Source organism: Fringilla coelebs, assembly GCF_963513975.1.
Source record: "Fringilla coelebs genome assembly, chromosome: 1".
NCBI lineage: Eukaryota > Metazoa > Chordata > Aves > Passeriformes > Fringillidae > Fringilla > Fringilla coelebs.
In genome coordinates this window covers 39,796,627-39,940,177 of record NC_140028.1, presented here as the reverse complement: position 1 = coordinate 39,940,177, position 143,551 = coordinate 39,796,627, and the positions used below count along the sequence as shown (strand labels likewise).

General features: G+C 41.3%; 4 protein-coding genes across 9 annotated transcripts; 2 read left to right on the top strand and 2 right to left on the bottom strand.

The window, feature by feature from the left end:
* Positions 1-1,819: 1,819 nt before the first annotated feature.
* On the top strand, positions 1,820-24,194 carry TGS1 (trimethylguanosine synthase 1). Of its 2 annotated transcripts, XM_084226282.1 has the most exons (13): positions 1,820-1,954; positions 2,588-2,652; positions 4,695-4,867; positions 6,715-7,567; positions 8,354-8,471; positions 9,419-9,505; positions 10,307-10,478; positions 11,913-12,267; positions 13,125-13,298; positions 14,256-14,399; positions 15,391-15,609; positions 16,612-16,688; positions 23,855-24,194. In XM_084226282.1, the coding sequence occupies exons 1-13, from the start codon at positions 1,857-1,859 to the stop codon at positions 23,969-23,971; spliced, it is 2,652 nt and encodes an 883-aa protein (XP_084082408.1). In that variant the 5' UTR covers positions 1,820-1,856; the 3' UTR covers positions 23,972-24,194. The 2 variants fall into 2 exon arrangements, with proteins under 2 accessions (XP_084082408.1, XP_084082409.1); XM_084226283.1 differs by lacking the exons at positions 16,612-16,688; positions 23,855-24,194 and having other exon boundaries at positions 15,368-15,502.
* A 32,275-nt stretch (positions 24,195-56,469) lies between these two features.
* Positions 56,470-106,610, top strand: LYN (LYN proto-oncogene, Src family tyrosine kinase). Of its 5 annotated transcripts, none has more exons than XM_084211090.1 (13): positions 56,470-56,570; positions 77,616-77,680; positions 78,924-78,972; positions 79,065-79,170; positions 79,628-79,726; positions 79,828-79,931; positions 81,391-81,540; positions 82,804-82,956; positions 88,823-89,005; positions 90,502-90,578; positions 98,278-98,431; positions 99,772-99,903; positions 105,005-106,610. In XM_084211090.1, the coding sequence occupies exons 2-13, from the start codon at positions 77,621-77,623 to the stop codon at positions 105,205-105,207; spliced, it is 1,470 nt and encodes a 489-aa protein (XP_084067216.1). In that variant the 5' UTR covers positions 56,470-56,570; positions 77,616-77,620; the 3' UTR covers positions 105,208-106,610. The 5 variants fall into 5 exon arrangements, with proteins under 5 accessions (XP_084067216.1, XP_084067215.1, XP_084067214.1 ...); XM_084211089.1 differs by having other exon boundaries at positions 98,260-98,431; XM_084211088.1 differs by having other exon boundaries at positions 77,616-77,743.
* Positions 106,611-108,680: 2,070 nt separating this feature from the next.
* Positions 108,681-131,228, bottom strand: LOC311155205 (kinesin-like protein KIF20A; the record flags this gene model as incomplete). The annotated part of the gene is made up of 18 exons (XM_084208165.1): positions 130,883-131,228; positions 129,665-129,739; positions 126,533-126,652; positions 125,520-125,658; positions 125,246-125,430; positions 122,326-122,422; positions 121,637-121,834; positions 121,441-121,552; positions 119,957-120,028; positions 118,380-118,526; positions 117,619-117,784; positions 116,101-116,271; positions 115,299-115,438; positions 113,648-113,813; positions 111,951-112,068; positions 111,801-111,868; positions 110,118-110,237; positions 108,681-108,926 (listed from the first exon to the last, which is right to left on the bottom strand). Exons 1-18 carry the CDS (start codon positions 131,012-131,014, stop codon positions 108,681-108,683), a joined length of 2,472 nt encoding a protein of 823 aa, XP_084064291.1. The 5' UTR covers positions 131,015-131,228.
* Positions 131,229-133,655: 2,427 nt separating this feature from the next.
* RPS20 (ribosomal protein S20) lies at positions 133,656-136,642 on the bottom strand. The gene is made up of 4 exons (XM_084210320.1): positions 136,491-136,642; positions 135,105-135,204; positions 134,297-134,370; positions 133,656-133,879 (listed from the first exon to the last, which is right to left on the bottom strand). The coding sequence occupies exons 1-4, from the start codon at positions 136,491-136,493 to the stop codon at positions 133,697-133,699; spliced, it is 360 nt and encodes a 119-aa protein (XP_084066446.1). The 5' UTR covers positions 136,494-136,642; the 3' UTR covers positions 133,656-133,696.
* Positions 136,643-143,551: the final 6,909 nt, after the last annotated feature.

Here is a 143,551-nt window from a genome sequence, read left to right as displayed (position 1 = left end):
AGTATCCTAATTCTAAAAACATTTTGCACTTCACAATTCAACTTTTCTGCACAGCATTTGGCTGTTGCTAAACAATTTGTGTTGAAAGGTTTTCGTTTTACTGTATCTTCACTTTTGAAATATGAAGGCGATATATCATCCTAATTGCAGACAGTTACTCACATGAATGCTAGAACTGGTGCAATCTTTCTCTGTGTTTCTAAAGTATTTAATTACTGTAGTGATAGACATATTCAAGCCCTGACTAACATTGGCATTTAATATTTTTGTTTGTATCAGATGTAAGATGGTAGGTGAATCACTACACAGCTGAGATTTTTTTTTTCTGTAAATGGATGGAATTTGTTGTTGCAGTTGTGCTAGTGTCACCTGAACATCCTTCTGCATCCAAACCCCTCTTTGCATATTTTTTGTATGAAATGTCTTATTAATCCTGAGGACATCTTGCACCCTCATGAGGCTGTACAGCCTTGTTACCTAAAATACACAAACGGAAAGAGACAGCACAGCAGACAAACTGCACACTGATCATGCACTGAATGCAGGTAACATAACACCCAGTATCCCAGCTTGTTAAAAACAAACACATTCCAGAGGGCCTGTAGTGCTTTAGGAATGGTATTCTCTATTTTAGCACTACTGCAAAAATTAACCCTGTCCTGGTCGAAACCGGGACAGGACCTAAAAGCAGAGCAGATGTGAAGGCTACATTTCTTTCTCATACTCTTTCACTGTCCAGGTGAGGTAGAGATCCCAAAGTCCATAATTTTTATCTGAGAGAGCCTGTCCCAGTGATCTCAAGGCAGGCTCTGTAATGGTCTTTAGAGACATGAATTTCACACATCTTATTTCATGCATCTTCATACACTCTGAGTAATCTAAGTAGAACTGAACAGTCCATCACCCAGTGTTTCATGCAGGAAATGTCTCAAACCTAGTGCACCATCATATAAATTCTCTTCAGGAGATAAAAGGATAGAATCTGATTCTACAGGGCAGGATCCTGTGCTCTGCTCATCACTGCACTTTCCCTTGTCTCCAACCAACCTCCTATTCCAAACACGCTCCAACTCTCTCAAGCCATCAGGTCTCTCAATGGCATTTTCCCAGGTTATATCTTGAGGTATTGCCTGAAGCAGGACCCCACAGTGAAGAAACCTGTGAGCAAAACGTGGTTATCTGTATCACTGTACCCTGTCACACATGGCTGCTTCCCGATATTTCCTCCCTGCCTACCCAACCTCTGCCTCCAGAGCCTCATCCCGACCTTGCTGCCTCACCCTGCCTCCTCCCAAGCCCCTTTTCTCACCAGGCTTTGTTTCCATTCTGACCCTCTCACCTTTTTAAGCTCTCCTGTTCATTCTTTACTGTGAGAGAGGTGAGGCACTGGGGTTTCCCAAACAAGCTGTGGATGCCCCATCCCTGGAAGTGTTCCAGGCCAGGCTGGATGGGGTTTGGAACAACCTGGATAAGTGGAAAGCGTCCCCGCCCATGACAGAAAGGTTGGTACAAAGTAATTTTAAGGTCTGCTCCAACCAAAACCATTCTGTGATTCTATTATGTCGCTCCGGTCATTACTCCAAAAACGCCTCGCTCACTTCTGTTTCCCACTCCCGGTTTTACCGGATTTTGGCTGCTGCATCTTTTATTGCAGACTTTCTTAGCGATGCCCTTTCCCCCGCTCCTCTTACCCGCTCGGACCCCCCCAATCACGCCCGTACCCCTCGTGGGGCGGCGCTGGGAGCGCAGGCCGGGCTCGGGCCGCCCTCCCGGCCGCAGCGGGGCGGGCGCGGGCGGCAGTTCCGGCGGAAGGCGGCGGGCCCGGCCCGGCCTGGCGTGGGGAGCTTCCCGCAGCCATGGTGCAGGAGCCGGGCCCGGGGCTGGTGGCCGAGCTGCTGCTGCGGGCGGGGGCGGCCGGCGGCATCCTGTGCCTCTGCTCCCGCGCCTTCGTCGAGTGAGTAGCGGCGGGCGCGCCCCGCGGCCGGGGAGGGCGGGAAGGGCCGCGCTGCTGGGGCCAGGGCATGCGGGCGGCGCAGGGGTTTGCAGGGCTGTGCCAAAAGCACCCCGATGTGTTTATCGCTGATGGGGGGAGCAGAAAAGGGTGAGAGGAGCCCCCAGACGCCGATCCCTTGGCCGGGGCTCAGCGCGCCCTGCTCCCCGCTTCGCGCTCCCCATCCGCAGGGGAGCAGCCGGTTCCTCAACGAGAGGAGCACCAGAAAATTAAATTCCGGCGTGTACTGTGTAGTGTAGCGTTTTCTGAACGTCGCTCCTGTGGGCTTTCCCGTCAGTCTTTAGTTAACGTGTTGCCTTTTGCAGATGTTGTTACTTTTTATTTGTCTCGCGTGTCTGGTGTCACAGGGCAGCCCGTGTGGGAAGGGGCCTTGGGAAAGGTCCCTTGCTCCAGCCTTTCATGGGAGCGGAGCCCAGAAGAGGTTAAGTACCCCATGAAGTATCGTCTTGAAACGTCCCGCGGTGGGGATTTTATTGCATCCCTGGGGAGGCTTTTTCCACTGAATGATTGCTTTTACTGAAAAGAAATTGTTTCAATGGTGACTTTCTGCATCTGTGTCTGTCTTTATTTTTACAGAGATCGAAAATTATATAAACTGGGATTAAAAGGATTTTATGTCAAAGATGACAATGACAGTACTGGTAAGCTAATACAATGTACTATGCAATGTGAGACGCAGTCTCAAAATGAGTTATGTGTGGTTATTTAAGTTATTCCTACCTCTGTGTTGTTTTTCAGTACTTTTGCTATGGGGACAGAAGTGAATAATAATTTAAAACTTACATAAATTTCAGGTTACCATAATATTGATGTAGAAGTTTGTGTCAAACCAAGTGCAGTGCTTATTCCTTGTAGGGGCAATGGTGGGTAGGACGGTCTGGACAGATGGAGATGAGAGATCTCTGAAGCCAGGTCATGGAACTTGTGGTTTATTGCAAAGGGCCTGGGTGCAGGGGCCTTGGTTGGAACTGCCAGCCACAGCTTGGAGCAGGCCCAAGAGAGGAGCTCCGAAGAGGAGCCTGAAAGAGAGAGAGACAGCAAGAGAGAGGACGAAAGAGTAAAAGAGGACAAGATTCCCATTACAATACCATAAATCTTCTTCTGTGCTGAATATTCTAATTTTCACTAGCCAGTCTAGTACAAGATACAAATCCTATAGCATTTACATACAGCCTATAAGAATCATTACATTACCATGCTGTGTTACATTTTAAACTGTAAAAACTACTCTTTGGACCCCTTCTGCCAAGCTAGGAGGGTCTGCTCTGACCCTTGGGCCTGTCTGCAAGCAGAGGGTATTGCCTAATCAAAAGGGGATTACCTTCAGCCAGCCATACCATTGTTTTCTAGTTGTTCAGTAACTAAGGCTTGGTATCTCAAAGCTTGCTTTCATTTCAGTCTTGCTTATAGTTTCCGTATTCTCAAAATCTTTTGCCAGGCAATCATATTTATAAGGCTTTCCTGTTTCATCTTCCCCAACAATTCCTATCCAAATAAATTTTACCAGGTCACATAATATTCACCTGGTGCATGGAACAGATTATATCACACATCCCTGACCTGCTCTTAAATCATAATTTCAACTTCAATCAATATTGATTGCATAATGGAGGGTCTGTGGAGCCTAGATATTTGTCTCCTATATCTCTACCCCAGCCTAGGACATAAGCTGTTGCCAGTTAATCTGCTGAGCAAGAAGTAGAGAAGTGCAATAGCACTGATGGGGAAAATTATGATTCACATATATACAATGAATCATGTAAGGAGGACCAGAAAAGTAAGTCTCTCACTTGGCATGCTTGTAATCTAGGAATCATCATGGTGTATACTCTTAACAAATCCAACACCACTCCTCTACTCCATCTCCTGAATTCCTCATGTTTGCATATCTGACAATAATTGTTTTGGTATCTTTTTAAATTATTGCTGTGTTGATAGATCCAGCAGCATAATATATTGATTTGAAAGGAATTCTGTGCAGAAATAGAAGCTGATAAATAATAGGACAGGTTAGATTGAGGCAATGTGAGAGGAATGAAAGAAGGAGATTGTAAACTATGTTTTTGTACGTGTATGAGTGAGTTGTAGAGAGAATAATCAGTTAAAAATGGAAAGATCTCATGTTATATGATAATTTGGCAGTAAACATATCCTAAACAACCAAACCAAAAACCTTGAATGCTTCAGTATTATCAACTTAGTCAAGAGCTTTTGATTTCATAATTTCCATCCATATACAGCTCCTACTTTCTTAATAATATTTATAATTTTATATACATATGTTTCTGCTTAACAATTTGATAGAAGTGCAAGCTTGCTGGGGAGGGCACATTCAGGCAAAGAGAAGGTTATGGAGGCTGTGTGAGTACTGCTCAGCAGTAGCCAAAACATCAGTGTGCTGTCCACCCTGCTTCAGCCACAAATCCCAAACACAGTGCCATAGAGACTGCTATGGAGAACTTAACTTCTTTCCAGACAGACCCAGTCCAGTGCTGGGTTACATTGGCTGCTGAAGTTACATTTTGATTCCTACTGATAGTTATGCAGAAATAGAGCTGTTTATGAGGAAGATTTTGAAATGAGAAAGAAAGCTTGAGAGGCAGTTCTGCTATCTTTTGTGTGCCATGCTGTGGCATTAAGGTGTCAGAACCAGATTATATTCATGATTATATCTTGTTAACAGGGGAAGAACAAGTGTCTGAGGAGGAGAACCGTTGTCCCAATGTGAGATTAAAGGTGGATAATAATCATGCCCTGGACCTGGAAGAAGTTGAATTAGATTCAGAAGCTGAGCTTATGAAGAGCATGGGATTGCCTCTTCAGTTTGGTGGGCAGTCAGCTCACAGAGACTTAGCGGTAAATCTTTACTTGCTTTATTTGTTTCTGTTTGTGTGGTGTTTCCAGACCTAGGGACATGCCTCCTCTCAGTTATTTCTGAGGTGGCAGTTCATGGAAATGTATCTGAGCTGCTTTAAGCTGCCTGCATTGCATCCTGGTAACAGCACACAGCACCTTGGTCTGTCCAGGTTGTAAAAACCCCTCTGCCAGTTGAACTAAACGAGGTCAAGGCTGTACTTTATGTGTCCATATCTATACTGGTCTCATGCCTAGAGAAACCTGATTTAAAACAGCTGTGATAAAGCTGATGCTGCACATCAGGACAGCTAGGACACTCCAGTCTGGGCATTTATTTTCACACTGTCTGCTTTAACCATTTAGCTTTTGATAGTAATGTAAACAGCTGATTTTTCAAATCCCTTTTGCAGCTGATAAATCCAGGCTGTTCCAAAGGCAGGAGTGAGGCATTGGTGCTCTCCTTCCCCTAGGGAACATTTGGGCTTTAGAAGGGACCTGAAGTTTTCACAGATGACAAAAAGACAGTGCAATATTCACAGTGTCCACTTTATGGAATACAGATCTCCCTGACAGTGAGACAGCACTGCATGGTTCTGACCTAATTAATTTGTAAAGAAATAGGAGAGACTTGTATGTGATTTTAATTGATAACTTGTAAATAGATGATACAGGCACCCAACTTCAAGCCCTAAAAATGTATACAGTTTTGTTGCTGTGTAGTATAAGTTGAATGGGAAAATAATGCATTTGAATGGGGAAATATGCATTTTCTTATTAGATTACTACTAAGCATTGTGCTTTGGACTGTGTATAATGACATGAGGGCTGTGTATAAAAGATCAATGCCAGCTCTTCAGTTTTAACTTCTTTTTGTCAGTGTAACAAAACTAAGGATTGCAGCTGTTGGGGCATATATTCACAGTCCTTTGTCCATGTGAGTTCTGTCATCACAGGAAGCCCCTCTGAAACAAGTGGAGTTGTAATTGATGAAACCAACAAGTTACCTTAGTGTTCCTTTCAGGAACAGGTTTCTGTCTTCTGTTCCACCAGATAACTGTAGTAGCTGAGTTTGTTGTAATGAGTGAAATGATTGTACTGCACAAATGAAAGGGCCGCCTGTTTGGGCAGGGGTTGTTGTTTCTTTGTTTCCTATTTTTATTAGCCAACTTGGAGATTATTATGGGATGGAAAAGATATTGCTCCCCTCTTTTGGGTCACTCTCTTCAAAACAAACAGAGATTCAGCTGCAGGATTTATAGAGTTTTTGAGTACAGAATGATTTTTTTGTGTGTGTGTACAGCATCCAAAATAGCAAGTATTTAACATTCTATGAGGTTGAGCATTGTTTGCTATCCTAATAAGACACTAAACAGTGTTTGCTGATTGGGCAGATAGCAGGTAAAAGTAAGGGTCAGCCACCACAGCTGCATAAAAAAAAAACCTTGTTGTTACCAAGACAGTATTTTGCTGTTGAGCTCAACCTTGTCACCCTTCAATTCCTGACCAACTTCCCTTTAGGATTTTATAGTGTTTCTTGTTGATAGCTTTCCTTCTGAATCTTTGAGCTGCTCATGACTTCCCACTCAGCAGCCCCACTTCTGTCTATCATTCTGCTTTTTTGTTTATGTGTGTTTCTACAGCTCTTCCTCACAGCTTCCTCAGAAGTGTCAGTTGAGGTTATGTAGCAGGGCCCTATCAGACCCAGAAACTCTACAGCCTTTTTGGGGAGAAAGCTAACAGCAGGGTTGCACTGAGAGGGAGGGTTCCAATGGAAACAGAAATGTGACTGAAGAGAGGACAAGATTGTATATGTGTTGTGGACTTCTAACTTTTCCATTATCTTTTAGGTAACAGAAAATTATAGAAAGAAAAATAACGTGAAGATTATGAAAAAGAAAAAGAAGAAGAAAAAAGAGTTACAGCAAAAACACGAGGATAAAATGGGGCAGGAATGCCAGGATGAAGCTTGTGGTGGCTGTACCCAGTCTGTTTCTGGTGAGCTGGCCCTAGCTACAGAGCAGTGTGAGATGAGCAGCAAACCTCAGGCTGTAGTTGAAGAGAAGTGTGAAACTTCAGAAAGCCTTGCAAGTGAGGCTTTACCCAGTGAACTTAAGGAAAAATGGGAGAAGTACTGGAATGAGTACGGAGAGGGCCTTCTTTGGCAAAGTTGGTTGGAAAAGCACCAAGAGGTGTCATCATCTGAGGGCATCACGGCCTCTGAGCCTTGGAGTAGTCCAGATACTAAGGAAGAATGGGAGCAGCATTATAGTGAACTGTACTGGTATTACTGGGAACAGTTTCAGTACTGGACAAGTCAAGGATGGACTACTGAGAGCTCACATGGTGACAAAGTGGAAATTAATGGGATTACACAGGAGACTGGTTTTTCAGGAGAAATGGGCTCGGTTAGCCCAGGACCTGAGCACAGTGAAGTGCTGAGCTTGGAGCTGTCTCCCTCCAACACCAGAAGTGAGGAAAGACTCCCTTCAAGTGCTGATCCCCACAGTGAAATAATTTCTGGGATTTGTGATTTAAATCTGAATTTGGATGAAGTGGAGCAGAGCAGTGCTGCTCTAACAGTAGCCCACAAAGATCCTGAAGAGCAGAGTTCATCTGACCGTGAAAGCCAGAAGGAGCCCTGTGATGGAGGAAGCAGAAAAAGGAGAGCATCTTGTGAAAATAAGAGTGTTAACCAGTCAGGTAATACAAAATCTGATAAAGTTGATTATCGGAATTCTCTAGGTAGTTGTATGTAAGAAACAAGGGCATGTCTGTATTATTTTTAAAAAGTCAATTATGTATTTTGTGGAATGATTACATACTCAATTCCTTTTTCTTTCTTCTGCTTCTTTGGATGATTTCTCCTCTCTGACCTGTATATTGAATGTATTCTTCAGCCAGAAATGGTTTTACCAGAACATGTACTTCATAAATCTTCAAATGTACTACAGATATTAGTGAGAGATCCCTGTTAGTGCATATTTAATTGTTTATCTTAGTCTTGATACTGCAGCTGAGACTTAAGTCTGCTGCTAGTGACTTTCTAAGAGAAGAAGAAGTAGATGTGGTCCCAGCTTGGTCCTACAGTAGAGCTGAAATAGGAGAGGTGAAAAGAAGATTCCTTTTGAAAAAGAAATGAGAGGACTGTTTAAATGTTCCCTTTCTAAATCTGTATGAATATCTTTGCATAGCTAATGAGATGGAAAACAAATTTTACACACAAGGAGAAATTGTTTCAAATTTTGTATCTTGTAAGACATTTTATTTTTCATGGAGAGATGAGATAATTTGTAGTTGGTCCTTCATAAGATTGTTAACACTACAGTGTAATACTGGAAGCTTTATTAGTATGTTGTCCCTCAAACAAAGACAAGTAAGGATGTGTGTTTGCCCCACACTAACCAGCTGTAGCTGCAGAGGTACTTTGAGGACAGGAAGGTAAGGAATTGATCATGCAGAAGGAGAATGTGATGTATCTTTTTTTAGGTGTGCAGGAGTCATGTAGCTCAAATTCAAGTGAAAAAAAGCAGTTGCTGCTTCATGACCAAGATGAAGATGAGGATGAGGAGCCTCCTGAATACAGATGTGTCAAAGTCAAGAGAAGGCAAGTCATGAAATTTACATGAGCTTTTTTCTCATGCAGTCCAGCTCCAGGAGCCTTCTGATTTATACTAACTATACCTTTGATTGAGGATATGAGTTAAAATGTCAGTACAAAGCCACATAGTTCTCCATCACTGCTTATTGCTGTGCCTCACAACAAGCAGTGGATATTTCCTCTCTTCCAGTGCTTTATGAAAACAATGTATAGCCTTGATGACTGTACAAGGTGATGGTGCTATTCTTGTGCCACTGTAGTATATGAGATTGTTGAATTCCAGAGGGCAGCTTGCTTATTTAGGTCTAATTAATTTAGACAATACCAGAACAATAGTAAATAATCTGTATTGTTAACTGCATTGAATGCTGCCAGTAAAATGCTCAGAGCTGTGGCAGTCATAAAATGGACAGTATCTGCCTTGTCACGTTTCTTTTTCTTCTTCTCTAAAAATACATAGTCTCAAAGATTGTGAGATGGCTCTTCCTCTCTAATAAATTTGCAGACTCAAATGTGAAGGAGTGGGTGGAATTGTTACCTGCTAATCATATAGCTGTGGTTTCATTCCAGTATTTTGCTGTTCCCACAGCATTAATATAGATAACATGATAGATGATGAAGGTAATCTGGAAATTGGATGAGCAGACACTGTCTTCATGATGTAGGGCTTGCCATTAAGTATTTTAAGAGGTCATTCAGAATAGTTGGAATATTATAACCCCAGTAGAAGGGCGTATGTCCATAGAATTGGGTAAAAAAACCAAACCGACTCAAAAATTCATGCACAAGAATGGAGTGGTGTTATTTGCTTGGTTTGGTTTCAGCAGTGCGTGGAGGAACTTACTTGAAGCCCACATTTAAATGTTTTCAGTTTTCAAGATTTTTAATAGTATAGCTGTAAAATGATTGGTTTCTTCACAGTAAGTAACTTTGTCGTATGTGTTTTTTCCTAGCCATGAGCTGGACATGGATGAGAACCCAGTGGAAGATCCTGAGGAAACCTGCTCTGTGCTGGGTTTCAAGTGTGGCACAGGACAAAAGTAATTACATACAATGGACTGTGAGGCTTTTCATAGCAAGTCAGCCCTCTTGTTATTGTGGAAATAGACCATTCATCTCCATTTCCTTCCTGTTAAACTTTTGAAGCTGAGTTCCAGAGTTAGTCTCTGGGAATCATTTATACAGCTGAAAGTACCTTACATGTTACCGTAAGGTGTAGCACATAAGGTACTTTCAGTTGTATAAATGTTAAGTGGCTGGTCAGCTCCTTAAATGAGAGCACAAAAGCTCTTACAATGAATGGTCCTCTCAGTTTGGAGTCCTGTGGGCTGAAATCAAGATTTTTAGCTGTCTCATATTGGAATGAAGTTCCTTTATACAAGTGAAATGTTGCCATACTAGTAAAGAGCTGCCAGGTGTTGGCCAATGAAATTTTTTTTAGTTGGTTGGTTTTTTTTTAATTGCATTTGCCAGAAGATAAAAGTAGCTGTTTTGGAGGTTCTGGACAGCCACCAAAAAGACCTTTTATTCTTCTAATCAAGATATTTTTTTCATTTCCTATTCTTCAGGCTGGCCCAGGAAATTGTTTTCATCTAAAGTTATATAACTACTAGAAAAAAATAATCTAAAACTAATTAGGTTAAGCATTTTCAAATAAACATTTTTAACATTTTCGTTAAGGTACAATGTTTTGCAGCTACACCCAGTACCTATTTTAAATGGAGCAATAAATACTTTAACCTAAGTCATTTTTTTGCAAACATCAGCATTCATGTTAAAACTTCTAAACTGGAAATTAACCAACTAAGTCCTTGCGTATGTATCTATCTGTCTATTTTCAGGTATGGTGGAATTCCAGATTTCACCCACCGAAGTGTGCAATACTTCGAGAAAAAAGCAAAACTCAAGTCCAAATTCTTGGATATGCGTAAACCAAGGAAGAGCAAAAACACTCACATCTTCTTTACAGAGGAATCTGAAATGACATGCAAAAAAAGCAAAACTTTGAGGAAGGTATGTTTAGTTATTAACACTGTTGTAATTCGTAGATTTATCTGCTACCTTAGCTGTTGTTGTATTATAAAAATGAAAAAACAAAAAACTAATTGCCCAGAGTAGATGGCATTTTTAAATGTCCGTCCACCACTCCTTTTTTCTTTTTTTCCTTGTTTTCTCCCCCTCCTATCTGCATCCCACCAATGTGAAGAGTATTTAGATTAGGATGGCTATGGAAAGGCATTGGTGGACCGTGTCAAGAAGAATGTGAGCTTAAATGGCCAAGCTATGTGAAAGTTATTCCTAACATCTGGGTGCACATAGCTTTAGAGGTGTGTGTAGGATTCTGTTGTTACTAAAAGTATCTGATTGTCAATTGTATCTGAAGCCAGTTGTTAATGCTGGTATTTCGGCAGTAACAGAAAATCTTTGTGTAGATTAGTGTATTTCATGTAACTCCATGTTTTTAGTAATTTTGAAAGGGTTTTGCTTATACCTCTACCTGCATTTATTTTTGTCTATAACTTTATGCCTTTTTTTTTTTTTTAACTCAAATTCTAAGAAGTAGAAACATTTGTTCACTGGAGATTTTACTTAGTTAAGTGTTTCTGAAAATCTGAGATTTTAATGTTATTTCATCTTCTTCTGGAATGCTTGGCATTCCCCAAAACCCAAGTGCAAAGCACTGTTTTCTGGTGGTGGCCTACATGTTTTATTGAACTCCAGTCACATTGCTATAATTTCTGATGAATTTTTGATTTTGTACCTGGGGCCAATATAGTTTGAGGGCAACTTTAATTATGTGAAGGAAAAAAAAGTTATGAATTTCCTCAGACTTCCAGGTAAGGAACTGCTCCAGGTCTAGAGCCACTCAGAGCAACAATAATGTAAAAAGGAGCATCTGCATGTGCCTTTGAGGAGTTTGGAGTGGTGTCTGTGCGTTGGTTAGGAGCTTATGTCGAACTCTGCTGTGCAGCAGAACCCTTTACCACCTGCACCATTTGGTACATCTTGAAGGTGAGGCAACAAATGTGTGAAGGTAATTTAACCTGTTTATGCTAAAAAACTCTTCCCTGAGAGGCAGAGTTATCTCTGAATGCAGATTAGAGAAAGATAGTTGTGAAGTAGTAGACTCGGTCACCTGGGCTGTGGCAAGTGTGACTGTTTAAATATTACATGAGAATTATTTACTTTATTTGTCAGTTGATCTTTTTGTTGGTTAGTTTTTTGTTTCTCTTTTGGAGGCAGCTGGCATCTAGTTCCCAAAGGCAACTTGTTTCCAAATATTTTTAAAAGGGAGCATGGTTAAGGACTACTTGAATTTTACTGTTTTCAAAATACACATGGTAGAGAGTGCCTGCAGTGGCAGATGCTTTTGAACTGTAAAGCTTTTAAGCTGTGCTCTGGATAACAGATCATCATCTGATCATCTGTGATATTTGACAATTGCAGGTGGAAATGTTCCTGAAGCAGGTTAGTAAACCTGAGGAGGAAGACACATCCCAGACAGGCACCCCTCAGGGTAAAGCAGAGGCATCGTCTGTGAGCAGCAGCGACTCAGAGGGTCAGGAGGGCGTTGCTGCCACACAGAGTGTGACACTGGATGCTGAAATCCAGGAGCCACCATCTCCCAGTGCAGCCTGCATGGAACCTGGAGGGCGTAAGCTTGAGGGCGAGGCGCAGGACGCTGCGGCGAGTGGCTCTGATGAGCAGGGGGCAGGGAGGCCCGAGCGTGGTGGTGGGCGGCAGCTTGTCCCTCTGGATATTCCTGATTATCTCCAGCCAGAGACAGAGGACATCAGCCAAGGTAAATCAATTTCCTGCAAACTGATGAAATGAATTGGCAGTGGACTTAATACTGCCTTCTCAAGTGACTGTGTTGTGCACTATGTATTTATTTTATTCATTCAATGGGACTCATTAGGTCTAAGGGGTAACGAAAGCAATTGATAGCTCTCCTAGTGGAATTACCTTATTTCTGGAATGCCAGAATCCCAGGTCTTGTCTTTAATGGTGACAGTATTTCTTTATGGATGAACAGTCATTGTTTATCCTTGACATGGTCTAACAGGTTTGCAGTTCATACCTTTTTTACCCTCTGCAAGGATGAGGGTTATTAAACCTCAGGTAGCTGCACAGACCCTAAGTTTTGGGTTCAAATGCCCATTGCTGAGCTCTAGGGAACATGTGTTGTTAAAATTATTTTCCAGGATTTTAAAAAAAATCAGTATTATGAACTTTTCTATTTAACATGAAACAAGGAAAGCAGGATTATTCAGGTTTTTACATATAATTTAATCCTTCCTACAGTAGTTCAGTTATGTTAGATTCCTACTGTAAAACTCTTGTCTAGATCGGTTTTAATTCATTACTGATAAAAGGGCGTTAATCTGGTCTCTGATCCACTTGTTTGCTCATTACATAGAGTTTATTGTCTCCAGTTGAAGATTCAGGCTCTTAAAGAATGGGTGAACAGTGAGGATTTTTAGGACTGTGGCTAATCCCTTGAAATACAGGATGCTATTTTTTAATTTAAAGCCTCTAATCTCCATAATCTGGCAAACAGTAATAAAAAACATTTAGCAGTGTTTTTAAATCTTAACACTCACCTACATTCCCTAGCCTACAAGAACAGTGACTGTTAACTCTTGCAGTGTCTTCCAGCTGTGGATGAAAAAATTACTGCAAAGAAGAAGGAGACAAAAAGAAGGAGGAGGTATAAAAATGCACAGAGAACTATACCTCCTGAGATTGCTGCTGACCCAGAGCTCGTCAAGTACTGGGCACAACGCTACCGGCTCTTCTCCCGCTTTGATGAGGGAATTAAACTAGACAGAGGTGGGTTCAGTACTGAGTGTGCTGACTTGGTGGTATATCCAAGGATATATCCAAATCTGTGGTCCTTCTTGCAGTTTATTACTAATTTTCTTAAAGGAGGAGCACTGCTGAATGTGTCTTTGCACAATTCCTTCCTTCCCCCCTTCCCCCCCACCCTCCCCAGCAGGCAGGTAGCAGGCAGTCTTGGGCTTCAGAAATGCATTTTGTGTGGGACATCCCTGTCTGCATCAGTCCTTATATTTGCTGATGATCTTGCTGGACTCAAATTATACTTTGTCAGCACTTGTTCAGAAACTCGGTGGTATTTTTCAATTTCTATATTTTATACAATAGTTTTGTGAAACTTCCAAGTATGCTGATGGATCTAGTTTCATTCTGTTTTGTACGTACTTGCAGCAGTAACTTGCCAAGCAACTTTTTTCCATGTTTGCTTGCAAAATACTTCAAATCATAAATTAATAGGTAAAGGAGGAATTAGGATTACCAGGTATTTTTTGTTGGTTGGGTTTGTAAGCCTTCAATTTCTAATGCTTTCCCTCATAAAGTTGCAGATTAATTGGCAGGCTAGACATTGTGGCAAAGAAAATAAAATGGTGGATAAGGGAATATATTTCTGGTTCAATTTCCTAGAGAGCATCATCACAATAAAGTTTTTCATAGCTGTGCTCCTGGACTTCTCCTTGATAAACTAGAATCCTCAGCACCAAGGTCAACAGAGCATGTAGTGAGATTGAGGCATATCAGTTTGCTTCAGTGAGACTTTGTTTGCTTAGCAAATCTCTGGTCTGAGCAGAGTTTATCATCTTCAAAGCCGGTATTTCCTGGTGGAATGCACTAAGCCAAAATACTTGGGATTAATGCTAAACCGTCAGTTTTATGTGGGGCTTGGTTGTTTGTTTTAAATTAGGTGACTTTGAAATAAGAGGTGAAAATACATTTCTTCCCCTTTCTCTGCAGAGGGCTGGTTTTCTGTTACTCCTGAGAAAATAGCTGAGCATATTGCCGTCCGCGTCAGTCAGTCGTTCAACTGCGACATCATAGTGGATGCGTTCTGCGGGGTTGGAGGAAATGCTATTCAGTTTGCACTGACCTCAAAAAGAGGTAAGTAAGTGTTGTAAACAGTGCATTAGTTTTGTTTCTTCGGTCTTTTTCCTGACACTATTCAGGTATGTGCTCTGTTTGTTGATTTATTTTCTTTTTCGGGGCTTCTGTAGCAACAGCAGCTGTTTCACTTCATCAGACTCACAATATGACCTCTCTGTTTTCAAAAAGGACCAATAAATCTGCTTTTCTATTTTAAGTCAGAGTCAAATTTGTGTTGTACTAATCAATGCTATTTTTGTGTGGCATAATATCTGGTCTGTAAGATAGTGTGGAGATCACTGATAAAAGTGGACTTCTGTCAAAGCTGCTGCTTTTCCCAATTCTTACTTGAAGTCTGTGTACTCAAAAAAAACCAGGTTCCATGTGAATGATAATTGAAGCACTGAACAGAATCACATGCAGATTCTGCAGAACCAAGTGCACAAAAGTGATGATAACTTCATGTTAGTCTAATGCCAGCTAATGAAATTAGTGAAATGATGAGAGTACTTCCTGCATAAATATTTCCTGCTAGATACTCATACCAGTTCATCTAACTCTTCTGACTAATGTTTGAGTGAGACAAATGGTAGTTTCTACGGCATTAAATTTGGCAGGCTATTATCCAATCTCTGCATGTCACTTGGCTTTTTGTATTTCCTGGCTCAATTTTAATTTCTGTTATTATGTACTAATATGGTATTATCCATCTCTCTTGGGCTGTGTTGGTTGGGGCTTTTTAAACTCAATTTTCAGAACTATGGGGCCAGCCACAGATAAATGTTTTTCTTCAACATAGAAGAGTAAATTTCTAATGGACACCATTGAAGTTGTCAGGCAAACCTGAGGCGAGAAGGGCTTGCTCTCCTAGGCAGACGGTGCCGTGTCTGGTCCTTGAACCTTGCGCGGGGCTGTCACAGCAGCGGTGTCTGACGGCGGTGCCCTGCCGCTGCTTGGGCGCCATTCCCGCTTCCCGTTAATCCCAGTGTTGGCCGTCTCTCGCGGGCAGTGATCGCCATCGACATCGATCCCGAGAAGCTGCGGCTGGCGCGGCACAACGCGGAGGTGTACGGCGTGGCCGATCACATCGACTTCCTGTGCGGCGACTTCATGGCGCTGGCGGCCGGCCTGCGCGCCGACGTGGTGTTCCTCAGCCCGCCCTGGGGGGGGCCCGACTACGCCACGGCCGAAATCTTCGACATCCAGACCATGATCTGCCCAGATGGATATCCTTTCCAGGTTATGCCTTGTGGTGGGCTTCCCTCTCTCCTCTCCTCCCATGGGGTTGGCTGACTGTGGATGACATGGCCAGCAGCTGGAGTTCCAGGTGCAAACCATTTGTTTAGTCCTCTTCCCCACCGAAATTTAAATATTTTTATTTTTTAATGCCATAAAAAACGGTGATGAGATTTTCCTGAACGCAAAAAATCCATCAGTGAATTGAGTAGCTCTCAACTTAAAACATTACTTCGGCAGTTTAAACTCCTTTAAATTAATTTATTAAAATACCCCATAGCAATCAAATAGGCATGTGGTATGTATGTGTATATATAGATAGATAATAACTACTTGTGTGAACTATGACTTTGTCATTAATTCCACTTTTTAATTGATTCACAAAGGGAATATCTTATTTAAAATACCTTACTGAAGCTGTTCTCACTCAAAGCACCTGCCTATGACTTGGAAAATTACATAAGAGTGCAAGCAAAATATTAACTCTTTCAGTTAATAAATAGAATTTCCTACTAGCTTGTTAACAGTGATACTGAGCACTCATTCATCTGGGAAGGTATTAACATAATAGTTTCATCATATATGAAGTGTGGGGTTACTTTTGCCACAGAATAATCTTAATTTGTCCCCTTTTTTGCTAAAATGTAGCCATATTTGTAAGAAAATCTTCATATGCATGAGAGATTTCACAAAGTGGATTAAAAAACAATTGTAAGCCAAATATACTAGCTACAAACAACATTCAAATTTGTCAAATACTCTAGTTCAGTCACATTTTCATGAAAAGCGAGTGTTGGGGTTTTTTTCTACTTTTAGGGCACTAATGGTGAAATAGAGTTTCTGCATTTCAGAATAGAATCCTACTCACTCAAAAGATTAACTACAGTTTAATTGCATAATAGCTGAAATTGAGACATACTTTCAAAATGAATCAATATAAAGAAACTTTTCCTTCCCCATTCTTATTTTTTTCCTTTACTGGCTTCTTCTACATTTGAAATTTTCAGGCTCTCCAAGAAGATCACCAACAATATTGTGTATTTTCTGCCTCGGAATGCTGATATTAACCAGGTGTGTTACTGGATGAGGTCTTGGTGAATGAATTAAATGCTCAGCTGACTTAAAACATAAGTATTAAAAACACATACATAAATCTTTTTAATCTGTTCAGCTGAATGTAGGGTATTTGGAATTTTTAAATTTGACCCTTGTGTTAAGTGATTTCTGTGTTTGCAGTACTTTTGGTATATTTAGAAATAGGAGTACAAGATTATTTCCATGGTTTTGACACTGTTTTTTCTTAAAGCAACAGAATGGGGTTTCTTGTAGAAGTTTCAAAGCCAATTGCGAGGCACATACATCATTATAAAAATATCAAAAAATATATTTTAACTAGCTCTCACTATCTGATAAGTTGGTGAGTCTCAGACTTCATGGCTGTCAGTTTATGAAGGAGTTGCAGGAAATCACAGCCTGCAGTCACTGCTCTCAGGGGTGGTACTGTTGGTGTCCACACAAGCATGTGGTTCCATGTAGGCTGCTTGCATTGAAGTGATGCATGATAAAGACAGAATTTGTGGCACTGATGTGGGGGTTTTTGTATTAGAGATTTTTGGTAGAAGTTTGGGGTTTTTTTAAGCAGTTACATGACTAACAATTCCCTTGAGTGTCTGGTTTAGTTTCCTCAGTGTATTTTCTATGTTAATCATGTCTTGTAACTTTTTGGAAAGAAGGAAGCAGTTCTCACCTGCATGATGCCACAGGACTTTGCAGGACTTTTTCCTGCTTTTCCAAAAGCTGCGTCTGACTTAGAGTAGGCAGGGCATCAAGCCATATGGTGGCTTGTGGAATTGTTGCTGGCAAACAGCTGGCTTGAGAAAAAGGCTGAAATTCACATGGCCTGAGTATTAGCAGACTCTGAGCCCATGCTGTGCACAGAACCATTGGTTTGGCAGGTGAGGATTCGATACCTTTTTGCATTTCAGGCTGGTGAAATGTCAAAGTGGCTTATGAATCTTTGAACAGGGACCTTAATTTTAGGAAGAATTTCTCTAATTACAACATCACATCTTAACACTGCGTTTTGTCAAATATTTCATTCCCGTGATGAAGAGTGACCTTAGAGAGTTTTCCGCTCTACTCATGAGCACTTTTTACTGTCTTTCTAAATGACCAAAGACATCTGCATTTCACTTCTGTTTCCACAAAAGCATGCAGAAATACTCCCCACAGGCCTGTACCTTTTCCTTCAGAAGAGCTAGGTTCTTCTGGGTGGTTGGGCCAGGTGTCCTGACATCACTATATCTCGTACAGTTGGCTTTGAATGATGTTGATTACATCCATGGGTTTCGTTTAACACAGGTAGCTGCTGAGTAACAGCTGTTGCTCAAAATCATGGCTCAGTTGTTAAAAGTTCATGGCTGAGGTCCTGAGTTCAGTTCAGTGTTCCAGGCTATGGGCTACTCTCATGAAGGGAAATCAGCTCCTTATGCCTTTCTTCAGAAATAGTGTCGGTATAACAGTAAACATATCACTAAAAGGCTGATGATCTGAGAGGGGGAAAGAGAATGTTTAAGGAAGTGGCTTCATCCTGTGTAGACAAAGGTGTGTCAAACATGTTCTAAATGTGACCTTGGTAAATATTCTGGTACACAGAAGGCTGTTAAGGGTTTGACTGCCAATATCTCCAGCTGTATTTAAAAATGAATTTTCTGGATTTATTGCCACTACACTTCTAGGGCTGCGAATTTCCAGCAAAATAAAAATTCTAAAAAAAAAAAAAAAAATTGAAAAAAAAAGCCCAGCAGTTAGAAGCAACCTTGCAATAAAATTACTGTTTAACCATTAGTTAAGGTGGTTCAAATTTAGTGGAAAATATGTGATTTTTCTGGAAAATAGCTATCAGATCACTGTTAGCAAACATAAAATAGGGATATAGGGATCCTGCTGATTGAGTGAAAGCAGGGTGGTAACTGACCTTGACCTAACTGTCAGAGGTGTTCATTGCCTTATTGGTGGACAAGACATCCAGCCTTGTTCCACATGACTTTATTGCAAAAACAGCATTTACTACTTCTGCTGGAACAGCCACATCAGTGTAGAGTTGGTCTGTTGAGAGAAATGGGACTCTTTGAATTCCCTTTAAAAAATCAACGGAGTTTAGGTCTCAGAGAAGTGAACTTTTGTACTTCTGCCTCAAGAGGGAGCAGCGAACCAGTGCAAGATGGTTGGCTCGTTTGCAAGAAATATAAAAACATTTCTCTGAATTGCATCGTCTCCTTGTTTACAAACATGTTAGAAAATTTATAATGTATGCAGGTCTGTTTTTAGGCTGAATTAATCTTTAACAATATTCTTTCTAGCTAGGAACAATCAGGACTAATAAGTATGTGTGTACACGTACATTGAAAAATATTTATATTTATTAGTGCCTGTTATGTACTTCATAAATGTATTTAATGAAGTGTTTATGAAGCTGTGCTCTGCCTCATTGGGCAGAGTGAGAAGTGTGTACTCACCTCTGGGAAATGAAGTCACCCCAGGTAGTCTAATATCTTTCACACTCTTTTCTGTACCAGATAATGCTTCTGCATGTTAATATTTGCAGCAAAGAAGGAGGAACCTGCAATTTGTTGCCGTAGGACCTTCTTGCTAATGGTAGAATCTGTTCTTTTTATCCTACTGTAGAAGTTGTACTCAGTTAGTGTTGGTCTCTCACTGGTGGTCAGAATGTTGTCAGGATGAATGATGGCTTTCCCCGATAAACTGGTGAGCCTGAAATGTTGGTGACCTGGTCTGTTGTGAGACAGATAACCACATCAGCACCTTTAGCAGCCTAGCCATGTTTGGGAGATGGAGTAATGGGGAATTGGGAGTTCATTGCTTATTCTGCTTGTGCTTAGTTAGCAGCTCAGATACTGGATTGTGCCTTAGTGATTGTTTCAAACGTCACCATTCTTTGAAGACAGGCATACTGCTGTTTGTGGTAGCTATGTCTCATTTTGTCAGATTGTGCTGTTGTTGGAGGTTTTGCTGTCCTAAATGTTGGTGTCTCAGACCTGGCTTATATTTCAAATATCAGAATACAGGCATGGTTTTTTGTTTCTTGTCTAGTGTAGGGTGATTCTATGAACCTAGAATTAAGCAAAGTGTTCGGGACCTTGATGGTCCTACAAAACATACACATTATGCTGGTACTTTTCTTTTTTTCTTGTCTTTGTTCCCATTTCATGTCCATCAATCACTTTGAGAAAATCTGGAGTTAGACACTGAGGCCTTGTTCTGTCTGCAATATACTGCCTGGATGAAAAAAGGTGTTTCTCTGTTTCTGTTTGTGAAGGTCTAGTTGTTAAAAATGACTGCTTAATGAAGGGAGTGTGAAGATGAGTAAAACCCATTTATTATTTGAAATCTCTCTTTTAGCTGTGATATTTTAAAATGGAGACTAGCCAAATAGGACTTGCCAAGCAGAGTCATCTTTGTTTAGGAGTAAATAGAACAGTGAGCAAAGCAGGGAGTGAGAGGCCAGGAAATGAGCAGAGGTTGATTTGACAGTCTTTTTAAGATGCTTAGGTATTAGGGGAGTTGGCAGGTAAAAGACCGTGGGCTGATGTGCTTTGGAGGCTGATAATTTCCAAGTGAATGTAATTGCATACACTTCAGCTGTGACTATTGTGTTAATATCAACAGCTTTTAAACAGCCCACTTGAAACTCATTTGTGTTCTCTGTCCTTGATAAAAGCCAGAATTTACCCACAGCATACGCCAAGCCAGAGTGATACTTCTAATGCTTGCATATGGAATTGTAATTTGCCTACACTAAGTAAGAAAAAAATAAATAAATGTCTGGCCCATTAAAGGGTGGCAGCACCACTGTGATGGTGTCACAATTCACATGCATACCTGTACATTTTCAAAAATGCTGCCTGAGAGCATTTTATTTTATTATGTTCAGTGTAAAGAGTACCATTTTCTTCTTTTTCAAGTGGGTTGGGTTTTGTTCCTGTTAGCTTTTAGGTTGGATACAGGGGGAGGGGATTCTTCATTTTAGTAGTATTCTATAAAATTAATTGACTCACAGAGTCCTTTTGTGACTCCATATCAAGTCAAAAAGCTTGTACTTGTCATACCTCAGAAAAGTTTCTAGGAGGGGAGAAAAAAATATGATAAATTTTTAGTCCACAGTTATATTAGTTGGTGACTGGAACAGATGGGAAGTTACTTTACTAAAAGAGTTTCAGTATGATTAAAAAAATGTTTAAAAACCCCAAGACCAGTAGGAAAACCTTCAAGATCAAAAGTACACTTGAAGAATGTAAGGGAAGTTAGCACCTCAAGCAACTCATGCTCCTGAAATAATCCTCTGTGTTTGTTTCCCCTTTCATATTTTCATATTTTCTGATGTCTCCTTTTCAAACCTGTTGGCTGCTTTTTTGATGTGTTTTGGCTGTGGCTGTTGCTGTGGACTCTCTTTAGCAGTTGTCACTGAACTGAAAGATGAAGGTGAGAGGGATGCAGGGAGGTGTTAAATGGAGCTGCAGCCTTTACCTCTGCCTAGGGACAGCAGCACAGCAAAGTAAGCAATATCTGTCCCCCCAGGTAATGTGGGTTTGGACTAAAGAATAAACCAGGGTAAGGAAAGTTGCCAGCAGGGAATCATTGTTTGTACGCAAGAAAGTGAAAAATAAAAGATATTTTGGACTAGTCAAGTTTTTAAAAAGTCCTTCTGTATTCACCATTGTAGTGCACTGCAAAAACAGGAGATGTTTGTCGATATCTCTAAAAATAGCTGAGCACCTTTGTTTTTCTCAAAGCATCGTTCCTCAATCTGCTGTTATTTTTAGAGGGTGTCCCCCTGCCAGGCCAGACCCTTCTGAAGCTTGGTGTGTGGCAGCCTTCCCTCACTACACTTGTCAGGGTTGACTGAGCCCTGCTGAGGAAAACTTGGCAACTCCTACGTAATTAAATTTGCAACCTCCAGCGATTTACAACTGAGCATTGTCACAGAGGATTTGCATTTCTCTCCTCTGTGTATCGGGTGGGTTAAAGAGCACACAGTACCAGATCTGTCACAGCAGAGCTTATTCCCATTTGTTTATTTAAATTTTTTTTCACCTTTGGGTTTATCAAATACCTTTAGTCATTGTTTGAAATTAATCATAGTTATCCTGGGTTTAACACTTAGACACAACATATGTAAGTTTTCAGCTGTCCCTTGGTGGACGCCACCCGTCAGTGTAGGGGCATCTTGTTTTACTTGGCCTTCTAAGAGAAATGTTTAGTAAATACTAGTGTTTAATATCAATGCATTAATCATACTTAGATATGCTAGTGACACAAACCATGCCCAGAAAGCAGGAGTGCATAACCCCCAGACACTAATATCAGTATTCTTATACTGACTAATCCAATTAATATTTTAGAATACTTAAGTGACATCAGCTATAAAGTGCAAAGCCTCTTCATGTGCTTTTTGGAAGGGACATTCCAGCTTCTGTTTGTAAAAAATTAAACGGTAACATCTTCCTAGAAAAACTCTGGATCAACCCACAATGCTTTGTGGATTTCAAGTAAGAACAGATAAGTTGTAAAATTAACATTCCTGATCACTTGCCAGTTTTAGATTCTTGTGCTATTTATAAGTCAGCCAGCCTCTGTTTCTTTACTTAAGTGGCAGGTTCCTCTCTGACAAGAACGTGGAATGTTTTTTCCTATCACCAGAAGTAGAAGGATGAAGAAACTGCTCAGTCTTTTGTCTAAAAAAAAAAAAAAAAAAAAAAAGGAGAAAATCAAAACAGAATGTCTAAAAAAACAGAAAAAAAAAGGAGAAATTCAAAACAGAAAAGTAAATGCTTGATTTAGATAAGTCTGGCAGTTTTCTGAACAAGGCAATAAAAGTTCAAAGTGTAATTTAAATTAACCTCTTATTTTCTCTTGGTAGTAGGCTGGTTTTTTACTCACGATAAAATAGAGGAAGTTCAGCATGTTTATATTTAAACCTGCACTACACAGTCTCAAGGGGCTTTAGAAGTGTTAATAACACAGTTTGAACTCAAAGTTTCAGCTGCTAACATCATCTCAGCTTAAAGATCAGTTAAAATCTACTGCAGGCTTGTAGACCCTGATAACTTTGCCTGGGAAGTTTCCCTGCATGGGGAGCTATAGAAATAATTTCTATAGAAATTATAGAAATAATTTTCCTGCAGCATCCTGGGAGAATGGCAGCACGGAGCAGAACTGGCTGTGGAGCCTGGACCCCCCTACAGGACAGGTCCTCAGGGTCCGAAGTGGAGGGGAAAAAAGCAGATAATGTTCAGTTTTGGTGTTTGTCCTTCTGACTGGTGCAGTCTCTCCTGATGAGGAGTTGATGGCCTATAAGCTGTTATGCCTCAGAGGCATCCTGAATAGGATCAGGAGAAGGGAGAGTACTGCGTGCTCCAGTGCAAAATGCAAAGGGCTCTGTGAAATGCTGTCTGTCTGCAAATAGTAAGCATTAAAGGTGTGCACCCGGCTCAGTCCAACAGAGCATGAATGGTGAAATTCTCACTCCAGTGATCATAAACACAAAGCTGGGACCATTGCTGCCTGACAGGCTCCCCCAGCCTGCAGAGGCACTGCTGCCCCAGACTTGCCCTCAGCACTGCCTGCGACTCCAATACAGTACAACAGCTTTTTCTTTAGCTGCAATTGCAACAACAATTAACTGTACCCTTTTTTTGTCAGTTTCTCTGCATGTCTGGGGCTTGGTTTTGTTTGGGTTGCTCCCTTCCACCCTGCCACTCTTCAGTGCAACCTTTATACTTCGTAATTCTAATGACTAAAATTGGTTTTACTCTTCCCCCAAAATTTGGGATGTGACATCTTTCAAGCACAGCTTATAGGTTGCTTTTTGCTACACTGGCATCTCTCAAATGCAAAGTACCATGCAAACCAGAGTCTAGTATCTCTTGCCTTAGCACAGCATGTCAGCTTCTGAGTGTTTCTCTTTGGCTCTGAAATCCTCTTGTTTTCGTGATTTGGGTAAGGAGGGTTTTTCAGTCACAAGCCACAAACGGCTTCTGTGAGTAAAAGTAGACCTAAAAAGAGGATCAGACATTAGCTGCCAAGGAACATTTTCCACCAATATTAACAGAGCAGAGATATTTTTTTTTTTCTGATTGTTTGTGCATTAGAAGGTTTGGGGGTTTGCCTCTTTTCCTGTACATTGATTGGTTTATTTTTTGTTCTTTGTTTTTCAGGTGGCTTCCTTAGCAGGGCCAGGAGGGAAAGTTGAAATAGAACAAAATTTTCTCAATTTCAAACTGAAGACAATAACAGCTTATTTTGGTGATCTAATAAGGCATGACATCTCCTGAACTCCATGTGGATTCTTCCAAACCCATCCTCCCTAACTGCTGCCTTGCTTAAGCTTTTGTACAGCTGGCTGGTCAAAAATGACTTAAAGCCATTTTCCGCTTTAATTTTGGTTTATAGAAATTTGTTCTGTTGTACTGTCAATAAATGTTTTATAATAATTTTGACAAAACTGTAAATGTAGAAGAGCTGTGAATGTATGAAGAAGGCTCTTTATAAAATGCAGTCTTTCAAAGTTCGAGCCCAACCCATGGAAGTGGGGTTCAAGATTTCTTTGTAACTCTCACATGTGCTACTTCTGTGCTTGCTCTGATTTGGAGCACCAGAAGGTCAAGAAAAATAGCCTGAAAGCCACAGGAGCTGCTGTCTGTGCTTGAGAAGCAAAAGCATCTGAACATCAGGTGGAACTAGAGGGTCAGGTGCACCACAAGAGGTTAACCCCAGTCCACCTCTCTCGCTCCCTGCTCTCTGAGAAACCTTTTCAGGTTTTCTTTGCAGGATGAAGGTTCACACATTAATTCTAGTGAGTGGACTTGTGGCAGCTGAAAGAGAAAACTGGATGTGTTTGTGTCTGGAGGTGGGACTTTACCCTCTGGGTATTGTAATTTTATTTTATTTTTTATCTCCCTGCCAATCCTCTTCATTGCAAAGATATTTTGAAGAAACCCTCTGCCTGGAGGTTTGTATCAGTAAGCAGAAGGGTTTCTGTCCCCCTTCTTTTCTAGGCCTTTGGAATCCTCACACAGGCTTCAGGGCAGAAATAAGCCAGCTTTTCCTGGTGAGGGCTCTCTGCTCCCGCTTAGAGTTTGGAGGGGAAGAGTGGCCTTTGTGCAGTTCTCCAAGCAGAAGAAGAGGCAGGTGAGAAATGCCTAGGGCATGGCTATGGTGCTCTCACTGAAATATTCTTACATTAAGTTCCCAAGCTCAATTTTGAGCTGTTTTTGAGGTAAGAGTGTAGGAATAATAATTTCTAAGATAAATTAATGCTGCTTCTTCTCTGCTTTGAGTGCAGCAGGATGCGGAAGGCAGCAGAAACTAAGCGCTAAATCACACATTAGTGCTATTCAAGAAAACTAGAATAACTGTAGAATAACCAACTAAGAGGATCTATTTTCCCCATTAAGGAATGAAATCCAATTCTTCAAAACAGTTGGAAAGACCAAAGTTGTTTGTGTGTTTATGGATTGTTATGACTCGATGTGAGTTTGCAGTGCAGTAAAGTAGCCCTTGGGAAATAGCTGTTTTCTAGCTTTGCTGTCTTTCCAGATCCAGACAAGTGCTAAACTTTTACTGTTACATTCATGCTTCATGGAAGGTATTTTGTGAAGATACTTTGGCTAATTTCGATCACTGCACTTTGCACAGTGCTACAGCAAGGAAAAAGTCTTGTGCTGGCTCTGCATCAGTGTTTAAGGGGAATTATTAAGGACATAATATTTCTTAGAAGTTTCCAATTAGGTTGAAGGAGAATTTGGCAAGAATGCTACTACTACAGGAGCTCTAACCCTACTGTGGCAGTGGCATGTGAATGTTATAATGCTGTTAGACTTCCACTACAAGCTACAAACAAAAATCCAAGTCCATGAGGCTGAATGAAGAATAGATTTATTTATATTGTGTATGTCACAATATAAATGTGTACAGTACTCTGTACACTAAAATTTTACTATATTTGGCTTATTGCTGCTTGTAGAAATACCCTTGTCCTATTACTTGGTCCTCTTTTTCTCCTTAAGGAGATGCTTGAGAAGCATTCTGAGATCTTGCTGATGCTACTCCTGTAAAAGGAAGCTCTGACAGTGAAATGCCTGTAAATTTACTTTTACCTTCTGGAAAGTAGTTAGATTTTGTTCAGTGCCCAGTATACCAAGTGTGGAAGCTAAAATATAAAAAGTACATTTACCCATTTGAATTTTTACTTCCAGTGTAATGAACTTAATGGTAAAAAGGAATAATTTCTCAAAGGTCTCTGCAGAGCTTTGCAAGCACATGGGAGTATCAAAAGCAGAAGAATATCTTTGTTCATAGCTGTTCCTCTCTCTAACCAAGAAGGACAAAAGGGGATTTTTTGGTTTTGTTTTTCTTTTTTTTTTAATTACAATTTGAAGTCAGAATGCACTCTTCGGGGCTGTGATAAATGTTTCCCCTCACTTCCCACTTGCACAGAACTGGTGAAGTTCCCCAGGGCTTTGAATCTACCCATCTAAAATACATATAAATTTAAGCCTAAAATACATCTGTGAGTACTTTCAGTTTTTTGTTAATTATATCAACCAACAAACCTTTCATGGAGGAGAGCTTCAGTCATGACTTGCTATAAAATGTTACTTTGCTTTATTCTGGACAAAAAAGTTAACATGGGCTGAGACACTTAAATTTCTGGACAGCTTGTGGCCACTGTTTTAATACCCTTTCTGAATTTAGGTAGGACTTTGTAAATGATACATTGGGCAGCAAAGAAGTTGCATTGCTACTGTAAATACTCATAGAAGTTTGATTTTTTTTTACCCATTCTAAGACACAAAAAAAGCTACAGGAAAAATGCAATTTTTTTTTCTCCTTTGGACTAAATGCAGTAAATGCATACTGCATTTTACTTTCCAGTACACTCTTGAGCCCCTAATCTCTTTAGTTTATCTTAACTAAATCCAACATTAAATTAAGCCCATTCTTTTCTTTTTCTGGTGCATGGCATGAAGAGAAGTGATGGAAGATGAAGTTAGGTGCCTTGCAAGGCTGAAGCTTAATTGCAGGTTCAGGGAGAGCAGAGCAGAGCATCAGCAGGGCTGAGCAGCTATCTCTTCATGGTAGGACATCAGTGTGCCCTTCTCTGAATGAGGCCCCATTAGAGTTAAGAGAAAAAATTAACTGTTCCATGAAGTTTTCATGTACAGGTTTTAGAAAACCTTCCCCAAGTGTACTGTTTCTGAAACAACATCTGGGTCTACATGGGCGACTGAGAGGTTATATAAGCAAATTAATGTTACACCACAGTGACCATAGTAACATTTAGCAGAGGGAAATCCCGTAAATAGCAGAAGGAAAAAATTACCTGCAATAACTCATTGAACAAATCAGTCGAAAATTGGGTTATTTTCACTTGGTTTGCTCTCTCAGCTTTCATATGCCTCATAGTCACTGTTTGATTTAATTGTCCTCCCCTCGTACACAAACCTTCCCATCTCCAAAAACCAAGAGGAGCAATCCTGTCATGATTTACTGTTGCTGGTGTAGCCTTTCTAACACAGGCATCTTAGTATTCCTGCCACTTGAATATCTTTGGGAGGTCCAGAATATCTATAAAAAGTTGATTTTCAGTGGTGAAGAAGTTTCAGATTTCTTTATGAAGACAGTAGAGATATCTTTATAAGTGTGTGTTGCAGTGGCTGAGGAGTAAATGCTGTAAAACCAGGCTTGAAATCAATTCAGACCCTGTCCTGTTTCAGCTGTCGAGTGGCTCAGCCTGGTTCCTCTGGATGGAGTATTAGGAATATGCACACCCCAGCAAAATACATGTAAGAGCAATGCTGTGTTGATTCAGTTAAATGAAATCCCCCAAACACGAAAATTAATTCATACCAGAAAGAACCCCACCCAAAACCATAAAAAATGCCAAAACAACCTTATTACTTGGGAGGCTGCAGGGGCTGCAGAAGCCATCTGTAGCTGGAAGGAAGCAATAGGGCTGGCTAAAGCCAGCTGAAGTGACTGAACCTAGTGAGGCTGGACATTCACCCAGGCTCTGAAGATGTGAGCTGCACACATGCAGGGAGGAGGCAGGAGTGAAGGCTGTCTGCAAACAGGGCTTCTCCCCCACAGGGTTTGGTTTCTGCCTCTACTCAGCATGGTCCTATGGTGTTCCCTAGCAATGCCTAAGGTTTTGGTGGTGCCTGTTGGTGCTGAGAGCTGGGCTACTGCCCAGGGCAGAGGTTGGGAGCAGCAGCCCAGGGAGCCCTGGCAGCACTGGGCTCTGCTCAAGGGTTTCCTCACCCAGGGGAATTCCCAGCTGAGCTGTGCACACAACTCTGCAAAACGCTCCTTGCAGCACCCCTGCAGCCTAAGGGGTCAGCCCTGGATTTCTCCATATAGAGACCCAAGGATGGGTGTCCTTTTAGCATGTGTCACAACAGAGTGTCAGGGAGTGTGCTTTTGCTGCCAGCCCCCTTCGGACCCTTCTTCAAGTCTCATGCAAATGTATTTTCTGAGTTCTTGCTTCCCGTATGTCTCTGAGGTCTTGGCCTGCCACCTTGCAAAGTTCCAAAACCAGAGCAAGTTTCAAGGTGCTTCCCCAGCAGCTTTACTAAAAACCCGAAACATCGCTCTGGGTTTCTGGGTTCTCAGACTGCTGAGGAAAAAATTTTGCTGTTGGAGGCAGTCTGGGTTTGATGACAGCACAATTCTTCCTGTCTCTCTGTGTGCCTTTGCTCATTCTCTTCCTTTTTTTCAAGAATGTGCTTCAACCTTCTTGTGAAACCCATGTGGTTTATTAGAGGAGTGCAGTGGCAGCAGCAGAGCTTCAGCCCTGTGTAAATGTGAGTACAGGGGCTCACAGAGCACCTTCAGTGTTTTGGAACTAATGAAATGCCTTTCTCCAGGATTTTGTCCTAACATCCAGCCAAAGAATGGCCATCAGAGAGGATATGCCTCTGCATAGTCATCACAGGTTGCTGCAGGTTGAACAAACACTTTTATCCCATCAGTGCACTACTACCTAGACCTCTGGGGGCTCTTTCACATCGGTGCAGTGTCAGATACAGTTATGGTAACAGTGGCAAGAGCTTTGGTGAAAAGCAGTATTGTGATCTGACAGCAAAACCTGTCCTAAGGTATTCATTAAATTGTTCCAGGCACCGGGACAGCCTATGATTATGTCAAACAGGGGAGCAAATTGCACGCTCTGCTTTCCCGGTGTGCACGAACTCAGTCTGAAAGTCTGCCTGGGAAGGTTAAACACAGACAGCTTTGTTCAGGAGAACTCCAGACTGGCAGAGCCCACTGCCCAGAGGGTCACCTGTGGGGGACTGCCTGTGCCAAACATCTGTGCTGCTGCAGGAATGCTCTCCATGGGTGCAGGTTGCAGCCGAGTTTGTCCAAGGGGTTCCCTCGGATCTCAGAACATTCGGATGTTCCCAGCAGATGCAGTGCTATCTGTAGCTCAGGCTCTCATCTGTACTTCTGGAAAGTGGTCCCCAAAACAGAAGCTGGAGTTCCCCAGGAAGCAGCTGCATGGGGAACTCTGGGCTCCTCCTGCAGGAGAAACCACGCTCCAGGAAGTGTTTGGTGTGGGGTTTTGACACGGAAAGGGCTGGTTCTCACAACAATAATGAGCCTTGTGGGACTTCTCAACCTTACACAGAAATTACCCACCAGAGTATTCCTTAACCCTGCCAGAAAGAGGTGCTGGGAGAGTCAGGTCTGAGAGCAACCTTTGTGGTCATGTAATGCAGAGTGGGACACCAACAGGCAGGGGCTCCTGATGGCTCAAAGAGTGAGCCAAGTGCTGGGAGCAGGACAGAGCAAAGGGCCCACAGGGCCATGTTCAGGCTGAATGCCACCATGCCTGGGTTGTGGCTTCTAAAAGACACACTGCTTTTGAGCTTTACTGGCAGCCTTTTGATTTTTTCTTTTTTCTGCAGCTTGTAAAGAGCATTGCTTGAAAAAAAAACCCCAACCTTCATCTAAAAATAAATCTGTAGTCCTTGTAGTTAAAAAAAAAAAAAAGAAAAAACAAAAAAAACAACCCCCAAAAAATCCCAGTAAAACAGCTGACATAAAAATAAGACCTGCATGCATTACAATAGTTCAGAAATCAGATAAGAATGTCCAAAATGTAACTAATTTTAAATTGCTTTGTAGGCAGGTTCACCTCATGTTTTGGCCTGAGGCATAGAGATATAGCTGACATGACTTTTCAGCATTTTGGATTGACCACACTGCTTGTCCCTGTTGCTATTCCAATTTATCAGCTTTGTTTAAAGATCAAAGCATTCAGTATAAACAAGTTGAAGTTGGAAACAGTTTGACTTCTTGCATGTTTATTTCCTCTGTTAATGAGAAGAATTACCTAATCCAAAATTATTATCATTTTTTCTAAAAATTCAAAGTGGAGAAATGATTTTGTTGCTTTGCAAGTAGAAAAGCAGTTAAAAATGGATGCAGAGGCTGCAGAATCAAGGTCTGCCAAGAAGAATCCAATCTGGCTGAATTGGCAAAATCAATAGTCCAGATATGAAGGAAAGGAATAGGAAGGAATAGGAATAGGAATAGGAATAGGAATAGGAATAGGAATAGGAAGGAAGGAAGGAAGGAAGGAAGGAAGGAAGGAAGGAAGGAAGGAAGGAAGGAAGGAAGGAAGGAAGGAAGGGAAGGAGCTATGGCAGCACAGAAGATGCAAAAGCCCCTAGAAGCTTCATGATCTCAAGTCAGCCCAGGAAAGGAACCAGCAAAGAGCAGCTGTTTGCCAGCTATGAGCCATGAGTGAAGTGAACGTGAGCATCTGGCCAGCTCAGAGCATGTTGAGTGACAGGGATTAGGGACCTGGGAAAACTTCCAGGAGAAGAAATTCCAAGGAGCAGTGGGTCCCATCTTGGCAGTCACCTGTTTGGGTGAGAAATAAAAGGAGCCAGAATTTGCAGATCATAGTTAAAATCTGGTCCTGCAAAAAATTTCATGAGTTTTAAGAGAGAAAGAAGCAGCAGATTGTTGTGCCCGGGCTACCACAGGTGCTTGAGGGATTGCCTGGGAGCAGACCTGGATTACTGCACAGTTTTTGCTTGTGCTAAAAATGCTGCTGCCCTGCACTGCTGCAGGACCATCGTCAGCTAAGAGGAATGACAAAAATCCATGGCAATTTGCAGTTACTTAGATAAAGCAGAATTAAGGAAGGATCAAATTCCTGCTGGGGTCTAGGTTTTGTTAAGCAAACACTGCCCCTTCCTTCCCTCTCTTCATCTGTAGTAAGAGTTTTGTATTGCCTTTTGGACTGTGATGGGATCTTTATTTTTCATTTACTCAAGAAAAGGAATCAGATGACCTTGGTGACAGCTATCAGGCCATGTTTTTGAGACGACATGCTGAGTGGCAATGCTAGGATCTCCACAAGCACTATCAATTTCCACAGCTTATTGCTGAGGAAGTAAGCACACAGGCTGCTCTGTGCTGGCCACAGCAGGACTCTCAATCCCTGCAGCACACCAGGCAAACTACATTTTAAAGAAAAATGCCACAGATGCTTCAACTGGCAGGCCTGGGAGCCAGCTGTCCCATACTGGAGGTAAAGAATAACTGGCCAATGCAACCAGAACAGGCAACAGGGTGGCACTAGGTACCATCTTTACAGCATCTGAAACACTTCAAGCTCCCCTTGGGTCTCCAAAGCAAGCCAGGGGAAGGAGGCAGTGCAATGAGTAGCCAGCCCCCATCTAGGCAGGCTAGGCACCCTTTTTCTGGTTAGATCTTCATCAAAAACAGGCCAAAATGTGTCTGGGCCTTACGTGATGGCACCTTCTGGGGTGTGAAAACTTTGTGTTCTGACCACAGGAGAAAATAACAATGCTGCAGTTTGCTGCTTGCACTGTAAAATGGATTTGCCAAGTGAATGGGGGGTTAACACAAAAGAGCTGTAAGTAAACAATTATGTAGCAAGTAAGAAATGTATAACAATTTTTGAATTCATGACTTCTTGCTGATACCTGGTTATTCTAGCTGAATCTTACTTGGCACCACGGATGTCATGAGCCCCAAACCCCTTCCTTGTAGCCAAGGAGAGATTCTCAGTCTTCTCTCTGCAATATTGCTTTCCTATGAGGGCAACACAGATTCCAATCCCAAAATCAGTGGCCAGCCATGCTGGAGAAGTTACTACAGCTAGGTCCATACAAGCAAGTCACACAGCACCTGGGAGGGGAGCCTGCAGGGGAAAACAGCCAGTGCAGAGACCCATGCAGCCACACACCTCGGTGGTTTTACCACAGCCCAGCTGTAACTGGGTCCTGTGGATCACATGTGTGTTGGTGGTTGGAGGGATCTGAGGAAGTTTCCCCTGGCAGGAAATTGGATTGCACGCTCCAGGGACCGTGCTGCAGTGGGAGCCACAGCGAGGGGGGGCAACCACAAAATTATTTTAAAAATGTGTTTGGTATCCAAAATAAACTACCAGGCTGGAGATACTAGAGATAACAGGTGCCTTTCCCAGTGCCTTAATTCAGTGCCTTATGGGTGAATGAACCCCACCCAGCTCAGTATCCTGACACTTTCTATCTGGCAGAACTGGAGGGCCAACTGCATCTTAAAAAAAAGAAGAAAATCACTGCTAGCTATCTGTCCTTCTCCATATTTCTGCATCTGTCTGTCTCTACAGGCAGCAACTGAACACTTCTATTTTGCATATCAATATAATTTCACTTATCTTTCACTTAAAATTTGTTTCACTTTGAAGTAGCTGATGTCAGGCTGGCTAGCAAGCTACCAGTATCTCATTCTCTAGGGAACAGCAGTCCCAGATGGGACTGTGCAAGCGGGTGCCACCAGCTGCAGGCAAAGTCCATGTGGATGCAGAGCATCCTGCTCCAAGCTGTGAGGGCTGCTTTGAAGCAGAAAAAGGCAACTGGGAACTGCAGTAATGCTGGCATAGCCTGGGACAGGGAACACCCAAATCCTGGCTGCCTCCAAAATTATAATCCTTTCCTTTCCTTTCCTTTCCTTTCCTTTCCTTTCCTTTCCTTTCCTTTCCTTTCCTTTCCTTTCCTTTCCTTTCCTTTCCTTTCCTTTCCTTTCCTTTCCTTTCCTTTCCTTTCCTTTCCTTTCCTTTCCTTTCCTTCCCTTCCCTTCCCTTCCCTTCCCTTCCCTTCCCTTCCCTTCCCTTCCCTTCCCTTCCCTTCCCTTCCCTTCCCTTCCCTTCCCTTCCCTTCCCTTCCCTTCCCTTCCCTTCCCTTCCCTTCCCTTCCCTTCCCTTCCCTTCCCTTCCCTTCCCTTCCCTTCCCTTCCCTTCCCTTCCCTTCCCTTCCCTTCCCTTCCCTTCCCTTCCCTTCCCTTCCCTTCCCTTCCCTTCCCTTCCCTTCCCTTCCCTTCCCTTCCCTTCCCTTCCCCTTTTTTCTGTGGACTAAATCTATGTGTCACCTCATGCAGATATCCTTACAGGTGTTGGCTCAGAGATTAATTTGCTAATAAATATTATTCTGTTAATTATACATCTACCATGGGTTTTCCTAAAATACCAGATGCTGCTATGTGAACACTGCAGTTATCTAGATAGGTTATCTCACACCCTGCCTCCCCCTCTTTCCCATTTGTCTCCATTTTGTGATGCCCCAAATGCCTGTGGATGCTGGCCTGTGGATGCTTGGGACAACACAGTTCTGGAGCTACTGGGTGTTAGTCAGAAAATAAATGATGCAACTCTTAGAAATTAATGATATAGTAGCAAGTAGGGCAAGACTGTTTTGAAACAGGAATTAATGATTATTGCATACTAAGCTGGTTATACACCCAGGCTGAGATGTACGGAGTGGGTGGGCTGCACTCTGCTGGGAGGAGCAGGGCACAGAGCCAGCCCTGGACAATGTGTGTGTTTGTGTGCCTGGTGGCAAGCAAATCCGTCACCCTCCTCAGAGAGAGTGCAAAAGGAGTGGGGTCTGCCAGGTGGCAGACAGCCGGAAAGGCACAGGGAGACAGCCCAGCGTGGCAGCCAGCACACTGGGGCTGTCCACAGATGGAAATGTGCAAACCACAGCCCTGGGCAGAGCTCGGGAAACACTGGCAAAGTCAGACCCCAACTCCCCAGGCTCCTCTGAGAAACTGAAAAATCAGGATGACAGTCCAGAGCGACCTCATCTTCTAAGGTCGCACAAATCTGGAGGAAATGGCAAGCCTAGATGTGGCTGGGCTGATCTTGGTGCAGGGCACAGAGAGGGGCTGTAGGACGACAAACTGATTGACACTAGTTCTGGAGAAAATTGGAGTCTGGATTATAACCTGCAGCATTTCCCTCTCTATAAGCCTGTCTATGCACTAGTCAGAATACAATTCCAAAATGAGAAAGCACAAGGAATGCAAATAGGTTCCCTTTTCCACCCCCAGCCTCCTTTGCTAGTTACTCTCCCTCAGCAGCCACAGGATAAGGTATCCTAGAGCAGCTGAATGCCAATGTAGAATAGGGAGGGGGAATTTTTATGTAGCTGTTTTCTCAGTTGCATCATGCTATTACTCCCAAAAATGGAATTCCATAAAATGAAGACAAGAATGACTGGAAGGAAAGAAAGATTTTTTTCTTTTTTCTTTTTTTTTTTTTTTTTTTTTTTTTTTTTTTTGGTTTAGGTTTGGTTTGGTTTTTTTTTCTCTACAGCATCCAGTCTGTATTTAGCTAAGTCTCTTGTTTTTTACAAAACCTTTTGTCTTTTTTTCCCTCTCAAGGCAGGCTGAGGAAATAGAGCAACAGGGGACTCTTGCCTGTGTCCTCTTCCCCTGCCTGGCCTGCTTCAGCTCAGCACACAGGTGGGCAAGGATGAGCTGCAGCTCCCTAGGGAGAGGGTATTTACTTGAGACTTCTAGTTTAAGCAATGAGCCTCTGTGCTACACACTGAATCACTGCTCTGTGTGATAAATTGGGCCAGTCTTTTAGCTTCACATGTCCTTTAGTTTTATTCTTATCTCATACGAGCCCAAAGGCTGAGACATCTGTCTTGATCCAAGCGAAAACAGATTTTTGCTCAGAATAGTTGATTTAATTTACACCAAGAAACAAACCTGCTTAGGCAAACCAGTAAATGTTTTTGAAGCCAGATGCTGTTAAGTTTTTCTGAGTTCCACCTTATTCCAGAAACAAAAAGACCTTGCAGAAACACCATGATTTGGGTGTGACATATTTTAACATCTTCTGTGCAGCAGCTCTTGAGAGCATGATGGGGTGTGTGTTTGTGACAGAGATCAACAGAAAGGTGCTTTGTAAAGGTACAAGGTAAAGGTGCTTCCACACTGCCATGATATTATGGGATGTTAGTGACTTGTCAGTTCATGTTTTCAATTACTGTTATTACTATTATTTCTAAACTGTGGGAGTTTCTAAAATGCTTTATATCAGATAATAGGTATACTCTTTCTTCAGTTACACTAATTAGAGTTCTGAGTATGATTCTGTCACCTTGATGGCTCCAAGAGCTGGGACTGGTTACCATATACACGAAGCTCTTAGCTCTTTTCCATAAATAAATTACAACTTTAAAGTTTTAACTCTTGGTGTCCCAAAGACCATCTTTGCTACCTCTGGCTCTTCCATGGCTCATTCCTGTTACTTCTTTAGAGTTTCTCTCCTATCAAATGATGTATCCTATAAAAAAAGTGAATCTTTTCGTCCAAAATAAAAGTGCAATCCCTAAGCAATACCCATCCCATGGCATGTTGCTGTAGAGCACATTTCTTTGAAGCTTTCTGAGTGAACAGCTCCTGTATAATCTTCTCCTGGGCAGCTCTTGTGTTTCCTCTCAGTTGCGCTTGCATTTCCCAGCCCTGGGAGGGGACACTCCTGACCATTGCCAGGCTACAGTCTGGAGCAGCCTAAAAATGCTGTACATGCCCAACTAGCTGAAAACAAAGCTGGTGAGCAGAGGGTAGAGCTGAGAAAAATTTTGCTTTAAAAACTGCCTTAAAATATATATCTGAGTCTGGCCTAAAAAGAAGAAAAGTAGCAGAGAAAGTCAGAGCAAAGAGAGGGGGGGGGGATTCAATAGTGTGGCACTACTGCATGCAGTAAGCTGCATGTAGGTTATTTTACCAGAAAAAATGTTTTCCTGAAAATGTTATGGTATTCCACAGGTCAGAGCTCTAAAGGGGCATTGCAAAGGAAGAACAAACCAAAGAAAGAAAAAAAATCCATACCATATGAAAACCTATAAGATGGTCCACAAGGACTTGCATTAAAGTGGGGGAAAGGGACTAGGTTAACTAATAGAAATGGCTGAAATTTTTTTAAAGCCTTGTTTAGGAGACTGTGTATGCATTTTAGGGTCTACCTCCTGTCTGCAGAACATCATTTTCTCAGAGAAAATCTAAATCTGCCCTTTTAATGATTGGAAGTTAAGCAAAGCCCAGAAACTGTGGCATAACCAGCTCTATTTAATCAGGTAAACTGTTTTGCTCACTAGACTATGCTTGCATGTCATTCACTTCCCTGATATTGCCTCCTCACCCTGAAATTTGCTGCTCTCCTATTTCCAGATGAAGCATCTCAGCTCATTTTCATACAGTATGAACACAAAGGATCTGCTGGTGGATATCCCTTACGATGCTCACCTCACACCTTAGGTTTGCCATCAGCCAAGTGCCTTTGCCTTCCAGGCCCATCACCAAGCCTCTCTTTTTCTCATGACTGAGAGAGAGTTTCCTGTCTGTGCAATAGCTTAAACTGCTCATGTAGCAAACACATCCCCCATGGGACCAGCAGTGTGGGGAGAGATGAAATGGAGAGATGAAATGGAGAGATGAAGTGGCCCTCTGGGAGCTCAGGACAGAACCAGGACTGTTGATGTCTGGCTGCCTGTGCTGGCACACAGGACACCTCGCTCCAGCTGGGTCCAACCACTGTGAACTGGTACACGGCTTCACTAAAGATGCAGAAAGAGCCAAAAGGACTCTTCCTTTTAACATGCCAAGGGTAGAACATAATGAGTTTATGTCAAGGAAAAAATAGACGAATTCTGCTTTTTCTAGCACATTTCTTTGATATCTAGCAGGTCTATTTGTAGCAAGTGTTTCCATCAACACTATGAGACAGCTCCCCAGCCTAATCTATCAATGGTCCACTTACTGCATGCAATCAATACATCCTTCTTTCTGAGCTAATTGGATGTACTAATAAAGCAAACAACGACCAAATCATAAAAATTAGCTCGAAACACTGCTCCTGGCTTGGTTTCTGCTAGGGGCCACATGGTAGATGTGATGACTTAGACCATTTCCCTTGGTTTTTGACATGCTGAGAACATGTCTTGGGGTGCCAGAAATGCCAAAGAAGCTGTGTAAGTCTTCCTTGAAGGCTGCATCCCAAAATAAACCCCCTTTCTTCAGGAGAAGAGTACCAACCCATTACACACTGCTGTTGAGGAAGATTTTAGGTCATTAAGATTCTATGAGTAATATGTTTGAAAATGCAATTTAAAAGTTTTTCAATCATTCATGAAAACTCTTTTGATGCAGAGTAAAGCTTGATAATGTCTGTGATTGTGCCTTGACTGATGAAAGATCTGAATGGAAACTTGTACAGTAGGTAATATTTATTCTGGCAGTGTGTCAGTAGGCAATGTCTACTGCTTTTATTGCTTTGTGGAATAAAAGTTTTGAATTTTCCTCAGTACTGAACCATTTATTGTCTTGAAATTGGCAGCAGTAACACCCAGCTGGATGCCGGTATGTTTTGTGTTTGCGAGCAGACTGATCCATGGGAAACAATCTAGCAGACAAATCAACTTAGTTATGAATTAAACAAAATCTTTACTTGGGTATGAGACATTTGAGCCTGAGGGAGCTATTATTTTGGAAAAGGCCCATAAAAGGACTTTTTAAAACAGGGATTTTGTGAGTCTTTATGATATTCTTAGACTGCCTTTAGTTATGCCTTGCTTTGCATAACACAGTGGATTTTTATAAAACAATAACTTCTATGTAAATGGTACTGGGGTCCAAAACACTGAGAAGAAAGTCAGAACAGTGCTCAGTGCCTGGCCAAACCAGTGAGAGGCTTAAATTGTTCTTCTGCCTGTCCCCAGGACAGGAACTGCCATTTCCTATCTGTATCTCTATTGCATAGCACGGAGAAAATCCTTCTAAGCAAAGAGAGAGGTAGAACATTTACCCAGAAATAACTGAGTGCTCAGTACCAAAACTAAGCACAGTATGAAGAGATGGTTCTGTGTGCTTAGAGCCAGACCTATCAATTCTCACAGCCTTGTGAATGTCATGGGATCTGATGGTTTCTTAATTCCCCAGCTGATGGTAATCGAGGAACCACATGATAACCTTGACTTCATTAACACAATGAAAAAAAATCATAAGTAAATAACTCACTTTGTGATTGCTGAGTAAATATGAAGCCAATCTTAAATCCCAAAGGTAAATAAATTCACCTGATGGTAATTCTGACCCTTTATTCACTCTTCATGGGTTATCATTCCCAATGTTTCTTAGCTGCTTCTTAGACACAACCACACAACAAATTGGTTCTTCATGAAATGTCCTGTAACAGTCTTTGCATTCACCCCAGTCAGAAACCTTTATGATTTTTTTTTTCTCCTTTGCTGGTCCAAAAGTGTGTGCTGCCAATCAGCAATGTGCATTGGATAGTCTCACAATTTACACATGATTTGTTCTCTCTCTAGCTTTAATGAAGACCTCGTGTGCTCTTCTTCTCTGAAAATGCTGTATGCCCCTGCTATTACACATGTACTTTTCAGAAGTAGTTTCCATCCTCACAGACATCCCATGTGATTTTGGGGAAGTTGCCCTAACAGTTCCTCCACTCTTTCTGTATGAAATGCAGATAATTGTATTTCCCTTCCTGATCTGTTTTGGACAGGTTGTTTCTTAGTACAGGTATGTTATATAAAGTCAGGCTTTATAACTCATCTCTATTTACTTTCTATGTCCCTTGGAGCAGAGACAGGGATTCAACCTCCCCCACTGCCAGGCTGGGCCAGAGGAGATGTGACAAAGGGAGGAAGCAGACACGGCTTGTCCCCCAGCTGTGCACAGGCTGAGTGCCAGCAATTGCAGCCTGGACACTCACAGGTGAGCAACCTTGCCCTGGGTTACATCAAACACCAACTGAGAGCACCTTAAGGCTGTTAATGCTGCTCTGAGCTGGGGCTGGCATGATAACCATAACCATTCAGGGGCATTTTTAAATTAAAAAAAAAAAAATCAGGTTCAGTCTGTAACTCATGTCAAAGAATTTGCTCTGGGCAGGACTTTTGCCAGCGATTGGGATGACGCTATTTGCTCTCTTGTAGCACAGCTTTCGGAGATGGGCGAGCAGATTCTTGCCACGTGACTTCCTCTGGACTGTGGTAAGCTTCAAAGACAAAGTTTCCTTATTCTTGCCTTGAATTCACATCACTTTAAGATGCTGCTTAACCATAGCTTTAACCATGTTTCAGAGCTTGAGTGCTTGATATTTGCAGGCAGAACCGTGAAAAAGAAAGAAAAACATAATAGTTTCCGATCATCAAATATTTTGGGTGAGTCATTCGCCTGCATCGCCAGATAAATGCAACAGGACATCCTGTGACTGTTGGGCAGTTTCTTTAACTTCTCCCTTTTTTTCCCCTCAACATAAATAGCAAAGTAGGAAAGAGAGTGGTAGTAGAGTCCTGTGTAGGCGCTTCTCTTTGCTTGGATTCTCTCCCACATCAGGAGAGGGATGTCAGTCACCTGGGGGGTTACTGCCTGCATGGTGCTGGGATATACAGATGGATTATGGTCTGCTCCTGGCCAGCAGCAGGTAATTGAAAGGCAAAGCCCCTGAGCGAGTTTAGAGAAGCTGATGTTGTTTTCCCTGAGCCTTTTGCCTTGTGGAGGAGCTTCTTCACTGGAGCTCTTCTAGGAAGGACCTGGCAGGGGCGTTTCTGTGCTGCCAGTCCTTTCTCTCACCCAAATTCAAGACTAAACATCCCCAGCTAAATTTTTAGGTCTTGCATGCCTCGTAGAAGAATTTTTAAGAGATTTCACTCATTTATTTTGGATGCCAGCAAAGAGATACAGATGGCCAGAATACCAGTAAAAGTGATGTAACTGAAGTGAAACAAATGCTGCTCTCAACAAAAGAAAGCAATAAAACAGAACACCATAATTCTGGTCATAGATTTGGAATATTTAAAGAGACAGAAGGAAAAGCTGAATAACTGGAAAAATAAAATACTTCTTCTTTATACTCTATATGCAAGAACAAACAGAGTTTTGAACCTTTGATCTATAAAAAGCCAATCTGATCTTATGCAAAGGCCTTGGAAAAAAAAGATCTGGTCCAAGGAAGATAAACATCTAGTCAGAAATCTTAGAGTAAGCCTGAGAGACAGTCTGCATATGTGTGAGTATACATATATAATCACCAAAAATTAAACAGCTTTATGTTGACTGTTCAAGTGAGAGGGAATTAGTGGAGAGACAACAAATCAATAAAACACAACTTTCAGTAATAGTTCTTGGCAGAATTTTGGAGGCATGACTTCACATGAAATAACTGGAATCTTCTGAGATTTTTCTCCCTCCTCAAAATCCCTTTTCCAAACTTGTCATTACTATGACACTTAGAAGCTGATGAAATTGGGATTGTCATGTATTAAAAGGGTTTTATTTCAATTAAAATTGTCTTTTATTATACATTCCCTTTACATCATGGCAGGAAATGTTCTACTTTGCTTATACAGTACCTAGCACGGTGGTCTTCTGTTGTAGCCATGCTTTCAATTAACCCCACTAAAAATTGCCAGGAACAAATCTATCAATAAATAAGTCTCATAACTTCATGATCTGACAGTGAAATGAAGAAATCTCAATGTCTAACTGCTATCATGTATGTTTAATTGTGGTACTGTTCTTCCTCTCTCTCCCATATACACAGAGCTTCAGCAGGCAGAGCAATAAAGATAATGGTCCTTGGTTTCATTTGTTATTTAATCAGCCCTATCTTCAGGGTGAGAAGTTCCCCATAGTTCTTTTACACACCTCTCATCTGGACTTCTCCCACTCCCTCATTCTTCGAGTGCTTTCCTGATCTGGTCACAGGTATGCTGGCAGCAGGCATTCTGTTCTTTGTATTGGCAAACGTTTTCCCCCCCATTTTTCAATCACTGATTCTTTTCCTCTTTCAATTTCATCTATTTCACAACAGGTTTTGTCAGCAAAACACAGCAGATACTCCCTATCTGCTTTCCACATCAGATTCGTGCCTTAAGTCTAGACTGGAAGTCTTTAGGGCAGGGACTGTCTCTAGGTTAACATTTATATATGTTTACTTATCCTCAAAAAGCCCCAGCTTCAAACCTCAAAGTCCAATTACAGTAACTAACATTGGTGTGGGTGAAAAGGTTTTAGCCTATTAATTTCAGGAACCACTCTAAACACTACTTTCTAGCATTGACCAAAAACTGAAGGTTACTGTCCATTTCTTCCTGGCCTTCCTACCCCTGAGCTCTTCTTTCATCCAGCTTCAGGCTCAGCAGCTTCTCTTGAGACTGTTCAATATTTGCAGTATCAAGCCTTCTCTTTTTCTCTCTTTTATTTGCAATAGCCTTCCTGAATAATTTGGGCTTTCCTGGCTTGTCTTTAAATATTACCTGAACCATATCTTCGTCTTCTAATTGTTCTCACACTATTGTTTTCTAAAGCCTTTGATTTAGCTGGCTTAGTAGAATATGCTATGAAAAAAGTGCCACAGGAAAAAAAGTGTTCCTTTGTCCCAGATTTTATTTGTATTTCTGTAATAGCTGGGGACTCTATATATATATATACCCACTAACCTGCTTTCAGTGTTTGTTGGTGGTGATTGTGGTATCACTTTTCTATTACCTCTTATCGCCTGGTCTGGTGTAATCACTGCAATCCTTTACTGTTCTTTGTACTTCAGAGCACACCTAATACTCCAGTTTCAAGTTGTACTTGTTTCCTTTATCTTTGATGACTGACACAGTTGAACCAGTTCACAAAAATAGTCTTTTCTGAGTAGTTAGTTGCAAAATTTTTGTTTAAATCATCTCGAGAAATAAGCAGTGGAACTGGGAAGGTTAGGTTTTTACATTTACATTTGTCATTTTGCTTATTTATTTTTGTAAAGCCTGCTTCAATGTAACCCACCACTGGATAATGTCAAAAAGCACAACACAAAGCATGTGCAGCAGCATGTTTAAAGGTGACATACTTGTTTTTGTATGAGGAGTAGGTAATTCTCCACCTACTGCCTCTATCTAGCCTGCTTTGTCTGGCCAAAATGCATCTCTGTCAGAGAACTGGTGGATGGCTTACATGGAGGTTACACTGCCACTAAAGGAGGTTTCCTTTAGTGTGGCACAAACAGACCTCAAGGTTCACAGTCTTGTTTGCAGGCAATGCAAGAGAATGCTAAAGGAACAAAGGAAGCTGCCCTTCCATGGCTTGGCTTTGCCCCAGTCTCCTGGGGCTGGAAGTCGGGGTGATGGAGCCTGCAGCTGCAGAGCAGGGGTGTCCCAGGAGGTGACACGGCCTCCCAGAAGCTGTGGCCTGTGCCTGGGGCCACCTGAGGCTCTGGCAAGCGCTGCATGACTGCTCTGCACAGGAGTTTGATCCTGGCTGGTGCACTCAGCCTCAGCTGCACAGAGGCAGCTGCACAGAGTGGTGGTCCTGGGCAGGTGCTTCCTGACCACCCTGGAGCTGAGCTGAAGCATAGCCTTGCCTTCACCCACCCAGTCAGCCAAACAAGAACCGTCAGACTCTCCTACAGACATCTTTGTGCCTTGCAAACATCTGCCTCTGCCTCTCTCTGCCTTCACATCCTGCCACAGTCCAGTGTGTTGGCAGACACGCTCCCCCTCTCTGTATTCACACATACAGGGAGCACCAGCAGCCCTCAAACCACAGCCAAAATGCAAAGGGTGGATTTATTATTTCAGGACCTCGCTCACAGGCCTGGACACAGGGACACAGTGGCTAAGTTAATCCCAGCTGGCAGCAGGGATGGGGGCTCACTGCCTGCCTCACCACGACAAAAGATGTCTGCATGTTCCTGATGGGAATTCTCCTCAAAAAAAGCAGAGGATGAACAACAGTAGCCATAAGAAATAGTGGTTTCCCACTTCAACATTTTTAGTAGTCCCAGCTTCAACGTCACTTTGAGCAAAACTATTCCCTCCTCATCAATCTTCCTGCTTTAACCCTTTCCTCCCAAGAGCCTCACAAGTGCAACACCCAGGAAAGCAGCCCTGGAATACTGAGTGAAGCTCACCTCCCTTGGTAAGGGGACTGTTGTTCCCCCCAGGCCTCCTCACATTCACACACTCTCCATCTGAAGGTCCAAAATGTTCTGGGACCTCCTTGTCAGTCCCCTCCTGGCACATGCCCCTGAAGTGTGGCTGTTCAGTGGAGAAGCCCTCTACACTACCAAGTTCTTCCTTCCTCTGTCTGTCTCACACAACCTGGCAGTTTCTTTGAGCAGTGGGAATTCTCTCCTTCACAGAGATTTTCACTGTTTCTCTTTTTAAAGAAGTAGCCCATGCTGGTTCCTGTTTATCTTCATTTGTAGTCACCACTGTGCAGATAAGGGGGAAGCCACAAGATCAAAAGTAAATGGGCTGCTTAGTCCTTGAAGACTTAATCTGCCGTGTCTGAGGGATCTGTCATTTCAATCACATTTCTAAGTGCCAAAATTAAATATTTTTATCACAGGGTCAATTAGGTTGGAAAAGACCTCTGAGATCATCAGGTCCAATCTTCTCATCCTAAGCAGTTTGTGTTCTGGGCCTATTTCAGAAAACACCAGCGTGCAAGGTTTCCTTATGTGTTTACAATTACTGAGCAGCCTTAACTTTGCTCTGCATGCCATAAAAGCAAGTTAATACTGCTCTTGGTAGCCAAAACCAGACTCTTGCCAAAACTGCTATTCATAACTCTCCTTTCAAGAAACAACATCTTATGGACTGCAGTCACCATGCAGTTCTCAGATACATATATAAAACTTGTTTTTTTAATTTAAAATTACAATATTTATTCTCATTATACAATTATAATTGTATTATTGCAATTATTGTGATTTTGTCCTTTTTTCATACACTTTGCCTCATACTTGGTTCAGATACGTCTTATTATCTCTGTTGTTTTTGTGTTTTTTCATCAAGATTTTGCTATTCTTGTTATTACATTATATTGGATGTTAAGAACTATATTTCTAAATCTGGCTTTTAAATGTCAAGCAGGGAATTAGCTGCACACAGTGGAACTGCTGTCCTATGCAGACACTGGATACAGCATCAGGGTACATATCGATGGGTGGTCTCAACCTGATGGGCACCAAGTTGGCTGTGACTCTTTCTTGGTCAATAGATTTCTTCTAGCCACTATCTGCAGATCAGCAAAGAGCTGAAGCAACTTCTTCCTGTTCAGAGACAGCCAGGCATGGGAGAGCATGATGAAAAATTGGAAGGTATGCACATGAATAAAAAGCGTGGTCTCACTGTGGGGCTGGAGCTGCTGATGGCTGACCAGGCAGGGAAAAAGGCCTGACTGGGGTGGATTGAAGAGAAGGTTATTTGAGAAGAAAGCCTTAAGGAAACAGAGATTAGCAGATCAAAAACATTTAATGTTCAACTTCCCACTCAAATCAGGGCTAGCTTCACAGTTGGATCAGGTTGCTGAGGGTCCTGTCTAGGATTTCTGAGCATCTCTGTGGATGGAGATCCTACAAGCTCTCTGGGCACTTGTTGCTTTAACTACCCTCATGAAGAAAACACTTTTCCTTAGATCCATCTGGAATTTTTACAGCTGTAACCTTGGCCATTGCATCTTATCATATCATTTCATTCTGCACATCCAAAAATCTGGCACCTTCTTCCCTATAACACATCTTCAAGTAGGTGAAGACTAAAACTCGACCTTCATCCAGCCATTTCTTCTTCTGGTGTCAGCTTTTCCCCGTGCATCATTGTGATGCAGTTCTCTAACCATCTTTGTGGCCCTCTGCTGAACCAGCTCCAGTCTGCAAATTGATCACTGATGAGGAAGGGGTGAAATACAGCAGGGTCTCGGGACTTCTGCTGGTCAGAGTGACCCCGAGATGCGTTAGAAAGTCTCTTTTCCCAGCCCGGCTGTCGAAGAAGGAGTCAGAACTCTGCAGTTCTCAGTCTCAAGGTTGTTTTTTGTTTCTTATCTATAAAATTCCTTCTGTGGCCTCCATTCAGCAGGACAGACAGAGGCACTCTGCCCACCTCCAGGGTGGTGTTATCTTTTTATACTAAAAACTACGTGTACATTATTTACCATGACTTCCTAATACCTATCACCCATGTTAGACAGTGAGCTTCTACTCTAAACCAATCCAAAAGTGCCACCATCACAGCAGAAGATGAAGGCCAAGAAGAAGAAGAAGAAGGAGAAAGGCTGGACATGCCCAGATTGCTCCATCTTGCCTCCTGAACCCCCATTCTAAAAACCCCAAACATTTATTTTTCACCCCATGACAAACTAATTCTTATTCGACTTAGACTTTTGTGGCTTACAGATCCTTATAAAAGGTTGGTAATTTGTTCCATGGGTCATAATCAAAGTCACAGATGCCTTGGGCTCTGTGCCAAGGTCTCTGAGCCCCCTGGCAGGGGTTCGGGCAATCCAGGACAGCTAGAGGGATGTCCTGAATTCCGATACTAGGGTAGGAGAATAAAGAGAACAAGGAGGGAAACCTTCAAAGAGCAAAGTGCAGAGCAATTAGGATACCACATGCAAAAGAAAATAGAAGGTAGGAAGGCAAAAAATAGCATGAGAAAAGTGGCCACATCGTTCCAGCTGTGCTCTGTAGTAGCTCTTTTACTAGATTACGAGAGCATCTCAAGAGTTTTTTTTCAAAAACTTTCATCTGAGAGAGCTGTTGTTCCACTGATTCATTATAAAGGTTAGTGTTGATGTGGTTTTCTCTCAAAAATGGCTTACTAGATGTCTAATTAATTTTGCAGTAGTGTGCATAAATTATGGAGAGTGTGAAGTAAGGGGTTATTCACATAAGATATCTGCCCAGAAAAGTGAGCGATACTGGTTTTTGCCTTAGAGTTGTTCTCTCACAAACATTCATGCCTAAGACAAACAACTCTTAGAGATGTAGGAGTGACAGATAGTGATTCCCAGATCCAGATTCCTTTATTTTCTTTATCATAGAAGGCGTATCCATGAACTTGCTGTGCAGCCACAATTCCCATTTGTTTTGAAGAATCCTCATCTTCTGGAAGTTGCTTGCAAGAGTCATGTGACAGTTTTTGCTCAAAATGGGCTGTAGCTGTCACTAACAGAAATGTCTTCTACTGCTTTGGGACTACTGTGAACCTTTCCTCTGATCATGAGCTTGACAGATCAACTGGCTGCTGCTTAATGACCCTGTTACTGTAGCTGGCAGACATTGATTTGACACATCAGGGCAGGCAGGTTCTTTAGAGGCTGGGTAATGTCAGTCCTTGACAATGCACTACATTCATGCAGAGATGATGGCAAAGCAGAGAAACATTTGAGTAATGTCACCAAGCAGTGGGAAAACAGCCCCCATGATTTAAAATGTGTGCACATTGGCCTTTTTAGAAGAAATATTTAGTGTTTTACACAGTCAATTAGATATTTTACATTTTCAGCAATGCCTGCAAATTTTTAATCACCTACCTCTGCTGTGGGTATTTTTTCCATTTCAAAAAATCTTCTTGAATAATCTATTTGATTAGTCATCTAAGTAGATGTCAGTAGTTTTCCAAAACTGTGACCTGTATTGAAATAATAATGTTATCAATAAGGGATGGAATTTCACCAAGGGCAAGTCCTGCCTGACCACCTTGTGACCTTCGAAGACAGAGTGACTACATCAGTGGACAAGGGAAGGACTACAGATGTCATTTACCTGGACTGCTGTAAAGCCACTGGCATGATCCCCCACAACATCCTTGTCTCTAATTTGGAGAGAGATGGATTTGATTAGCTGGATAAGAAATCCAAGGGACAGTTGCATCCAGAGGGTAGTGGTCAATGGCTCAGAGTGTCAATGGGCATCAGTGACAAGTGAGGTCTGTACTGGGACCAGTGTTAGTTAATATCTTCATTAATGAGATAGAGAAAGGAATTGAGTGCACCCTCAGCCAATCTGCAGATGACACCGAGCTGAGAGATGCAGTTGCCACACCTGAGGGACAGGATGCCATCCAGAGGGACCTGGACAATCTCAAGAAGTATGGGAATCTCAATTTAATGAGGTTTAACAAGACCAAGTGCTGGTGCTGAACCCAGCTCAGGGCAGCCCCCTGTCTCAGCACAGGCTGGAGATGAACAGATCCAGAGCAGCTCTGCAAGAAGGATGTGGGGCCCTGGTGGGTGAGAGGCTGGACATGGCCCAGCAATGGCACTCACAGCCCAGAGAGCCAAACGTGTCCTGGGCTGCATCCCATGGTGGGCAGCAGGGACAGGGAGGGGATTCTGCCCCTCTACTCCACTCTGGTGAGACCCCCCCTGCAGGGCTGCTCTGGGGTCCCCAGCACAGGAAAGACATGGACCTGTTGGAGCAAGTCCAGAGGAGGGACACCAAGCTGATGAGAGGGATGGAGCACCTCTCTGATGAGGAAGGGCTAAGAGAATTGAGTTTATTCAGCCTCGAAATAGCTTGGGGGTGACAGAATTGTGAACAGAGCCTGCAACAAAGATGGAGAGGAGATGAAGGATCTGACAAGGACAAGGGGGAAATGACCAAACTGAAAGAGACCACGTTAATCTTAGACATGAGGAAGAAGTTCTTTCTGTGGGGGTGGCGAGGCACTGGAACAGGTTGCACATAGAAGTTGTGTTAGCCCCATCCCTGGAAGTCCTGCCCCAGGCTGAATGGAGCTCTAAGCACCCTGTTCTAGTGAAAAGCATCTCTATTCATGCCAGGGGCTTGAAACGAGAAGATCTTTAAGGGCTTTTTCAATCCCAACCATTCTGTGATTCTATGATTCTCTGAATCCAACTGAACGCTTTTGGTGCCAATATCCAAGGTGCTGGGAGTCCCTTAGTAGCTGCACATCTTCTGGATGGTTCTGATACCCTCCATTCTCCTTGTAGCTCCCTATTTAATAGCCTTCCTGGGAGGTGAAAGACTTGGAAAACATATATTGTCTTTTTTTTTTTTTCCCAAGCCAAAATAATGTAGTTTTTCCTGTTGACTTTCACCAGCTTTATTTAGCAAAGTTTTTTACATTTTACAAATGTAAAACTGGAAAAACTCTTTCTATGGTAATTTACGTAAAAATTTAAATTAAATTAGAATCTACTGTGTTTCATATTTTAGTTAAGAACATTAAAGATTGGGTTCATTAAATTTATCTCTGGGCCTGCACAGTCCATAAGACCACTCACAGCTGCACCTGAAGAAATTCTGTTATAGACAAGCAAATAGCAAATTTGCCAGAATTATCATTTAGCAATTTGCATGGCTAATGCCATGTTTGCTTCTCTGCTGGTTTGGGGACTACACAGTGCAGGTCTGTTTTTCTTTTTGTGAGTGAGCGTGACTTACCTCTGAGTACCAGGAAGCTAAAATTTAACCCTTTATGGGCAAGAGGGCTGCCTCAGCAGCAGCAGCAGTGTGTACACATGCATGGAACCTAATTTCAGGTTGCACTAATGACCTCGTGTTAGTAGTATGAACAGTTCAACTTGTTAATGGAAGTTGTTTAATAAAATTTAATGTTACATCATGGACCACAGACAAAACACTGCCAATATGCTGGTCAATTTACTTCATACAGCTGAAAATTAATTTAAATAATCTGATATCTCTTCACAGGCATGCCATCTACAACAACAGCCTAATCACTCCAGAGCTCAGTCTGAAGTTGCTTTTGACATTTGAATTGTGTTTATAGTGCCACCCATGCCTTCAAGGCTGTGGTCCAACACAACAGTAAACCTCACTTTAAATACTACTGGACCAACATTGCAGCAGCTGTCTAATACAAACCACTGCCCTGACACATACAGTATAATGTTTTGATGGTTTAAATTTGTATCAATGAACTTTTAGCTGGCTTTAAATTAAGATGGTTATAAGTAAAAATTCAGTGCCTCTCTCACAGCTAGCACCATTCCAAGAGCCTCCCCAACTGCCCTGTCGTCTCTGCCCTGTTCAAGGACAACCATCCTTTGGTGTCAGCTGCAAGCCTGCAGTCTTACTTGTGTTGGTGTTCTCTAAGGGACACTCATCAGTCAGATTTCTTTGTCAAGGATCTTGCCCTAGATTTCTTCCTTGACTCACATCTTCTCATCTTTCCTTAACCCTTTCCTTTGCCTTGCCATTCTCACAGTCTGCTAACACAGCACCATCACTGCCCCACAGCCAAGCCATACATTTTTGCAAGGCTCAAATCCAGCTGGTGTTCCTCAGAAACCACCCTGTAGGCTGTGCTGCAGTGAGGAAGTGCCAGCCCCTAGGAAGGGCCAGCAGCTGAGCTGAAACAGGGCAGAAGCTGCTGGTCTAGACTTTCAAGTAACCTTTGTAAAATTTAATTACTTGTTTAATTAAGGAAAGAACAAGGATTACTTGTATTCACCTGCTAAACCAATTCAGATGACTGGCCAAAAACAAAGCAGCAAGAACAGGGTGTGCATGGCAGCCAGTAAGCCCAACAGTCCTGTGGCAGACAGTGGGTGGACACAATAAAGAGGTGGTTGTGATATTAAATAGAGTATCCTAGGACATCCAAAGAGTGGATCCAGGAGACAAAGCTCACATGTACTAGCATAGACTCAGAATAGGTTGATAGCGACCACAGAGAGTATCAGCAATTCCTACTACTATCAGAATTTCCTGCTACCTCAGACTGAGCCTTCCTGACTGCTTCAAATCTTATCCAAAACACTTCCACGCCAGATAACTTACCCAAGGCTCAGCAGCTGCTAAGGAACAACTCCTGCCAGAGCAGGCACCGCCAGCAGGAGACACTGTATGAGTTACTTGCTACACCCTGATGCAGGACAAGAACTCTGGTAGTGCCTATCCTCCACACTCCATGTATGTGGAAATAGAGCCTGTGTCCAGTTTTGTTCCAGATATTATTTTTTGCCTTTGCTTTTCAATTACTTCCTACTTTTTTTACCAGCCAAGACTGTTCACTGGGGGCTCTCATGGAAGGGCTGGATGGCATCAGAGATGTCCAGGGCTGAAATTCCAAATATTCCAAAGTCTGGGGCAAAGACCTGCAGAGCTGAAATGGATGGCATGGCACAGCTGGGTTTCCAAAGCCACTAGGGCCTGTCTCCAAGTGCAGGATACAAAGAGCTCATGGGGAAACAAGAACTGGGAATAGGAAAGTCAGAGAAAAGATGATTTACTGCTCATGTCTGACATATGCGTGATTTCAAGTTACAGCAAACAGCTGTCAACCACTCAACAGAAAGCAATTAGTCAGGTTGTCCCTGACAACGTGACCCTCAAAAATTTCACAGGAAATGATCAAGCTGCAGCTGGTGGAGGGACTGGCTGTAGTTCCACTTGCTACACTCCTACCCTGCCACCATCTGCTCTTTTGGCTCTCTGAGTTTTTGTGAAGGACACAGCCTGCAGATGGGAGCCTGGTTTGGAAGGGCAGTTCAGAAGCCCTCCAGCAGCCTTTCAGACATCTGGGAACCCCACCCTGAGGTGGGAAAGCCAGAGGTCCGAGCAACAGCTAAGTGCAAGAACAGGTAAGCAGGCCCATTCAAGATGAGGGTTATTCAGCAACTCCAGAACTCCAAATGGGCTCAGCAGCAGTTTGTACATGGCATGGCTGCACAGCCTCAGACAGGCAGGAGATATGAAAGACATGAGTGCTGTATGTCCTGCTAGACCAGCTAGCCCCAGCTGACAGCAGTAAAGGATCTGTGAAATGATCCACATTTCCTAGTTCCTGTCAACATTCCTGATGGTGGAAAATTGTGCTGGGTCAGGAGACAGGGAATAAAGAGATCACCCCTGTGAGGTTGCCCTTACTGGCAGCACAGCCTTCCAACACATTCTCCATGTCCACAGAGAGTGCAGGCTGAGAACTTTATGGCTTGCAGGTGTCACCTCCTAATTTACATGGGTAGCTGTCACCTTCCCAAGCCCAAGTTGATGGGTAATGCACCAGAAAAAATGTAGGTTTCATATAACCAAGGCAACCTTCTTGATGCTGAGAGTTGCTCCAGTGATTACTTTCTGTCCCAGATAAGAGCTGCTTCTCCCAAACCCTGTGCAAGAAGAGGAGGGGTTTGATAACTTCATTTGGTACCGATTTTTTACTCAGTGGTACCAGCTGTGACTTCACTAACTCAGCTTCCAGAGGTTACCTGATGTTCTGTGCTGTCCCAGAGGAAAATGAAAGCTGCATGTGGCCTGTGGATACAGCTGTGACCAGCAGTGGGATTACCTGCCCACTGCTCCTGCAGCTGCTCAAGGGCAGCCTGAGCGCTGCGCTGCCCTTCACAGCAGCAGTGCTAACTATGGCCCTGTGCATTGCCACAGGGAAACTTTATGTAGCAAGCAGCTGATCCTGGAAAAGGAAAGCTACTCTTCAACAACAGCCCACTGTGGAAAATGCCTCCAGAAACACCAAACTGCTTCTGAACTAGCAATCTCTGTGGAGCAGGACCTGCAAGACACAGGCTGAATGCCCATCTGGGCTGGCAATAGGAATACAAGGCAGAAAACAAGCAAGCAAACAAAAATATCACCACTGTGTGATCTTGCTGATTTGAAATGATCACACAAACCTGCTCCTGAATTAGCTCAAATCTGTTCTTTCAGGTAATTGAATATTAGTGAGCACAGAACTGTGTACTGAATGAAGCATAAATTACACACATTCTTTATTAGTGTGGGCAGTCTCTTCAGATCAAGAAGAATATCTGTAAATGGCCACAAATCTTTAAAAGAGGAAGATTCCTGGAATGACTTCTTGGCAGCTCAACCATTTCATTGCCTACCTGACTGAACTGTGAAGAACCCATCAGTCCAGCTGCTTTTCTTGGCTCTGTAAGATGATATTCATGAGAACCACAACAACCCTTTATCTGAGCATCATTTCTACAGAAAGGCAATTGGGATATTCTGTAGAGTGCACATAGGCCATTTTCAGCCTCCATCAGGATATTCAGGATGCTGTCCCACCAACACAACCTAGTTCAATGCACATGAGATGGTTCTCAAACTGCCTTGCAGAGTTGGACCCGCTTTGATTCACTGAATAACAACTTTTTCACTCACAGCCATGGAACAAGTGGAAACAAAATGGGAAAGATTTCTATGTATAAAACACATAGTAGCAAGTGAATAAAATATTTAAAATCAGCAAAGATGCAGAAGAAGCAGCTTTTACTAACTTTCAGAATTAGAGGATCTCAAGCTGAGTATTTTTTCTATCTGCTGTATTATTATGAGTTGTTCACAGAAACTGGAAGTAACAAGATGAAATAAAAAATGCTGAATTGAGGATTTATGGCCAGAAAATATCAGTGTAATAAATTGCAAGTGGCTGTGCTTTATGCAGACCACTGCCTACAGGAAAGATGCCAGCTTTCCCAGTTTTAGCCTAGTTAGTATGTGAATTGTTAGTGTGAACAACAGGTCAAATGCATGTTGAGTCAATATACAAAGTTTACAAGGATCTGTGCATTATTCCCCAAAATGTTTTTAATAATTTCCAAAATTTTAGTTAAGAAATTAGTCAAGATTGTAAATTATTGTGTGATACATTTCAAATAATCATAATGGAACTACCTTTAAAAACTAAGATTTTTTTTGTTTCAATTTCTCTTTAGTGTCACAAAACTTAATTTTCTCAGACTCCAAACTGGAAATGAGAGCAGGAACTGATAAATATCCACATATAATGTGCATTAACTTGTTGTCTCATACTTGAAAGTAAAATTTATTTTCTATTTTATTTTTCTTTGAATAAACAAAAGAAACCCATCTTTAGCACATGAAGGGCATATTTAGAATAAAATTTATAAATATTCTACTTATAGGTCAGCATGACTTTCTTTAAAATGGTAGGTTACAATAAGAAAGGAAATGATGAAAAAAAAATCCTAAAGAATATACTGCTTTAATTTTCTCCAGAAACTTAGTGAAGAATGACTGTGTGACTTGTATCTCATTTTTTAAAATCCACTCTTTACTATTTACTTAAAAATTGCTACATTATTATAATGCATGTTGACAGTAGGCAATTTACTTAATGATAATGTATTGAGATAAAATTATGAGAAAAACAATGCAAGTAGTGACTGTGTAAGTGCTGGAATTTCTAAAGAAAAGACATTTTACTGTGTCTACTGTGATTCCAAAACTCTGGCTCATACAAAACAGCCAGATGTCTAAAAGCTTCAGCTTTACATGTGTCTGTGCTCTACCTTTCCTTGTTCTTTAATAAAGAAGTTAAATCCTTGCAAATCATTTTTGAACAAAGTGATCTTTTCCCTGCTTTTTTTTTTTTTAATTGAATGAACCCAGGTATTTCTTGGGATCTCCCTCAAATTATTTCCCTGGTTATGCCATTTATGCTTTACTGAACATTTTTTAGTCTTCTATTAATGCTCTGCTTTTGAGTTCAAACATACTGCAGAAAGAGCTGAGCAACAAGATTAAGTAATATATAAAATGTAGAGAGAAGTTGGTTGCCTGTTTTCAATGTCCATGACAAAGTTTTATTTATTGCCCAGAGTCACTGTTCCCTGCAGTTTGTGCCTCTTTTCCCAATGGGATAGGGAGGAGACCTGGAAAAAGGTAGAAACCCAGGGGCTGAGATAAGAACAGTTTAATAATTGAAACAGAGTAAAAAAAAAAAAAAAATAGCAGTAGTAGTAGTAGTTCAGGTCATGGAGATTTCAGATTTCACCTGAACTACTAGTACTACTATTGCTACTGCTACTGCTGCTACTACTACTATACTACTACTACTACTACTATTAATAATAATAATAATAGTGGTAGTACTAGTAGTGAAAAGGAGAGAGAGAGGAATAAAGGAATAAAACCCAAGAGAAAACAAGTGTTGTCCAATGGAGTTGCTCACTGCCCACTAATCGGTGCCCAGCCCACCCCCAAGATATGATCAGCCCCCTCCTGGCCAACTTCCCCAGTATATAATCATATATATATATAATATATTTATATACTGGGTATGGCACATATGGAGCATCCCTTTGGCCAGTTGAGGTCAGCTCCCTCCTGGCTTTTTGTGCACCTGCTCACTGTCAGAGCATGGAAAACTGAAAAGGCTTTGACTTAGAGAAAGCATAAACAACTAAACTGCAGTGTGTTATCAACATTATTCACATTCTAAATCCAAAACACTGCACTGCACCAGCTAATAAGAAGAAAATGAGCTCTATCCCAGCAGAAACCAGGACACATGGGCCATTTTGGGGTTGTCCCCACATTCTGGATGCCAAGAGCACAGACATGGACTCTGACATTGCCAGCTGGCCTTCACATTGGAGCAGTGCCTTGCAGCCATGCTTAAATCAGCAGTAGAGACATTGTCTGGGAGTCAAATCTTCCCAAAGCGGGAAATCAACTGCTGGGCACGAACGCTGGCTGGCTAATGTGACTCACAGTCCTTCCTGCAAGGACTTCCCCTTCAGTGACAGGCTTGAAGTTTCATTCTTGCCCCATTTTACACCATCCCCCAACTCTCTTGATCTATGCACAAAGACCTTTAAAACGTGATGAACAGCTGATCTACAGATGTAGTGGGGCTGGAATCAGCTTTTTTTCCCCCTTTTGATGAATATATAATGAGAGAGAGAGAGTTCCTTTACTGCTTATGCTTTCTAAAGTAGATTTTGTATATATTCTTAACAGTGGATATAGTAACCCATGACATTTCAAAGGATACTAACAACCTGTCTTTTAAAAAAATTTTTACAAAGTTCAGTGTATTTATTCTACTCTAACCCTTCTTCATATTAGCTCTTTTATGGCAGACCTGATGAATTTGTGCTGTCTCCTCAATTTATTACTGCACAGCAGTCTATTAAGGGTAATTCAGCACCTCTTTTTATTTTTCCAGATTATTCACATTATAGGTAGGATTGTATTCTACTAGACTGCTGGATTCTATTTTGCCTTTATGAAACTAAATTTTATTTTCCCCAATGCTTTGTTAGGAGAAGATGAATATTCAACTCAGTGGAATACTTGATGATAAAGAGGAAAGGCGGGAGAGCAAGACAGATGTGGGATTTGTGCACCATTTCTCCAAGAAGAAAGGTACAAGATCAAGGTGCTTGCCCTATAGAAGAAAATGGAAACATGAGGTACTAACAGTGCACTTCCAAACAGAAATAGCTCATTTTATATAAACTTTTGGAATCCAAATTTCCTACCAAAAGAAATCCCCAAACCCAAGACAATGTATATTTAGTCAGATCTTTCCTTTTTGTATAAACTTTTCATTGGGAAAAAGGCTGTTGTCTGGTTTGTTCATTTTATTGTTGTTTTTTTGTTATTGTTATTATGAAACATGCTTACCTAAGTTGGGGGAGGAGAGAAAACATTTACCAACTTTTTATTAATAGATCTGAAGGAATCCCTTATTGTCTCACCCTACAATACTTTTAGAGGCCAGTCTAATACTAGTATTTACACATTACTTTAATCATTGATGATACAATTCAAAGAAGACCAGAAACTATAGCCCACAACTTTTCAGAGCTCCGCAGATGGCCAGGGACATCTGGGACTGATTAAGAAATGTGGCAGATTACAGTCTCACTGCTTCTGTGGACTGAGAGGATCAAGGCAGTGACCTGTGTGCTGGAGCCAGGGCATCAGGAGGGGACTGAGGCACGTACCAACCAGAGTGAGGTGGCTGTGCCAGCTGCACGTCACCAGGAGTGCCTGGCCTTTACATCAGCACCAGGGATCTGTAAGTCCCATTGACATTAATCAGGTTCTCCCCATAAACCCAACAGGGTGTGAGCTGCACTGAGCTATTTTCAGCTATTTGGGTGTCCTGTTAGAAGTCCTCACCAGGTCCCGAGTCCACTCCAGCCCACAGTTAGGCTGTACTGGTGAACTTTGGGAAAGTGTACAGAGGTGCCTTTGGGTGTCTTGCATCTTGTAACACTTTGACTGTTTCTCAGTTTTGATCCATTATCTAAACACTTCTATACGGAAAGCTTAAATGCTTTTCATTTTAAATTCTGCCTTAGAAACCTCCGTGACCTGAACTCGCCCACGTGGTCTGGCAGGACACACATGACACCTTGACTCTAGCTCTCGCAAAGCTTTTCACCTGCATCCTCTGGCTGTTATGTCCGTGCATTCATATTTCCTGTTTTGCTGACCTGGGAGATTTTTTTTTTCACTTTTCACCAGGCTAGTAAATCATTCTTGAAATAAAAGAAACACTGAAAGATAAGCTTAATTTTTCTTTGTTTCTCTCAACCAAGACTTCAGTGGACCTTAGAAGCTGCTTACAGTGGATTTTTGGGGTTCAAGATGTTTTTTCGGCTGTTCGTGGAACAAGAGAGCCTTTTTTTGCCTCTCGGACTAACAGTGTTTTATTTCGCTGTAACTTTTAGAGCTCATGATGGTTCGCTCCCCTCTGAGGCAGCTCGGCGGGGCTGACCCCCGACATCCCGCTGCAGCCCCTGCCCCACCTCGTCCGCAGCACAGCCCCCAGCCGGAGGAGCCGCCGGGCCGGACCAGCCCCTGCTCCGCCGCTCGCCCCGCTGCCCACCCCATGCAAATGTTCGCCGGCAGCAGGAAGTAACCGGCCTGCGAACCTCCCGCGGGCCGCGCCCCGCCCGCGCAGCGAGAGCCGCGCTCCGGCCGCGCCGCCCGGGACAGCCGCCCCGCGCTCCCCGCGCTGCGCTCGCCGCCGCTCCGCCCGCGCACCCGGCACCGTAAGTAAGCGCCTTTCCCCCGAGCGGCGGGGGGCGGCGGTCCCGGCTCGCTCCGCTTCCCCCCGGGATGCGGCGGGGGCCGCCCGGCCGCGCTGCTCCGCGCCCCCGCCCCGCCCCGGCGCGGCGGGACCGGGCGCTTCCCGGGCGGCTCTCCCTCGCCTCTGCCCCGCGAGGAGGTGCCGCTGCCGCCCGACCTGCCCGGTAGGACTGGATGGGGTCTTAAGGGGAATAACCGCGTTTGGGTTAAAATGATCTTTCTCAAAAGCGTGATGTATGTCATACCCCTTTGCCTGGTTTCTGCTGAGGTCCGGAGGGCTCGGGTATCTTCTGGCTGTTCCGTGCCGGGGAGCCTGTGAAATTAGCAGGTTTGAGTCCGCAGTCGGCGTTTCGAGCCAAAACGATAGCCTTAACTGAGGCGAGGTGATGTGATCCCTGGGTATCCCTTCTTACACTGCGTTTTTTCTAGGAGCGTGTTTTCTAGTGCGTTCTGCAAGTTAAAGCTTCTTCCTCTTGAGTGTTTGTTCAAATGTGCTTGGAATTAAAAGAAAGATGAGAAAATGGTATTGTGATGTTTGGTGCACGGTTTTTCTTGCAGAGTGCTATTATAGGTACTGCTTTCCTTTGGAGCGGTCTTTAAGGGTTGTCTCCTTACAATTTTAGTTTAGGAGCTGATGCTGTACCTTCAGTAAAGCAGTTAAGAGTTTCTGTTGAAGTTGCATCTTTCAAGGGTTTGCAGTGAATGGTTTGGCACAAACTCATCTTGCTGCCTTGCTCCCCTCTGTTGGCACTAAAGACCAAAGGGATTAACACTTAAAGCTTTTTAGCCAGGTTATATTCCCACAGATATACATAGAGAGCACAGAGTTGGTTTCATCTGAAACCTCTGGTCAATATCTCATCTCCTGCCTTTCGTTCCCACCTTTGAAGAAAGAGAAATACTCTGACCAATCTTAATGTGTTTTAGGACATAGTACACATTGAAAATTAAAATTTTTAAGCTTGGTTCCATCAAGTACTTCTATGACTTTTGCAATTTAGGAATAGTAATGTTAGTTGCAAGTATCTGTGAAGTACAAGTGCCACGTAGATAAGTCTGCACTCAACACAGTATCACTATAGAGTTAAAACAAAAAGCAGAAGATATGTGTTGAGAAATTGCAAAGCTATGTTGGGAAAACATAGCTCAGTTTTACCAAAAGGAGAGTCAAATTGTGTTTGTGTGGATTGTTTCCAACCCAACACTGAGGACAGAATAGGTGTTATCTTTTTAATACGTACTATCAACAGCACTGAAAGTATGGATGAGGAAAAAAATCAAATAGTTTTCTCTGAAAAAGTAGCAACAGACTAAAAATGAGTTAGATACTGTTAATAGGATGTTATGAAACCTTGGAGAAGGATTGAAATTAATGAACTGTGAGATCAAAAGATGTCTCGTTTTACGCATCTCTTCTGAGATTTAAGCTTTTTTTCTTTCTTTTTCTTTGTGAGCTACAGACTAGTTAGGAAAGAATTCTTTACTTAATAACATAAAAATCTCTTAATTGTGTGCCGGTGACATAGAGTTTTTTTAAACCATGATGACGTAGAACGATCATCTTTGTACAGTAGCTGGCTGACTTAAAGTTATTCTGCTTTTCTCTATTTTTTAGTAAATAAGAGGCTTTTCCTACAGAAATTTTCAGGAGACATGGTAAGGTTTAAGCCTTCCTTTTAAAGCCCCTTGACCAGTGGAGTTGTGCAATGACTCTTTCTGACAAAGCAATCAATTGTGAAACTTTACAACACAAAGTTAAGCCCTGTTGCCTTTAAGTTGTTTGATACTATGGGGTTTAATGTTACCCTTTTCAAGAGAGTTTCCATAAATGTGAAACTATTCCTTGCAGGGATTTAGGAATAGATGAGTATTTATGAATGTATAAGTAACTATTTCACAGTACTTTCCCCCCCAGTTTGTCTATGTAATTGAAGTGACCTCTCTTCCTATGGCCTTTTTGACTTCTGCAAGCTAAATGGCATCACAGAACAGCAAGTGTTGAGGGGGACATTTCCTGTGACAGGCAATGAAAACAAGTCCAAGGTCTCCTGGCTCAGCTTGGTTCTGTTCTTCAGAGGGGTGTCTCACCAAATCAGAGATGTTACACCTGACCCTTCTTGTGGGGCATGTCAGGTAGCAACACTGACCTCTCTTAGTTATTTGGGAAAGATTAAGTGCTGCTGTATTTAATCTCAGATGTTATTCCATTGCTGGCACAAAAAGGAGATGTTTGCCTACCTCTACCATTCATATTATTTTGAATATTAATAGGAATCTTTGAGATTTTTGGGATGAACACATGTTGATCAGGAGACAATTTTTGTTTTTGTCGAAGGGCTAGGTGATCTGGGAAGGGGATGAGATCTTTCCTCCTTTTCATATGTGCATATCCTGAGTAACTGAGTGACATTTTTTTTCTTCTTGTAAAGCCATTTTTACTCTTAGGGTTCAGGGAGCCCTTTTCAAACTGAGTGAACACCAAAGACAAGCACATGGGGACTAACTAACTAACTAACTAACTAACTAACTAACTAACTAACTAACTAACTAATGGGGTGGGTGTTAGGTATAACCTAGGATTCCTAGCAATCTGCTGTGGTAGCATGGCTGTACACAGAGGTGGATGTCTGCTGCCGCAGAGATCTCAGAAGGATATGAGCCATCGTGTGCTCATGCAAGGGATGGGAGGAGAATCCGTGGGCTGGGGATCCTGAGGGTTGTGTGAGCTTTACATGCAGGGAATGATACTTCCTTTTGAAGCTATGGAGCCAAGTGTGTAAATAATTACACCAAACCATGTGACTCTGTTAAGCAGCGTTTGTTATAATATTGCCTCTGTAGGATTTCCATCTCTAAGCAAAAAGGTTTCATTCTATAGAAAAAACAGTTGCCCAGCTGAGAATTAGGATTTTCGTCCTGTTGCTCATATTCCTATTTCCTATTTCTCCCATTTATTTCTCTCCCCTCTTTAATGAGAGTGTAGGAATGCTAGAGATGGTGTAATAAGAAAGGCTTCCAGACTTGCTAAGCCATACCACAGGAAACTGTAGATAAAAATGTAAAATTGCATTTGTATGAAAACAGTCTTTAATGACGCATGCAGGGTGAAGGAGTCTGCCACCCTGTAAACAGTAATGGTGCCTTCTCCAGAAATCAGCCTGTACTTATAAAAGACAAATGCAGTGTAACTGTCCTCAGTGTGACTGTTCCTAGTTTAAACTTCATTGTCCTTCAGGGAAGGATGGAAAGGTCTGTGCTTTCATATTTATTTTTGCCTGATTCAGATACATTTCCTGTTGACATTGTCATTAAATGCTGTAATTTCCGAGACTGAATTATTCACGTTTGAGTTCAGCATCTTTCCTGAAAGATTTGGGTTCATGGACCAAAACGTGAAGGCACAACTCATCGTGTGCTGGAAGCATTTCCTCCAAATATTCATGGGATACTTGTATTTGGTTTCTGCCCTAAAAAACTACTCGTAGAGGTAAATGGATTGGTTACTTTTGTCAGGCAAATGTCAGAAGAGAAATGGTATTTTGACAGTAACACTTTGCTGGGGAGAAAAGAAAGGAGGATACTGGGGAAAGGTGGAGGGAATAATGGGTAGATCTCATTTCTCTGGTGGGTTAAAAGGGTGGACTGCTTCTGTCCAGGCCAGCCTTTGGTCTCCCTTAGGTCAGCATTGCCTATCTTTTTCAAACTGCTGGCATCTTAAGTATCTACAATTGGTTCCTGTGTTTGCGCAGCACACTTGTCTTACGTCTTCAGTTCAAAGGACTCCAATGATAAACACTCTGAACAAAGTGTCCTTCTTCCTCTATGGTCCCTGCTGCATGTGGCAAAAGGCTTCTTCTTCCTGTGGTTGACATATTGCAGAATTTCTTGCTTTAATTTGCAAAGGCCAGCTGTGATAGGAAATAGTGCAATCTTAAACTGGAACGCATGATAGTTCACCAAAGGCGTTGAAGTATGGGACGCAGCTACTCTTCTGCAATGGTGCTTTTTGCAGTTTTCTCTATTTTAGAGGGGTGCTCTAAGTATGGAAATGATAAAATTTTGAAGGGAAAGAACTCCCTCTGGGATGTGCTTTTAACTTATCCTTTGTTGGTTTAAAAAAAGCTGTTTCAGGAAGTTCATTAAAAAAAAGCATAGTCTGTTAAGTGGGCTTTCTGCTGTGGTATCTACAATCTATTGCTTTTTTTCATGTTTCCTTCATTATTTTGTACAGATAGGTATATACAAACCTGTTTAATTTTTTTTTTTAATGAAATCTTACTCTGATTTTAGCTTAGGTTTAAACTGAAGCAATATGGTATCACAGGAATTAGTACAGAAGTGTATTTGGCTGCTAAGGTTTTTCTTTCCATGTATGACATGTACTAGGGGCTTAGAACAAAATTAATACCAAAAGTTAAGACCATGTTTGAGTGAATTGCTATGTAGTAGTAACACATTTATAAATCAGTAGGTCTGACCTGTAACTAAGTTCTACTTTATTCAGACAAAAAGAATATTTCCTGGTAGTATCAACTGAGTAGGAAAAGATCTGAACAGTAGCACATCTATTGCATATATTGAAATTGCCTGCTAGAGTGTCCCTTGCCAGAATAATGGTGTTTATATTTGTTAGATCCAGTGGACAGAAAATTGTTTTCTCCAGGGCAGCCCCAGCCTTACCATGTGTTTTGATGGATCTTTAAAACCCTTTAGTGAGTACTAAATGCCCTGGGGAGCTGTGATTCGGGTGTGAGTGGACAAGGACGGGAGAACCAGGGTTAAGTGATCACCAGAGCTGGTGTCAGTGTCACTGAGGAAGTGAAAGTTTTTGGTAAACAAACAGGAAGGGGATGGGCAGGAGAAAGAGGAAATCCTATATTGGATGTTCTGTGTTAGACTTTTTCAAAATACATTGCAAGGGTCATTTGAATGTGCCGTTGTGATGTAGCAGAATGTGCAAATGGGATTCAAAGTGCATTTTTGTAACTCCAGGCTTACCATTGCAAAAGATAAGCTGAACTGTGCAAAGGTGGAGGGAAACATTACAGCCCGTGAGGGGTGTTGGAAAACCTGCCTTCTAAGCAGCTCTTCTGCTGGATTGCTGGTGTGGCAATTTGTCCTCCTTTCTCTGTCCAGCTGTACTTGCTCTGGCTTCAAGAGAGATTGCAGCAGCTGTCATGGCAGCAGTGGAGAAGCACCAAGTCATACTGAGGTGAATTCTAGGCCCATTTCTCTTGGGATGTAGATGGCAGGCAGTAGACAGCAGGGCTTCCATTATGCCTGACCAGGAGAGCTTGCCTCTTCTCAAAATCTCCTGCTAAATTTCCTTGGGAGCAGTTCCCCTCCCTCTGCCATAATGCTTACCAGTGTTTCCAAAAAAGTCCTTGGCCCACGCTGCTTCAAATGTATTCATCAGTAGTGATGTGCTGTTTGTTTGAGGCTTTTGCTCCCCAGTTTCCTGGAAAAATCCATGCTTCAGTCTTTACCCTGCTGTAGGAGTACTCCCTATCACAATTTCCTTTTTTTCTTCTCCTATCATTCATTTTTTTTGCTAACATCATTCTGCTGTCTCCAGTCTTCTCTCCAGTCTTCAGGACTGTCAGTGTTATAAACTGTTTATTTCATCTCTTGATTTAGATGTCTGTGGCAAATTTTCTTTTCCCTTTTTGGAAGAGTAAGCCTTATCAACTTTCATAATCCAATTATCATTTGTAAACTACTTATCAGGGAATACTCACCCAGAAATATGTACCCCAGCCTCTGGAAGAGATATGAGTCCAGTGGAGTACCAACCTGGCAGGACTGGCATGGCCTTCCAAGTATTTTAAGTTTGTGCCTTGTTTAAGGGTAACTTCTTACTTCTGTAGGTGGTCAGCAAGGACTCTTCTGTGTAGGGTACATTTTATGTGTAAAGTGATCTCTAGAGACAGCTAACTGCTGTTTGAGACATTGATTTAAAACTGTGACCTCAAACTGACTTAGAATGGGTTTCTGTCTTGAAAATGGTCAGTGTGGATTGTCCCCTGCCACTTTACTCTTCTTGTGATGCTGCTTTGACCTTCTCTGGTCAAGTGTAGTGGTTCATGGAAAAAATTTTTGAGCCATCATTGACCCTCCTTGTAAACACTTCTGGTTCAGGGAAGCAGAGCATGGATTTATCAGTGTGTGTGCTGGCCTGTGGAGAAGAAATCAAGTCTTGGTATTGTGGGGATGTGGTGCTGAGACAACAGCTCTTGCTCCAGGATTGATGTTCTGTGCTCATTCGTGTTGGTGTGCCCCATGCACTGACCCCACAGAAAGTGAAGCTTGACAAATTTAGCTTTGAGAAGGCAGTGCAAGTTTAGAAGAACCTAGTTCAGTGGAGCTGGCACCAGCAGAAAAGAGTTTTGGTAGAGTGGGAAGGGTGCTTCAGGTAAAATACTTCTGCTCTTAATGGAGCATTTAAGCAAGGCTACAAGTGTCAAAAATGCATCTGAGTAGCTTATTCAAATCACATGTATTGGACTGGGTTTGGATGAGTGAAAGGTCCTTTCCCTGCTCCTGCAATAAAAGCTGGTGGCTTGTTTGGCATGACACAGGAAAGTAATTGCTAGTTGGAGCACAGAATACATAGGTTTGTTACATGTTCTGTATCTTGCCACACTGATTGAGGATATATGCTTTCCTAGGGACTATAATTGTCTCTACCCAATTAGTTATTATCCTTTGCATTCTTATTTGATTGGTTTTTACCTTTTTTGTCTTTTTGGTTCTGCAGTCTTCCTGCTTAATTTGTTTCTCAGTATCAACCCCAATTCTGATTTCTTAAGGATTTTGACCTCCTCTCCTACACCTTTTCTCATATGGTTTGTGCTGTCCTGAGGACTTCCCATGTGTGGCCAAAGAATAAAGAAGTCTTACCAGTTGTTAAAGCATCTTCTTTGCACAACTCTTAATACTGTGGAATTAAAATACAAGCTGTGGACTCATTACTGTTCTCCTGAAACCAACTTGGATAACCATTGTGAACACTGATTTGGTTTTAGTTCTTGCTTTGAAAGTTAGCTGCATGGGCTGGGAGTGCTGAAGTCACATTCAAACACTGGGGCTTGTGCACAATCTAAGGCAGTTTTTCAAAGTATAGCATAATCACATATCCTTCCTGTGAGCTGTATGCTTTTGAATTATGTGGAGTTACAAAGGTTATAAGCTTTAATGAGCAGCCAGTAATAGTGCTATGAAATTCTTGCAATCTGCAGTATGAATGTGAAAATAATCATTGTCATGGTCCTGCAGTTGACCGTGATTCTAAATCTGCTGGAATTATTGTGAGTGCTGGCCTATATTTTAAGGTCTGTGTGCTGCCCTTTGTGCAGAAAGTCCTGGTGTGAGTCTCCTGAAGTCTGTGTAGCTCCTGCAAGCTGTGTGCTGTCACTTGCAGGATCAGAGCCTGGTTCAGTGAAACTTGCTGTGGTTGTAACTGCTAGTTCTTCATCTGCTATCAACTGACCATTAAGCAGCACTAGAAACAGACTAAATGCTGCACAAACCAGTAGTGACATTTTGTGAATACAAAAATGCTGGTTGTTTTTAGAGTGAGAAAACAAGAAATTTCAAGGTAAAGTTAAAATAGTAGCAGAGGTCAAATTATTTGAAAATGAAATAAATTAGCATATTGAGCAAATTCAACATGCATCTTTAAATTGGTCCCCAAGTCAGATCTTCTGTTTAGTACAGAATAATTTCTCTCAAATAGAAAAGAACTTTAATGAAGTTAGTGTACTTGCATAGCTGCTGTCTTGGTAATATGGGAAACTGCTCATTCATGCCCTTGAGAAAGATAATCTGCAAAGACATACTTGTGTTTAAAATTGGAGCACTCCAGTTCTTCCTTAGAACCTTTGAAGCAGGAGCAGTCAAGTGAACTGTCACATCAGGTATTTACAATCTTTCCTTCAAAGAGACCTTTCCAAATTCTCACTTTCACTCTTTTATGAAAATAGAAAGCACATAAAATATTTCTAATTTTGGTTAACTTTAAAGAAACTCATTCATGCTCATGTGTGTAATAAATGTGAAAAATGTGCTTAGAAACTTGGGTGTGAATTCTTACTAATGTTCATTCAATGACACATGTCCTTCAGTGAGGCATTTCCTTTTACACTTTTACCACCACCCCAGCTTGAGCATGTAGTTTCACAAGACTTCAGTTAGCGTGTGCTTCCCTCTTTACATGACAAACTTTCAGACCCAAACTGGTGAAATTTTGCAGCCCCTCAGGATGTTTGGTAGACTTCAGAGAAGTGTACTTGTATCTATTAAAAAACCCCTCTGATTTCAAGGACTTAACCTAAAAACCTCCCAAAATTGCTAGCCATGGAGCTCTTTTAATTCTATTTATCTCATTTGCAGCAAACTGTTGGTTCAGATGATACCCTTTGGTGGTACACCACCTGTGACAAATTGCAACACTTGCTTGAAATGGTTTACTAGGCTGGGCCAGAAACCAACTGGTACATTTCTGGTTTAGATTCATGCCCTTGAAGGAATATAGTAACACATAGTTTAAAGTTAAGTAAAATAATTGAGTCATAAATAAGCTTCTGTGGAGTGCTGGAACCTGGAGGATGTTCTTACACCCTTGAGGTTCAGGGAGATTCTGCTACTTAAAATCAGTGAGAACAAGACATTTAGCATTTAGTGCTGAATGCTGGTCTTGTATCCCTGCAAAGATTAAACAGCAAAAAATTTCATTTCTGCCACGTAATTTAGTGGCACAAGATTTGATGTTGAGATTTTTTTTTTTTTTGAGAACTCTTGCAGTTTCCTCTTGCAACTTGAGCAAACTTGTCCAATGTTTGCAAACTTTCAGGAGGAACTGTACTCTGCGTGTTAGCTTATGTCAGCTTGAATGATTTAACCCCAAATTTTTATCTGAGCATAGAATTCATTCTTGAATCCATATTACATACCCCAGTACAATGTCCTCTGTTTCAGAAGAGTTCTGTGTTTATCTAGCGCTGTACAGCTAATGAAACACAATACAATCTGCAGGAAGAGTATTTTATTTTTTTTTTTACAATTTAAATGTATGCTGGTGTTTGAAGATAGTGAAAAAAAATCTGTTTCTTTTTTGTGCAATTCAGTGCTTTAGACATGCTTAAGACATAATGTGATGCTATTATAACAAGAATGCTCTGTTTTAGTTGCAAGCTTAGTCATGAGTAGATATTCAAACATGGAGGTGACAACAGATGAAAAAGCCTTCTGACCAATGAAGCAGGATGGCAAATTCAGCATGGGGCAAAGTAATATGAGTTGCACAATGGCAAGGCTGTTACAGTTAGGATCCATTGACACAGAAGTCATTCTGCCCTGATTTAGCCATAACTGTCATAATCCATGTAGAAAGTGGATTACATGAAACCAGGTAAGGTTTGTAAAAATTTATTTATACCCTGGGAATATAGTTACCTGAATCTGAAAGAACAAAAGCTAACATGCACTTATGTTCTGTTCCCCATTTCTCTTTCATTAAACGCACTGAAAACAGAAGATAAACCCAAAGAAGAAGTGGCATACTTTCTATGAGACCACCCTCAAAACCTTCATCAGGGCTTGCTGGCTGTGACTTTGCTGTCCTCCAGCATGTTTATATTGATGTGATGAGGGACTTGGACAGGCTGCATTGATGGCTTGAGGTCAGTTGCATGAGGTTCAACAAGACCAAGTAGTGGGTGCTGCCCTCGGGTCACAACAGCCCCACACAGCCCTACAGGCTGGGGCAGAGTGGCTGGAAAGGGGCTTGGCAGAAAAGGACCTGGGGGTGCTGGCCAGCAGCCAGCTGAGCATGGGACAGCCAGGTGGCCAGGAAGGCCAGTGGCATCCTGGGCTGTGTCAGCAATAGTGTGGCCAGCAGGAGCAGGGCAGGGATTGTCCCCTGTACCCAGCGCTGGTGAGGCCACGCTCAAATCCTGTGCTCAGCTTTAGGCCCATCTTTACAAGAAGGACACTGAGGTTCTGGAATGAGTCCAGTGAAGGGTCTGGAGCACAGAGTCCTGTGAGCAGTGGCTGAGCTGTAGCTGTTTAGCCTGGAGAAAAGGAGTCTCAGAGGAGACCTTATCACTCTCTGCAATGCCCTGAAATGTGGTTTGTGTGCAGGTAGGCTTTGATCTCTTCTTCCAAGCAGCAAGCAGCAGGAGGGGAGGAAATTGCTTCAAGTTGTGCCAGGGGAGATTTAGATTGGATATTAGGAAAAATTGCTTAGCTGACAGTGTGGCTGGGTGTTAGAACAGGCTGCGCAGGGCGGTGGTAGGATCTACATCCCTGAAAGCTTTCAAAACACCTCTCTAAACATGGCAGTTGAGGGCGTAGTTTGGATGTGATGATCTTAGAGGTCTTTTCCTACCTTAACAAGTCTATGATTTTGTGTTGTGGTGATTTCATGATGTTCATGATTTTTGCATTCTATTTACAATACAACAATGTATTACTGTATTGTAACAATACTTCGAAGTCGTGAGATCACATCTGCAAAGCAAGATGTGATCAAAGCAAGAGGTCACATCTGCAAAGTAGTCTTTATTGCCAATAAGCTTGAAGGCCACCTTCATAAATAACTATCCTCTCCCCTTAGTCATAGTAGCTATTAATAATTTGCTTCAACAAGAGTCTCATCAATCCATTTGTCCAGGCACGTGGATTTTGAACATTAGGCTGCCTTACTTGAAGGTTACTTACTTAACAAAGGTTTCAAGTATCAGCTGCTACCTGCAAATATCCCTTCCTTTGCACCTTCTGGAGAAGGCAGAGTAACAGATTCCAGCTGAAGAGCTCATTAGGGTGCAGCCTGGTGATGATTCCCCAAACTCATAATAAGTTAGCAAGTTGCTCACTTTGTCCCTTGTTGTCTTCTGAGGCTCAGGAAACAGGGAGAAGCTCTCATTTCTCTTCCATGTGTCACATTGCAAATGCAGGCATGGGGCACTGTGATATGCACAGTGATATGCAGATGATTTGTGTGGCTGTGCCTTTGCTTTCCAATACATCAAAGTGTATATCGAAATCACCACCTGAGTAAAGCCACTCTGGGCATGAACCAGGCCTTTGGGACTCACAGAGAAGCTCTGGTTGCACATCTCTCAACTACACCTTGTTTTGGGAGGCAAAGTGTTTGTCTGTGAAGGAGATGGGGAGGATAAATAGCTGGTTAAAGAAGAATAGTTGGGAGTAAAGAAGAATAGTTCCTAGATGTGTGTTCTCCAAAGAAACTGTGTGAAACTTGTCCTATCCTTCCATCATGTCACTTGTTATGAGGATGAAGACCTTGGAACTACTCTTGGACCTCACTCCACCAACTTTTTTTTTTTTATGGGTAATTTCTCATTTTCCTATACCATAGTTATTGCTCTAATCATTATAAAGGAGTGGAGAAGGATCCTTATCCTAGTGGCAGGTATAGAAATACATAGCAACATGCATACATAAAGTGCAGGGCAAAGGTAGACTACTGAAAGTTTAGCACACTGCCATTATTGGCCAAAATCATCAATTTAAAGCTGAAAAAACCAGTATGTGAGTCATAGATACACTCAACTTGGAAAGTAGATGTCGACCTTGAGGTTTGCTAGCTGGATTGGGACACTTCCTAATAGGAAGAATGTTGATCCTTTTCAGTGTAGTGGTTTGGCCAAATTTTCATTTGGAAATGGAGATTTGGTTAAATGAAGCTGCTGTTTGTCATTACTGAGAGTTTTTACCAGTCAAGAAAATGACATTTTTACTTACAGCTTGCATTACACTTTAAAGTCTTTAAAGTATTTTGGGAACCTTTGCTTTAAGTTGGTTAATGTGTTGGCACAGCTTTTCTGTTCCATGTCATAAGATCCTTTTGAAGAATTTGATAGAAGTACTTATTCTGTTATGTCAAATTAAGATGTTATTCGACCTTTCCCCCTATCTTCAAAAGATACAGTACAGTGGAAAAAAGTTGAGGAAATGGAAGATGTGGTTGCCTGAGGGCTGGCAAAGTGAATTAATTCATTGTTGATATTGATTCAAAATTCTGGAGGATGCAGTAGAGGCAAATGATTGTAATAAAATGAAGCAAGTATTACAAGGTCAGAAAACAGATGTTATTTTAATGTGAGACTTGGTTTAAAATTAGTGCCAAAAATACCGACTAAATGAATCTGGAACATTTTCATAATATGTAAAGTCTATTATGCAATGTTAGCAAAATTACAATCTTCCGTGGATTAACTTTCTTATGTTTTGGTAACTTTTTTTCCTTCAAGTGAATAAACTAGATCAGTAGTTTGTACAAATTCTGTTTCATTCCAGTGTGATGTTTTGTTGCAGGATTTTATTTTAATCCTTCTGAAAGAATTATAGCATCATTATACCACCACAGTGACATTATTTTCAGTATTTCTTGCTGATTTTTATTTATTTTAACGTGTTGTTTTTTTGGTTTTTAACAACTGCCCAAATTCCTTCACGAAACCAAGATTTTAACTGTTCTAGGCAAAACTGTAGTGAATTTACTGAAAAATGGAAGATTTTTTTTCTTGGCCAAAGCTTCCTACCCCTGTTAGAGTTACTTTTCATGTCATCAGCTATGATGATATTTATTTTATGTGTCATTTATGAGCTCCAGCAAAGACTGTGTATTTTAACCAAGCACAGAATAAAGTTACCCTCTCCCTGGATACTTAAAAAGCAACTCAGGCAAAGGTTGGAAAGTACCATTTAATATAGAAAACTGCTTACTTTGATAGAATTAGTTTTACCAAAGCACTCCTTCCTATTGGAAGTTTGGGATGTGATAACCTAAGCCACTTATTTGCCATTTAGTACAGCAATGTGTTCATTCATGTTGGTTAATGCATCACTAAAAAGCCTCATCTAGTATGAAAAAAACATCAAAATGGGAAGTATAAGGAAAAAAAGATTGATATGATGATATGATATGATATATGATATGATGATATGATATGATATATGATATGATGATATGATATGATATGATGTGATATGATATTGCTGCTCAGAACAGGTCTGTCTTTTCCAGAAACACATCAATATAGCATCAGTAACTGTATGGCAACTCCAGATATTTTATCTCACCAAAAGTTCTCAGTTCTTATGTCAGCTGTTGGGGGATTTTTGCTGTATGACTCCTCCTGTCTTGTGAAGACAGACTTAAGAGGCAGGGCTGTTCAGCCTGGAGAAGAGAAGGCTCCAGGGAGCAGCTTTCCAGTACCTACAGGGGGACCACAAGAGAGCTGGAGAGGGGCTTTTTATAAGGGCTTGGAGAGACTGGACATGGGGGAATGGCTTTAAACTGACAGAGAGCAGGTTTAGATTAGATATTAGGAATAAAATCTGTACTGTGTGGGCAGTGAGGCCCTGGCACGTGTATCCCAGAGAAGCTGTGGCTGCCCCATCCCTGGAAAAGTTCAAGGCCAGGTTGGATTGGGCTCTGAGTAACTTGGTCTAGTACAGGGTGTCCTTGCTCAGAGCAGGGGGCTTGGAACTAGATGATCTAGCAGGTCCCTTCCAACCAAACCATTTTATTGATTCTCATCCACAGTCCACTTCCAGTACAGTTGTATGGCAGCACACCTCTTGGCCCTGTTGTAACTTGAATTTCCATTTTAAGGATGTGGACTCGAGGTATGAATATTGTAGAGTTCTTACCCCTCATTTCAATATGAAGGCAAACATGGGGAAGAAAAACAGGACACCAAACAATAGAGGAATGGGTGGTGAGAGTTTAATTGAGAACAGTAGTCAGCCTGGGGAGGAGTCAGGGAAGGTGTCTGCCAACCCAGACTGGTTTAGTTGGTTTAATTTGTGCCTTTTTGTTGGGAATCAGGTCTTGGAAAAGGAGAGACAGAAGTACTGGTACAGGGCTCAAAAGTGAGCATTGCAGAGGAAGTAGAAATGTGATAGATGTATGAGTGTAGTAGGAGTGCAGATGTTTGGGAGCATGGAATTTGTAGGGTGATACTTTCTATAACTGATGTAGGAAAGCATAAAAATTATCTGAGGTAGCATGGACAGAGTAGAATTTGTGTTGGTCTCAATTGCTGAGGAATGAATTGTGAAAGAAGCGGATCAAGGGGAAGTGCAGCAGACAGGAACCACTACCAGTCTCTTAGCAGGACCACTTTCTGTTTCCTGGTGTTACATTAGCATTGCATTGAGACTTTTAAAAAGTACTTTCATTTGCAATGAAAAACTATGAGGTCCCTTGTGATATTAAGAGACACTAGAAACGCACAGATGTCTGAGAATATCGTGAATGATGAATAGCCTGGGAACACGATGGGGAGAAATTTAATATCAGGGTGTGAAATAATGCCACAGGAGATAGGAAAGTCTGCTGTGAGAATAGTTTGTCATTATGGAAAGTGATACAAACCTGAATGTCTTATTAGATGGCCATATGATTATGAAAGGCCAATGTGATGAAAGCGTGAAAATCATAAATTAATTTCTGGGATTTATTGAGTGATGTATTTCAGTAGGTGGAAGAAATAGTAATATTATTTGCTTCAAGACATTGCTGAAAATCATCTTGAAACATCTGGGCAGCTCCAGCCTCCTGTACTTAAGAGAGATGGGTTCAAAGTGAAACAGATGTGGAGAAGGGTTGCTAGGATAACCAGCAGAACTGGAAAAAACTGAGAGGGTTTGGTCTTTAAAGTCTAGAAGACAGGCTGAAGATGTGACTTCTTCCTAATCTCCCAAGAGGATCAAGGGCTAAATGCCATTATTGTCTCCAAAACATTTTTAAGACTGGGACTTACATGACAGCTTCTAAGCCAAGCAGAGTGAGGTTCTGAAAAATTTCAGCAATAATATTTTGTTCTTCCCCACCATCACCCATTAATCTCTCTAAAAATGGAGCATGGAAAACTTGCTGCTGAGCTTGTGCCATGTGATTATGCTGCCTAGAACAGATCTGCCTTTCCTAGAGAGTATTTTGTAGTCCTTTGCTCTAATCATGGTTGATAAATGAGATAGCAATGTTGTCTTGCTGTGACAGACATATACCCTTGGAAAATTTGAGGGATTGACTTCAGTGAAATCAGGTATGAAGAAATTTTCAAGTAACGTGCTTGTTGCATACTTTTTCACCACAGTAATGTTTGTGACACAGGGGATTAACTTGTTTCTCTTCTCGACCTGTTTATATAGATATTTATGTCAAAATATTATTTTAACTTTGTCTCACCTTTTCCACAAAGAAGATTGAAGCACTTTAAAGAATTCCCCCCATTATTTTTTCATTTTCTTTTAAATGCTGGCAGCTGGACTATGGCTTCTCACAACTGAGGAGCAGTGGCAGTCCACAGAGGGCAAGTCTGTCACAGCCAAGCACTGAGTAGATGCAGGTTATCCATGCTCCTTTCCATAAGCATTGCAGGGAGCACATGGTGATTTGTGCCCGTGTGTATAAGCCCGTGACTATCATATATAAGGGATGAGATGGGGTGATCCAGACCTGCAGAAATAAGCTAAATTTGACAAAATATTAAAATACATGCAATGAGGGTTGACTGAGACAAACAGAGTCATTTTAGCAGAAAGGCAATGGAGGAAGAAACTGCTGAAGTTCCCCTAGTTAGCTGCCAGTGCAAAAACAAGATGTAGGAAGTGAAACAAGCTCAAAATGAAAGCTGACCCCAAATTTCTGCATTTCCATGAGTCTAATTTGATGAAAGTTATCAGACAGTCAGGACTTACAGTAAAATTGCAATGTGTATCTATAGATAATATTATATATTATTAAATTAATGTATAGCTATAGATATGTATGGTGAATTGCAGGTATAAGAATAAGACTGAACAAGCTTAAATCTAACAACTGAGACCGGCGAGGGACAGAAAATGACTTCTCTTCAGTTGCTCTCCTGTTGATGTTTTCATATTGCTCCCAACCACAGATAATTTATTTTTGTCACTCTTACTCTCACTGTGGTCTAGTGGCAAATCTTCACTTGCACAAATATGTGTAGACCAGTACTGCTAAGCCATTGCTGAGCTTTACCACCTCTAGTTAAACTCCTGCTCTGTATTTCTTGGCAGTTGCTTTGCCATGTAATGATGGGTCAGAAATGAACCCAGGTTTCCCAGAAACAGTCCACCACATAGTCCCAATAACAGAGAAGAAGGAGATCCTTGCATCACTTGGGTAGCATAGATGATGTGGAAGCAGATCAACATAAAGTGAAAGTAAGCACTGAAGATTAAGGTAAATGAAGTACTTGCATTTAAGATTTCCTTAATTTTTTTTCCATAGAATTATAAATTTGACCAGTTGATTGATAGAATGTTGGATGAGCTTCTGAGACAGCAGGTGTTTGTGTATTTGAGCAGAGCAGGCTTATGATCCTTCCTCCCAGCAGTTTTAATCTAAGTTGATCACTCTGAGTTTTGAGACACTTCTGCCTTGTTTAGGAGGGACATGCACAGGAGTTCAGCCAAAGGCATCACTGTGTTACTCTGATTATAACTTGTGAAGTAGCAGCAAACCAACGGGTATTAAAGGCCAGAATGAAGCATCTAAAACAGAAGAGGGCTATGGTCTTGTTTTCAGATTTTGGAAGAGGTATTAAAAATAAAACTATTTACTCCTCTGCTCTCTAAGCCCCCTTTAAGCTCCTGCTGTGAATCCAGTTAGGATTTTATATACAGATGTAAACAGTTGCTTCCTGTTCTTTGATTCAGAAGTTTAAATATAAAGCAATATTCAAGACTCAGAGTAAGTTGGGGGTTTTAATTTCTTTTCTTTATTCTTACGCATGAAAACTTTGTGGTTTAAAGGAAGAGTTTACTCTTTGTGCTCAATTGAATACAGATTTATTTTATTTATGTACCTGTTAAATGCATATGTATATATCTGTTAAAACCCTAAGCCACATAGGTGTTTTGATAAGTGATTACTGACCTTTTCAACAACAGATATTTATTGGATAAAATACATACTTTGATAAAATAGAGCTTGTATGCTCATTGTTGTAGTTCTAACTATTTTAAAAGTTAATTTATTGTTGGAAGAGCTGAAGTATAGTCTATGAAGATTTGAGAATCCTTTCCATGAAGACATGACTTTGATCAAGAAAAGACCAGACATGTCCAGTGGGTTTTTTAGGAAATAGCTTCTAATATTCACCATATATGTTGTATGTAACAAAATCACAAGGAAGAGAATGGTTATGAACACAAAATAAAAAATGAGATCACCTTTGTAGATGATAGAAAGGGTTAGCACTGGGATGAAATGAAACCCCAAATGCTGCTGATGGGGGATGGAGAGGTGATGGTCACATGAAACTTGGCTGCTTGCAGTAGGAAGTTTTGTGTCTTTAAACACATTACTTTGCTGGAAGTGTAGAAAAGGGCAGATAAAGGAATTCTATTTTGGGGACAGACAGCAGGTATTAACCCTGGAAGAATGCTGCATTAGTTTCTGACTTCCACTCCTCCCAAGCCATTTTGGGATGAAGACCCAAGTGCTGTAGACCCAAGATGAGATAGGGGATTCAGAGAGAAAATTCAAGGCAAATGTAGACATCAAAATCAGTGTCTTGGAAAAACCTGCTGCAGAGGCTCTGTGTCATAGCTCTTATGGATACTCCTGTGGCTTTTTGAAGGGTGCCTGAACCTAGATTCTTGTCACCTTGCAGCAGCTGTTAACCTAAGTACTTGTGTTTACCTTTTAGCCATAAACTACAGTATGGTCTTTGTTAAAAGGGAAGCTGTTACTTTTTTAGATATCTGTTTATAAAGATTAGCAGCTGTGTAAAATATAATTTTTTTTAATTCAGTGTTAATCTTTCATGTCTAGAAGTGTGGGCAGGACAATAAATGCAAAGCATGAATAGAAGTAGTGTCTCGTGTGTTACAGAACTGTTGGAATGGAAAACATCTGAGTAGGGACTGGCAGCATTTTCTCTGATGTATAAATTATTTTTATCTCTGATAAAGAATAATGGAGTTTGGTTTGTAATGATGCTGGGCTCTCTCCATTGCTCTTTACTTACTGTTTTCTCTTTCTCTTTTTATCTGCACAAAACACTTCCTTGTGACACAGCAACAGAGCGCTAGGCAAATAAACATTTACAGCAAGTAAAATGTTTTATTGATTTATTTATACACTCCTCCCTGCACTGCTGTTTTAGTTAGGTCAGGATGCCACTCCTGAAGCAGTTGCCCACATGCTCAGCTGTAATCTGTGTTCTGGAGCAGAACTGAAGTGCAAGACTGGGGCTGCTTTGGGAGAATGCAGTGTGGGGCTCACCTGTAGGTAAACCCTTGTTGTCAGCTGGCTCCTCCTAGATGTTCAGTCCTTGGGGCTATCCTGGAGTGAAAGGGGCAATAACCCCCTTGAACCAGCTGTGTGCTTCAGCACCCACTGTTGGGACTTTCTCATGTAGAACCAGCTGAGTCCTGTGGGGATTGTGGACTTTCACCTCTATGAGGAGAAGAACCCAGAAAAAGCAGTGCTTCATGATGAGCCTCAGGGTCTTCTCTTTGTTTGAAGCCATCACAAGGGTCATCTCACAAAGTGATTTGTGGGATTTCACATGACATCAAGTAAACTTCTGTGTGATTTCAAAGCACCTCTGCATAGTTATTAGTGATCAGTTCTTACTGCGTGAACACATGCCAACCTTGAGCTCAACACAGCCTCACAGCAGATTTAACTTACAGCTGTTCATGTGCTTTCAGCTGCAGTGAAAAATCTGAGTAAAAAATGCTTTTCTCTGAGTTTACACTGACACTGGGCATGCTGCAGTCTGTAAAGATGTGCTCAGCTTTCTTACAGGAATAGGGAAAGGGAGTTTTGGCTGACAGCTTAGATCAAATTACTTCATGCCCTCCACTTCAGCTGTTTGTTCTGTACAAGCAGAACTATTCAAGAGCAGAAAGGTTAGCACTTAAGTGGATAAATACCTGATCTTGCAGATACAGCAGGTAATTAAACACTGGCCTTCCTGATGTCTAGGGTGAGTTTGCAAACACCAGTCTGCCTGTGGGTGTACAGAAATTTCCTATGAACCATGAACGACAGAACAAGAGTCATCCACATACCTCAGTTATAAATAAATAAAATAAATTTTAAAATCCTTCTCAGTATTGCAAAACAACTAGTATGCAACCCACATGTAGCTGAGCATTGCAAAAAGGAAAGCATTAAAATTAAGCATTAAAGATGTTTGCTTCTAAGGGAAGCTCCTGCATGAAGATGTGCTCCAGTGCTTTCAAATAAGTGTGGGAACACTGATGTTGAAAGTCAGCAAGAGGAAACTTTTTTTCTCTGCCTGGTCAGTGCCTGTTGATTTTCTGTAGGATTCCTCTTATTTTCTTGTCTTCCAGAGAAGACAAGAAGGGGAGCAGTGGGTTTTAATGCTGCTTTAAGCCAGGATCACAGATCACTGCTGAATCTTATGGACATCCAAGATGTGTTGGCAATAGGTGGCAGATAATTTGCAGAAATGGTGGGAAAGGAAGTATCCCTCTGTCATATTTAGAAGAAAACACTCTGACTGTGGATAGGACAGTGCATGTGTCATTATGCAGTACTTCCTCAAGGGCAGGATGGGACAATAAATGAAGATGATGTTGGAAGTTGAGACTTGCCATGTGGGACTGCTTGTTGCCTTGGTTTATTTTTGTAATCAGTTAGGATTGTGATTATCATAGGTATTGTTACAAAAATATGAGTCTTAACATGAGCCCAGTCCAGTCTGTTTAAATTTTGCAGCTGCAAGGCTCTGTCCCATTGATACAGTTGTGTCTGCCAATGGACACTTCTGCTACTGCTTTACCTGTTCACTACCATGAACCTTTTTTGTCCTAGAAATGAAGGTAAAAGTGGGAGGAGAGTCTTACAATCTGCTTTAGCTTCTCCAGCTGTGCTTGTTTACTTGAGCCTATATTTGCACGGAGCTCTTGTTTTAGGTTTTACATTGTTCTTCAAAGAACTGGCATTAAACATTAATTAGGGCAGGGGGGAGTGAGACTGTGTGCCTGCAAGGGAAAATGTGACTGTGAACCTAGCATTAGAGCACTGACCTGAAAGGAGGGAGAGAGGAGGGAAGGAGAGGGTTGAAAAGCATTCACAGTGGATTCTTGGAAGAGTAAGTATAATTACCTTCCTTGGAGGGAGGATTGTAGAGATGATGCTGTATATATATTTGCTGGAGTACTATGTAATTGTGTCACGGGATTAGCAGTCAGGTTCCAGTCATGCAGATGCTAACAGCTGTATCTCATCTGATTTAGCATGGATGCACATCCTGAGAGAGGAATTAGCCTTCTAAATGGTACTGGAAAAGAAGTCCTTGTGTGGTGGCTTGCCATCGCTGGCACACACATCGGCTGTTTTAGGCTGCTGTAGCGTGCCTGTGTGAACAAGGAGATGCCTTGCTGAAGGTCACAGTGGCAGCGTGCCTGCCATGGAGCTGGGACTGCACAAGTCATCAGCCTCATGTGAGACAGGGATTTGAGTCAAACACAGCTCCCTGCTAGACTGGCTTCTGCAAAATGAACAGGGGAGATACAGGCGGTGCTACTTCCAGCTGCAGTTCTCAGAATTTGGACAGGAATTTTTTTTCCTATATCTTCCAGAAGAGTCTTTTCTTTAAAACACACAGATAAAAGTTATCCCTGCAATAATTGCATTTTTATGATATCTATTCCAAAGCTCAGAGAAGTATGAGAAAGATACAAGGGGTTTGGGCGGGGAAAAATAGATTGGGGAGAAAATACAAAAAATCTGAAGAAATGTTAAATAACTGTTTACTTCTTCTGTGGATTGAGACGAGGTAGTTTCTTTCCTTTGCAACAGAAAAGAGCTATCAGTGTGTGGGCCTAGCCTTCAGTTGTTTTTCCCATGAACCATTTTATATGAGAAGGAAGAACATTTTTACTATGTAGCTCAGATGATTTCACGGGAAAGGGCTTAGTTTATGGCACAAAGATTTTGTTTAACACCTTTTTTATTTCAACAGGAAATATGGGGTGTATAAAATCAAAAAGGAAAGACAATCTGCACGAAGATTTGAAGAATCAACCAGTACGTAAAACTGAACGAACTATTTATGTGAGGGATCCAACGTCCAATAAACAGCAAAGGCCAGTAAGTAGATAGTCTCAGGAGAGAATTCCTGTAGCAAGAACAAAGCATGACTGGCGTAACTTAAATTTCAATCCAAAGCATATGCATGGAAAAATTCAAATTGTGTGCAGTTCACTCTCAATCAATAAGTACCTAGAGGAATAAAAATTAAACATGGTGGTTTACAACTTTATGTTTGTCATAGTTTTCTGCATTAAGAAAAGTAACTTAGCAATGCTTGAGTAGATATAACCATGTCTGCAAAAGAATGCTAGATCAGAAAACCTGAAATAGTTTAGATCCATTTTTAAAAGCATTGGTGTTGGGTTTTTAATAGCTATGGGATCTGGGTGTTGGTTATTCCATTTAAAGGCTGAAGTAATCATGGGTGATTTTTTACCAGCTCTAGTCAGCTTTACTCACTGGGGGCCACTGCTCAGCCTTGCCTGAGGTGTGTGAGTAAGGATGGGAGGGTGCAGTGGTGCAGGGAGCAGCGCTGTGCTGCGGGAGGAACAGGCTGTCATGTTCTGTGTGTGCTGCCTGGCATTGGAAGGAAGAGTGCTGGGATGGGGAATTCTGCTGGGTACCAAGTGGGTTTGCTAATTTGCAGCCTGACTGGTACCTTTTTCTCCCCCACCTTCTCTGCTGTGCTGAAGAAACTGTGTCCTGACTGCCCCTGTTGATGGAGCTGCTCTCTGCAGGTGTGACTGGCTCCCTGCTCTCCCCAGCTGACACAGTGAACTCAGTGTGCTCTCAGCTGATGAACACACATCACAAACTACCTTTTTTCTAAATTACTCTTTTTGCTCCCTTGCACAGTCTTAGTGGCATAACCATGCTTGTAGTTCTTTAGCATGACAGCTACATGGCAATAACTGTCCTGCTAAAGTGCCCTAGCTAAATCCTCTTCAGCAGAAGTCCCAAAGCTGTGAACTTCTTCCCCACAGCTTGTGCCACACCTTCACAAGATCTGAGCCGCTCAATTTAAAATCTGGGGGGACTTACTATGTTTTTATATTGTCATATAAATAATATATGTTTTTATATATAATACATATTTTGAAGAATGGTGGGAAAAAATCTGAGCATTTCCTTTTAGGACATATGAGTTGATACCAAAACAACTGTATAATAAGTAATTGTAATTTAAGATCATCACAAAGATCTAAAACTGCTTAATTAAAGGCATATTTTATTGTAGGCAAATCCAGAAGCACAGCTCTTACCAGGACAGAGGTTTGTCAGTCCAGGTATGTTTCTATAGAAATCCCACAGCTGTGTGCTGTGCCCATGTCAGCCTGCAAAGTGATGTGAATGTGCCTTTGTCTTTCTGCTTTTGTAGATGCAGAGGAGCAGGGAGTCATTGTGGTAGCTTTGTATCCCTATGAAGGCATTCATGAAGAGGACTTGTCCTTCAAAAAAGGAGAAAAACTGAAAGTTATTGAAGAGTAAGTATGGCAGTATTGGTTGTACTGCAGATTTTCTTTGGGCTCATCTAATTCCCTTTACAGTGCTTTAATATCCTACTTGTACTTACTTGTACATGGGTGTATGAACAGCAAGTGAGCTCTCTTACGTGTGATAGTACAAAATGCTTTCTGGAGTTATTCCAGATTGGATAGGTCTGTGACAAACTGCTGCAGTGGAAGGTGTTCCTGCCCATGGCAGGGATGATCTTTTAGGTCCCTTCTAACCCAAACCATTTTTGAGTCTACAGTTCTCTGGTTTGGCAGCTGGCCTCAGTAACAGTGACCCACATGGATCTGGTGGAGCCAGGGTGCTTCACCTCAGAGGGAAGATTATGCTTCTCTCTCCAGCCTGGGCAAAGCTCTCAGCAGACTAGAACCTAAATAACAATTTAGGTCATTTTCCTTTCCTGTGAATACTACTGGTTTTGTTTTTCAGATCTGGAGAATGGTGGAGAGCAAAATCTCTCACCACAAGAAAAGAAGGTTTCATTCCCAGCAACTATGTAGCAAAAGTAAACACCCTGGAAACAGAAGAGTAAGTTCTCCCAGTCTCCAAATTCTGGCAAACTTCTGCACCTTCTGGTGTATGCTTGGGTGGGGAAAGAGGTGGTTCTAACTCTTTGAAATACTTTCCAGATGGTTCTTTAAAGACATAACCCGAAAAGATGCAGAAAGACAACTCCTGGCTCCTGGAAATGGTCCTGGATCTTTCCTTATCAGAGAAAGTGAAACATTAAAAGGTAGGTTTTGGGGTGGCACTTTGGAATTGATAGAGAGAGAAAAAACATGCAGTCAGTCTGCACAAAAATTGGCATTGGGTGTGGAGTAGTTTCAGTGCATCCTATTGTGTGAATTTTCTACAGTTCTGTAGGAGTGAGAAGAATGAGAAAATTACCATAAAAAGAGAGAAGAGAGTTGCAGGCTAACACCCAAAGCTGAGATAAAAGGAAAAACAAAAAAGCATGTGTGATTACACTGACAAGAAGCAGGAATGAATGAAGTGACATCTTTTCTCTTCTTAATGTTGGCGACTCCTTTATTGAAAGACAGATTACTGTAATAGTAGCTGCTGCATTCTGTAGTCTTCCATTATTGGGTCTGTATCCATTGCTACAAGTTTAAAGTTGTAGTTAGTGCATGATGAGGGTTTTCACTTCTACAGTGTAATGGAATTCTTTTCAGAAAGCTTTTTGGTAAAATTTTGTGCTGTAAACAGTGTGCTTTGTGCTGAAAATCTTAGTGAAGCCTCCAGGCTCTTCAGCTTTGAGAAGCCCCAGCCTGTGGACTCTGACTGTAAGTCTGGATGGATATTCCAGCTGGATGCTGTAACACTGCATCCTGCAGAAGAAGGCACATGAGGCCTTTCAGCAGGTCATGCCTCTCCCCAGGGTAGCTTTTTTGGCTCTAATACTGCAGATTCTTGACTAGGTAATGGGCCTGTATCATTGTGCTCTCAGCTGAAGACTCCTAAATGAAGTTCTCAAAGGAAGTTTCCTAAATTCTACATAGGGTACTGAGAGTATGGGAAAGTACTCCCCAGAATCACTGGATATGTATGTGAGGAGAGATAAGAGGGAGAGATCCTTTTTTATCCTTTGAAAATGGGCAAGAATTGTACAAGTAGAAGAAACAAAGAGTGCTGTAGCTAAAGGTAGATGTTCTCCTGCCCCAGTTTAAATCCCAGATGATGTTAGGCTCCCTAGGGCTGCCTAGGGATCAACAGATCTAGCAGATCAACAGATCTGCTCTCCCTGCTCCATGCCTGAAGCCATCTCCAAACTATCCTTTTGCTAGCTGGCCCATGACAACCAGCAGGTTCCTTTTTCAAAATGCTGATCTCCAGATTTCAGCTTCTGCCTGAGCAGGGTGACAGCCGCAGTCCTGCTCTCCCAGCCACTTCTACTCGAGCTGAGGGACTTTCTGCAAAACTGGGCTCTCACTGTGGAGCTGCCTGGAATATGGAACCAGCGAGTTTGTTGAATAAGATTGAAAAAGAAAGTGTGACTGTAAGCATTTTGGTGACCAGTTCAGGGCTGGTTTCTGCTAACTTCCTCCTGTGGATTGCAAAACGCTTTTTGAGGAAATAAGGGAGCGAAAAGAAAAGCAGACAAATTGGCAATTTTCTTAGGCTCAACTGTGCATGTGTGGACTCTGTAGATTTTTGCTCTCTGTTAATGAGGGTTCCTTCTTTTTCCACAGGCAGCTATTCTCTCTCCATACGAGACTATGATCCAGAGCATGGCGACGTTATTAAGCACTACAAAATCAGGAGTCTAGACAATGGAGGATTTTACATCTCTCCAAGAATAACTTTTCCTAACATCAATGATATGATCAAACATTATCAAAGTAAGTTAAATCATTTAGTGAAGTATTTATTAGAATGCAGCCATTATTTTCTGTGAAGGAAATAAATGGTTTCTTCTTTTTGTTTCAAAGCTTTTCTTTTTTCTTTTTTTTTTTCCCTAAATAAGTTGGGCATGCATGTTGTCAAAGATAAAGTAAAACTGATTGGAACCCAAGTGTTGTTGTTACCATAACTAGATCTAGTGCTGGTTGCTGGTGGCATACCATTGTGAAATGAAGACTAGCTTTATAACACAATTCATCAAACCTAGGGTGATGTGAAGCTGTAGTAAGAATTGCCTACATTAGAAATGAAATTTTATTTGAGAGTAAATTTTTACTCATAATTGGCAGAAATGCATATAGACTTGTGAATGTTGTCTTGTACCTCTTGAGTGTTGAGTGTGAAATTGGTTTTATTTTTCCTGTAAATGTGTTTTTTTAATTATCAGTTTTTAAAGGAAGAAATATTCCATAGACTTCAAAGAAATAAAATTGCACCCACATAAAATGTATATGTTTATTTAAAATAAGAAAAGGTGGGGAGAGGAAGGGACAAGTCTATCTATGTTTTAGCTGCAAAACTGACTTCTCATTCTGCATAACCTCCTGCTGCACAGCTCCAAAATACAGGTTTTTTACTCTTGTACTTGGAAATAAAGACAGGACAATAAAATGTAGGACATAAAATCACATAGTAATTTTTCAAAGCCATTCTGAGGACTTGGCCATGAAATTTTTCTGATTAGTTAGATATGTGTGCTAGCTGTTCAACACTGCTAGAAAACCTGAGAATTATTCAACATTCATATAAAAGTTATAGCTGGTCAGTGTCTGGAGAAAAAGTAATGTTGACCTACTTATGCTTGCATGCACGTCTGTCTGAAACTATGTTGCAAGAAAATTAAAGACAAATTCAAAATACAGATCCCAAACCTGACTCCATTGTACATCTTAATCAACATAGTATCAGGAATAAGATCTGATATTGTATTTACTTGGTGAAAATTGTACTAAGACTCCTTAATAATCTGACAGTAACCAGATGCATGTGATACTTTTTTATTAAATTTGCCTCTGAATGCAGAATTTCAGATCAGAGGCACTTAAACTTCTGTGAAAGCACCAGAAAGGCCACATTTTTACCATAGCATTTGGTTATTTTGAACATTATTGTGGGCTGGCTGGTGCAATTAAGCAATGTTTGTCTCAAGTCATGTGGCACAGGAGTGTAATTTTGTATTTTGTTTTTCCTTTGAAAACCAGGGCAATCAGATGGCTTATGCAGAAAGTTGGAAAAAGCATGTATTAGTCCCAAACCTCAAAAACCATGGGATAAAGATGCATGGGAAATTCCACGGGAATCGATTAAATTAGTGAAGAAACTTGGAGCTGGTCAGTTTGGAGAAGTCTGGATGGGTAAGTTTATTCTTTTGAAATTTAACTCTGAAGGAAGTGTCATTTCAGAGTCATTCAAAAAGCATAGTGGAAATGAACCTATCCTGTATACTTGTAGAACAGCAAAATCAGGCCCAGAATATACCTTCTCATGAGGAGAGAGGGCTTGTAAAAGGGGGTAGAGACCTGGCAAGGAAGTGGAACAAATCCTTTTTGTGTCTTTTAAAGGAAAAAAATAGTGAGTAAGCACTGTAATTTAGAAGGTCAAGGACAATGGAGTCTTATGTTATGTTTTGAGGCAGAAATACAAAATCATAGTAAGATGTGGCTCCTGAATCTCAAAACCAATGAGCCTCTCAGAAAAAAAAAAACTTTGTTTCAAATCAGAAAGTGTTAAAGAACACGAAATAGAAAGAAACAATGTCTTTTAGTGAATTGTGGAAAGAGGTATGATAGTCCATTTGTGAAGAAGATGCCTCCTGAAATGTAGTGCATGGTACTGCCATACTGGGTGAAAAAAGGAACAAACTTAACCCAAGAGTGTTGTCTGCCAGGGTGCTGCTCAGAAAGTAGGTGATTTATGTAGCAAGAAGACTAGAGATTGAACAGCCCATACCCTGACTCATCACGCAATAATAAAACTGTCATAAGACTTACAAGTTGTAAACATTAATATATGCCCAGCAGAAGATGATAGCATTAGTTATTACAACCTGAATAACCTGCTTTGTTGGCTTACAAGCAGTATTTCCTCAGCCTTAGTGACTTCCTATTTGCAAGGGGCTATGCCCAGTGTCACATTCTGTGAAAATGGTTTAATCATCTTGCTTTTGAAATGCTGCCTTTTCTGACATCAGATTATTCTTTTGGCTTCCTCATTGCACATTCTGGGTACTATTCATTGCTTACACACTTTTTTGCCAGTTAGCATCTTATTTGAGGTAAACTATATCTTCCTCCCAAAGTCTTCATTAAGGTGTTTTTTCAGGCCAAGTCATTCTCTTAGCCGTTCCCCAAAACTGTTTTTTGGGACATTATGTCTAAGTAGGAATAAATTTGTTATAGTTATAATAAAAGATCAGATTATGGTGATGATGATCATTATTAATTTTAAGACCTAAGGTTCTATGGGCAGAGCATTTCTGAGCAACTTAAAAGTGTGTCCCAAAGCTGGCTCAAAGAGCTATGAGGAGGTCTCTGATAATCCATGGGAGTGTGTCAGTCTGACAGGAATGTCACTGCTTTGAAGAGATGCTCTCATTTAGAAAAGCAAAGCACAGACTGGTGCTGTATGAGTGGAAAATTAAACACACTCAATGACAGTGTCAATCAGAAAGTTCTAACTGAGTCTTAGGTGCAATCTCTTGGTATAAATCACGTAAAAAGTGCAAGCAGCACATCTCTAATGTGATATAGCCAAATTCAGCCTTTTATCTGCCTTCATGAGAAGAGGCTTAAGAAACCCTCTAACTATGATATACATGAATGACAATTTAGATACTAGTCGGGACAAATGTCAACCATTGTGCAGTTATTTCTGCCTAATAAACCAGGGCACCAAATATTTAACTTACACTGAAACACTGTGGAAGACCTTGTGGTAGGAGGTAATCACCTGCTTGAAAATGCAGATCATTTTGGGAAGTGACTACTTCTGCACATAGACACAGAAAATAATTGAACTTTAAAAGTGTGTTTCTGCTTCAAGATGCTTCCTTTTGTTTTTGTCATTATTTTAACATCTAAACTGGGCCTGAGCCCTGTGTCTGAATTGCTGCACTGTGAGAAAAACTAACGTACTGTGAAAGCAATTGCTGCATTTCCTCTTCTTTGCTTTTTTTCTGAAGTGAAAGAAGTTGATTTGCATGGCACAGATCCTCTCAAATCAGGAGCGTGGTTAATCTTAGAACCAAGGAAGTTCAAGATGGAAAAGCATCTTAGGTCAGCTGTGTGATGCAGGGTGTCAGCAAACACTGTGTATTGCAATGGTCACCCAGGCAGTTATGTAGAGGTGCTGAGCAATAATCTGCTTGCTGTGCTCTCCTGATTTGAGAGCTGGTCCTTACACTGCCTCCTCACAGAGAACAAAATTATTTTTCAGCCATTGTGTGAATTAGAAGTATTGTTCCATGGTTTCATTACTAAATAAATTCCTTCTTGATAAAGGATACTTAGAATTGTGCTTTCAGAGGGAGCAGTGTCCCATTCAGAGGAACTGTGCTTTTGAGTAAAGAAGGATGTAGAGCTACTGGACAAAATCCCACAGAGAGCCACAAAGATGACGAGGGGACTGGAGCACCTCTCTTTTGAGGGAAGGCATAGGGCAATCTTATCAGTGTATGTAAATAACTGGAGGAGGTATGCAAAGTGGAGGGAGCCAGGCTCTTCTCAGTGGTGCCCAGTGACAGGGCCAGGGGCAGCAGGCACACCCTGAAACACGGAGGTTCCTTCCAAACACTCCCCGTGGGAGCAGCCAGGCGCTGGCACAGGCTGCCCAGAGAGGCTGTGCTGTCTCCATTCCTGGAGAGAATCAAAAGCCAGCTGGACACAATTCCTGGGCAGCCAGCTCTAGGTGTCCCTGGAGGAGCTGGACACAGATGCTTTCCACAGGTCCCTTCTGTGTTTCTGAGAGATCTGGGAATATAGAGGTAATGCTGATACTGCAATGCAAAAATATGCAATTATAGCTTTTATGGTCTTTTCTTTTTAGTATATCCATAACTACTTTCTGGGCTTCCATGTGGACATCTTCCTCTTGAACAGTTTGCAGGAAATTAACTTAGATTATGGAAAGAGTAAGAAAATCCTGGGAACAAAAAGCAGGCCTCCATATGCTCCCAGCACTTGGCTGTGTTCCTGTATGACCTGTGCAGAAAATCTGTTTTATGGAATGGGCAGGTGAATCTCTTCCAGCTCTGAAGAGTTACTTTTACACAGAGAAAAGTTGCAATCAGTTTGGCAGGTTTTTTTTTCTGTCAATACAAGTGCAATAAAAGCATTTTATAGAGATTTCCTGGGTTTAGGCTACCAAGTTAGTGTTCATGTGTGCATTTTGGTCATGAGTTGTGCAGCCTGGGCTTACTGCCTTCACATTGAATGGGCTGTGTGGAGATGAGTGAGAGATGGAGCTGCTGCTGCATTATTCTGTTCTGCAGCTGAATGATGGCGGTAGGAGGTGAAGGAGTGAAGTGCTGACGTGCAGTTGGATGCAGAGAAGCTGCTGTTCCTCAGACTCTTTCCCAGCACCTCCTCTGACAGTAACTGCTCCAGCATTATCTGCCTTCTAGCAGTGTCGTGTCTCCATAGCTCCAACAAGTTGTTCCCAGTATTCCCTGCAGGGAATTACTGGAAAAGCAGAGGAAGGAGAAAGCTGCATATTAGAGGCTTGTTCCCAAAGCTCTGCATCACCAGTCCTGTTCTGAAATGGTAGGCTCAACCTCACTTGTCTATTGCAAGTTCATATCACACCTTGGCCTGATTAAGCCCATGCAAGAATCTGGGAACAATCTGGCTATACAAGACACTACTCTGTCTAAATAATAGCTTCAAAATAAATACCTGAAACACTTAATTTTTTTGAGAATTCAAAAAGAGAAGAGCATGGCTCCTTGTGTGAGACATCATCACACAATCCTCAGACTTTCCTGCTATTGCTTGCTTCATGTTTGATTTTTAACAGTAGCTAAGACTGCCAAGAGACTGACTTCCTGCCATGGTATGAAAAGTTCTTAGACCACAGAGTTCAGTGCATCTGGGCAGCTGCTGTGGTGATGTGATGAAGCAGAGCAGCCCTGCAAGAGCAGGGTCTATGTTTTATGCATTTTTGTTCCTAGTGAGCACTGATATGATGTGAATCATGATGCTCTGTGGTATTAATAATCCATGAAGAGAATTCTCAAGCAGGGCTAAGAGGAAAGTTAACAAGGCAAAGGCAGTGATTATAGTGTAGTTTATTAATGAGTCACATCTTGCTTGCATCTCAGGTGGAAAAGATTCTCTTATTCAATAAGCTCTGAATGAGAATATAAGTAATGTGTGCTTTGGAAGTGCATTTTCTTCTGCAGTTGTTACTAATACCAGTGTGCTCATAGAGCTCATGGCCATCTTGTTTGTTGTCCCATCCCTCCCAATACATGATGAAATAAATTAACAAGAGAGAAATCCAAGATCAGGTATTTCTAGTGCTCTCACCAGCTATTTGTTTTGTACAATACCACCAGAGGGTCAAGGTAGACTTCTTTACAGAAGAAAACCTCAGTATCACAGAGATGTGTAATGAAGCAAACTATCTTTTTTAAAACAAAAGACCTGAGTTGGATGGATATCTTTAGTGAGTGTAAAATACTGTTACATAGTTAATGTTAAGTGTGTTGGTCATAATTGCTTCACTGAAATAGTTGTATATAATTAGTATGTTCAGTAGAGAATTCAACAAATTGAGAGTGGAGCTCTGTTTTAGGGCATGGAATGGAATAGTAGAAATGAGACAAATAGTCTTTCTGCTTCTTAAACAGAGAGAAATATATTTATTTTCTGTTATTCTGATAGTTATAAATCATATACCTGAGCTTTGACAGTGGATTTGACCTGTAACTGTAATTTCTTACTATTAGGTAACTCAGAGAAATGTCTTTGATATGTTTTGACCTGACCATGGTTGGAAAAATAGATTTAATAATCATGCAGGTGAATATTTTGTGACTGTGGCATAGTGGCTGATGATCCTTCTTCAGAAAAGATGCAGTGCTCAGAGCAATCACTTCTTCAAAAAAGATGCAGTGCTCAGAACAATCAAGATCTGGAAGCTAGATCTTACTTTGCCACTGGTTTCTTTTGCTGGATAATAAATAGCATAAGGAAATGGTGGATTCCAGTTTAGAGGTGTATCCATCATGGCAATGATCTGGATTGTTGCTGAATGAGGCTATTTTGTTGAGTCATGAAGGTTTTACCTCTTCTGACAAATATTTCGACAATGTTGCAATGGGTATGGTGAAGGATAAAAGTGTCATTTATATCCCTATTTCTCTCTCTTTTATTTCTTCATTTTTCAAATTATATGACTTCACAAGACGAACTTTAGGGTAAAGATAAACTTTAGGATCAGTGCTTGCTTCTCTATATTTTTAATGCTTCTTTGACATTGATTTATTGTTTGGCAAACATGTAATCTGGAAATGATTCCCTGCTTTTCTCTTTACAGATAGTTGCTTTTTATATAATTAGAATGTGACGTTAGGAGGTTTGCTAATCAGAGAAATGAGCCACAGCCACAGTCTCCTCCACTGCTGGCATGGGCTGTGTGATAAGAAGTTATCACCTTTTAAATCTTGTGCTGAGCACTGCAGGATTGCAGTCCTGGCAGTGTGTCCTCGTTGGTCACGAGAACCATTTAGCGGCACTTTCCCGTAATGTTCCACTTTGAGCACTAAGGGTTACAGGAAGGATTATAAGCATGAGACTGGCATGCATGAAATAAGTGTAATCATGGGATTTAAGATACTTCAGAAATTTCCAGCCAGTCCTTGGACTCTATTGTTCTGAGGCAATTTAAGTGGACATTCATTGAAATGTGCCTTGACCAAGTATTTGGGGGCTACTTGTGAATGGAAACTTTGTGTGAAGCAAGATCATTTGCTTGCTTTATTTTTTTTTCAGATAACTGATTTCTAAAAATAGGGAATGGATCATTTTTCTCTGCAGCGCTGTATAAGTTGCAAAATAAAAAGGAATTCTAGCATAAATATTTGTGCTACATCTGGCACTTGTTTTCAGGCCCTTAGCTATTCCTGGAATCCAACCTCACCTGCTTTGCGAATTCCTGCTAGTCGGGACGCTGTGGGCTGCAGAGTGACTTCAGTGCACTGATCCTGTTCCCTCCTCGCAGGTTATTATCATAACAGCACCAAAGTGGCTGTGAAGACTCTGAAGCCTGGAACCATGTCTGTGCAAGCCTTCCTGGAGGAAGCCAACCTCATGAAAACACTTCAGCATGATAAGCTCGTTAGGCTTTATGCTGTAGTGACCAAAGAAGAGCCTATTTATATTATAACAGAGTTCATGGCAAAAGGTGAGAAAAGCATTGGATCTGTGTGCTGATTTGGGCTGAGGGAGAGTTAATTTTCTTCCCAGTGGGTGTATGTGGTTCTGTTTTGGATTTGTGCTGAACACAGAGCTGATAACACAGAGATGTTTTTGTTATCACTGAGCAGGGCTTGCACAGAGCCAGGGCCTTTGCTGCTCTTTGTGCTGCCACACTGCTGAGGGGGCTGGGGGTGCTTGGGAGGGTGGGAGGAGACACAGCCAGAACAGGTGAGCCCAGCTGACCAGAGGGATGTTCCAGACCTTACAGCATCATGTTCAGTACAGAAAGTGGGGGAAGAAGGAAGAAAGAGGGACAGTGTTTGTTTTCCTGAGTAACCATTACATGTGATGGGACCCTGCTCCCCTGGAAATGGCTGAACACCTGCCTGCCCATGGGAAGCGCTGAATTAATTCCTTGTTTTGCTTTGCTGGTGTGCACAGCTTTTGCTTTTCCTCTTCCTATCAATCTGTCCTTATCTCAGCCCATGAGTTCTCTGCCTTTTACCCTTCTGATTCTCTCCCTGGTCCCACTGGTGGGAGGTGAGTGAGTGCCTGCCTGGGGGCTGGTTGATGGCTGGGTTAAACCACGACAATCTGCAAGCAACAGTTTAGTGAGCTCTTCTGCTTTTCCTAACCTAGTTCCCTTTCTTTTTAAAGAAAGGAATGGTAGAGTTATTTTTGAATGTTCAAATATTAAAGGGAGGAGCACCTATCCTTAAGATGGGCTGAGGCTTTTATTTTACGACTCATTACTGCATTTGTGAGATAAGCCATTTTTACGGTTTTCTTAAATGCAGCATTTTCTGTTGTTTCTGAATGGAAGGATAACCCCCAGAACGGCTCTGGTTCTTTTGGACTCCCTACCTAACTTTTGTTCTTGGTATCATAGCAAGGCAATTAAAACAAACCTTGGAAATTGCCCTGTGTGGGACTTGAATTGAGAAAGGTGTGTGTAATAAGGCGAGTGAGGAACGGTCCTGCCAGGGTGGCTGCACTACCAGGAAAGGGCTCTATAGAGCATTGCTACACAAAATATTCAAAGTTTCCTTCTCAGATTATCTTGGATAGTAGTTTTTCTTCTTCTGTTCTGTTTTCAAGCAATTTTGCTGGTAACTTAATGAACAAATGTTGAGGCACGTAGTCTGTATGACTTGGAAAGGATTGATGGATGTGATTCTCCTAGACAGCTTTCCTGGTGGTCCAGAGGGGAGGATGCTTGTCAAACTCAGCCCCATTGAACTGAGGTGTGGTCTCATGGGAGTTCTCTACAGCCAGGGAAATAGCAAAACTTGAATGTCTGACATGCTGATTTGGGTGTTCCTGTCCTTAAATCATGCAAAGAGACTGTCTTGCTGTAGTCAACTTGAAAAAATGTCAAAATACGTCACTGCATCAGTTTTGTTAGCCAGAAAATTGGGGAACCAACGTGACGTTTATTTTTGTAATAAGACGCACTGATCTAATCTTTCTCTATTTTAACAGGAAGTTTGCTGGATTTTCTGAAGAGTGATGAAGGAAGTAAATTGTTGCTTCCAAAGCTAATTGACTTCTCTGCTCAGGTAAAACTTTAAAAATGTGCTCAAAAATTTTTTTTTTTTTGAGGTTACTTCTCTTATAGTCTGAAATTCATACTAGGCCATTTTATCCTAAGGATTTTTGCATTACAAAAATGCAATTTACTGGTCAATTTTGAGTAAATACAGTTAATTGAAAGGAGGAAGCGGATGGAAGAGTTTTCAAAGGGAATATGTGGTTAGGCTTAATTCTTAGATACTGCTGGTGACCTGTTCAGATGGCAGCAGTACCCAGCTGCCTTCCTTTGTGAAAAGGTTGCTTTGAATTTGAGCAGCTACAAATTGAAAATGTAAGGACCAGTTTGTGAGTTCTTGCTTAGCAAATCCTTTCAGAATTGATAAATGTGTCATTTTTTTACTGCTTAAGTTAGGTTAACTGGCCAAACTCCTCCTAACCTCAGTGTACCCTTCTTGGTCTCAAATCCTTAGGTAAATTATTGTGAAATGGTGTTTCAGGTACTGGTGTATGATTTATGAACCAGGATGATTGTTTCAAAATATACAAGTTATCTCTGTCTTAAATGAAATCTGAAGAGAGACTCCAGAGGGATTTGTGTGTCAGTGCCTCAATCAAAGCTCCCAGAGCCTGGTGTTTTGTCTTGGACAGTTATCAAAACTGGGTGTCCAGGGAGGCATGTAACAAAAACAGAGTAATAATTCTGCTCTTGCAGGTTGTACTTCGTGTTAGTAGTAGGAAATGATGGCATTTCTGGTAGGTTATTGTTAGCCAACCTTTGTTGGGGTTTTTTTTAATATGCATTAGAGTTTACAGATTGTTGTACCCTATTATGTTAACTTGTTATAGCTCATGAGGAAAGATGGGAAAACAATAATAGGTATAATAAAGCATTAGGAATTTATACCAAAAAAACTCACAAAAATAATATTATATAAACTTTTATGTAATTATTGCTTTACAAATAATTATAGGATTAGGTATTAGGAAGCATTTCATTACCAGAAAAGTCGTCAAACACAGGAACAGGCTTCCTAGAGAGGTGATCAATGCCCCAAACCTGTCATATTTTAAAAGTCATTTGGTCAATGTCCTTAGTATATGCTTTAATTTCTGGTTAAAGTGGCCTGAAGTGTAAAGGAGTTGGACTAGATGATCACTGAAGGTCCATCCCAACTGAAATTATTGTATTCTACAGTCTATTATATATAACATATTGTTATGTAGATGTTCAATATATCAAATATAGGTTTTTATTTCACATAGCCTCTATGGAAGAGCTATTTTTCCTATAGTTATTGGTTTAGTGTGGCTATGGGCTCTTTAAATTTTCTGAACTCTTTGGGCAATTTGTCCTTGAGAATTTATTTTTAGTGGGGTAAAAGCTTTGTAGATGTGGAAAACCTGCTGGATCCCAGGTCATGGTCTGAAGAAATGAGTGCCAGTGGGCAGAAAAGAGGTAGCTTTGAAAATAATGTGTAAAATTCAAGAGAGAAAAGAATATCTGTGAGTGCTGATGTGAAAGCAGACCTGAGATGTGGAGAGAAAAGCACATGTGGTTTCACAGCAGACATTTTTATATTGGAGTTAGGGACGTTGTGTTCATTTTAAATTATTGCTGTGTTTTCAGAAATGTAAGGCTTGGAAAGGGTAATGAACTAAAGAGCAGCTCTGTGTACAACTTGGGTAAATCACTGCAAGATAACAAGGGTCAGAGATTGTCATTCTCAGGGCTTTGAAGGTCACTTCAAATGGACATCACTTGTCACCCTGATCTGACAGCTGGGCCCCAGAGGCCAGGACCTTGTGCTGCACAGGTGATGTGAGAAGTCCCTCTTGTCATATAGGATGTAGACCATCAAGAGAAATTCCTGAGACTGGCTTGCAGTCATCCTAAAGGGATGTTCAGGAATGCCTCTCTGAGGATTTCTGGCTGAGGCCCAAACAAAACTTTGGAACAGAGATACCGGGATTTTTCTTATGGAAAGAATTTGTAGGGTTTTTGAGCACATTTGTAAAGAGCCCTTAATGCCACTGGGTGATAACAGGAGTGAGAGGAATAGACTTGCAGGCTGCATGTGTGTGCTTCCAGACCAGAGATTTCCTTCTCACCAACACAGACCCTCACCAGGCTTGTCTGTCTCTGGCCCTCTGAACTAATTGATAGGTCTTTAGGGCAAAAGATGGACAGAAATCTTTTCAGACCTCTGCTGAGGTAGCCTGTGGATCACACTCTTCCTGAATGTAGGCTGTGTGTGAAGGAGAACACAAGATGTGTGGAGTTTTTTGGCGTGACTCTGGTTTGTACCAATGGAACACTAATTTAGTCTTACAGAAGTGATGTTAGCCTCTCTGCAGAGGAAAGGGGGAAGAAATTTGGAGAGGCATGTTTCAGGAGAGTTTAAAATTAGCATGGAAGGAAGCTTGTGGTGAAGAAGTGAAGATTCTTGTTCTTAGATAAGATCAGGCCTTTTTTTTTCCTTTGATGGACAAACACTTGAGCTCTTCATTACTCTCTGATCATAGCATTCTGGCAAAGCACTTTGCTTTATCCAGACTCCTCAGGAACACTGAAAATGCAAGAAATGGTAGCTGAGCATTAGGTATTTTTTTGCCCTCATCCATCTGTGATTTTACAAGACACAGGAGGGACTGGGAATGGGAGAAAGGGAGAGGAGGATGTGGTCTCTGTGACCATAAGCTGGGTAAAGAAGGCAGTTGTACAGGAAACCCCAGCTGAAGCTGATTTTCCAAGTCAAGAGCACTGTGGGTTGTTGTTTGCATTGCCAGGCTGTTGTTTGGTGCTCCTGAGCTCATTACACCTTTGCCTTGAAGAGTCTTGAAAAAAAAATGTTTGCAAGAGGTCAAACATTCTGACTTTGCAAAATGGGGACTGCTCCTCTAGGTGAAATAAACAACTTTTTGAAAGTAAGCATTTTTTCAAGCAACTGATGAAATACACTGCTGCTCTGCTATACTGGCTTAGCTGTCTGGTTAGGTGAACACGCCTGCTGATGGAGATTTTTGGAGAGAGAGCTGTTACTGGGTTACACTTACATCTAGTGCCCACCCTAACTTACAGCTGTGGGTTCTGGACTTCGGTGGTTTGCTTTCTGTACTAATGGTCACGATTTATGAAATCAGGTTTGTGGAAAAGGTGGCAAGAAAATGCTTGCTGGGAAGGTGGTCCAGCTCAGTTTCTGAAGCAGCTTGCTCTCTGACAGAGCTGAAGGAATCTTGTGTTTTAATCAGTACCTATGAATAGGGGACGGGGGAATTTAACATTAGCTGTGCCCTGGCAAAGACAAGTTTATCCATTGGAGATGAATGTTAGAGGTATCTGGAATGAGAATGTTTTAAAGGAAACTGAGTTTTGCGAGCATATCTTCAAGCACATTCTATCTGCATTAGTACAGAGTAGGGCTGTGGCATTTCCTGTGGGAGTCAGCACCAGCCTGGCTCCTTCAGGTCCTAAAGCAACTGGAAGTCTCAGGGTTTTACTAGCTGGCTTCTGTCTTGCCTCAGAGGCAATTTACCAGAAGAGCCTCCAATTCTTTGTTTCACATTTCCTGAATTCATAGTTGTTCCTGCTTGATTAGATCTGCTGAAAACATAGGACACGAATTTGGCAAACCTTCTGTATGTGTAAACTCTTCCTGCTTCTTATGCAAATCCATTACCTTCTGTGGAGGATGCACATGTGTAGTGGCTGTGCTTAGGAAAACTCTGCCTGTTTTTACTAAACAAACTCAAAACTTTCAAAAGGGTCAAAGCTTTGTCCTAAAACCAGTCATTTCTTCTTTTGCATGCAGTGCTGATAGTTTCATTAATTCTTCTATGATCTACAGCTTGACTGGCAACTTATTTCTGTCTTCCAAGGCTACAGTGCCATTGAAATAATAGTAAACTTGGAATAAAATTAATAGAGATTTTTGATGCAGTGTTTTAATTCCTCTCTACCCTCCTTTTTAAAATCACAGAAGAGAGCCATCCCTAGATTACAATTAATTTTAAGTCTTATTTGGCATTGTAACATTTCCACTCTGTATTCCTTTTCATGCTTCTTTGAATTTTAATGATAATTATGCAATGTTCCAGTGCATAATTATATACATTACTTTTATAATAATTTTTTCCCCTGTGAATCTGCTTTGACTACATAGCTGCTTGACTGGGACAAGAGGAATATGATTTTGCAGCCTTTCCTGACTTCACGTGCTACAAACTGAAAATTGTTATTCCACTGATGTATCATTTGAAGATATGTGTCTTTTGCAACAGTTTTCAATGGCCAGATACAAAGGGTCTACACCCTCTTTACAGACAAGGAGTCCTGGGAAGATGAACTGTCTTTTTGAAAACTCTGTGATCAAGAAGTATATTTTATTTTATTATGCATCTGGACATTATTGAAAGGTACAGCTATTGAAAGGTTGATCCCAGACCAAAGACAGCCCTGTCCAGATCAATAACACCTCCACAGTCTCCTGGAGGACTTTTCTTTCATTCCTACCCTTTTTATTCTTACAGTTCCTAATATGTAGAGATTTGTTTGGGGGTTTTTTGAAAGGATTTAATTTGGGTATTTCTAAACATGTGTGTCAGTACTTCATTAAAGGTGACTGGGAGCTACTTCCTTCTTAGCAGTAACTCTTGAGCAGTGTAGGCAGAATTCTCTTTTAAAGGCCACAAAAGATATTCCTGAAGCTCAAATTAGCTTTCCCATTCTGCTCCCAAATAGATGTGACGTGTAGCTGAGCAGTCTTGACAGGTACCAATGATCATTAAAAGAGAGGGGAAAAGGCTTTAATTTTCTTTTGTTCATATGAATTTCTCTAGCATTAACATTTCATTTGGCAATGAAAACCCAACAATAATCATTAGAAGTTATCACGTGGGTTCTGGCACCCATCTCAATCAAAAAATCTCTTTTTTTTTTTTTTCTTTCTTCTTTTCCTATAAGCAAAGGTTTAACATGACCAGATGTGCGAATTCAGTTGTTTGGTCGCTGTGTTTCCCTTCCTTCACTGATTCAAAATTCCTTGCTGTCAATTTTTTCCTACTTTGGAATTTTCTGCATTTTTCAGTGAATCTAGCACAAATAAGAGGAAATAAAATTGTCTTTCCAATGGCTTTTCTTTGTTGGGCTTGGAAACTAAATGTCACGATCACAAATGTTTCTTTTGCAAAGCGATTCTTCATTCCCTATCCAGCAGTTCACCCAAGTGTTATATCTGTGCAGGGGAGAAGGAGGGAAGCTGATTCCTCTGTGGAGTTTGATGTATTTTTGGTGGCATTACCAGACCTGTCTGCATTTTGGGTGTATCTGCCATGCTGGCCAGTCCAAACTCAGCACTGAGCTTACAGCAAAACCTTCCCCTTCACCTCTGCTTCCTCCCCAAACCCATGGAATGGCACGGGGAGCAGAGAGAGGCAGGGCAGACTCTAAATTAAATACTGCTCTTCTGTCGTGTCTGTAAGCCCCTAACAGGACTCTCTGTGGCAATTATTCACTAACAGCTGCTTCCTTCATTAGTAAATGTTTGACTTGCTTCTAGAAAATGTGAAATGCAGGTGTGGCTCATTCTCTTCATCAGAGTTTCTTCTTGGTTTAGTGTGAGAACCCCCCTGCACTGTACAAGGGCAGTGTCACACTTCTCTGAAGAATGTATCTGACTGTAACAAGAGGTTTGCAGTGGAGGAAGTGGGAGGGCAAGTGGCTCTGTTTTTCCATTGCTTAAACCAAAAAAGGGGAACAAAGACTGCACAGTTTTGTGTTGTAAGTGGTGGCAGCCTGTGCCTTGGCAGCACCCCTTGGGGACTTTTTAAAAACAAGTAAGCAGAAGTGATGTTCTTGTCCTCTTCAGGTTTGGTCAGCTGCTCTGCTGGCTTTGGCTGTGCAGCTGAGAGGAGCACTCTGCTGCTGGGGAGGGATCCCTGCATCATCTGCAGCTGAGAGGAGCACCTCTGCTGCTGGGGAGGGATCCCTGCATTGCCTGCAGCTGAGAGGAGCACCTCTGCTGCTGGGGAGGGATCTCTGCAGTGCCTGCAGCTGAGAGGAGCACCTCTGCTGCTGGGGAGGGATCCCTGCATCATCTGCAGCTGAGAGGAGCACCTCTGCTGCTGGGGAGGGATCTCTGCAGTGCCTGCAGCTGAGAGGAGCACCTCTGCTGCTGGGGAGGGATCCCTGCATCATCTGCAGCTGAGAGGAGCACCTCTGCTGCTGGGGAGGGATCCCTGCATCATCTGCAGCTGAGAGGAGCACCTCTGCTGCTGGGGAGGGATCCCTGCATCATCTGCAGCTGAGAGGAGCACCTCTGCTGCTGGGGAGGGATCCCTGCAGTGCCTGCAGCTGAGAGGAGCACTCTGCTGCTGGGGAGGGATCTCTGCAGTGCCTGCAGCTGAGAGGAGCACCTCTGCTGCTGGGGAGGGATCTCTGCAGTGCCTGCAGCTGAGAGGAGCACCTCTGCTGCTGGGGAGGGATCCCTGCAGTGCCTGCAGCTGAGAGGAGCACCTCTGCTGCTGGGGAGGGATCCCTGCATCATCTGCAGCTGAGAGGAGCACCTCTGCTGCTGGGGAGGGATCCCTGCATCATCTGCAGCTGTGAGGAGCACCTCTGCTGCTGGGGAGGGATCCCTGCAGTGCCTGCTCCTCGGGGGCAGAGCGGAGAGCCTGTGCTGCAGGTGCCAGGGACTGGCACTGCTTTACTGCTGCTCCCCTGCAGATCTGAAGGCGTGGGGGCTCCCCAAATCCCGTGGCCAAGAGGGGTCTGTCACCCCCCACAGGTACCCCAGACACAGGGGGATACCTTCACTGGGAATGTGCCATCACCAGTCTCACAAGAAAGATAAAAACCGATGACTCCCAAAGACAGGGTTTCTTTTTTTCTTAACTCTGCTTAAACTTTTGGACAGCGTACAGTCTACACATCAGTTTTATTACTCTGAGTTTAGAAACTATTATCTCAAATTTTTTTTTCCTGAAAACAAAAATCTTCTTCCTCAGGGAAAAAAAAAAAAAAGTCTGGAAAAAAAATCACCCCCTCTGCATATTTTTGAGGTTATTAATCCTCTTCAATTTGGTTTGGAAATCAATTTGGGCTGCTGAAATGCAGATTATATTTACTTACGATACTATCTGAGAGCTGGTTGTTGCCAAAAATTCCTCATGTATGAACAGGTACGTGTTGCAGAGGAAAATAAAGGTGTTTCCCCTATCTCAGTAATTGCTTCCTAATTTTCCAGGCTTATACTGGGTAGATAGAAAGTTGTTGGGTTTTTTAACTTTCTCTGTGCTGTTGCTTTATCAGTACCTGCTTCATCAGGGCACCTGTATCCTAAATCATTCATTCCTTCTATTTTCTTAGTATTTAGAAAATACACTGGTTAATAATTTAGGAAAGAGGATATTTTAATAGAAATCTTAGGAACATTTTATTCAAGATTCTGTTTCAGGAAATGCCTTCCATACGTCTCTAATCCTGCCAGCTGTTATTCACCCAAATAATTCTTTCAGAGAGTTTTGCAGAGTTTTGCAGGACTGGATCAGTGCATAGGTTTTCCATGGCAATTCCCCCTTTCCTGGCTTCCATCTAAAAAATTCTCCAAAGACACCAATAATGAATAAGTAGATGTGGCTTTGCTGATACCTTTGAAGAAAGAAGGATCAGACCAGCTAATGGAGCTCTATAGTATTGAAATATGAAAATAGTTGTTCTTTTGGTTGCAGATTGCAGAAGGGATGGCATACATAGAAAGAAAGAATTATATCCATCGAGATTTGAGAGCAGCAAATGTTCTGGTTTCAGACCTACTGATGTGCAAAATTGCTGATTTTGGACTAGCAAGAGTGATTGAAGACAATGAATACACAGCGAGGGAAGGTATGTATTTTTATTTTTGTCTTTAAAGCTTCTGCCTCTGGGAGGCAGTGAGGCTGTATCTGACAGAAATATGGTCACCAAGGATAGGAAGTGCTTCCTAGGGGCAGCATTCTCATGCCAACAGCTTCTAAAATGAGTAAAGGAAACAAATAACCTTTCTGTGCTGCCCAAGCTTTTTGAAGAGTTTATTTTAAATAAATTTGAAAGACAAGGACAACCTACAGTATTTAACTGCACACAATTTTTTCCTAAATTGAACAAAGTAATTGCATAGTCTCAGCTTCCATCTCACAGATTTAAAGGCAAGAAACTGGGATCTTATATTCTCTTAAGTGTCTTACAGATCTCCTTTCAAAGGAAGAACCCCTAGCCTGTGTAGTTGCTGGTAACAGGAAAAGCTTTAGCAGAGCTGGTTACCTTTGGGAGCTGTTTGAGGAGCTGCAGCATGAATTTGCATGTTCAGCAGCGTTGCAGGGACCCTGGAAGGCTGGGTCATGTCCCTGTTCAGCACATGGATGGGAGGTGACAGGGTCAGGGTCTGGACTGGCCAGAGGAAAACCTGCTGTGAAAGGTGTCTGTCTAGGTTTGGCCATGAGGGTTTTGCTAAGGATCCTTTCCAGAAGTGCATTGTTGGTTGCAGTGCAAAGTTTTTATTTTTGCTTCCATGCTTAAGGGTAGCTTTTCAGAGTGGTTTGTTGGCTGGCTTTGCCCTCCTCCTTTCAAAGATGCTGCCTCAGGTTTTCACAGTCTGGATGGATGCTCTGGTAACATAGCTGAGAGGGTAAGAACTAAAATATGAAGAAAGAGAGCAACACACCACAGCTGAGATTAAAGGAAGATGAGCTATTCAGCAGGCACTGAGTTATTGTAATTCAATAGATCAGCAGGAAGGGCAGTTTTCAGAGGTACAGACCCATATCTGTGGGTTTTAGCTAGCTCTGGACTTTGTATATTGATTAAATTAACTTTTCAAGTTATAAATTTTTATGTCAAGTTTCTTTGATGTGTTTTTTTGCTATCAGAAAAGTTTCCTAGCTCACCTGGTATTTTGTGCCAGAATGTTAGAGCAGGCTGAAATGGGCTTAGAGAGGCTCTGCTTGTATTACTCCTCATTGTCAAATGAATTAATGTGGTATTCCCAACAAAGGCTGCCTGAGTGTTTTTATTTAACTGCCAGGAGTTTGCTTTTATATGACAGCTTCTGGAATCTGTTAGTTAGATATGAAAGACAGTAATTTAAGATATGACTTTTTAAGGTGTGTCTTGCTACTGCTTTTGCATCGATGGCTGAATGTGAAATGGATTAAAGTGACTATTTGAGACTGTAATTTTTTTTTTAGGTGCAAAATTCCCTATTAAATGGACAGCACCAGAGGCAATTAACTATGGATCTTTCACTATTAAATCTGATGTGTGGTCTTTTGGAATTCTCCTGTATGAAATTGTTACATATGGAAAGATTCCTTATCCAGGTATGGGCCTGTGGTTTTACTCTGTATTTATACTTTGGTGCTAAAAGGCAAAGAAAATATTCAAGGAAAGAGCTGGCATCTGACAGTAGTGACACTGATGATTGGAAAAATGTCTTACAGGTAATTTTACTGCTTTGAAAACTTAGTCACTGTGTGTGTAAGGCACGTGACTCTGCAGGGTAAATATTAGAAAAGAGAATAATGGGACCATGTATGGTCATTTTTCTATGTTCTAAAGGTGTTGCAACTGCAGCAAATGCAGATGCTGTGTTTCTGACATCCCTGTTTTGTGGACAGAAGCACAGTCCCATGGCAAGGGTGCCGTGCTGCAAGTTCCAACAGTGCTGTGTAAGCTGCTGGGGACTTTATTAGCATAACATAACATGTGAAGGTACTAAGAAAGTGTGTTTTCACAAGCAAATAGGCTGTAGCAATTTGTCAGTGCTAACCTAAACAAATATGTTAGTCTAAACAAATATGAAAGCAGACCCTAAAGCAGTGTTGGGGTACCACTAGGAATGTTTACTATTTGTTGTTCCATACAGTCAGGTACAAGGCCACAGAGGTGTGCACATCAGCTGCATTGGGTAGCTGTGAGATGGTCATGTGCTTCATGCTTCATTTTTGATTGTTAAACAAGATATATATTCATGTTTCCAGCACCCAGAGACACCTTGTATGAAGGGGCTTTTTATGCACACAAAATTGTTACATGTCAGGCAAAGATGATTAATTCTGGGCAACAGACTGCATTCATTTAAAGCTTACTGAGGTTATGGGAAATTGCCCTAAATTCCCTTCTCTGCTGGACAAACGGGGAAAGTAGAGCCATGTTCACCTGCACTGCACATCTCAAAGGCACAGTAACTTCTGAGAAGAACCTTGGGATCCTGACAGGAAAGGGACACCAGATATTTCATCCAAGCAAAGCTTTCCCAGTGCTTCAGTGCTTGCTGTTTAAACAGTGAAAACATTTTCACCACTTCAGGAGCAGCTGGAATTCTGCATCCTGAGCTGCCAGAGATGGTCAAGAGGCAGACCCAAAGCCCTGAAGTGACAGTAGGCTGAACACCTCTGGACACAGGGACTGGGGCAGTGGGAAGGGGGTGATGGCAGCCAGCTGGACACTGCTATGGAAGAGCACAGTGACTTTGCATACAGAGGTGGAGCCAAACCAGACATTCTCATGGCACAGTTCTGGGCCAGGAAAACACTTAAGCTCAAGACTAGCCCCTTTAAACTTCAAGAGGTGATAGGGCTGCTTGCACAGCTAGGTGCTCTGGTCACTTTGTAGGTGAGGGCTGTGAAATACTTGACAGCACAGCAGGTCCTCCCAAAGCTCTTCCTAAACAGTGCTCATGGAAGCACTGTTTAAGGAGAATGGATGAAGGATCAAGGGAGATGGGAAGGATCAGAAGGGAGATGTGTGCAGCCAAGTAAGGCATGGCTCTTCCCACAGCCAAGATACCTTTTTCCCCCCATTAGCACTTGCCTGTGTGTACAGAGGGCTCCTGCACTGAGCTGGGCTCACAAGATTATGTCTGAAGAATTTCTGCTTAGAAAATGGTCCTTCTCTGAGCAAACCTACCAGGTCACTTGGAAACCAGCACTACAAAAATACAAAACCCAATCCAATACTTAATTCTGCAGCTAAATTTGCTCTCTCTTTACCTTCATAAGCCATATCATGGTTTTATTCAAAGAATAAAATCAATCTGTACAGCAGACGTGGTACTGCTGCGCTGCTGTGGGAAAATCTCTCTTCTAGGGGAAGTCTGGGCAATATCTTTTTTAAATGTGGGAGCATTTTTATGAGCACCATAAATACTCCGTGCACTGTGGATTCATTTATCAACCAGCAGTTACATATGGAAGGCTCTTGACTGCATATTAGAAGATTTTAATGTTGCAGGTATTTTGTTTTAATATTTGCAAGTACTGCTTGCATGAAAATGGATGAGAGATATACATCTATTTTAAACAGAAGTATAAATCGAAATGGCCTGTTAGACTGAAAGTTGATTCTGAGCACCAGAACCACAGCAAAATATGTGGGTGACCAAACTCCTTTACACAAAGAGATGTGACAGATTTGGGCAAATTACCCCAGCATGGCAATAGTAACCTGGTGATAGGTTGCAACCAGTAGCAACTGGACAGAAACAGTAAATTGATTTTTCACTTCTAGTGGGAATGCTGCAAAATATTATTTTCAATTATAAACCAGCTCTAGCAACCAGAGTATTCAGCATAGAGCTGCATATGAAACAGCTGGAGTTGAAATTGGCAAGTAGCTAATACCTGTACTCTACTTGGTAGGAAGCATCTCTAGCCAAGAAATTTGGAGCTTTTGTGATCTTTGTTCTTAAATTCCAACAGCTGTTTCTCCTCCTGAGAAACTCAAAGCCATTAGTGGAACTAGTTTCAGGATTAGTTTCAGGAACTACCTCTGAAATATAAAACAAGTATCTGATTCTCTGGGCACAAAAGTTGAATTGGTAGTTAAAACCTAATTTCTGGGTGATTACCTAGTATGTCAATACTGGCAGCATCCATAATTGCATTCCAGTTATGCCTGCTGCTCTTCACAAGGTACGGCATTTCTGTGCAGCGGGATTCTTCCTCCATACCACTCTGTTCACATCATTTCCCAGGCCCTAACATAAAGAAATACGTCTTTGTGAAACCTAACAGGTACCACAGCATAAATTATCAGACATGTACCAAAACTTTAGCATTCAAGAGGGTGTAAGTGTGATAAATATGTATGTGGGATATATTTCTGTCACTGATTAGGATGTAGATATGGTAAGACAGGTGATTCTTTAGCTACTAAAAGAAAAAAAATTGAAACAATTTTAAAAAGGTAAAGTTAAACAAGTAGCTATTTTGAGAATACTGTTTGGACTGTGGAGAGCCCTTTTTGTTTTAAATGAAACCCCAAACACATGGGAAGTATGTACATGACATATTTACTATACAAATGTTTTCAGTTTTTGCTTCTGAACTCAAATGGATATTAAACAGAGAGTTTTCTGCAGAGCAGCTAAAACACAGGCTTTGTCCTTAGCATTCACAATGTAACAATCAGTCCTGCAGACAGCAGACCTAAGCACAATCCTATGAAGTACTTAAACCCAAAAAATCATCCTCATTCTGCACAAAAGCCCAGTAGCAGCAGTCTTCACATAGCAGCACAGTTAACTAAGATTTTGTAGGGTAGGAATAACTGTTTTACTGCATATATTATATATGATCCCATTTCTTGAGGTTCAGGCAGTCCAATCACTGTTCTCTATAAAATATTTTATTGAATTTCTTCCTGTATTTAATTTGTCTCTATATAGCAGTAATTCCTTATTCTGTGACAACATGCCCTTCCCCTACTTTGAAATACTTCTTTTCTTCATATGGGCAGTGTTAGTTCAGGAAAACTCCCCTTCTCCTTCCAAAGAGGAACTGAAAATACAAAAGATGTGCCCAAAGTAAGCACTTTGGTCCAGACTCAGATTACATGGCTGAGGGTATTTTTGGAGCAGCTTAAAGCCAACAAGCTTGAGCTGAAGTCGACTGTATGAACTGTGGTCATCTTGAATGATCCAAGTAGTTATACTGGGTAAAGTTGTCATTTGGTTGTAAATGAAATGTGTCCTTACCTGCCAAGTGGCTCAACCCACAGCCAGAGCAGTCAGATAAAAATGCAAAGGTCTGCAGAGTCTGGAGCAGCAGAGCTGCACCAAGGATTCAGGGGAGCACCGCATCTGCATCTCCACTCTTGACCCAGCTCAGAGCAGAACCCATCCTCCCTCCTGTCAGCCAAGCAGAGCTGCTCCCCCTGTACTCTGGGGAGCTGGTGTGTGCAGGACACTGTCCCTCCTGGACCTGACCAGGGGCTGAATGGCCTGAAAAAACCTGGAGGAACTGTAGTTTGGGGCAGAGCTGCACCACATGGAGCACTTAGTCTGAGGAGTGGCTGAGGTCTGGGATACCCTTCTCACAGGGGAAAGCTTTCTCTGGTGAGCATGACTCTCTAGGCTGAAGCACAGCTGCTTCCTGCATGCCCAGCCATCAGAACAAACAGCAGTCACTGAGTGCAGAAAAGTCTGTGCCAGAGAAGGGAATGCAGCCACTGGGATGATTAGATTTGCAGAGGAAGGGACAAGCCCAAAGGCAGGTTTCTGGGGAGGAAGTGGTGAGCCTAAAATAGCAAAAGCTGGCCCTAGCATAGCTGACCTTCTGAGAGTAGGTGTTGAAATTGTTCTGTGAACCAGTTTCTCAAGGGTTTGATAAAGGGGGGAAGGGGTGGCAGGAAATTTTAAAAAGGGGGAGAAGGATGGAGTCTAGGGCAGGACCCTCTCGTGTGACATTAGCTGGCATGTGAGACACAGGATGCACTGCTGGTACTTAGAGTTCTTATCCTCTGGAAGAAAACCATAGCAGGGAAAAAAAGCAAAGCTCAGCAAGATGGTTTTGCATGACAGGAGTAGGACAAGAGGGGAAATTGCCTATTACAATTAATGATTTCATGAGTCACTGTCCAGTATCTTGCAATCAGCAGCATTTACACAGCAGCTGATGGAGAAGAAATCCTGAAAGTTTTAGGCAGGCTGACTGCAGTGTGGTCAAACAGGGGAGCTGTGCTCCATCTCACGATGGATGTGTCTCCAGCGAGCAGAGCAACAGCTCTGGAGCTAGAGATGAAAACTGGTGCCAGGGCAGGCTTTTGCTGAGAATCACACACACCACAGGAAGCAGAATAAATAGGGACAGGATTGGTCAGAAGAACAGAACAGAGATGGTTCTGGTGACAAGAATTGTGATTTTCCCCACAGTCCTGTTAGACTTGGCACTAAAGAGGTTGTGATGCTCAGCTGCAGAAATGGAAATGTTCCCACCAGGGTTTTCAGAGCAAGTCCCTCATCACTGGTGCACACCTCGACCTTGTTTATTGAACTCATGCCTGGAGCCACCTTTAATAGCTAGCAAAAGTATTATACTAGTGGGTGAAGATCTTTAGAGTGAAGTAAAAAAAAAGAAAAAATAATTTCTCTAGGAATGGAGATAATTTCATCAAATCTTTCCTCTTTGTTTTTTATTGAAGGTATGAGCAATTCTGATGTGATGGTTGCTCTTCAGCGTGGGTACCGAATGCCACGCATGGAAACCTGCCCCGCTGAGCTTTATGATATCATGAAAACATGCTGGAAAGACAAAGCCGAAGAGAGGCCAACCTTTGATTACCTACAGAGTGTGCTTGATGACTTCTACACAGCTACAGAAGGGCAGTATCAACAACAGCCATAGAACAAAGAACACTTTTTCTATTGCCATAGATCATTGGCACAGACTATCTTAGAACAGACTGCTCAAACCAGTTACTTCATGCATTCAGATGTCTTAACTGAGTGTGGAAGCTGAAATGCTGAAGAATAATTCTGCAGAGAAATAATGATTTTATTTAGTTAAAACAGTTCCTCCAAAGCTCAAGTTCTCCTTAGAGGCTCTGTGTTTTGCATCTGTAGAAGCACCCCAAAGCAAACAGGCTTTTTGGGGTGGGGAGGGGGAAGGATGGAAAGCAATCATGCTCTGGTACAGTTTGACAAGACCTTCTTAGGATCTAAGTCACGCAATATGTTACAAGGAGACCTTGATAAAAGGGTTGAGAGGATGCATGAACAGCTGTTTTCAAAACAAAAAGTCACAAAGGAGAACCTACAGATTTAAGACATGGTGACGTTTTTAAATCATCTTTTTTGAAATACAGCATATTGCAGAAATTATTTTTATATCCTTATTTCACATTAGTATCAGTGTACTGTCACCTCTTGTAAGACTTTCTAAACAGTGTCAAGGTTTCTTTTGAGGAAGAGTTATGTATGTAATTCTTTACACTGAAAAAAGTTCTGATTTTCTGCTGTAAAACCCTAAATTTAAAATAATTTTCAAAGCATTATGAAAGCATCAGATGCAGAAGTGCAAGACGAACACACATGACTGCAGACATGGCAGCACACCTCACTCTGTGTTCAAGCTTCAGCTTCCCACAAGGCCAAAGTCATCATCTGAAGTCCATGGAAAAGCACAGGATTTTGAAGGAAGTTAAAACCTTCATTGCAGTCACTGAAAATGTTACCAGTGAAAACATTTTAATCTTAATTTTTAATCCTCTGTGGTTATTCAAGAATATTCCTTACATTTTTGCTGCTTTAATCAACTAACCTCAAATCTGTTTGAAAGCTAAAACTAGCTCTAGCACTATCAAAAAACAATTTGTGGAAACATGCAATAAGGGATCAAGTTATATTGCAGTGACATTGTCACTTGTTGCTTAGTATTACAAATCTAATTCTTAAAGTGAAGGCAAGTTGCTGTACTCTTTACATTGAATTGTTCTATCAAATTACTTACCCAAAGAGATGAGCTAGTGCACTTGCAGTGCAACCACAGCACAGCATAGATGATTTCTTGTTCAAAGTGACACTGGTTCTTAGAGCTGACACCCAGTACACATCTTTGCCATCCTTCAGCACAGTCGTTTAGACAAATGGTACTTTGCAGAAGCTTAAAACTTTCCTGAGAAAGCTTCAGTGTGCCTGCAGTTGAAGCTCAGCAGCAGAAGTATTCATGGCTTTTATTTTCCAGGGGCTTCCTTCAAACTGTGCAGTTTAAACAGACTATCAGTCAAATATGTAAATAGTTTCTATTGTAAGGTGATTTTTAATTTTAATAAACACTTAATCTGAAGCTAGTAGTATGGCAGTGATTTGAGATCAGCCATTTGGTTTATATTCTATTCCATGGGAGCTTCATGTGGAACAGGGGAATATCTCTGATTATCACCACTAGCAAGATTTATGGACTCTGCTTTCCTTACATCTTTGAGAAACTGAAAAGGACCAAACCCACCATTTTTGCATTCTTCTTGTGGTGTCTTATTATCCTGGGGGGCATGAAGAGAAGAACCAAGCCTCAGCTATTCTTGAAAGCAGCTTCTCAAAAGCCTTTAACATAATAGCTACACTGTGCTTTAGCAACTTTTGGGAAAACATTAACAGTTCAGCACTGGCCAGCAGTTCACTACAGGCTTCATTTTATTTTAAGACTGGAAAAAAAAACAAAACAAAACAAAACCACCTCTAGATAATGTAATTTTGTCTTTCAAACCATTTCCTGTAGCCAACCAGAGCTCTGGGAAGTAAGAGGGAACATGGAAAGAACAGTTGCTCAGGGAGTAGGAGGTTATAGTCAGTGTTACGTAAAGTTGCTAGCAGGCTGCCAAGGTGTAGCACGAGGTAGTTTGAAATGGTATGATGGAAATTGTCCAGTATTAGCCTGTTCTGATGATTTTTTAAACTTGTTTTAATTGCTTTTCCTAAAGCAATTTGTACATAACAGCTTTCTTATTCCAGAGATCAACATTCAGCGTCTCATATAACTACACCAAAATATTTTCTAATAGCTGGAATAGTTTATGTGGGAGTAGACAAATATTTTAGAAATCCTACCTTGCAAGGATTATAGGCCTTCAGAACTACTAAAACCAGATAACCCTTTATTTAACAGAAACAGTTCAAAACATGAGAAAAGCAAGGGCTGAAGTACAACCTGTACAGCCTTGTTAAATAGATGTCAGAGTGATCACTGAACACAGACCAGCCCAAAACTCTCAGCAGCCTGGCAAGAGCAGTCACAGCAGAGCAGGGCTGTCCTCCTGTCACTCGGGAAGGCTGCACCACCTACTGTCTCCCCAGGGAGGGTGAGCTTCTTGCTTTGAACTCGGTCCCCCTCCACTGTGACAAACTCCCTAACAGGGACTGACCAATCCAACTTATGTACAGATTCCACAGCAGTCCTCCAGCAATAGCAGGCACTGTGCTTCTACAGTAGTTAAAAATCCCCTCACCTTCACTGACTGGAAAGGGCTTTAGGAAAACTACTTCAAATTTTATCATGCTCCAGTCTTCCATCCTTAAGCTACTAGATAAAAGCTAAGTAATATAATCAAGGATATGATTCTTTCAACTCAGGATCATCCTATATCAATAACTGTCATTATTTGGGCTCTAATTTCATGATCTTTTCTTATCTTTGTTTTTCTCATTCCTAAAATGAAGAGTCAGAGCTGAATTTAGCAATGAAAAATTTTATTAAATACATGTTTCAAAAGTTTAATATATATTCCTAGTGGAAATTCAAATTTTATTAAAACAAATTTCTTTACAAAGCCAAGTTAGCTGAAAAATAGCAAGGAGCCAGATCAGATTTCATTTCATCACCTTCTTTAGCAGTTTCCTTCATTTGGTCCCAAGAAGGGAGTCTCAAGGTCAAAACCAGAATAATAACTGAAGAACCATGCTATTTTAACTACTTAGGATTAAGTTTACAAGCCATCTGATTTCTAGGAATCAACAATGATATAAAATAACTTAAAAACATAATGAACAGCAGATGAGGGACATCCCACTTTGCACAAACCACACATTTATCAGTACAGAAGACCATGATAGCAGTTACTCCAGAATTAAAATATATAGTTCTCAAATCACATCCCTATATCAACAGTAAAAGCACATGTCTAGACTCAAACTGTTATAGCTCTAAATTCAACCCTGATTCAAAGAGTTCTGTATTAAACATTTTTCTCTGTCAACATGACAGTGAAGTGGCATCTAAGAGTGAAAAAGAGCTACCAACAGTTTAAGACTAATAAAGAAGACAAATAATTGCACACTTTGATTTATCAAATATTATTCTTTTGCTTTATGAGGCAACATGACTTATTTTCTTGAATAGGGTAAAGCCTCTTCATACTTCCCCCAGCCTTTACCAAGAGGTGTACTAGCAGTGGATGCTACTGTGGATTTCAGGTTTGCCAGCAAGCCTCTCCTGGGTTTCTGCTGTTTTGACTCCTCGGCAAACAAATTCTTTTTCTGTTCTTCAAGCTCTTTTTGCAGGGAAGACACTGTTTCTTCAAGCTCAAGAACACGTTTAGCCCAGTTCTGAAGACTACTCATTTCTTGATCCTATGAGGATAAGGCTGTGTTAAGTATGTGAACACTCCATGGTCTCTCTCATGCAGTTAATTTTCTGGTTCACATTATTTTATTAAACCCATAAACACCCTCGTTATTACTATGTCATATGGCCATTCAGTACCCATTTCTTCAAATTACACCAAAGTAATTAAAAACCCAGCAAACTCCAGGGGCATACAATCTAGTTAGAGACCAGATCTAAGAGGCTGATGCTAAAATGCTTTGCTGCACTATGCAAAGAATTAATGCTGTTCTAGGGACCAGATAAAGGTGGCTTTCCTGCCTTGCAGTTTCTGAAAGCAAAACTGGACAAATCAAAAGTCTCATAGCATAAGTCAGCTAACCAGGACTGAGTAAATGCTTTGAGTGGGCAGAATACAGTGTTAAATACACTCTTTAATCTCTGTGGTTAACAAAATCGCCTTCCTATTAATAAGGGATAGGAAGATAACTTCCAATTAAAAAGTTCAAGTCAAATAATTTTCAGTCTAAGATTTAAACTAAAAAGTATGCAGAAAATAATGTTCGAAGAAAGACATCACTAAGCAGTTATCATTCCTGCAGATTACAAGTGAGGCATAGATTCAAAGTGCCAAGAGTGCAAAAGTTTCATTTTTTGTTTAGGAATCTAAAGGTTGATATCTGAGGTCAGATGCAGTAAACTTTAGGAAGTCCCTGCTTTTGAAGGAAAGATGTCTATTTCTGTATTAAACAGTTTATCAGCACATATCTCTCATCCAGTTTGGCCACTCCTGGCAGGACCATCAGTAGAGCTTTGAATCAATCCATAGATCCTTAGGCCTTGTTGCAGTAGCATTTGTGCACTGACACCTTGCTTGCCTCAGCAACATGCCTCATGGTGAGTTCTAAGTAGTGTTTTCTTTGCTTGACAAGAATTCATGACACCTTTAGATTAGCAGGCTTTGCCAGCAGAGTTACCCCATTGACAGAGTCTATCACATAAGTTGAAAAATGAGTTTTGTCTTACAAGATTCAGGGTCAAGCAGTGAAACACAAGGGCTCTGAGGTCATAATTCAGGAAGTTAGGCACAGAAAAAATGCTAGCATGAAAACAAATTGCTAATTTAACAGTGGTTTTACATGTAAAAATATGCAGAAGCAGCCAGTAGAACTATAGATACAAGCCATGTTAAAGTCAGTTTTAAATCACTGACTAACCTTGAGCATGATTGTGTGCTTCAGTTGACTATTTTCTTCTGCCACTTTTCTGTAGCCTTCATTAGCTTCTAGCAGGGATTCATTTAGTTTCTGTATTTTAAACTTCAGAGACTTTATAAGCTGAAAATAAAGCCCATACACATGGAAGTTCAGAACAGCATGTTTCACATTGATTTTGTTTATGACTAGAACAGCGCAAACCACAAGATCAAAACAAGAAAGTCTGCTTCTCTCAACCTCCTCTGTCCCAGCTCATCCTTTCAGGTGATAAAATGCACCTGGAGCATTCAAAGGCTGTTGTGTTGAAGCTGCTGTGATTTACAGACCTGCCAGTCAATGAACAGTAGCACAGACCAAGCTACATCTGGAACAGCCTCCTCCATTTCAGTAAGAGTGGTTAAAAGAACACTTTTGTCTCATTAATACTATTCACATTGGAACAGTTAGCACAGAAGGCCTCACCTTTCTGATGGGAAAATCAATGGATTAAGCCTAAGCCCCAAGAGGTAAAAATTCTGAAGCAGAAAAATAAATGTTACTGTTAATTTACCTCTACAGAGCTGCTAAAAAAACCCACACCCTTAGCCCATGTTTAATGGCTGGATGGGAAGAAAGAAGTGGTGAATTACAAATCACACATGCACTGATCTTTGAGGCACAGCAGCAGAAAGGCACTGATGGAATGAACTGGTTTAAACCATTCCCACTTCAGTTATCGCCAGGAATCAATCTCATCATTCCAAAACTTTCTAGCCACATAAAACAATCAATAATTGTATCCTCATAACAATCATAAAAGCCAAACTTCCACCAAAACTTGAAAGTGACATGGGAAAATGATGTAGAGCTCTCAAAAACAGTGGAAAACAAATCCTACAGCCATAGCATGAGACATTGAACTAGGTAAGGAAAAAGTTATTTTTGGAGTATTCTTTCTTAATAGAAAGGGATTTAAGTTCACTTTCCATTTACATGGCTTATTAGAACCAGCTGGAACTGTTTCTCCAATCCCTACTCATATTTGATATTAGAGAAAGAAGCAAGACTTGTGTCTTCCCTTCTCCCCACATCCTCTCTAAACATGGGAAATGAACCGTATCTTTACAAGAAGATGGCTCCAGGAATAAAATAAAAATGCAAACTTAAAAATTACTGTTTTCCATAATTCCCACCTCTATATGGTACTCAGAGCACAGAGATCTTGTTTGAAGAACAGAGATATTCACCTTTACTTAAGGTTAGGGTGATAGCGGAGTTGAGCACTTCCAGAAAGGACTGCTTTAAGGCACTGTTTTGATTTTAGATCTAAAATCTAAACTATTACCAGGTTCTGCAACTGTTCCCCAATGCAGAAGCAAGCAGCATTTCAGGAAGGAAGGCTCTGAGGTCATGGCAGCAATATTTACAATAAATTCCAGCACAAAGCTAAACATTCTTCCTTACTTCCAACTCAGACCACATTCACCATGACTTGTTACAGTAGCAAATGGTTTTACAGACCAGAATAAAACCAGAAGAGTCTCTGGCCAAAGTCATCCACAATTAAGCAAGGGCTTTTTTCAAATAAGCTCAATGCCCATTTGCAGAAATCTTCATGCTTTTGTCTATAATGCACATCTTTAAGCATTGAACCATGACAGAGTTTACAATCATTATCCCCAATAAACACTAAGCAGGAGCTACCTCTTCCTTCTCTTCACATTGTTTCTGCAGTCCTTCATTGGCTCTCTTCAATGTGCTGTCCATAAGATCTATAGGCAAAAGAAAAGTTTGTCTGTTTACACACATTACCAGGACTAAAGTGAGCTTTGAACACCCAGATTACGCTCCTACCTCGTTCCATGTTATTTTCAGAAGCTGGAATATCCGAGCTCAGACTTCCCAGAGCCAACAGCCTCCCTGACTGTTCATCAAGTTGTCTTTCCAATTGCAGTATTTTCCTCTCTCTATCCTGAAAAAAAATAAGGGCATATGGCAGAATTTGTCTGCATTTCTGCTTGATCTGATGCATTACTGCACATCCTTCAATTACACCACACACACATGTGTAATTTTAAATTATTTCACAGGTTATGGTTAGGAAATAAGGGATAACCCTCAGGTCACAAAAACCTCTAGGAGGAAGTTTCTTTATGAAGGAGTCAACTCTTCCAGTCTGAGGATTTCCAAACTGTGTTAAAAGTAACCATATGGCAGAAAGGAAACTTTAGCATGTCTGTGCTAAACATTGTTGCAAGTTAGTTTGCTAACTAAGGAAAAAAATACTTCCCAGAGCTACTTTTTAATCTCAAACTCTTTCCCAGCATCTGTCAGATTGCTGGTGTGGTATTCCAGAGTGAGAAATCAAACAAGTGGCATCATCAAGAAAAGTTATTAATCTAATTCTGGTTCTCTGAAGCTGCCCACTCAGATTCATGCTGTTTTCTCTTTTGTCAGCTAACCCTTCTACATCTCAGGGATTTCAGTAGTTTCTTATTTGGCTTGCTACCAAGAGCATCTTGCTCTTTGTACCTTCCTTTATGCAGCCTCTTGGCCAGTATAAGAGCACTATTAAAACTCTTTTTGTCCACTCTAACATAGTGTACAGCTAGGATTTAACTAAACATTGAAACAGAGTCTAAGAGGAAAAGAGACAAATTTGAAGGAGATGGAAAAACACAGGCCATTACATAATATGGTGTTGCTTGTCAGCACCTGAATGGAGAGCTGTAAAAGCAGAAGTATTTATATACCCCAATCTACAAGAGAAACCCACTTCTCATGTCTTGAAAGGAACCCATCTATCCTTAGAGTGTGATAGCTTATCAGTTTCAGAACAGGAGAGGGCAGTGAGAAAGCTCCTCTAGGGTAGACCACACAGCTGTTTTATTCTTCCACTAAAAACCTTCTGAAAACAAGACCCACAGGGCTGATCTGCTGCCTGGATGCACTTAACCATCCATGCAGAGGTTAGAAAACTGCATTGCTCACAGCTAACCTGGCTGCATTGCAAAAGGAGTAGCAACTTAGAATTGGTCAGAGTTGGCATTAGTACGTTTAAGTACATTCAGGAGATTCAGTTCTCTCCGGCATGAAGCTCGATTTTTCATGGGTTTCTTATCCCACAATCCTCCCACCACCACCAGACCAGTTATAATTAAAATAGCTATCCCCATCACCCCCATTCCCCATCACCCTTTCAGAGTAGCATTGTAATCTACATCCTATGGTACCCAAGATCTCTGGAAAGCCAGATTCCTGTATACATCATTCCCCTGGGTGTTCCAGTTATTGCACCACAAAGATAAAGATGACTTGGATTTAACTGAACTGTGCCCTCAAAAATCAAGAGGGTTAGGTGTGCACTACAGGTGGTGCCAGAGAAAAGACAGCTGTATGCTTTTGGTGAGCATTGAACACAGAACAGCAAGGCTGAACTGCTAGTTATTTTCCTTGTTTAGTGTTATATCCAGAATCCCAGAGTGATTCTGTTAAAAGCAAAATTTACAGTTAAGAAGCTAGAGCATACTTTAATGGCAGTCAAGTCATACCTCAACTTTCTCTTGTTCAGCTAGAAATTCCTCTATGGGAACATAATGCTCTTCAATTTGTTCCATTGCACACATATATGCATGTTTCTTAATGGCCTCTTTATACATTTCAAATTTGCTCTCGAGTTTTTCTTCATAGCTGTCTTTCATATCTTCCAAGCGGTTGCTGAAGAGAACAGGTTAGTTATGTATGAGAGTTTTGCATTCCAGCTAGTGCTTTTGACAATGTGTACTCAACTGAGAATATTCAGGTTATTTCTCTAATCAGAAATAGTGAAACAAAAAGACAAAAAAAGCACTTTTTTCCTTTTAATCTCAATGATCCTACAGACTTGCACCAAAGTGTAACTTCTACTTGGCATATACCAAAGAAATGCTATAGAAGAACACACACTGTCAGAAAAAAAATTATAGAAATTAAGAAAATCCACCAACATACAGCAACAGAAGTGACCACACCCATTTAGAGGTCATATTTGAAACATGCATCCTGGGGCCATCTTTCACTTTGGGTTTTGTTAGTTTTTCCTTTTTTTCCATTTAAGATAAATGCCAAATTCATTTTCATAGAATCATAAAATTGCCTGGGTCGGGAGGGACCTTAAAGATAATCTAATTCTCACTTCCCTACCATAGGGAGGGACACTTTTCACTGGATCTTTCCAACATGTCCTTCAAACACTTCCAGGAATGGGGCATCCACAACTTCTCTAGGCAACTTGTTCCAGTGCCTCATCACACTCACAGTAAAGAATTTTTTCATAACAACCAAGCTCAACCAACTCTCACAGTTTGAATCCACTCCCTTTTGTCCTGTCACTACATACTCTTGTGAGAAGTCCCTCCCTATCTATTATTTCAATACTTTCCACATTACTGTCAAAATTTAAAAATGTGCCCCATCAATGATGCAGAAAATCACCTCAGCAGAGAAAAAGCATCAATGCTAATTCATGTGTTTGGCCAAAGGCAACCAAACAATTTTAAAGCAAGTGCAGGGACTAAACCATAGTGTGCTCAGCTGGCAACTTGGTATTAATTTTTTAAACAACTAAAACAGCAGGAAACTGATTTAAAGAAGAGTTAAGAGGAAGAGAACTCAACTTGAGGAATCTGGACTTGAAAAAAAATTCCTAAATTAACATCAGTGCAGGGTTCATAATTCATAATTCATAATTCATAAAGGCACAGTAATTCATAAGATAGTAAATTAACAGTGGCTCCTAAGTCATGCAGAGGAGCTCAAAAGAGCCATGATTCAAACTACCTTAAGCACATGCATGCATATTAACATGACAGAGTGTATGTTTTGGAAAGATCACCTCAGTGGGGTACCTGTAGCAATCTTCCACCTCTGCTAAGTAGTAATAACAGGCCAGGACAAGCTCCAGTAATTACACATTCAGCAGAGGAAAGCTGAACAGAAAACAGCATTACTTTTTCACTGAAAATGGGAAGAGGCTGATCTGAACAAGTTTAATGTTCTTTCTTCCCTTCCCTTCGGAGGTTTCGAAATTGGCCAGCCCTGCCTTCTCCAAATAAAATGAGTAGCAATGTCCTGAACATACACCTGTATGTGCATAGATCCAGGTGTATGCATTTACACAGGTGGAACCCTTTCAGTCTCAAAGCAGGCTGCAATGGGACTTGCCTCCAGGCTTCCTCTGTTTCCAGCAGCTGTCGAAACATTGCTTCTGCCATCTCTTTCCGGATCTTCACCTCCAGAAGGAGCTTACTGCGCCTTTCTGCGGCTACCTTCTCCTTTAACTCCTCTGCAGCTTTCAAGAGATCCTAAATTTAAAATATTTCAGTTCAAAAACCGAGACTCAAACACATATTGACATGCATCTCAAACAAAATATTCATACAAGCAGACATCCACAGAGGGTACTTTTTACAAGCTTATGTTTTTTTGGAGGTCTGCATGAAAGTTTAAATATTTTCAAATATAAATTTCTCTGCAAATACATCTTGTGTCCATCTTGATGGTGTCCATTATCAAAAAGTTCACTTCTGTTCTGGCATTTAAATATTAGTTTGTACAGCATAACGACATAAAGCCTACTTGATTTTTACAGTTTATTGCTATTAGATTGTATATCTTTGTCTTTTAAATGCTACACCTTAACTTGTTACTGCTGTTTCCTAAAAAAAAAAAAAAGGGCACAAAAAACTAAATTATGTTATTTTAAGGATATGTACTGCTTTCTTAGTCTTCTTGTTGGGCAATCAGTTGAATTCCAAATTTAGCACTTGACCTAACTAGAAAGCCACAGGGCATCCTTCCACAGCTACACTGAACTAGGCCACTCTAAGTCTAGTCAGTCTGACACAGAACAGGAACTTAAACTTCCCATTTGATGCAGCTTTCAGCACATCTCTTATGCTAAAACCATATTAGAGCTAAGAGAATTGCTTTCTTGGGTGCAGTTCTTAAGCAGACATGTATTTACCTCATGACTCAGAATGGTGATGTCCACTTCCTCTTCTGCAGAGGTTTCAGTACTGTCAGCAAAGTCATCTACAGATGTGTTAGCATCAAAGTGCATCATAGGTTTGCCATCACCCCCAGCTAGCTTTGGTGGAAAATAACCAAAATTTTTGGGCAGGATTGTCTGGATTACCTGAAAAATCAAGAGATGATTTACCAATGCTGTCAACATTGTAGGTATCAGGATAGCAGGAAGAAGTGGCATGAATGCATTGTTGTATTTACACAATATTTAATGATTACATGAATGTCAACAAACACTTACATGCCTTTTAGCAGAAAAAAATAATCCATCAGTGTACTATAATTCTTACATGAACATAAGACTTAAGTACTCCAAAAAGAGTGAAAATGGAAATATCTGCTAGCAAACTTGGCATACTTGTCTAGACAGGTGGTTTCTCTTCCCCTAAAATATAAGGGTTTTGGTGTAGTTTCCTGCAAAGTTAATGAAAAGCAGAAAATCCCTGCAACATTTGCTCCTTCCTGAAACAACATGACCAGATTCAAAAATTCATGCTATTTACATAAAGATTTTAAGTAGCTACATCATAGGACAGCATATCAGAGAAGTTTGTCTCCACAGAACACACTTATAACAAAACTCACACCTGAAGAGAATTAGAAAAATCTTCCTCTCTGAGATCATATTAGACATGCTATTACAGATTTGTAACAACATGACAGAAATAATCTGTGGCTCCAGACTAAATAATTACTGTATTTCTGCCATGAAACACAGCATAGCCCACCATCCCACTCCCTGCAAGAAGCAGTTTCAGGGACTTGAGTGAGGTTAAGGACAAACATCAACCCCAAGTCCTGAATTTAGGGGGAGATTGAGGCAGGGAGCAGAATGAGGCCCCCATAATCCAGGAGGACATGGTCACTGACCTGCTACAGCATGTAGACACACACAGGTCTATGAGGCTGGGTGGGATCCACCCAAGGGTACTGAAGGAGATGGAGGAAAAGCTTGCCAAGACACTTCTTTATTATTAATTGGCATTAAGCCAAATAGGAGCAATGCAGTTGCAAAATATCTCATTTAGACTATAAAATAAGATGATGCTCTTTTTACCACCCTCAAGAAGTTGTGAACAACTCATCTTGTGCAACAGATGTTTAACTGCACCCACGTTGAGTAATTCATCAAAAGTTTGAATTGAAATCCTGCATTTGCTCAGCTGTATGGTATAAATCAGTCATATCTGAAAGTGCCCTGAGCTTTACACAGAACATCAGTGGTGTAGAACTGAAAAGGCAGACAGCTGCAGTTGTTTTAACTTCTTACCACAAGCAGGTTTGAAGATGGGAAAGACTACTAGAAGCTTTTTAGAGAGAGGCCATATGGAGAAGTATTAAAATGATGAATCAAGAATCCAAATCACACTAAAATCCACACAATCTGATAATTTCACAAATCACTACTAACAAAAAAAAAAAGGCAGAATAGCAGAGAAAGTAGATATACTCTTACCTGTCTGGCTAGAGCTGAAAATTTCATTACATGCAGTGTTTCATCATACGTGGAAGTGTGCTGATTGATGTTTACAATCATACAAGCTTTGCCTTTCCCACAAAAAAATGGCTGAAACAGACGAGTCAGCTTACTCTCTCTGAATGGAATATAGCTTGGCTTCATCCTCAGGGAGGGAAAAAAATAAATTGTGAAAAAAAAATTGTAAAATTGTGGGCTATTGTAGCTCACCTCAGTTCTTTTTCTCTCTCGCAGGAAAGACAGCCAGTAGGATGCTCATATTTAAGCCTAAGTTATTTTACATCAAAGAGCAAGGTCTTTCCTGGATTTCATAGGCTCTCTAACAAACTGAACTATTTAAAAGTAAAAATGGCATGGTGTCTGCATCACAGTTCCCTAGTGTTCCAAAGCAGATGGTGGAACAAGCCAAAAGCTAAGTACAGATCATCTATCAGCTGCCTGATTAATATACCTGTATAATTGGCAGGTGGAAGTGAAGAAGACAAAACTGAAGCTTTGTACACAAAGTGTACTGTTCATATATACACTAAAAAAATGTTAGCAGTTTACTGCAAATTACTTTTTGCTCTCCACAAACACCAGTTATGGAGAACTCTGCAGGTATTACAATGATACCTATAATAAAGAAGACTTAGATTGTGTAGATTTGTGATTTTCTCTGTGCAAACTGCTTGCAGAAATATAAAGGGATACTTAGTGTTTCCTCCTAAAACTTGGCTTGTAAATAACTTGTCACTTACTTTGAGTTTTGATTTTGCTTCAGTGCTGCAATGCACTTTCCAAGGATGTGAAGAGAATTATTAATATTTCCTGCTTCTTTTAGTCTGTCTCCAAAGACATGTGTTTTATTACATCTCTCTGAACCAGCCAAGTCACAGAAGGACAACCTGCATGAAAGAGTTACCCAGAACACACACATGAAGTCCTTTCCAGCTCACCTTAGAGCTCTTTGTTTGGCTATAGAATTATTTGCTGCTAAGCTCAGGCCACAATAGGGTACAATCAGAAAACAATCCTGGATAAACAAGGAATTCAATAAGTTTTACATTATTTTAGGAAAGCTGTTGAAATACAGGAAGTTCTGGAAGTTGTATAATTTATGTGACCATACCACTACTCACTTATACATAAATTTATTAAAATAAAATAATTTGCAAGACCTTAAACTTTCATACAGCTAAAGTAAGTCCTATACAAATTATTAAGGCACATATTTCAAATGTATGAAAGCCTTATGTTCTCTATCCTTTCCAGCACTAGATGAAAAGCTTTTTCCTTCCTTAAGCAACATACAAACTCTGTCATTCACCTAACAGCTGCTGCAAGTTTTGCCAGGGGGATACACCGTGATAGAGAACAGCAAAAAAAAATACAGATGAAGTCATTTTCTCAAGTTATCTTTCCTTAAGAGTATTAATCACTGTAACATCTGACATTTAAAGGTGTTATCTCACAGTGAGGTATATTTATTACCATCCCTGCTCAGCACAGACAAGAGAGGAAGCAGGATTGAACTAAAGCATTCTGTTACAGGCTGTCTTCATTTTTCTGTATCAAGCTAAATACTTCAGAAGAAAAAAAGACACATCCATCCCAAAGAAAAGCTGTCTAAATGCCTTCAAGCCAGAAAATAAGGCTGCTTCCTCTAAACCAGAAAAGAACAGGGACTTAAGCATAAGGACTTGACACTGCTCTCACAGGGTGCACTGCAATTAGCATCTCACATTGATGGAGAACAGTCTTGAAGAAAATAATTTGGTGGTCCCTTCTTACTGTACATTGGACCATGGAACAGTCTGAGAGCATGTCACCAGAATTCTTTTGGGATGGTAGATTTTATTTACATTCTAGGAGCACACCAAATGTGTTGTCACAAGCATTTGACCCATGTGGTCTGGTTCCAGAGCAGAAAGGCAGATTGGCACAGCTTGTGCCTTGGGCCTTCAGCCCCAACTGCTGCCCTCCAGCTGCAGAGATCACCCTCTACCAGCCAGACACTGCAATTCTGCTCACCAGGACACAATCTGGTGCTGCATAGTCTTACTCTGCCACCACCTCCCCATCATGTGAGACACAACACATTTTCCTCAATTTACACACTACTGACAGAGCTGCTCCAGAGTAAGAAACAGGAAAACATTTCTGTGCTTGTCCCTGTTGAGCTTCCAGTCAGTTTATGTGCTCAGTGGAGTTCTGATTTCCTTCAACTCTGAGAATTTGTTTATTATTAGAAAGTTCAGCAGTTTGGCATGCTTACACCTTAATAATTTTTCCAAAATATTTACATTTCTGGTAATCACATGAAGCATTCACTTACTCTGATACTCCAAGAACACGTGGCTGATGCTCATCAGTTAGCTTGAGTAGCCTGATGGAAAATATACTGTGACTGGAATGGAAAGAAGCTCTTTTTAATAGTCAGTTATGAAAATTAAGCAGTCACTGAAGCAAAGTAAAATTTATATGCTACAGAAAGCTCAGTGGTGAAGAGAGGACAAGAATTAATTCACTAGTTATCTTGGTATATTAGTTACTTTTGCAATGCGTTCATTCAGCAGCAAAAAAAAAAAAAGCTGTATTTTATGATTTTCTATTTCTTTTCACACAGAAAAGGAAAAATACCCCATGAAGGATACAAACTGTCTTGGAGAAAAACACCAAGCCAGTTCACTAAAGCCTATTGGTCAAAAGAAGAGTAGTCATGTAACCACTTCATATAGAAGTGGCAGTATCTGAACTCAGCAAATCTGAAGGATTAACTTAGAAACAAATGGTTGGGAAAAGGGAATAAGTTCAAGTTTTAGAGTCCTGTAATTTTGCCTACTTCATTATGCACAGTTACTTGTTTAGTTTTAAAACAATTCTGTTTTCCAGAAAGGTTGAGTTTGTAACACTTGAAGATCCAGTAACTCTGGTTTGGACAGCAATCTACACAGGCAGCAGGCATGCTGTCTGAAACCAAAGAGAAAAGTCACAAAACCAAAAGTGCCCAGTTTCTATGATTCATCAGGAAGCACAGCACACAAATGTCTTTATTATATTCCTTAAGCAGAGGGCATTCCGTAAAACTCTAAGAAGAGCATGAAATTTAACAGCAGCTGTCTTTAGCTAATACAGAACAAAATAACTCTTGCTTTTTACAGAAAAAAAAGCAGGATTAGTAACATTATGATGGTATTAACTAAAAATAAAACATGGCCCTTCTGCCCTTAAGAGGTCATTAAAATCAAGAAAGGAGGCACTTTCAATAGAAATGATACAACCTTCTCTATTTCCTCTCACTCCATCAAAAGCCAGATTCTCCCTGATCTCTGTCCAGAGCTGGATAAAAAGTAGGGGTTTAATTCTTAAGATACCAAGTAAGCTCAGCTTGAACACAGCAATCTAAAAGCATCTGGAAAATTTAGCAGCGCTGCAAGATACAACATGACCTGATCTTTCCTATATCCCCCAGTGACAGGCTCTAGGTTTCCAAGAACTATACTGCCAGTTTTGACAAATTAACCAGCTTTTCCTGCAACATCCTCACACTGCCAAGATGCATGGCCCTGTTGGCACTCAAAAATGAACATGATTTGATCTTTTTGGTTGTCCAAAGACATGAATAGCAACCCAAGTGCAGCTACTACTAGGCACAGGGTCCCTCCTGGTTTTCTTTCAGAGAGAATTTCATAACAAAAGCAGAATAACCAAGTGATGTATTAAACTATTATTGAAAAGTGGTTTATTCCACACACATTCTCAAGTGCCCTCCCATCCCCTCAAAAGGGACAGAGTATGCTTATAATTAGAGGAACAAACCTTCTACTTGATTGCTCATTCATTCTAGTACAGGCAAAGCTTCGGTTCTTGTTTCCTATTTTTAGTAGTCTGCAGCCTTCTTCAGTGCTCTGAACATTAATCCACTTCAAGTCTGCAAAAAGAGATCTTTTACATCCATTTCTGATCACCAGAGAAATTCTGTGCAACTGCCCAGGTCATAAAACAGTATTATTACCTTTAATGTAACAATTTCCTCCTTGATCCTCACAAATTCTTAATACTCTGCGCCTTTGAGGTTTTGATGTAGATAAAATACTTAATAGGTCGTACACATATTCATTATAAATTTCACAAAAGGAAATCCACACAGATGCTTGTGTTCCTTGCTGCACATTAGTCATATGAATGTCAAGTGGTACAAAGTTCTTCTCTGCTAACCCAAAACAGAGGAAGAGTTCAAAGATCAACTCATAGAGAGATTTTAAATCAGTATATAGAATCTTCTAAAAGGACCTATAGAACCTGCTAAAGGAGAAGGCTTAGATACATGTGTGTTGTACAATTAGATATACATGGATAACTTCAGTTTTATCCAAAAATGCTTGAATTTCTCAGCAGTCATCTGTTACAAGAATATGCCCAAGTTCTAAGATGATGGCCTCATTTTATCACAGACTTCCAGCAGTTTATGCATTATATTTGCAAAACTAAGTCTCCCTCTTCCCCACAAAAGGAGTATCAAAATACTTTTATATAGTTGCCCTTTCTCCAGAGGAAGACAAAAGTTTGGTAAAAACCTATATATATATATATATTTACTTTGCAGTACACTATGGGGACTTTTTTTATCCATTGGTAGTAACCCAGTAAAATTTCTTAATTTATATTATGCTTTTCCCCACACATGACAATTTTCCACTTTACCTAGGGAGTTAGAAGGGTGATTGTCTGAAGTACAGTTAGAAGAATCCAACTTCACATCACAGAAATTTGTTATAGTATTTGAGATGCTCTCTGTCTCCTTGAGAAAATAAGAGACTATTAAATCCACATAAACAGGTGATGAGGAAAGCAGAAGTTAAAAATGACAGCAATTCCAGTACTTAAGATTTAAATATTGAAGTAGTATTAAGCGTTAGGCCACCCTTACTCTGGCTGAAAATGAAATGTATTTAATAACACTGAACTATAATCAATAAATGCTCTTTCCATCACGTGAATTACTGCTTGCTGCTACTCCCAGCAACCAGCCTTGGTGGCCAGTTGCTGCTAACATTGGAGACTTAACTTCAGACTCCTAGGAGAAAAAGGATTCTGTCAGACTGCAACAGCTCAGAGTGCCTTTATGAGCTCTTGACCAAATCTGAACAGTCCTTCAGTCAACCCAAAACAACTGGAGAAGTTTCCTCCAGGAGGAACTGCAAAGGTGGTAGAACTTAATTTATGACAAACCAACACTCTGTGTTGCTTTAATTCAGACTGAACTAAAAGGCCAAGAAAGACAGACAACAGCAGTTTCTTCTTTTAAAGATAAATACCATAGAATAGAATTACAACAAAATCATACAAGTGACCATTTTGCAGAAACTGAGCATCTGTGTGATTGGTTCCTGAGTATTAGACACCTAACCACAGCAAAGGTCCTCTTCATTGTTTGTGAAGTGCCAAGCAGGATATGGGACTGACACACATGGCATTTCATCTATGCATGTCAAAGATGCAGTGGGATTTAGAAAACCCAGTGGCACATTGCTTGTGCACATGATAAGTTTTTTAAAGGTGCTGTGAGAAAACTTAGTGAATTAACTGTTGCTCCACTGCTTTTCAAGTGAAATACAGAAAACAAGTGGGAACAGGAACTGGCATTGTTTGCCAACAACAAGCTGACATTTAATAGAAAATACAAAAACAGGTGGAAATAGGAATACACGCAAAGCATCTTTTAGTCCAGTAAAAAACAGTATTTAACCCTATGAAAAGAACCAGGAAAAGGAAGGAAGGGAGGGTATGAACCATGCTAAGCAAGAGTTGTTGCAGCAGTACTGCATACAGAACATAAACAGAGGGACATTAAGTGCTGCAGTAACTCAGAGCAGTTAAAACTGGGAGAATGAAAGGAACAGCAAGCTCTTTCTGTGAGATATGTAAACTGAGCCTGGGAAGTGAGCCTACAGAAATCCATGTCAACCAAAGCCAAGCCCACCAAATCGTATCTGCTCTCAGATTACAGCTGAGGGAGCATCCAAACAGTGATGCTATTCATTCACAAGCTATCAAGAAGCACAGCTTCAGAACTGGGGATCATTGAGCTAACTCTATGGAAGCATTGTAACACACAAACAAGGTTCTGTCATGTAATAGTTTCCTGATTCATCTTTATCTGTCCTTCCTGATGGTGGAGTGTTGCTCTCTTTGCACTGCAGTGCATCAGCATCTAGATCACCTACTGCAACATTCAGTTACTAAGCTACAAGTAAGTCAGACTGTGATTTGACAGAAGGAAATGTTTTTAAAGAGTTATCTTCATCTTCAAAATAAGATATTGACCTTTTGTTCCAGACCCTGGGTTCCTGCTTGTTCCTCTTTCCAAGGCTGTAGCTTCCATAAAATTTTTAAAGGTGTTTACTTACTATCCTCCCAACCATCTCAACTTTTCTTTAAGATGCCCTCCTCCTCTAATGTGCATACACATACTCAGAGACATTTTCAGAATAAATATGAAATCTTTCAAATCTCAGATTTTTCATCTGAGATGTTTCCTCCAGAGTTAACCAGACTCAGACTAAACAAAGTTTTGGGTTGAAGGATTTAAATTAAGCAACAAAATTTAGTGTAGAACTTAACATATGAATTTGAATGACAGAAGGATATTTTTTCAGGGTTAACTGGAGCAATTAACAAGGTTAGCGTTAAAGGCTGCAGAAAAAAGAAAACCCAATCATTATTTCTGTACATCCCAGAATTAATTTAGAGTTGCTTTGAATGATAACCAGCTGAGCCTACTGCCTTCTGGGATTAGATGCACAGAATCACAGTTCAGGGGAAAACATTCTGAGCAAAAGGAATCTGACAGCAAACTGCAACTGGACTTAGAAGTATAAAATAGTCCCAAGTACATGGATGCCCATTTTCTGGTGAGACAGTTTCTCACCATAGAAACAGAAATTACTGGATAATAAGAACAGGAGGCTTGCCACAGTAAAGATTTCTCTATTTTACCTATAGTCTTCAGAGACTAGCCTTAGTCACATACTATCCCCTAAGGCAGACAGGAATCCTTGTAGGACATTCATTTTGTGCCATCTCCCTTCACTTCCTGAGTCAGAAAGCTTCTTTATGAAGTTACATAAATCACAGGTTCATAAACTTTTTGATCTGCCTTGAGACTGTCTTCCACCAAATGGGACTGTTCCTGCCTTCTTCACTGCCTGTGCTAGGACAGTGCCATCATCTCTCCTGAGCTAGTACCAGCATTTGAATGACTGCACCAAGATCCAGCCTGAGAACCTGACCTGCAAGAAGAGCCACTTAACAAGAACCAGGTTTTAGCCATGTGGCTCTCAGACTTTTCAAAGGCTACTGTCACCAGTGTCAGAACTGCTCCTCTCTAAAGAGGAAACTTCTCACTAGAAATTGAGATTTGGCTTTGGGATGGCTTTTGAACTGGGTGCTGCAGAAAGTTCTTCCAGTTTACCCTGAGCTCCAAAAACAGCCAATTGTCTTATTATTCCAAAATTCACCAAGTATGCATACTGTAGATTTTTATAAAGAATCAGTAGTGGAATAAAGACTTTTAAAACTTCCTGTCTTACAGAACAGCTTTAAGAAGCATTTGGTCACTGACCTCTTTCAGTGATGCAAGAATAGCGGTTTTTAAGGCTTCTTCTTGCTTAACCTGTTCATCTTCTAGTTTCTTAACATCATTGCTCAAATATGGCTTGAAGTTCATCTTCAGGTAATGTCTTCCTCTTATGTGGTTAAAAATCACATCAAGTGAGCGAGGTAAAATACCAAGATTTTTTGAAGTCCCTTAAAAATATTAAAAAATTAAGTGCAAACATCCATGTAAGCTTGCCATTGGATTTGACTCTGGTTTTATGCATGCAAATATTTTATACCTTGGATAGTGAATGTCTTGCCTGCATTTGTAACTCCGTAAGTAAATACCAGTCCATTCACTCCATTAATATATGCTCTTATGATATCTTTCATTGAGCCTTCAAAAAATTCCCTTTGAGTAGTTTCTGGTCCAAAGACCTAGGATAAGGGGAAAAAAGGAGTGACAAATGGCACAAAGAAGTTTAATAAACCAAAATATTAAGTACTGATTAGGCATGACTGATTTTTCAGAACAAGCTGGGAAGGAGATATCAGCTTAATTTCCTGTCTTTGCTGAACCCTTCTGAGTCAATGTCTTCTGTTGGGTTCTCACAGGATCCCTGCTTAATTCTGAGAAGCACTCAGGCTTGCACTCATTTTTGAATATTTTCCTACTCCTAAAATAAACTGCTCAGAATTCTGTTGAGCACATGCTGTTTGGTGGACACTTTTAAGAGCTCTGCCAGTGATGTAAAACTCCCTCCTCTTCGCCAGCTACTCACAATTGATGAGAAAATCAGCATTACAATGGTCTAAATAACTCAATCTCTGGAACTGTTCATCTTTTGGTACTGTAAGAACAGAACTTCTTGCAGTAGGCAAATCTAAGAAATTTGCTTTCAAGTATAGAAGGCTTAAGCAGTTAAGCTGCTATTCTTTCAAAAGGAAGTTACTAAATATGTGCTTACAAAAATTCCTACAAACATAAGGTTTCTGAGATAAAAACATCTGCAGGAACAGCAGAACCACAGTAAGTTTGTGCCTACAACATGTTTCTGTAGCATCTAATCAAAGAAAACCACAGACCTGCCAAAGAAGCTTCCTTGTCTCATCTAATAGGCACCTCCATTGTAATACAGCTTTCCTGACAGCTTATCAGTAATTAATAAGCAGGGTTTTTTTTTAAAAAAAGGTAAGTACCACATGTAATTAAAAGAAGAAAAAAATATGTTGCCTGACATAATACAAAATTCAGCTTTCATTATAGTGGAAAAAAAAAGCAAAACCAAAAAATTGAAAGAATTTGGCCTACCTGAGAAAAGGTGAAGCTGTGCACAGCATGACCAATCCCTCTTTCACTGTTTTTCATTGCAGAAGACTCTTTGGGTGCGTTAAGAATCACTGTCTGCGCATCTTCAATAGTTACACAACTCTTAAAAACACAAGACAAGGTAAACTAAAACACAACACAAAGCTATTCAGGAAGAAAGCTAATTGAACAAAACAAAAAATGAACGCCCTCTCCAACAACTCCCCAAAAGCCAAGTGTCTTCACCCATTTAGCAGAGCCACAAGAAGTCCCACAATTTACCCATATCATCTCAAGGCATGTGACTACATGAAAGCCAGAGTATAGGCAAAGTCAAGGCAATCCTTTGGGGTTTTCTAAGGGGTAAAAACTTCTACTAGCAATCTTTCCAGCAACTTTTCCTTGTGAACTTCCTAAACTCTCATATTTTGTGATTGTGACTTGCACAATCACTACAAAAATAAAATTACATAGAAATCTACTGGTTTTCCACATCAGTTATTTTCAGTGTGAAACAGACTAGGAGCAGAATTAACGAAGTAAATTAAATCTGAAGCGTAATCCTTTGATTGATAAATAGTGTTACCAGTAATGAAGGAAACTAAATTAGCTCCAAGTAATTTGATTGCTAATCTCTATTAAGTAAAGGTGAAATACAACTACCAAACACCTACTAGCTAGATAAATGTAGGATGCAGTGTTAAAGAAAAATGTGTTTTATATCAGATAGGCTACCAAAGATGCAAAGTGAGCTCCCAGTATAGCTTAACAATGTCTTGATGAATCATCTGACAGGATTGATTGTACCTTAATCTGACATTTATGTTCAGAGACTGGCCAGAACTTCTAAGATCAATAATCCATGTGTGGTATGCACATAGGAAGTACTGCTCAATTAATAAGTCTGATTATTAACTGATATATGCCAGTAATTAACTGGTACAGACCTCATAGCAGCCTACAACTTGCTCACAGGGAAACAAAAATGGCAAAAGTGGGCAGGCACTGATCTCTTCTCTCTGGTGAGCAGTGAGAAGACATGAAGGAATGGCCTGAAGTTGTATCAGGGGAGGCTTAGGCTGGAAATCAGGAAAAGGTTCTTCACCCAGAGATGGCTCCACACTGAACAGGCTCCCAGGGAAGAGGTCACAGCCCCAAGCCTGACAGAGTTCAAGAAGCATTTTGACAACTCTCAGGCACATGGTGCAACTCCTGGGGCTGTCTTGTGCCAGAAGGGCAAGGAGCTGGACTTTGATGATCCCTGCAGGTCTCCTCAAACTCAGCTTATTCTGTGGTTCTGAGAAGCTCAGCTCTAAGAAACTGCTTTCTGAATTCAGACCAATCGCCTGCTCACTGTGCCAGGCCCTGAACCCACATAGTCTTTAACATTTCTCCCACATCAGCAGGGACAGGAGTGCTGGTCAGATGTATTAAACCCTAGAGAGCTACAGAATAATCCAGGATCTGCAGCATGTGCCATCAGCTGCCACCAACCTCACAGAAGCCTGTGAGTAGAGGTCCAAAGCAGTCAGATCTGCAGAGATGGAAACCAGCTGGTAACAATTCACTCCACTTGTCTCCCCCTGCTAACCCTGCAGGCAAGTTGGCAGGGGTTGCACCATTTCTGGCACTGATCACATCATTTATATCCAAAACCCACAACTTCCTACCTTCCCACAGGTGACTCTGGAGAAATGCTGACAGGAGTACAGAATTTCCCCCAGAGCTCTTAAGCTTTACTTCCATAAATCACATAAATCATTATCTCTTTAAGCATCAACTGATCAGTGAATCTGTTGATTATCTTTGTTTAAAGCATCAGCCTGTAACTATAAGAAATAGGTCTTGGGTTCTACTTTTTCTTTTTTTTTTTTGTTTTTGTGTCACATATTTGGAACAAAGGTGCTTTCCTGAAAATTATGCATGGCAAGGAGGAATAAAAGACCTAAAAATTAAATTGATCTGTTTTGTGTGGGTTTCTTCCATTTGTTACCAAACCTTTTTTTCTTGGATTCAGGTGGTAGTAAAGAAAGTAGAAAACACTAAAAATGTTGAAGATCTTTCAATCATTCTGTTTTTGGAGGCTGAGAAAAAAGCCTTAATCCCATGCAAAACAGATTATACAGCTAATGGGTTGGAAGTTCAACTATTTCAGCCTGAGCTACATGAAAACAAAAAAATTTGGACAAATTTCAATGTTCATTTTTTTCCTCCCTGCTTTTAAGAAATGTCTCATTCCAAAGAGGAATGTACTAAACAACTCCAGTAACAATTTGATTTTGCCAATCAATTTACGCTTGGAGCTAGCTTGGACTGTGGAATTTACCAAACTGGAAGCACTGTGGAAGTACACACTATTCAAGGAGAGCTAAGAAAAGGCAAAGGGAAGTTTGGGGCAAGCAGGGGGAAAAATTTGCCAAGTCAAAACAATACAAAGGTTCCAGCTCTGGTAGATGTAAAGCAATAATGCATTTTTAAAAAACAATTTACAAGAAGCAAATAAGAACTAACATTAAATCCTTCTTAGAGCTCATCAAACTGACCTCTCCTCAATCAGACAGCCTGCAAAGAGAAGGGCTAAGAGATATGATATAGAAACCTTGTCCTCCAAAGACAGCTAAAGGAATTCTTTGCATCAGTGATCACAATGTGGGGAAGGGGAGCACTTCTAAGTGTTTGCACATGTGTGTGTATAAAACACCAAAGCATCTGAACCTGACAGAGTAGAGATTACAGAAGATTTTTCACAGGCTGAACAAGAAGTCACCAGGATGAGGTAGGAGATTATTCAAGCATTTCAAAGAAGCCTAAGGGTCAGATACTCAAATTATGCCTAGAATTGCATCATCTCTTTTATGGAACTCCTTGGTATCTTGAGCACTACAGAGAGTTGACACCAATTTTTAAATAATGTACCCAGTGAAACTTTGAAGAGCTACAGGTGTGCATGTCTATACCATACAAATTATTAAAAGTCAAGGGGGTGGGGAAAAAAAAATCTTGCATGTACCCAGATGCCAAATAATTCCACATAAGGGCAGTAGATGGCTTATGCAAAAGACAATTCTGCCTTACAACACTATGTGCTGTTCAGGGGAGAAAAAAACCACATTATTTCTTAGTTCTACAACAAACCTGGGATTCATGGCTTTCAAGCTCTGCTATAGAAAAGGGCCTCACTCTCAAGAAGACTTTCAAAGGCTCATACACCTATTCATTAAAAAGAAGACACAAAACACAGTTATAATTGCCACTTTTCAAACAGAACAGCCCCAGATCATATCAGCATGCCATCTGATACAGTGTTTCCTATTTTATATTAATACCTAACGTTTTCCTTTCATGTCAAGTTCAGACTCTAAGCTTTTATTTTGCCTCATTCCCTTCTACTGTCCTCAAGTCACCCTTTTTTTTTTGTACCCCCCTCCCCTCCCTTTAGCCTTCTTTCACGACAAAAGCAGCGCTTTGATTTTGAAAGAGCACACTGTCAGAGGCACGCACCGCAGTGCTTCCACCTTCTGGTGTCCCGCTGTACTGAACTCAAGCTGCGCTATTCCAACAGCTGCTACCGAGCACTTTCATTTCGTATGCAGCATTAGCACTGACTCATTCCCAGCCTCAAGAGACCGCTTCCTTACCACCATGCAGGCACCAGACCCTCATCTTCCTCACAGTCACAAGCAGGCAACCGCTCTCAGTTGCCCAGGTGGCCTTTTGCATTCTCCAGCAGTCTCCCACCCGGGTAAAGCAATAGTAGCTGGGAGCATTTTAGAGGGATCCCAGCACTCCTTCCTTTCTCAAGGAGTTTCGGTCTCCACTTCAGCAACATTTCATTCAGCAGATGGATTTATTGGAGTTCTCCACAGCCCAGTCATGACCAGCACTAATCAGACAGTGAAGTCAGCTGAGAAAAAGCCACCCAGGAAATGGATCCCTCTAAAAAGGCAGAGCTGGGTGTATTATCTTCTGCTCGAGCACAGCAGAGTATTATAGATTTTTATTTCCAGGCACCTAATGAGCTTTCACATCAAGGACCCATGTATCTTTTAAAGCTTATTAAAAAGAACACTACAGTCTCATTACATTTAAATTGCAATTACTGAAGCCCTTTACTTTTTTTCTCAAAGTTTAGCACATCAGATTGCATAGCATTGACCACGTATCTGCATTTGGTGCAGGCTATGACCCGTGTGTAAGCAACGAGAAATAAACAGAAGAATCAAACACATCTCAGGGTAAGAGGAGTACAGCAGTTCTTACCAAAGAAACATTTATTAAAGCTTAAAAAAAAAAAAAATCCACCAAAAAACAACCCAGCATCACCAGAATACACCTTGTAAAACCAATGCACACCTGCTGTTCCTCTGTATTAGGCAATACTGTTGACTCCAAGGGTGAAGGTTTACCCTCTACACTCAGAAAAGAAACCGATTCCAACACATCACACGCTTCCGTGGGAACATAGCTCTTCCCCTCATCAGCCATAGTTCTCTGCAAAGGAACTTAAAAGAGGAAAGAAAAAAAAATAATAAAAAAAGCCCATCATTTTCTGAGAGAACGGATAAAAATACATACGGGGCTTAACAAAGATTGGGCCAGCTCGTATGTAAACGAGCGCTTCCGAAGAAAACAGGGCAACCTAGAGAAGTTTGACGAGTATGACCCTTAAAAAAAAAAATAACACCTGGCAGGTTATAGTGGGAAACAAACAGGGAAAAGCGCGCTAACAGCCTCAGCTGGGCACTGCTCTGATCCACCTGCAGCCCCCTGCCCGGCAGGAGCAACACCCGCGGGCACCGGGGCTAAGGGCCACCCCCGCTCCCGAGCCCCGTTCCCGTTCCCCTTCCCGGGAGCGCCGCTACCTTGGCGCGCGCGGGAACCCGCGAGCCGGGCCCGTGCCGGGGTGGGGGGGCATTTTGGGAGGAGAGGCGGGCGCTGATTGGCCAAGCGCGGGGGAAGGCGGGCACTGATTGGCCGGGCACGGGGAGCGGGGAAGGCGCGGGCAGAGCGCAGTCGGGCCGGCAGGGGGCGCCGCCGCACAGCGCTGGAGCCGCCGGCTCGGCGGGAAGGAGGGAATGGGGGAGCGGGATGGAGCGGAGCAGCGTGTGCTCGGTACGCGGGGCTTGCTTATCGACTGTAATAAAGCACGGCGTTAAAGAAGAGGTTTGAACCGACAGCCGGGCGGCCAGACTACAGGGGGGTTCTGCCTGGCCGAGGGGGAGGAGGAGGAGGAGGCGGGAGGATGGGCGGGGGAGACGCGGGTACCTAAATGTTTCCATCCGAGCGGGTTATATAAAGTTAGCGTGGGTGTTACGTAACTGTCCCGGCGCTGCCGCGGTGTAGAAGTAGAAAAAGAAGTAGAAAATAAATAAAATCGTGAAACGTGCGGATCACGCGATAGCCAGGAGTGTGCAGCAGGTCGACGGGCCGCGGGATGAGCCTGGAGGAGCTCCGCGGTCCAGCGCCTTCCACGAGCTAAGGATTGACCGACTCTCCCGGTAACAAATGTAAAGCCCTCCTGTGTGAGCCGGCCTGTTCACACAAAGGCGGGCAGCAGTATTTCTGCACAGTGCGGGACCCAAACACAAAGGTAAATTTGCATCTGTGTTTATGGGTAAGCTGGAGACAAGTGAAGAGATGACAAAGGAAATTGGTCCTCAAGTGCCACAGCTGAAAGAAGATCGGTGGGGCTTCAGGTCGTTTAGGTGTGTTTAAGAGGCACCTGGCAAGTCAGAGGTACAGCCAGATGTAAGCAGGTACAAAACTGTTCCACAGTTTTGACCAACAGGAAAAAACAGAGGCAGAAATTGTGCCAAACCTAGCCAGCCGTGCCTAGACCCCTCCAAGTGCTGTCAGTCACAGGGCTACTCTGTTAATCAGAAGTAAGACTACTTGTGTGCAAGAAATTTATGTCAGTGAGTGCAAAGTATCTTTCCACGTGCTATTCGTTTGCCAATTATTCCTGTGAAGAATAACCCCTACAATAGAAGTAATTTTAAAACTACAGCTAGAAGTATTTGTCAGGCAGCTTTTATTTGTGGCATATTACCAGAAACAGACTTAAAGGAAGACACAGGTGTTTTGTGTTGGGTATTTTCCCCTCTGCTCACATAGTTGTTTCTCAAGTTGGCTTGACACGATCTGTCCCTATTAAGTCACTCACCTCCCTTCTAGCAAAGCTCTCAAGCCTACTAAAAAGGGTCAGAATCCTCATAAGCCTTAAATATAAGGAACTGGAAGGCCTCTCATATCTCAAGTACAAAAGCTCAAGCTTTGGTCAGTTTTAGGTCTTAGCAAACATAAACAGGACCTCAACCTACTTACAGAGAACCACCACTGCTTATTTTAATAAAAATTCAAGTTCTCTCCTATGCTTGAAGCAGACGCAGCAACCTGATCCTTAATGGATTAAACAAAACTGTTCTCTACAACTCTGGGCTTTGTTTTGTTGGTTTAAGGATTAATCGAAGTTCCTTTCAGAGACTTAAAAGCAGCAATAAAAATGGCTGTTTTGTTGCTTTAGATATGAAGCTTACTCTTAGCATTAATAATATCTATGGAAATCTAAACCTGAAAAGACAACTAGGTAGTTCCATAGCTCAGCTTTGTGACTCTACACGCACATCAAAAGAATACACTTGTTAATTCAATGTGTTCAGCACAAATTAGGAAGTTTTATAAATACCACCCCGCCCCCAGGATGCTTTGATTATGACACACATGGGAAGAAAAATCCAAATAAGCTAAGCGTTAGTTCGGTCTTGCACAGCAAGAACCAAGAACTGAAAACTTGGTAATTTTACCTAAATATCAAATTTAATGCAAGTTCCGTGTATAAGGTCAGTGTAGAAACTAATATTTCAGCCAAAATCAAACCCTAAATTATTGAAAATATATTTTTCATAAAGTGCTGCACAACTATATAGCTGCTTGTCTCCAATGACACCAGAACACCCAAGGTAAATTTTCCTGCTATTTTTCAGCATATTTCCTGCTATTTTCAGCATATTTTTCCTTAAATATACAGTCCTCTCACACAGCACTCTGACTGTGGTTTCTATTGTCCTTCTTCACAAAATCCATCACAGAACTATCTCTTGGCACACGAAGGAAAAGAAACAAGCAGTGAAAATTTGTAAATCAACTTTATTCAGTGATGACCATGGTTTAGGCATCGGCAATAGTAACTTCAACTTCTACACCAGGTTCGATGCTGATGGAAGTGATCTGCTTCACAATCTCCGAAGGGCTGTGCAGGTCAATGAGCCGCTTATGGATACGCATTTGGAAGCGATCCCAGGTCTTGGAACCCTCACCACAAGGCGTCTTCCTGGTAGTGATCCGCAGGGTCTGAAAAGCCAAACATGGGGTCATTGAGCTGATGCACTGCGAGGAGTAATTACAATCACATGGAAAGGTGATCGCCTACAAATACTGTATGGTATCTATGCCATTAGGAAGTTACCTATTACGTTATAACAGGTCCACTGATGGTAACACTCCTTCCCTACATATTTATTTAAAAAATGAGTTCGTTACTTAAATAAAGTGAACAGAAAAGCCCCTTCTAGATTCAACATGTTTTGCACTTAGCAGTTACCCTAGATGTCAAAACAACCTGTGAAATCATCTTCTTACACTGGCTTACCCTCAGTTTAGTAGCACTGCTTTTTACCTTACCTTTTGCTCTTTAAAAAAAATATGTTTTGAAGCAACACATTGCAAAAAGAAAACCAACTTTTAAGATAGGAAAACAGTGTCAAGTACCTTGGTGGGCATGCGAACAGGTCCCTTCACCTTCAGGTTTTTTTCCTTAGCACCTCTGATCAAGTCAGCACAGACTGAAAAAAGACACGCAACAGCTCAGGTTTGCAACTATTTTACTTGCTTGATTTTTTTGGCAAGTATTTTAAACAAGATGTTGGCTCAGAATAGCGTATGAGTGATCACTGCCATTCATTTAAAGCATTATCCTCATAGCCAACCACGTACAACTGGAAGTGTTGTGACATAATGAGCGAAGTCATGGTGCAGCAACAAGCAAAAGCCATTACTACAAGTTTAAACCATATTTAAGCTGTTATCAGCCTGAAGATCCTGCAAATTGTAACTTTTATTATTTGATTAAACACTGGCAAAGCTAATTCTTAAACAAGATTATTTTTTTTTTTTAAGAATGTTACACTAAACTCTTCATAACAAAAATGACAAAATATGGAGAAACTAATGCCTCTCAGTTCTTACACATTCAAAGCATGATAACTACTTCAAAATTCTCCAGAAGAACTAAAGGGAAGAAGCTGCAATATCTTACATTAGTTACTATGATGTAAGTTTTCCATATAATGAAAACCCCCAAAACACTAGCTTTCATTAAAAATTACATCAGAATTTACTTTCTGTGGTGCATGAAGCACTTTGGGTTGGCTTTGCAAGCGGAGGCACGCACAAAAAGGCATACAGTAACATCTTTAATTACAACTGGTTTCAATACATTGTATTTTGCAATGCCTTACACAGCACCTATTATTCATTACTTGAGAAGCTACCCAAGTAAGAAGAGAAGCACACTCACCCTTCTCCAGTGATTTTACATTGCGACTTGTCAAAGTGATTCTAATGCGATGAATCGCCACCTCTTGTTCCACAGGTGCTTTGCCAGTATCCTTAAACGCCTGAAACGTTGAAGTTACAAGTATGAGACACAGCAGTGAACACAGACTAACACTATCTACTGCATCTGAGAAACAGACCTCTAAAGTGTAAAGAACAATTTAGCTGCGGGACTATTAAGCACTATTGATTAGAAGAGCTATCTGAAGGGCATGGCAGCATGGTAGAAATAATGGGAAGAGAGTGAAAGGGCAACGTCCTAACTCTAAGGGAAAGTAATTTTTTAGTGTCTAACTACACCTCAGGGTGGGAAGCTGCAAGCACACCCTTCCCTGGTTTGCCTATATACAGGTGGCACCAACATTCCTTTTCCTCAAAAAAAAAAAAAAAAAATCAGTCTTCATGCATCTTAAAACTTTACCTCACCACAAATGAAGCAGCAAAGACTTGATCAACAAACCTGCAACAACTCACACCACGAGAACAAAAAGGGGGACCTGCCCAGAAAGACTAATGTGGCCACTCAGGAAACTGATTTGAGGAGCTTAAGCAATTCAACACTTCCAAATAATAGGGCATTAATGTGAGTTAAGTGAGCTGATGAAATAGGAGTAAAAACGTGGACAAAGAAAGGTCTTAAGAGAAATGAAATATATATTTACATATGCCTCTATAAAAATGTAAACAGGGGGGGTTGCCCAGAGGATGGAGCCAGGCTCTTCTCGGTGGTGCCAACCAGTAAGACAACGGGCAGAAACTGATGCACAGAAGTCCCACCTGAACTGGAAGAACTTTTTTACAGTGCATGTGACTTAGCAGGGGAACAGACTGCCAGAGAGGCTGTGTATGGCGTATCCCTCACTGGAGGTATTCAAGAGCCATCTGGACTCCATCCTGTGCCATGTGCTCTAGGACGACCTGCTGCGGTCCCTTCCAACGTGACCTGTTCTGTGTTTCTGTGAAACGCGGATGTCCGCACTGACGATGAGGTGCTACCTGCCGCACTAAGTGACCGCGTTCCCTAGCAAGGGCCGCCTGTGAGGGCAGGGACACGAGGCCGGATCAGCGCCGCTCACGCCGGGCTGCGGCCGCCTCCCCTCCGCCTGCGCTGCCCCGCGGTGCCGCTCCCGAAAGGAACGGCACTGCCAGGCCGCCCTCCCTGCCCGCCGGCTCGGGGTGAGCTCCGGGAGCCGCCCCGGCAGCCGAGGACCCTCCGCGCACCGCCGGGAAGCGCAGCGCTCTCCCGGGGCCGAGGGCCTGCACCGCCCGGGCCGGCGCGGCGCCCATGCGGCAGGCCCGGCGCGGCGGCCCCGCTCCCTCCCCCGTCCCCAGCGCTCCCCCGCCTCACCATGGCGGCAGCGGAGCCTTCCTGACCGACTTATTCCCGGGCTCGGGCGGCGCGGGGCCCAGCGAACAGCGGTGAGCCAGGAGGCGGCGGCGGCGCGGGAGAGGCGGGCGCGGCGGCGGCGGGCGCTTATATAGCGGAGCGGCGCCGCCTCCATCCGGGCGCTGCGGGACCTTTCACCCGCCCGCCGGGCGCGGAAGCCGCGGTGGCTCCGCTTCCTGCGGGGATGGTGGCCCTGCAGTCCCGGGTCACGGCGAGCGGAGCGGCACCTCGGGCCGGCACCTCCTGTGCCCCCTCCTCGGGCTCGGCCCTTCCCGTTCGGGTCCCGCGGGCATCTCGGGCTCCTGCTTGTCCTCTCCGGGGGATTTCGGCGTTCTGCTGGGGGAGGGCCGGGATTTGGCACACGGGCGAGGCTTCATCGCTTCCAGTGATAGCGAGCCCGTCCCGTCCGTGCCTTTGGGTCTTTTTATCTTCTTTCATTACTGAGGGCGACAGGACGAGAGGACATGGTCTTAAGCTGTGCCAGGGGAGGTTTATTTTGGACGTTAGTAGGGATTTATTTATTCACAGAAAGGGTGATTAGACATTGGAGTGGGCTGCCCAGGGAGATGGTGGGCGCTGTTCCTAGAGGTGTTTAAGGAACGACTGGATGTGGCATGGCCTAGTTGGACGTGGTGGTGTTCGGTCACAGTTTGCCCTCCATGGCCCCAGAGGTCTCTTCCAGCCCGGTGTGAATCTGTCAAGTGGAAGTGCGAGAGCAGAATTGAACGTTTTAAGTAAAAGTGCTCGTTTCATTAATGCTTAAATTTAAGAACCTAAATTTATTTTATTTATGGAGGTTCCATTATCTGTTCAGGTTGGGTGTTGGAGGGGTATTTTTTACTGAGCGTTGTCTCTGATTTGGCCTGGACGGTGGTAATTGTTAGTCCCAAACCAAGCGTTTTGCTGAAAATATGTCTGTTTCAAGTTACCTCACTGGAGAACCTGAGAAACACGTATTAAAATGATGGCCTATAGTAGGGTCACTATGACTGTCTTTTAAAATTAATAATTAAATTCTAATTTGGAGTTCTGTTCAGGAATCATAGACATGTATAATATTAGCATAACTACTACACCTCTGGAAGCTTATTTATTACTACATTTAATCAAGAAAGTTTGCTTGGTATTTTAAGATGAGCTTACTTTCAGCTGTCACACTCTGCTTTAATGCATATTTTTTTTTCCCTGCCAGTTGCTTTAGATGTCTTCATTTGGTCCTTAAACCTCATGTCATGCAGTTAACTTTTATATGCCAACTATTCCATTGTTTAGGCTTGTTTGCCTAAATTTGGATTATTTGTACTCCTTGAAATCTCTCATTTACTTTCTTTGAAAGTACTAGAGGCTGTATTCTGATAAAGCAGCTCCAAAAAATGTGGATAAAGAAGTTGTCATCCTGTTGCTGTTTCCTGAAATGCAGCAATGTCTTTTGCCAATGGAGATCAGTATGTGAAAAATCTGTTTTGATGATACTCACGTTTCTCTGGTCTCTTGCTCCCTGCAATGAAAACATCATTTTGTTCTGGTGGTTTGTTTTGGAACCATTTAACAATTACATATATACTATTTTTGAACTCATACCCATGTTTATTCTGTTCCCAGCTATTCCAGCTACTTCCTGAGGAAGTTTTCCATCTATAAGTGTTTTAAATTCATCACTCTTAAATACATGACCTCACGCTGATCATGCTGAAACACTTCGTTTTCCAGTAATCCAGATGGTTCTCAATCAGCAGCCTTGCTGCACTATTTACTTAGAACTTTTATGAATGTTCTTAGTAAACTTTATTTCCAGATAAAATACTGAGTACTTTGCTGCCAAGAACTAATTCCTGTGGGATTCAATTAGAAAGATGTCTGACTGAGACAGACCTGTAGCCTTGGTTTTAATTTGCTTGCTATGAACTGTAGGTGCACAACTGTGCCAGTTTCTCCGTGTCCTACTGAAAAAGTCAATGTGCAAATGTGTTATATCAACACTGTTCCTATTGTCCACTGAACAAATGCTGTAATTGCATGAGAAAAAAAAAGTCATTCCAAAAATATATGTTTGCCATACATTTAAGCTGTGTCATTTAAGTACAATTTGATCATTTATTTCTTATTCCTATATGAAGAAGTTGGTTTGGGTTTGTTTTGGGTTTTTTTTCCCCCTGAGATTAAGGCGAGGTTGACCGTAAGTGCCGGAATTTGTTCCTTTCTTACTTATTTTCCTAGTATTGGCATTACCTCAGCTTTCTTTGAGATTTTTCCTTTTTTTTCTGAGCTTCCCCAGATTTCTCAGAGCTTATGGAAAATCCACATTAACAGCACACAAGTCTCCTTTGCCAGCTCTTAAAATTCTTGGATGCAGGCTATCTGGAGCCGCTGATTTAAAAACCGCCTCATTTCTGTTCCTATGTTTAAGGCTTACCATGGCTATTGTTGGAATTTTCTGATATATGTTGTTTTTCTCCACAAATGTGCAACAGAAATTTATCCAAACTTTCTGTTTTCTCTGAAATATGCTATATATTAAAAAATTCTCCTTCTTGCCATTCATGTGAGTAAAAAGCCATTCTAAATACAACTTTTTGTTTATCTTGTATTTTGTCATTCTTAGCTTCTGATTCATATTTTGTATTCTGCCTGGTTTTCCTTTGATTACATACTGCTTTTCATGTAGGTTTTTCTCCCCAGACAATGCGAACTTTGGTTAAGAGATTGTGATTCTGTGACTTAAATTAATACCCAACAGCCTGTGCTTTTAAGGTGAAGCTTCCAGGAACGTTTCCCTCATGTCAAGTAATTAAGAGGATAAACGATTAAGAAGCAAAACATGCTTTTGACATGATTTAGTAGTCTGTAGCAAAAAGAACTTGATATCTAATCTAATGATTTATCATTCAGAGTATCAATCCATGTGCATTCATGATACTTTCTGACTTTTGGTTTGGGGTTTACAAATTACTGGGGTTTTTTTTCCTCTCTTTCTTTGACTAGTTTGTCCTTCAGAAGAGTAAATCCTGGGATGAGTCTGTCTATGTGACAGAAGGAGCATGTGCTGTAGTCATTCATGTCTTTTGTAGTAACTTAGTGAAATGCAGATTTTTGTTGTATTCTGGTGAATGTTGAACCTTTCTGATGCACTTTTGACTGGGTCAAAGGACAGACATACTCTCCAGGCTTTGCAGCTTGGGTTGTGAACACCATCCATTTTTTGGAGTAGATTTATTCTGCTTGTTTCACCCTGGTGGCCTGTGGATGATTTTTGCAGAGCTCACAGTAGATCTGCTGTGTCACTTTTCATAGTGTTTATTTCATGTGGGCAGCTCCCTGGAAGCTGTCTTGGTTATGCCAGCCTAATACCTCTAGTATTTGCTTTCAATGGTGATGAACATACTGCTATTTACACGTAAATCACTTCCTTCTCCAAGGTCATTGGGATCTGAACACACTTTTAAGGGTTTTGTTTGAGCTTCTGGTCTAAAATACCTGTGAACCAAGATCACAGGAAGCAGGCTTCCATGAAGGTCATAAATAGATGGTTTAGTCTCTAAACCACTCAGGAGAAATCCAATGAAATCTATTTTCAACCCTTTTAAGAAGAGCTACAGCATCTGCTTGGTCTTAATTGTAGGTATCTGCTGATCCTCATGTGTTAAGTTTCTCAGTTGTATCATGTTGCAGAACTTTCATTCAATTTCTTTGCTCAGAGATTAGCTTTCTCTACAAGTGCCTGAGCTATTGGAACTTCAGAAAAAAAATCTAAAAAATACCTAAACTAAACTAAAGAATACCCTCCTTTAAAAGACTGATTTGTGTAGATGGGTAGCTGCTAATGGGCATTGCTCTCTGCAGGTATGAGGCAGACAGAATGCACAGCTGGAGTTCTCATATTGCACCTAGCCTGTCCATTTTACGTTTTCTGAATTTTCATGCTAGTTCTAGCATAAAACTCAGCATATAAAAATGCAACCCCCGTCAAAATACTAGGCTGTCTTTACCTTAAAAAGTTCTCCTGTAAGCATGGAAAACATGAACTAGGTCTGTGATTCAGAAGAAGAGCAACTGTGCCTTGATGGAGTCCTTTACAAACAGTGCTACAAATATTGATTGTTAGGAGCTGTTTTCAAGTGGGCAACTTAGATTTCATCAAGCTCTTTCTAAATGTGTGCTTTTTGCCTGGCAGATGATACACTTGGCTTCTAATATCATTGATGTATTAGAGCAAAACTTCTCCCTTGTCAGCCTGTTTTGCCTTGTTTTTCTGACACAGGTCACTGTGACAAAAAATACAAAGCTGCTGATGTGCTACAGCATTTCTAGTGATATCGAATCTGTGATACATCCTTACATTATGTCTTCAAACACTTGGGGCTGAAACAGCATTGTCCATCTGGGAGGCTTTCAGGAGGATATTTGAATTCATCCTGTTCTAGTTCAATCCTAATTTTTTTTTTTTTTCAAATTGATGAATTACATGTTCTCTGCTTTCTTAGAAGAATGTTTTCTCTCCACTCCTTGCTCTGCAGATGTGATGCTGCTGTCAAATTCGTAATAATGAAAAAAAACACCTTTGGTAGAAAATGACTCTGTAATTCATACAGTCTTGATAGCAACTAAGATAGTGTATTGATTAGCAGCCTATGATTTGCTGGTAATCAATGAACTCTATATTGTGGGTCAGTATCAGCACTACAACAGAAATGAGAATATAAGAGGCTTACAAACTGGTGGTAAGCACCTACAAGTTTCATAGCCTTACATACATGACTTCATACCCTTACTTACATGACAGTCACACATTTCTTACATGCACTTCCACTCTCTTGCAAGAAGTGTGCATTAACATACACAGTCCCACTTATGGAAGCCTGTGCAGTCATTCCACATACCAGGAGGGGTGTGGGTCCCTACTATTCCTTCATCCTGTCAGTCCCTCCCATCTGTACCAGCAGTGGGGTGGCAGCTACTTACCATGTCTGATGAGGAGGGTCTTAGAAATATTAGCACCTGCTGCAAGTTTTCTTCTAATAATCACAAATTCTCATGCTGCTTTTCAAGCTCCCCCCCCCCCCCCCCCAAAGGCTCTTGTTAATCTAATGCCCTGGTTGCTATTGAATCTGGGTGGTCATTGTCTTAAGCAAGCTTTGTTATTGTTAGTTTCCTCTTAGCCTTATCAGGTTTTGGGCAAGCATCCTCTCAGAACATGCCAGTTTGGGTATTCTCTTCACACACACTATTTATACTTGCCCAGTGAAAGCAGAACTAGTGGGCATACAAACAGAACTGTGGGATTTTTGCATCCAGTTTTCAGTTTAGAAATCACCTCAGACGACTTCATGTGGGTAAAAGTTAATCAAGTACAAAAAATAATAAACTACACAGATCTCTCCAGTCTGGATTTGGCCACTTGAGGCAGCACCACTTGGCACTGTTTGTTGTGGCCTTTTTACTTTGTGAAAATAGTTCAAGAAGACTGCAGTAGCTCTTAGAACACATTGAAATCTTGCACCTACCCAAATAATATCTGTGTGACTTATTGAACAGAACAAGCTGTTTTAACACCAGAATTGGAAATGGCTAAATGGCTTCCAGGACACAGGTTGTTTTGCTGCTTTTACCTCACTGGCTTCTCTACGGATGCTTTGTACTGACAGTGTTTAGGCACTAGTGGCCCATACTAGTGCATGCAAACTCTCACAAGGCTGTGCTATGAAAGACTTTGGAGTTGTCTTTCCTCCTCATGTCTGCCTCCTGCAAAGACTTGGTGGGAAGCTGCCAGCCTCAGGGTATTAGCATGGTTGGATGCCGGTCCTGGGAGGAAAAAAAATGATGTTTAATTTTACAGCAATTCTGTTTACCAGTATATGTAGCCCATATACATGTTTGCCCATGTGTTTTAGAGCCCAGATATGAAGTTGCTGATCATGGCTTTTTTTCATCCAAAGACCAGATTAATCCAGTGTAATTCTTTGGCGAGACAGAGTAGTAGGGAATTCATGGGGCTTGTGCTGCTTCTCTGTCATGAATCAGGGATAATTTAAGGAATGGTTGTGGCCTCACACTGCCTTATGACTAGAAGAAAAACTTCTCTTGATATGGAATGCATCACTACCCATGTTTGTGGTTTTTTGTTCATGAGAAGTTTTTCCTCATCTCTTTAGGATTGGTGTCCTTTTGTGATATTCTTGATCCAACGAGTTTTCAGATGGTGAATGTTTGCAAGCACAAAATTTAGCAAATGCTTGCCACAGATGATGAAGAGACTTAAAGCAAGGGGTGATTTCCACCTTCATGTTACAGGACTATTAGAGCCGGATATTAGTTGCAACTTGCAATTTTATCTAGATTACATCCAGGTGTCGGCCTTCTCTGGGACTTGAGGTGCCCTTCCCAACCCTGGCATCTGGAAAGAAAGATTAAAGCCCATTCAGCAATGCTTCTCCTGTTGTGACCTGACCCTCTGTGAACTAGCCAAGCTAAATTACTCAAAACCTGACAGAAACAGGAATAGTAACATAGAACTTAGGACCTGGAACTAAAGGAGATACTGTGGTGTTAAAGATGTGCTTTAGAAACCGGAGTTAGTAGCCACTGAGAAAATCATCGCGCTGTGATTGCTCAGAACAGCTGGTCGGATCCACAACATAACATGAAAGTGATCCAAGAGGCATCAAATATGAAGAAGTTTTGGTTTCAAAGGGTTTACTAACTTCTCCACAAGGCTAATGTGGCAAAGTGGCAGCTGCAGTTTACTGCATGGGAGTTACGAGGTCGCAGTAGCAGGGCCAGAGCAACAACCACAGAGTTTGTAATATCATTCATAGAAGGCCCAGAAGTTTTGTTTAACAGAACATCTTAGTGGGAGATTACAACAAGTCCATTAAACTTATCTTTCACCTAAATGCATGCCAGAAGTTCCTACTTCATGAAAATGGGGCTTGTGCGTGGCGTTTCACACCAGTCTACAAAATGTGGTTGTAAATGTGGAATATAGTTTGCTCTGTTTTTCCCCTAGGAAATGATATAAAACAGAA

Coding starts and splice junctions, on each gene's coding strand:
- LYN (XM_084211086.1), top strand. CDS start 77,621: ATGGGGTGTATAAAATCAAAAAGGAAAGACAATCTGCACGAAGATTTG. Junction 79,727..79,827: donor AACACCCTGGAAACAGAAGA/GTAAGTTCTCCC, acceptor AATACTTTCCAG/ATGGTTCTTTAAAGACATAA. Junction 99,904..105,004: donor TGGAAAGATTCCTTATCCAG/GTATGGGCCTGT, acceptor TTTTTATTGAAG/GTATGAGCAATTCTGATGTG.
- RPS20 (XM_084210320.1), bottom strand. Junction 134,371..135,104: donor TGTAAAATCACTGGAGAAGG/GTGAGTGTGCTT, acceptor GTCTTTTTTCAG/TCTGTGCTGACTTGATCAGA. Junction 133,880..134,296: donor CTGTTCGCATGCCCACCAAG/GTACTTGACACT, acceptor TTGGCTTTTCAG/ACCCTGCGGATCACTACCAG.
- TGS1 (XM_084226282.1), top strand. CDS start 1,857: ATGGTGCAGGAGCCGGGCCCGGGGCTGGTGGCCGAGCTGCTGCTGCGG. Junction 1,955..2,587: donor TGCTCCCGCGCCTTCGTCGA/GTGAGTAGCGGC, acceptor TTATTTTTACAG/AGATCGAAAATTATATAAAC. Junction 9,506..10,306: donor AAGTGTGGCACAGGACAAAA/GTAATTACATAC, acceptor GTCTATTTTCAG/GTATGGTGGAATTCCAGATT.